This window comes from Carassius gibelio, chromosome A5, assembly GCF_023724105.1.
Source record: "Carassius gibelio isolate Cgi1373 ecotype wild population from Czech Republic chromosome A5, carGib1.2-hapl.c, whole genome shotgun sequence".
NCBI lineage: Eukaryota > Metazoa > Chordata > Actinopteri > Cypriniformes > Cyprinidae > Carassius > Carassius gibelio.
This window is the reverse complement of record NC_068375.1, coordinates 20,475,333-20,617,212: the sequence shown is the minus strand read 5'-3', so window position 1 is coordinate 20,617,212 and position 141,880 is coordinate 20,475,333. Positions and strand designations below refer to the sequence as shown.

Below are 141,880 nucleotides of genomic sequence, written 5' to 3'. Positions count from 1 at the left end.
AAATCACACGAGTGTTTGTCTCTCCCAGCAATTACTATAAGCATTTACAACATGACACTGAGCCTCACAAGCAAAGGACATGAACCAAGAGCCAGAAAAATTAAATGTATGGTATTCATAAAAAAATAAAAAAAACAGGATACCACATTTGGCATTTCCTCCATAATGACTGATTTCACTCTCTACCTCCTGCTAAGCATAAGGCAGGTCAATTAAACACAAACCACTTAAAGAGGAGAATGCAGCCATAAGCTCTCCATGCACACTCATAGAGGAATGTGTTAATTATAAAATGCATTAGCAGGTTGCCACGAGTTCCAAAACTAAGCACCTGAAGATATTCGAACATTGTGACCAGTCAAACAAAGTTGTCTTTGTCATTGCAGCATGAATATATTAATGATTACTGTTATTGGATTACTGTTTTGATTGCCAGTTATTTGTAATTGCTAGTTTTTGGTTGTTGTTGTGATGCTCATCTTTTTACATTAGTTGATTGTCACCATTCTTAAGGTTTGAGTCAAGTGTCTATGTACATTACAATCTTCCAAAATTAGATCCCAAAAATCTTTCATTTGTAAGGTGCTTTTAGAATCAAAATTAGCGTAGTTTCTGTCACATATTAAGCGTCCTATGAAACTGATAATTTATGGCTATCAAAATGACAGATACATTTTATTGCATTAGTAACTTAATATGAACACAGCAGTGCTGATTGAGTCATTGCTTTTATACAACAGCTCTATAAACAACTAAAAAGGTTGGTTACCACATGTAAATAAAAAAGGCCAAATCATCAAGCCAAGCAGGTCACTAATTATTAATGCATTCACTACGATATGCATATAGTTTAATTAATGAAAAATGGATCAGCCAAAAAGAGACTTTAATCTGACAAAAAGCTGTGGATTTTGTGACTACAGAAAGGACAAATGCATGAGTGAAAATGTATTTATTTATGAGAAGACATGCATATTTGAAACAACTGCCCCCGTGATCCATTCAAAAAGCCAAATCACATAATGGCTCCTCATAAAAGAAGAGAAACGTTACACCCAGATGTCAAAATGATCCTTCACCACGCTCGATAATTGTACTGAAAATAGGAGACCATGTTTCACTGGAAATTGGAGTCTGAAATTTAATTATCCAGACTTTGGAAAATGTAGGGCAGACAGAAGACAGCGCAATGATATAAAACTGCACTCAGTGGGTAACTAATGTCAAGCTCCAGGTTTAACTGAGTGAGCACAAGATACCGGAGCCGTAAATCAAATAAACACTCTCTAGCCTCAGGTAATTGCACTTTAAAGAATGGTTAGAAAGAGTCCAAATACACACACACACACACGAAGATACAAACTGAGTGCAAAGGTTTCAGAACCACTGATGCTCTAGATATTCTTCACATTGCTTTTTTTTTTTTTTTTTTTTACAGTGGGCATCTTCAAAATATTTTAGCTGAACTTTTGCATTCAATAACAAACTACTGAGCATGCAGTAATGTTTATGCCAGTGATTCATGGTGTTTGCCAGTTACACAGATGGGAAGTGCTCAGTGCTGCCAAGTCTGCTGACTGGATGAAATTCTCTGATGAAAACACGCAACACGGTCGAAGATCACAACATATGGTCAAGAATAAAATACGGCAAGTCTACTAACACAGATAAGCTTTCATCTTACCCCGGGATCCAGTTATTTACGGATGACATTCGACGAAATCATTTTGCACCAATCCACAAGACCGAAATGCATGGTTAAAGATCCCCTGGACCGCGACAAAAAGTGGCCGATTCAACACCGCAGCTGCGGAGACACCTAGAGCAGAGTGAGCAGGAGCGTCTATCGCACTGGTTTCTCCGTCAGCTAGCCCCGCCTACTCTTTTACATCAACACGGAACCATCCCCCCCATTGGCTTTCGGTTAGACTAGGACGCGTCTAGCAGCGTGCTCGACCAATCACGCCGGTTTCTGAAATTAAAAAGGGGCGGGACTCAGAGTTGGAAGTCATGCGGGTGGATGCGATGCATGACGTCAACCCTTTTGTTACCTTGCCGACCCCTTTCATCTGAAACACCAGTCTAAAAGATAACGTCTTAATTCATAATCATTTTGGTGCAGACTGTGCACTTCAAGAAGCATGTTCCAGGGGTCTTAACTTACAGATAGCACTATTCAAGACAAACAAGATGAATATTCTAATGAAGCAGGTGCAACCTTTAAAACGCATTAGATCTAAATTTCAACTTAATGAGGCACAGACTATACTTGCTGCATGGGTGGCCAGTATTGCTATATGAAACCATGTGATTTTCTGTTATTTCTTTACACTCAAAAGATTTATAACGACTCCATCTGGCCAGACTATAGCTGGACTTTAAGACAGATCAACTGTATATTACTATCCAAATGGCCATGGGTCGTTCACAAAAGTCTTGCACGTATGTGGACCGCAGTCAGTTCTTCACAAACCACAATAAACCCTCTGATGATATGCAACTTTATAACTTTCCACCCACCAGCCAATCTGCCTTCGGCTGTCAAAAGCCCCAGCTTCAAATACCGCACTGCTTCTCGGCGGAAAGATCCCCGTGACATTTCGAGACAACGCCTTTGATATTCAGCAAAGGTCAAAGCCATAAAAAAAAAATGTTTAAAAAAATATATATATATTCTTCTTTTGTTTTCGAGAGGATCAAATGCGAAGTCTGCCATCCAAAATCCCTTTTAACAACGCCAATTATCCCACAAAAACAACATATGCAATAGAAATACTTAACATAGCTGAGAAAACAAGACCATTGCAAGTAATTTATGGGGAAATAAAAACACATCTTCTAATGGAATACAACACATCACAATTAAAATAGCAACTAAATGACCATTCATGGGAATTCAGCATGCAGTAGCCAAAAAAAAATAATTACTCAAATAAATGCATTGCTTGTTCTAGATCAACTCATAAGCGGATTCTCGGTGTATTTAACTGTTGTTATAAGCACTGACGTCAATCTTGTGTTTTGGCCTAAAGCAGAAGGCCAAGTGCATAAGTAGCCATCTCTTCCACACTAAATGAAATAGAGAGCTGACTCCTTTGTTGCTTCCTAAAGCTTGATGGAATAGAGGGACATCAAGCAATCGTGCGCAAAATCACTACGGTAGTATCATTCAAATGCAATACTTACTCTCCGTGGATCATGGTACTATACATTGTTCAGAACATCGTACTGGATTAGTATTATTTGGATACTGTGTTTTGATTTTTTTTTTCTAGTGTTGTTGCTCTGCGTTGCCGAATCAGTGTCGCTGTCTGCGGCAGCAACTTCCGGCGCATGCGCTCCAGCGCTCGCGTCACAGACAATGGCTGCGGTCCAAACATTTTCTTTATTTATATGTAATCTACAAAATTTAATTCCGTTTACCCACACATACATTCGCACACAAGATGTAAATGTTACATTTACAAAAATCTTCCACAGTCAGCATCAGTCCAAATATAATGATTTCTGCAAAAGGCAGTTTTGGAGTCGTCTTTCTTCTCTAACCAATCACACACACATTTTCCCTGAATCTGATTATACCATATTTTAACTTTGGATCTAAATAATCTTTGAGCAGCATCGTGTCTTTCTGGACTTCTTGCAAAAACACTCCTTGTAAATGTATCGCGAGAACCTGAACGTCTGCCTCTTGCCTCGCATTTGATGTTGCTGTGACTGCAGAGATAATCATAGTTTATCATTCTCTAACCACGTTATCTTGGTGCAATTAAGTGAATATCATCTGTGAGATTAATCTCCTTTGGTGGATCGTTTCAATTCCATTTGCTCCAGAAGACAGAGATGTCGTCTTGTATTTGTCTTGGATTTTGTATTGGTTTATCCATTCGGTTGAACCATCAAAAACAATAACTTTAAAAATATCACGATAATCATATTGTTTAAGGAGGAACACATTATATTAGGTAAAGATCTATCTTGATTGTTCGTGTTTGTCTGTAAGGGAAGCTGTGGTTGATATTTCCTGGTAGATTTTCACATTTTGAAAAACAAAAAAAGAATGTTAATCCGTTGAACAATGAAATGCAAACCGTTACACGGACGCTGTTAGCACAAACTGTGCATTTAAAATGTCATGATCTCGTCGTAATTATAAAGCATGAGGTTATTTTATCTCGAGTCATCGTTATGTAGTTTTGACAGAGGCACTGGAAACCTCATCATACACTATACTAAATGGACGCGAATAGAGAAACAGTTTCGTTTTGAGATCCTCTGCTGATATGACAATAATAGCCCACGGTATTTAATCTGACAAACACGTATGTCTGGCAAAAAGTCGAGGCTTCGAACGGAAAGGAAATCTTTAAACTTCCTATCGGCGAGAAAAGAGCCATGGAATTTAAACAAATCTTGACATTTCCTAGGATGTAACGAAACAATCACATCCTTCGCCATTTTGCCGGAAGCCTTCTTCTTCTTTTATTGATTTGTGGTGAAACGCAAGTGGAGTGTGTATGTCGCCACCTACCGGTCTAATGCGCATCAGACCTTTGAGTCTCGTTCATCAAAATGAACGAATCTTTTTTCGAGTAATTTCGTTCATTTCGTTCATTTTGATCAAAATATTATTAAAATGCTACATGTTACTTCGCTAACATGTCTACCAGTGCTTCACACTACAAACAATACAAAACTATAATGTTATAAGAAATAGAAAATATTAATTCATTGTTTACCTGGGTCTTAGATTAGTTCATTTCACCTCTTGTCTGACAAGTCAAGTTTGAGTCGTTCCTTCATCACGTGACAGACCGATAAGCTTTGACTGTATAAAAGGAGTTACCCTGGCAACAAATCTGTGTGTATATTTTTGTTTTTATGATTTTAAGTGTACTGCCTTATTGTTATTGTTTTAATGTTTGTATATTTTAATAATAAAAAAAGACTTTATAAAGGCTCTAACCTATTGTTAGTTCTTTTGTCACGTGACGTGACAGCATTGGATAGAGAAATTAATTTACAAGCTTCCTTACAAATGGGTGAATAGTCATTATTTTTATTATCATCATCATTATCATCATTATTCTAATTATTTACTCTTAGTTACTACATTTCTTGTCTCAAATTGTAGCTTTTTACTTCTTACAGTTTATAAATGTGTGTATTTTTGTCCTGATGGTTATTTTCCATTCACTGAATGCTGTAACAAATGTAATAAATAGTTGATTATTATCATTATTAAGTTTCTTTGCAGCTCAGACTGCATTGGTTAAAGCTTATGGGTCTGTCACGTGATGAACGAAAACTTGAAAAACCAGAAGACTCATGAGATGAACGAATCAATTCTCTTTCAGACTCGGACTGCATTGACTGAAACAGGTGAACATTTCCAATTACTCACATAACCTTGGTTCCCTGAGAGGAGGAAACGAGACATTATGTATGGGGAAATCCATTTTCCTTGAAATTATGAAGTCTGATTTGAATAATTATTTTGCTTGCAAATAGCCAATAGCACCAAAAAACTCAGAATCTTCGAATGAACGAGAGCTATGAGGCTGGAAGGCTTTCCACACAGCAGGTTACGTAATGTCTCGTTTCCTCCTCTCAGGGAACCAAGGTTACGTGAGTAACCGGAGATGTTCCCTTATCGAGTCGGTCTGTCGACATTACGTATGGGGAACAATAAAACCCCTGCCATGTAGGAAAAACCATCCGGCCCAGCTCGCATCGAGCCCCAGTAGAGCAAAAGCACCAAATCTTAAAGCGCGCTAGCTATAGGTCGGGTACCGGACCTGGTTGAAACACCTCTTGGCACTTGGCTCCTACACCATAGTAACCCCGCGCACCCAGTTAAGCAACACTGAACCGGTGTGATGTGGGGAAAAAGGCGGGTTATAATGCGGGCATAATAAGGGGGCCACATTAGATAGTTAATGAATCAACCGCAGCTATTACTAAAATAACTTGCGCTGCCTATACAACCTGATCAAAACCATGGCTAGGGCACGCGCTAGGTGGGGCGTGCCCATAGCCTAGTCCAATGACTGCTCAAACTCCCTCCTCCTGCACTGACAGAATGTGTGATGCGAAAGAGGAAATGTCCAAGTTATAGAATCTTGCAAATGTGTTTGCGAGACGACCAGACCCCTACGAAACAAACATCCTGAATAGACATGCCTTTGGCCCAAGCCCATGACGATGCCAAACTCCTTGGGCAAGTGGTTCCCCAGGAAGCATAAGCCAGTCGCACAGCCTCCACTATCCAGTGTGATAGCCTCTGCTTCGACAGTGCGCTGCCCTTCTTGGCACCCACGTAGCAGACGAAAAGCTGCTCTGGAGTTCAAAACTGGCTAGTTCTGTTCACATAAGCATGCATGGCATGCACGGGGCACAAAGTGCACTTCTGAGACACTGAATTACTGTCCTCATCGGGGAAAAATGCTTGAATTGTAACTACCTGAGCTCTGAACAACGTTGAGAGCATTTTAGGTGGTAGCTGCATTTGGGTAAAAGTCTGACCATATAATCATCCGGTCCAAACTGCATACACGTGCTGTTCACTGTCAGGGCATGCAAGTCTCCCACTTGCTTCCTGCAAGCTAGCGCGAGCAGTAGCACCGTCTTAAATGAGAGCGCCTTAAGCTTGCTAGACTTGGCCATTTCGAAAGGTGGGTCGGACAGCGCACTAAGCACTAATGACAGGTCCCAGACTGGCATCTGATGAAGGCAGGGTGGATTAAGCCGCATAGCTCCCCAGAGAAAGCTCGTTATCAGGGGGTTCTTCCCCACTTAATGGCCATCTAACAAGTCACAAAAAACGGCGATTGTGGCCAAATAGACTTTCACTTTAGATGGAAACTACCAGCTCCGGGTTGGGGTGCCGAATGTTCCCCTCGCCTGGGATAAGAGGTCCCTTCTCGGCGGGATCTGCCAAGGGGGAAGCTGCGACATGTTCACTAGTTCGGGGACCATGGCTGGTTGGGTCATTTGGGCCCTACCAGAATCAACGCACATCTCTCCTCCCTGATCTTTTGCAGCACCAGCGGCATTAACTTGACCGTGGTAAAACCATACTTCCGTCCCTTGGGCCAGTGGCTCGACAGCGTGTCTCCCCCCAGAGGGGTTGCTGTCAGCGAGAAGTACAGAGAGCATTGGGCATTCTCCTGCAAAGCAAAGAAGTCGATCTCCGCTTTGCCAAACAGATTCCAGATCATATTTATTGTTTGCGGATGGAGCCTCCATTCTCCGTGTACAATGTGATACCCTATCTGTCCATAACAGCAGCTGCCAAGTTGTCCAATCTGATGAGAACATGATGGTCTTTCACGAATGGAAGGAAGCTCTGCAGTGCTAGATGAACCACTTCCATCTCCAAGCAGTTCATATGCCAGTGCGTCTGGTCCCCTGTCCACGTACTGAATGCTGGTCTGCCATCGAATAGGGCTCCCCAGACTGATAGTGATGCATCCGTAGTGACCACTACACGTCTGACCACTCTGCCCATAGCAGCACCCTACTCAAACATGGTCATGCCAAGGCGCCATAATCTCGAGACATGAACACGTTATGATAAGGCATTCCGTTCCTGCTCTCGACGCCCGCGGCTGCACTTGACTCTGTGACCAGTATTGAAGCGGTCTCATGTGCAACAAGCCCAGTCTGCAGACGGAGGCTGCAGCCGCCATCAGTCCGAAAAACCTCTGAAACGTTCTTAAGGGGATTGCTCTGCCTTGAATGAAGAGGGCTAGTGTATTGTGAATTGACTGGAATCTTGGCTCTGACAGCTTCGCGATCATAGTGCACGAGTCCAGTATCATACCCAGGAATGTGATAGACTGGTGCAGCTGAAGTGTGCTTTTCTGAATGATCGCAGACAGCCCCAAATCTGCCAGTCTGTGTTTGTGTTCCTCGAGAGTGATTCTCGACCGAGCGATGACTAACCAGTCATCGAGTTCAGTATGTGCATTCCCCTGATCTTCAGGGGAGCGAACGCTGTATTCATGTACATTGTAAATTTGCGGGGGGGCCAGCCCAAACGGCTGGACTTTGAACTGGTACGCCCACCCTCAAATCAAAACGCAGGAAGAACCTGTGATGTGGGGCTATCTGGATGTGGAAGTACGCATCCTTCAGATCCACTGCAATGAAGTAATCATCGGGCTGAATGTGCGCGAGAATCTGTTTCACAGTTATTATCTTGAACATGCGTTTTGCGAGCGCTTTGTTCAGTAATCTCAGGTCTGAGATGGGGCGCATACCTCCGTCCTTTTTCGGAAGTAAAAAATAATCGCTGTAGAACCCGGAATTTCTCAGCTCCTCCGGCACTATCTCTACTGCTTGCTTGGCCAGGAGAGAGGAGATTTCCGCCCTTAGCAGCAGGGCATTCTGTTCTAATACCTCTGTCATTATCACACCGCCGAAGCGGAGAGGCCGCGTTTTACCATGTTGATCACCCAATAAGATGCCGCCAGGAGCATGGACTATGCGCTCAGATGGCTCTATACAGGGAGCATTACCGCATGCTGCAGCAGGGGCTGTGCGCCAGCCACCGGGGAAGCATTGACCATTACATGAATGGCAGGTGATTCATCCGCGCCTTGCACGAAGGATCTTGATGGGAAGCTCCTCACAGGCATGACATCCCGATCCTCCGAATGCCGCCTCTGCGTGAGCTCGACCCAGGCACAGTACACATGCGGCAAAATTGCATCTAAAAATAACTTTACACGATATTCTGCTCTGAATGCGTGAATCCACAGCGAAGCCAGACTCAAGTGAAGAAAAAAGATTCAGAGGTTTTTTGGCGCCTGCCGTCACATATATTGAGGGCTGTCAGCCAATCAAGTGAGGGCGGGGGTGCCATTGGCTATTTGCAAGTAAAAGAGTTATTCAAATCAGACTTCATAATTTTGAGGAAAATGGATTTCCCCATACGTAATGTCGAGAGACCTACTCGATAAGGGAACTAAACTAATTTCAGTACTTTTTAGGTGTAAAATACGGAAGTTCTAAGCGGCCATGCATTATAATATTTTTTCTTCTTGTTTTCTCGTGATAACGACTTAATTTTCTCGTTATCTCGACATAACGAAGTTCGTTTTCTCATTATAACGACTTCATTTTCTCGTTTTCTCGACATAACAAAGTTCGTTTTCTCGACATAAGTTCGTTTTCTCGTTATAATGACTTAATTTTCTCTAAGAAGTTACAAAACTGCACCAGCAGGTGGCACTATAGACCTGAATATAACACTATCCACTTTACTGTACGCGGACCTTCCTCGTGATCGCTATAATTTGTGCAGTCTTCATTACTGACATTTAATTAATTCATAAATGTTAAATGCTTGAATCAATATGAATATTTTGTGTATTAAGTTCCTGCTAGATGCATGAGTTTCACCAACGCGTTCTGTGTCATAAAATAACTGCTTATCAAAACCAAGGTTGACATCACTGTATTCTGTTTATCTACAGTAGGACGGGATTTAACGATGTAGGCTGATGTGCTTCTTTTCCTTATTACTAATCTTTATTGTTAACCATATTGATGAGAAAATGTGATGTATATGTAAAATCCATAGGCTAATTTAATTCAGTTTTGTTCTATAATGTTGTAATCGTTTTTTTCTACACACACACACACACACACGCACACACTACACGTACACATGGACGCTCTTTTCAGACAGAAGCTTGTAACACACATGATATCTGCTACATCATATAATGACTAGCCTACTACAAATTACAAATTATATATAATTTTATTTCAAATAAAGGGAAAATGAAAAGTGAGTTTTATTCAAGCAGCTCTAATGGCGCGGTGTTGCCATTTAAACATGTTAATTACAAAAACAAAACGTTCGTTGTACTGTCTCTGGAGAAATCAACAGTGATTGATCAGCCTTTATTTATATACAGTATTGTAGACGTCATTACCTAGGCGAAGCTAAATTTGTTGAAATATAGGCTTCAGTAAGAGCGCCTGCATGCTTGTCCATCAGATGCCTGTCAAAGTTGAGTTCGTTACTATAGCAACAGTAAAACTGTCATGTCATTATAATGAGAAAACAAACTTTCGTTATGTCCAGATAACGAGAAAAATAAGTAGTTATAACGAGAAAACGAACTTCGTTATGTCGAGATAACGAGAAAAATAAGTCGTTATAACGAGAAAACGACTTTCGTTATGTCGAGATAATGAGAAAATTAAGTCGTTATAACGAGAAAACAAAAAGGAAAAAAAATTAAAAAGCATGGCCGCTTAGAACTTCCGTAGTAAAACATGATATGACAGAGAATGCCCAAAGGACAAGGAAAACAGTTAAATTCACATTTCGACAAACAAGCCTAAACTTAAAAAATTCACTAGCATCCTGTTACCCATTAATCCCAGTCTGTTCCCAACTATTGCCCTAAGCACACACATTCCTGACCTTGCCCCTTTAAAATGCAGTAAATTCTACTCTTTCTTCATCACCTCATGACTTCTTCAGTTTTCTATACTCCACATAAAGAATTAACCCTTTAAGTCTCAGGATTTAGCTGGGTTTTTATCTTATATATTAATAAAGTTAAAAAGTCATATGTAAATATTTATAATATTTTTTATATTTAACGTGTGTAAATATATAACATAGACATTCACTTTAAATATATGCTTTACATATACCATTAAAAATATATGATATAAAATTAAATATATGAAACCCTTCTACCTGCACAAACCTGCATTGCTCAAAAGCAAACAAGATGAGATGGTGATTTTCATTGTATATTTATGCTCCCTAAATACCCATTTCCTTTTTTTTATAGAGCACTCTTCAGTCCACTAAGCCATGTTATATGCCAGTGAAGGATCTGAGGGATCTGTATCTCCATAATTTCCATTATGATAATAGTGTTAGAAAATACGGCAAATCTTCATAAGATTTGTGCATATCATGTGTGTGCATATCATGAATAATTTGGACAGCTGCTTCTAAAATAGTTTTGATCTCAGTGGATCTACGCAGAAGCACTGCTGCTATATTTATCATAATGATAATAGAAGGCCAAGACATTTTCTGTATTCAACACTAACAATTTCCCTGTTACAGAAGATGGATGGCTTTAGAGCCTCTGCCTCCATCCCACACAAGCCTTGTCAAAATATTTCTCCTGTCATTTCTGTTCCAACATGCCTCCACACATCAAACTTTCTGCTCGCTGTATATTTTTGTTCATCCTATGCTTTCACTTGTACTTGACATCCTCCATACACACTGCACTGTGGAAAGCAGCTCAATTACAACAGTGGAGCCCATCAGTCACTTGACATTTGTAATGCTCTAACCATCATATTTTTCACATCTCATTTTCCGTGTGCACACTCCTGCTTCATGTCCTGTACGCTGACACCTAAACCAGCTTAGCACTGGAGAAATAAAAGTTATGCCTAGTGGGGAAGTCATCCCTCAGACTGGATTAAAACACTCAGACTATCTTGTAATTACCTTTGAAGCTGAACAGACTCATTGCTTCCCACTTTACTTCATTTAAGGTTCCCACCAGCATATTAAACTGTAAAATATTTCTTGTTTATTCAAGTTCTTTTTTTTCAGCCAATATTTAGTTAGCATCCAGTATTAGACAACATGTAATATAATGTTATCATCAATAATGGATATATACTAGCCCAGTGGTTCCCAACCTTTTTCAACTCGCGGCCCACACAACCAAACACAGTTTATTCTTAAACCATTCAGCGAGCTCGAATAGTGGAAGCATAGTTACAGTTTAATATTTATTTTTTGTTATATTTTATTTTTTGAAATAAAAATATTGTTAATTTATATGTAAAAAAATAAATACATAATTTCATATATATATATATATATATATATATATATATATATATATATATATGAAATTATATTTTTATGTTATGACTTAGAGATTTTTACATATATTAACAATATTATTATTTCTTTTAATAGTAATTGGCGGCCCCCCTGCAATACCAGGTTGTATTTTTCATAGGCCAATAGCTCTGAAGAATTAAAATTCTTATTTGTTGATATTTAATAAGTATATGTGACTTGTTCATAGCTGTTCATAATCTCTTTACTCCCACTTTTCCACAGCTTTCCACAAGTCTTCTTCAAATATGAGGTGTGAAAAGCAGTGCTAAAGCAGAAGGGTTTCATGACAGTTTAATATTGATGCTTCTGTCATTTATTCTTGAATACTTCTGTAATCTACTTGTACTATATATTGGACCTGTCCTTCACTACTGAACAAATATATTGATCCGTAAGATAAAAAAACAGGTAATACAAAGTTACATACAGAAATAAAAATTAAAAGCAGACAAGCCAATCAAACATTCTAAATAACATTATAAACAAGATCATCTTGGTATTAGTGTTTTATATTGTTTTTAAGCACTTCCTCTTCACCGACTGAATTTCCCTCCGTCCATACTTTTCTGGTCCGTATTTATTTTTGAACACTCTATTGTGAGGTTCTTCAAGCAGCAACAGCATCAAACAACACTGTAGGGCTGCTACAGTTATAAAATTAAAATTGAATTTTATAGAAAGAATAATAACATGTATTTAAAGTGCTGGATTGCCACCCGTTTCTACCTGATACACATCCTCTCAGAAACTGTTTTCATCACGATCATAATATAAAGCCATTATGTGCACAGGAATTATGAAATAGAAGCTTGAAGCTTTCAATGTGCAGCATCAGACCTGGAATTATTAGGTTATGATGACTGATCCTGGACCAGTACACAAAGTGATTTTGCACCCGAAGAGCCTCAGGCAGCTGAGGGGAAGTGCTCAGCAGTGTGCTTCATCACACAATAATACAACGTTAATGATGAAGAATGGTGTCTTTGGCCTTGAAAGACTTCAGAGCAGGATGTTTAAGGAACGGTGGTCCTAATTATGCTTTTATGCCCAACTCTAAAGTGATTGATGGTTTCAAAAGAGATGCATTATTGGTCCACTTCACAGACAATTTGTATTGATTGCAAAATTCTGATAGAGTATGACTTTTCCTCCTCCTCTTACTTTCTCTGCCCCCCGCTAGAATCAGGGCTGCAAAATGTGACCTCTGGGTGCTTTTTAAAATGATCGTCCCAAAAGTGTTTTGATGAGGATGTGACAGAGGATGCCTCAGCTGCATGGCTTTGTGTGCTGTTCTGCAATCATGTGTAAAGACTGAGCAGCATACCCAGCATGGCTTAGCCAGCTCCTCGTATACTCAACAGCTCAACAGCTCCTTGCCTGCAGAAAGGTCACAGTGCTGTGCTGTTACTGCGGGGCATTTATGTGTGTGTGTGTGTGTGTGTGTGTGTATCTGTCTGTCTTCACTGCAAAAGACGAAGAGAGACCTACTGAAATATTTGACATGACAGCAGTTATTCAACAACCACAGCTCCTAAACAATAATGGCACATGCAGCACAAACAACCCTGGTAAGAGGTTGTCATTTTATTCTGATATGGGATTCCTTCTTACTCTGAGCTTTTTAAATTAGAACCTACACATGACATGAATATAGATCGGCACAAGAACTGAAATAGTTTCTTTTGACCTTCAGCTATTTATTTATGAAACAAAAATGAATTATTTTAATGTGACATTATGTCTTCATAACATATTTGGCCCTGCAGATGTTTTTTTCTAGATAAAAACCACACAGTGGAATGAATATTTAGGTGATCATATGACCACAGTGAAAATGAAGACTATTGAGCTTATTTTGAATTTAGGGCTAAATTTCCATGAAGTGGAAGACGTATAAAATTCCACAGACACAGAAAATCATTTCACAAAGCTCATGTAAACAAGAATTATGAGAGAATAGAAAAAATAGATGAACTAACAAACATTGTGAATGTTATTCATTCCCCCCACAACAATTTCCCCCAAAACAAGAGCAACTCTCTAACCATTAGGCCATGACTACCCCCTAACAGTGTGCATAATTGCACTAGGCTTTAATGGCTGGGAAAGAAGAAGTTATTACACAAAAAGATGAAAAAAGATGTGAAAGCACATCTGTAGGTCTACAGAGTGGACTGAGTTCTAGAGTGGTAAAAGTTTTTGTGGTTGCATGAGACCACAAAATTACAGATGATTGGTGTGTTGTGAATGTAACGCTGCCCACATCTAAAAAAATGTGAAGTATGATGGGGTAGCATTGTGATGTCTGCATTTCTTCAGCAACGACTGGACATCTTGTTAAAACAGACAGATTTAATTTTTTATTAAATTAATAATAGTACATTATTAGCATCAAATATCTTTAGAAGTTCTGCAAAAAGTGTCTCTAAGACATTCATTTTTCATTACTGAATACCTATACCTAATTAGTGCTTTAAAATACAGAATACATTTCAACATGAGATTAGGAAATATCTATATAAATTCTGATCATAAATGCTCTAAATGATTTACATATCGAAACAATGTGCCATTCCTCTTGGTCTGAATGGTAAAATAAAGATAGACAAACCCCACGTAAGAGAGGTCTTGTTTAAGTGAATGGTGAAATAGTTTTTTTTTTTTTTTTTTTTGCCACATGTGATTGTATATTTGTGTCTAATTCAGGAACGTAACTATTCATGATTTTTTCTTATGCAAACGAATCTCTGCTTCAGTCAAAATCCTAATTTTCCTTGCTTCCTGAGTGTGTTTTGTGAGTTTTCACTAAGCTGATATGCTGACAGACTGGGAGCCACCTGATATCCTTTCTTCTCCCCAGTGGAAGTGTTTTTTTCTGCTCTGTGCTACTCCTTGTGGACTAGCCTTTGATGGGAGATGGAAAAACACATCTGTTCTCTCTGATTTTACCTGAGCGGATGAAAACATACACACAGTCTCAGCGGCTCTGATTAGGGATCTCTGGTCCTCAAAGACTCCAGAATCATATATACGCTATAGTATTTCCTTATGTACTGGCTGAAATGATAACAAAGCTTCTTAGTTGTTGCTGTTTTTTATTATTAGGCTGCAGGGGCGATTCTAGGATTTTTTCAACTGGGGGGCACAAGAGGGGCCACGATTAATACAGAGGGGCCAATCTTGTGTTGTTTGAACTGTATATCCAAATCATTTCAAGAGTTCAGTAACCTTTAAAATCAGTAATAAACAGTGATACCCTATTATATTTTAATAGCAGTTATTCACTGCTCTAAATAAAAAAAAAATCAAATACAATTTGTATTAACTTTTCACTTTACAAAAGTGAAAGAAAAACTGTAATAAATAAAATAATCCAATGTATGAATAGTGTACAACTCACAAATAATAATAATATAATTTATTTATAATAGCCTTATATAATATATATATATAATAGCCTTATTTATATAAATGCAGAATAACATTAATAATTCATAGAAATAAATACACAATTAATTAATTAATATAACTAATATAAATTTAATATAATTTCATAATGTTTTTGTTTATTATCCACATCCCATTCAATTTGCATAGCAGCAGTTGCAGTAAATTTGCATTGATGAATAAACAAAATCTACTTATGTCAAGGCTAATTAATCTTGAGCATATTGATTTAAAAATATCATATATCCATACTTTGTTAGAAAGCTACTTGTTCAAAAAGGTAGCTTTAATTTAACATGTAAAATATGTGGATCCTATAAAACAGTTTAGAATAGCTTAATTAGTCCAGTGTTGTTTTAGTATTAGTTATTTATTTTGCTATTTAATCATGCATTAAATAATTATGTATGATTTTTTTGAGAATGTTTCTGGGTGTCATCAAATGACGTTTTGTCAATAACTTCTGTGAAGGGAGGGAGAGAGAGCTTTGCAGGGGCAGACAGCAATCGCGGAGCACCATGGTGATTTAGAACGCCAACTGAATTTATTAGGAATCTACAGACGCAAATAGACTAAAGGTGTAGAAAAATAAAGACCTATATGTGTATTTTGGACTTTTTTTTTTTTCACCACAAGTCTGAAAGAAGACATGTTACTGAAGACAAACAGGCCAAAATCTCAAAATTGACCAGTAAAAAAACCGATGTTTTTGCATGTGTCCAGAGGTGGGTAGAGTACCCAAAAACTTTACTCAAGTAAAAGTAAAAGTAATTCTAGAAATATTTACTCAAGTAAAAGTAAAAGTACTAGTCTTGAATAGTTACTTGAGTAAGAGTAAAAGAGTATCGGATAAAAAAATCTACTCAAGTAGTTAGTTACTAGTTACTTTAGGTCATATATACGGAGCCTATTTTTATTTAGATATATAGATAAATGTATGTAATGTATGTGTGCGTGTGTAAATGTATATATTTCATCAGCCTTTACTCCAATTTATTATAAAACCCTGTCTGTTTACTTAAGTAACAGATATAGGTTTCATGCCATAACATATTTTTAATACGACTGACTTTAACTTTCAATGTTAAATTCACATTTAATATAATGTGATATAAATATTGCTACTAATCTTTCATTGTTCAGAAAGAGAGCAAATAACATTTACATTATTAAAGATAATTTTCACTGACAGTCTAGATTGCAATCACTCTCAGAAACTCCCATTAAAATCACTGAAACTGTTAACACTGTGAAATCAATATCTTAATTATAGATTCGTACACACATCTGCACTTTGTTGTTTCTGACGAGAGGATTCGCCAGAAAGAGGTATTCAGTCAGTGAGCGAGTGAAGGAAGCACCGGCATTTCAGCGATGACTCATCGGAACACCTCTGATTGGCCATTGCATTCAAAAGAACCGTGTGTGATTGGTTATAATGCGCAACGCTGTAAAAACGCGTCTGTCTCTGGCTCAGCGCCAGCAAGCGATCACAGATCTGAATTTAGCAGCTGATGATATGACTTGCTGAACGTACTCGCACCGGTGTGATTGTATTAAAATTAATAAAATCTTAATCGGCTATTTTTTGTCTTTTGGAAGCTGCATTCAACTTGACTCCCCTCTGTTATAAGCCACACACGTACAACAAACTACTGTCATAGTGGTATCGTGTACTGTAATCGAATGTAGCCCAAGTTATTACCTGTTAAACAGTAGACAGCACACACGTTCATCTAATAAGGATCTCCATCGCAAGCAAATAATAGCCTTTGCAGATTTGCTTTCAATTCAGTGCAGTTCCATAGCCCCGTTTTCAACGCTGCTGATGATAAACGTTACAACTCTGAGTGAACCGCTTCAGACGCTCAGCGCGTTGCTTCAGGGAACTAAACGACTCCTTCAAACTGATTCATGAACCAATTCACTTGTTTGCCAATTGGTTTGATCAAGCCTTTGAACAGAATTGACTCAAAAGAATGAATCATTCGCGAATGGGCATCGCTCATTGCCCAGAGAAAAATAGACGGCGCGTTTGGAATAAACTGAAGCATTTATAACATTTATTGCATTAAGATAAAGTAACGAGAGGTGCGTCGCTCACAGTAACGAAGTAAAAGTACAGATTTTTCCCAAAAAATTTACTCAAGTAAGAGTATAAAGTACCCATTTTTAAATATACTCCGAAAAGTATTAGTTACCCCGAAAAATTACTCAAGTAAATGTAACGAAGTAAATGTTACTACCCACCTCTGCATGTGTCTCACCCATATAGACTTTAAAAAAAAAAAAGTCTTAAGTGTGGAGCGTTAGATAAACATTACACGATTTGTTTCGTCACCTCACTTGAGTGAAAAAAGTCGCTAATCGACTGCATGATTCAATAATGACTTTATTAGAATTGCTATTATAGTTTTTTTAAAACCATTGCTTTAAATTGCGTTGTTGCCTTTATCGGCTCGTTCGGCCGAAATCGTAACGCAGTAAACCCCTTTTAAATTCAGCATCAGAGGAGCATAGTAAATATAATGATTAGCATCTTGGTCTGCTCTAGCCCAGATAGCAATGAGTCGGCGGACCGCCGGCGGCGCTCCGGCGGCAGTAGAAGCGTCAGAATAGCGTAATCGCAAACACGTTTGACGGTGCACCGCCGGCGGCAGCCGCTTTTTAGAAGCGGCAGCCGCCTTCCTACCGCCTTCGTTCCGCGGCCGGCCCGCGGGCCAACCGCCGTCCCGCCGCCGTTATATCAAAGGCGACCCTTCCGCGGCCCGTCGGAGGCAAACGCTATTTTCGAGCGATCGGTCGCCGCTTGCTTATTTATTTATTTATATATATATTATATATATATATATATATATTATGCAGTTTATCAAGAATAATGATTGATCAAACCAGACAAATTTCCATTTGACGTTTTAATTCCACATTTCAAAGTACAGTAACTGTCATTGAAACATGATGTCAGATCCCTGAAATATAAATAACAGAAAAAAAGAGAAAAAAAAATAAATAAATACACACACACACACATGCAGGTTTCCAATTAAATTGTAAAAAAAAAAAAACAGCCTTAGCTTACAAGCAAATTATAACACTTACAATAATTGTTAATAATATAAAGAGGTCAGCTCTGGCATGAAAAGAATTACCAGTAAACATAAGTAATGAGTATATCTGGTACCAAAGAATGTGCAGGACACCAAAAAAAATTCAGGTATAACATCACATTTACAAGCCATTTCTAACAATAAGATAAGTGGTAATAATTTAGAATAAAGCTCTGGAGTAGAATAGACCATTATAATGGCATTGCTGACCTGGGGTACAAGATGTCTTTTGTATCTGTGATAAACATCTTCAAATATATATAAAAAATACTGAGGTAAAAAAAGTAGTAGAACAGATATAACTGCAATGCTGACCTGTGGCACAAGGATTTACAAGCTATATTTAACAATATAATAAGTTAAGCACTATGATAATATCCACAGTGAACAGTGTGGATTGGGGGGTGCAGTCTGACACTTCTGGCTTCTTTAGGGGTCTTGATGTTACTGACTGCAGGATAAAGAAAGGGTTCCAGTTGTCAGTGATGCTGGGATGTCAGTAGTCAGCCTAGGTTTAAGGGGTCGGCTGTGGGTCCCTCTCAGCTGTGCGGCGCCTTTTTCCGCCTTCACGCCAAACTCTCCAAGACGTCGCAGCATTAAGGTCTGATCTGCACCTACAGGGGTTAAATAAAATAATAGTCAGTCCTGGTCCCTCAACTACTAAACTATGACATTTATATCTAGGTCTACTACATGTATAGGTGGCCCCAGTGGGAATTAAACCAACAACCACAGGTGTTGTTTGCAAGTTGTACCTGATTGCCCAGTGCGAGCAAACGTCTTCAACATTGTCCCAACTTGCTTCACCTGCTCTTGAAGTGAGCCGCTGTCATCCGAAGCTACAAAATGAAAGGCATATGGTAATTTTGTACATACATCACATACTCTTTCCTAAGTTTGACTTTTTTGTGCATGTTCTTACCTGCTCGTGCAGTGCTTTCCCTCAGAGCTTGGTTCTCCTCCCTCAGAGCTTGGTTCTCCTCCCTCAGAGCTTGGTTCTCCTCCCTAAGGGCTTGGTTCTCCTCCATCACGGCTTGTTTTTCATTCTGGAGTCTCTGGAAATCTACATTAAAAAACAAAACAACAACAAAAAAAAAAAACACCTAAAGGCACTATTTTCAATACTTTTAAAACACTGGACACTAAGACATAGGCCTAAAATATACCTTCATAGCTGAAAACTTCATGCTGTACACGAGATGCCAGGGGAGTCCAAGGGCCAATTACAGAGCAATGACTTTCTCCTATTGATAATCATTGACGTAAAAATATGTTTGAAGTTATTGCATACATTTAATGAATTGGACTTAAAATGGAACACTTAGTTTAGCGCAACATATTACATACCTCCAGCGTTTTCACCCATATGCTGCCAGGGTAAATTTGCTGCTGGGGGTGTAAAGCTTAGTACTTGACGAGCTGGAAGAGCAAACATAACAGCTTTAACTTCAGTGCAGAGTATTGCATATTCAGTAATGAAACTATAATTGAACTGTGCAATGCTAATGGAATGTACAACACACCTCGACACCTTTCATCCAGAAACTGCTGCGGCGAGTAACCAGTCAAGTGTCCTAATGAAAAACAGATTATGATTAAAGGATTCCTTATCTTAAATAGAAGCAATAGTTTCCAAGACAAAAAAACGTCACAAATAACATCACTTACTTGTACTCAAACTCTTGGCTCTGTGAAGTGGAGTCTGAATTTCTGGGGAGAAACCTGGTTCTGAGAAAGAGGAAACAGAAATTTGAAAATCTAACAAAGGGTATAGTTTAGTGGCAGGATCACAAATCAAGCGTCACAGCAATTTTACATACCACCTCTGAAGTCTACAGATGGCACAACATTTTCCTGGTTTTCTGGAATCGATGCAACTTCTGGAGCATCGGGCAGCACTGAAACCTTGTTACCAGGAACAATGTTTTCAAAGCTCAAAAGAGGTTGTCCAAACGACAGCACTGCTGGTGCATCTGGAAGACTAGACTCCTCTTCATCAGAAGAGGCCTGGGGTCTGTACTTGGAATTTGAGATTCTCTTTCTCTTTCTCTTCTTGTCATCGTCCGTCGTTTCAACGCTAGAACCTGTTTGGAAGCGCATCAAATATCTCATCGCCTCTTGCCAACATTCTAGAGCAGGGAATAATGAATGAAAGTCAGTTATCCACCATAAACAGACAAAGAAAATACACAGATGAAATGCAGGAAAATCAAATGCATAAGTCAGAACCAAGCAACATTGCTTAACCTCAGTGTGTAAGTTACTGTAACAAAGGCACAACAGCATGTGTTAGCTAACAATTGCTAGCTGGACTAGCAGCTACTTGTTCAGACAAACAAAATCATTTAAACAACCTATATACAACGTTAGTTTTGTAAGAAAACACTAGATGTAAAGCTTTTGCTACGTACTGAAGCTATACACATTTCAACATGCTTGAACAGTGTAAAAAAGGCGAAACAGCATGTGTTAGCTAACACTCTGAACTAGACTAGCAGCGTGCGTGTCGGAACAAACAAATGAAAACAACCTAACGTTACTGGTATCATCATTCGGTTTAGTTAGAAAACAACACAAGTTATACTGATCAGTCTTGTCGTAGATTTTGCTACCTACTGCTGGAACCACATTACCACATGGGCGACGGCATAATTGTCCATACAAGTAACTGTAGTTAATTCGACTGACCAAAACTAACTTAAAACACATACGTACTCACACTCGTATAAACATACGTATCTTAGAAGAAAGAAAAACTCAACGCCTGGAAGAAACAAAGTAGCTATTACAGAAAGTTAATTGTAACATGGCGGCAACTTTGTAAACAAGGCTAACTTACTTTAGCCTTACTTTAGCTTGACTAGTAAGGCATGAACAAAGATGACTACAGATTTTACAAAGATAAACTAAAAACAATGTAAACATAATATTGCGTTAAGGAAACATGTACTTACTTAAACGATGGTAGTCCACAGAAACTCGCGATTGAACGGCGAACTGACGCGAATGTGTGCTCTAGTTATGTTGTTTGGGGAGGGGCCAGGAGCTCAGTGGCTCCAGTGCGTCATCGAGCCACCGTTTTAGCTCCGCCCAAAAATAAATCCTGAACACAGCAATGGTGAAAACCTATACTTTCTAACATTTATAATGTGTTTACATTTTTTTAAGTGTTTTACTGTCTTAAACATTTGTACAGGTCGCAATTGCAAATTAATCCCTTATACATGTAAAAAAAAAAAAAAAATCGAGGTTGGAAAAAAATGAAAGACATAAAATGACATTTCCTGGAATGGCAGAAAGACGAAATATTTCTAAATATTTCATAAATCTGCCAGTGCAGCTGTGAAACCAGAGGAGCTTTTAGATTTTAGTTTATCCTTCTGATCAGGTCAAAACAGAGATTTTCCTGTTTATGATAGGCTATTACCATGGTTGCAAATTAATAAAAAATTATAAAGTATAGACCTACCCAAGATTTTGGCCATGTTGCAGATGTCTTTCACTGTTCACTGATGTAGCCAGGCATTAGTGAAAAGTCTAACTTCATCAATTTATTCAGCTAAATTGTTCATACCATGAATTAAATATCTATTTTAAAACCTAATCAGAATCAGAAAGATATTTATTGCCAAGTAAGTTTTACAAAAGGAATTATTTTTGGTTTATGCATGTCTCAATTGTGCATAAATCAAAGAAATGTAAACAATTTTCACCTAAGTGCATAAAATAATTTTACATATAGCCTATTAGGCTACTCTATCGCTTCAGAGTTTCAAAGTAATTTAAATGTAATTTCCTAAACCGTACCTTATCATGGAATCAAGAGTCAAGAATAAACCCTAATGGCTTAAAAAAAAAAAAAAATAATAATAATAATAATAATAATATGGGATTTAATTCACATATAGGCTATTATGATTTTATAATCGCTTCAGATGTGAAAAGTAGTTAAAATGCTGTCAGTTCCACTTCCATTCTAACTCCCAACATGCTAAACATAGCCTTGGCTGCTGGTCGATTTTAGTAGAAATCCTTGTATTTCAAAGCGGCTTGCCGCCAGCCGGCCGCGGTCCATTAGACGGAGGCAACCGCCAAAGAAAATGAAGCAGTCGGCCCGCCGGCTTTTCGCCGGCGGCATCTCGCAAGAAATGGGAGTGACGTATTCGGCGGCAAACGTTTCATCCCCGCCAGCGGGACGCACCTATAGCCGACAGCTTAGGGCCGGCGGCAAAAAGAAGCCGTGCGGATATTTTTTGCTAGCTGGGAGGAGATAACATCGTCATCGAACCTGGTCTGTCTAACACCGAAAGACGTTAACGTTAGTACCAAACACTTCTTGCACTGCAACAACTCGCTAATCGAAAAACATCAGCTATTTAAAATAGGTGCTTTTTTTTTTGGAAAACAGCAGCTCACTATTCTTAGTCCTCGTTGAGAAGCATCGCGACTCAATCATGAGTTATTTACTAAACTGAAAGATTATAATTTGAATTTGTGAGTGACAGACAAGTAGAAATGTGGGGGCACACTGGGGGGCCAATCAGTTTTCAGGAGGGGCCAGTGCCCCCATGGCCCCTCCCCTGGCTACGCCACTGTTAGGCTGTCAATATATTAAAAGTATTAATTTAGACCAGAGTAGCAGTTTATCAATTGCCTGGGCAGCAGATGGCAGTAGTGTGTAATTCATCACTCCAGGACAGGTCTTCACTCGACTTTATCAACATGTCAGCGCACTGTGAACATGTGTAAACAAACATGGAGAGGAGAATAACCTCGTACAAGGGTTAACCCGAAGCGAAACGTGTTTAAATTAACAGTCTATGTAGGCTATAGAAAACGGGTTTTTAGCAATGACCTCGCGGTTTTTTGCGAGACGATTCAAACTGACAGCAGCTTCAGAGCAAGCGCCTCTGGATCTGCGTGGATCAGATCAGGGGATTTATAGATTATACTCGGTCTCTTTACAGTCCTTGTATCTCGTGTCGGCATGCTAGATGACCAACTGACTGTATTTGTCTTCGCCACCAAAAATAATAAAACCAAACTCATACAACATCATAAAATCTTATTTTACCTGTCGTTTGACCTTTATTTGTTCACGGGTTGCTCAGTTTTTGGTCCACAGACAGTAAGGAGATGTCTCTTTCACTGTACTCCTGCCAGTTTGGTGTCTTCGGGTGCTTTTTTGGACAGATTGCAGAAGGGGGCAGCGGTTTTGTCCGATGAGGGTCTCTGTTCCATCAGACAGCTGTAAGAATATCACCAGCCCTTCAGCACTGCTGTTTCAGAGATAACATGTCGAAAACCGCTATTTGTATCTTATTTACGTGGATATTTATGATGTTATAGCCTATATATTTAACCAGTTTTGTCCGTATGTTTATGAGTTTTAATGTTTACTGTCAGGTCATCAGTTTTCTTTATTGCTAAAGGAGCCTGATCTACCTGAAAATGCCAAATCTAAACTATTATGGTAATAGTGGGTGCCTAATGCAGGGAAATCCACACTGACCAACAACTGCTGGGTCGAAAGGTGATATTATATGAACATATGGAATAAAAGTTAAGGTGAAACATTTTTTATTTTTATCACACAGAAATTTTATAAACTACAGTCTGTGTAAATAGTTATAATTTTGTTTCAAACCCGTATTACTCTTTCTTCCATGGGACTTTCATTTTGACATGTCATGTTTGATTGTACACAAATAAAATTTGACAGATCTGCATAGAGATACAGAATTAGGATGAGTAACTAATGACAGAATTTGAATTGTTTTGTGAACTATCCCTAAAAGAACTTGTGTCTGCAACAATAAATGTTAATTTACAGTTGTGTGCTGTTTCGGAGAAAGTGCACACAAGAAGATCACGTGCAGTTGGTGTCCTGACACAGGATGACACACAAGTCATTAGTACCTCTTCTACACCATTTGAAATATCCAAATAAAAGTCTAGTCTGTTCAGGGAATATATAAAATATAATATATATATATATTTTATTATCAGATACTGTTGGATACCCTTGATCTCACCACACCAATGAAAGCTAAAAGGTGATTAGGTAATACAGCAGTTTCTTACATTCAGCTGTAAGTAAACCATTTGTACATTGATGTCCTTGAAAAGTGTAAATACTGTGGCTCTGTGGCAACATTGCTCTGATTGTCTGAACATCTCAACCAACCTGAAACAGCAACATTGGTTTAACTAATGCCACGAGAGTGGTAAAAATACAAACAAATTAAAATTTGTTTTGTTATATTTGTTTAACAGACATCACCTGGAAGAATCACTGCTGGTGGATCCTTTTGAGTCAATAAAGGAATAAAAAAAAAAAATAAAAAAAAATAAAAATATATATATATATATATATATATATATATATATGTTTTTTTGTGCTTTTCTTCTTTATTTCTTACCTGTTAAAATAAAAAGAGGACCCGCAGGCACCATCCATTTGTTTGTGAGATAATTGTGCCATGCTATTAAGGCAGAGTTCTTAACCGGGGGGCAGTGGCCTCAGTCCCTTTTCAGAGAGGCCCCATTAAGTTTTCAAGTATGTATATACAATATATATGTCAGATGTATATATCAGCTTAAATAGGAAAGCTTTTGAATATAGTTTTGAACAAAGGGGATGCTTGGAGTCAAAAAGACTGAGACTGAGACCAATGTATTATGACTCATGTGCTGAATCTTCCATTTTCTCTATTTCTACTATATATTTGCAGTGGTGGTGGTAGTCTATGTGTCCGATAAATGGATAAGCCGGACTATGAAGTGCTGAAGGGTTTGGCCCTGAATCCAGATGTCCCTGCTATCCATGTCCTCAGTGAGGTATTAGCTGTGTCATTGTGTATTGATCTGTTCCAGGCCGAGCATAGGATTAGTTCGTGGCCATCTAGTTTTCTCTGCATATCCCATCTCTCATCGGACATAGAGAGGGGGCTGTTTTGCTGCTATTGTTATCACAGAAAGGAATGTCACTATGAAACTCAGTGAATTATTTACAGCTGGTACACTTAGAGGAGCTATAAAAGAGATTAACACACAGGTAGACCTGCTGAAGAACAAAACGCTTCTGCTTGGCATCACAGCACAGGTGACAGAAGGGGTGGTGGTGAATGGTAAGAAGATAAGACTCCGTGGAGCAGAGAAACCACATCAGAAATCAGCAGCCAAACCCCACAGCAGATACACTAAACGACCTCATTCTGAGAGCATGAAGGACAGGGCATCTCAAGAGGATCAGGGCAAAGACAGGCTGAGCCCAGAGGAGCTGAAGGCCACTTTTTATGGATGTATTCATGTTAAGTTCTGTTGACAAGAGAAGATGAGGAAACATTAACGGTTAGAGACTGCAATTGAGATTCTAAGAAATGACTTTTTTTTGTGGCTATTCATCTTTAATTTTTCTCTGTTTGAACATTTGCAACAGTATCTCCTGACGGAGAGAGGTGGGCTCCTAAAAGGCTTTGAAATACACTACCATTGGGGGTCAGTAGAATTAAAAAAAAGAAATCATCACTTTATTCAGCAAGGATGCATTAAACTGATCAAAAGTGACAGTCAAAACTTTCACGTGGTTACAAATGGACCATTTATTCATCATTCTTAGAATCCTGAAAACAGATGGCTTCCAGAAAAATATTAAACAGCAGTTTCCCAGCTTGTTATGGTCAGTTTTTCATCATTGAAGCTGCATCTATTTTACTCTATTATTCTCATTCTGTTAGCTCTAAATTTGGAACTCAAAAATGATCATAACTAAAAATGTGTAATGTTTTCTGAAATGTTTTTTTCCTTATTACTTTGGTCTTTTTGCAGCAAATCGAAATTCAGGAGGAGTCTGAGGATGGGGCACTTAACATAACCATCCAACTATGTATATGTAAAGAAAGGCTGGACAGTTTGGGTGGTGGCTGGTTGTCAGGGTGGAGCAGGGCCTGATTAAAATGTGATATTGTATTGATATTGATAAATGTGAAACTGTAATATTACAGTTATTAAATATGAACTATTAATTTTCAACCGTTTTAGTCAGTGGTAAATAATTTGAGTAATGAAGAAAAGTCAGATAAGTTTCTCATGGTGCTGGATTGTCTGTGGTGGAAAAGTTCTGGTCACTTTATCTACAGACAGCAGAAGTCAGGGCTTTTACTGGAAACAAATATACTCACAAATGTAAGTGCACTTATTCACTTGAAATATTTAATTGTGTAAATCCCAGTTGTTTTTTTTTAATTGTAATAAAATAATTAAAATAAAAAATAATACAAACATAGGTTTAATACAATTGTAATGTTTTTGGAAGAAGTAATTTATACTAATCAAGGCTGAATTAATTTGATTAAAAAATACAAAAATATAATTTATTCCTGTTATGTCAAAGCTGAGTTTTCAGCAGTCATCACTCCATTCTCAGTGTCACATGATCCTTCAGAAATCCTTCTAATTTGCTGATTTGCTGCTCAATAAACATTTCTTATTACTATAAATGTCGAAAACTGTTCAGCTGCCTTATTTTTTTTTTTGTGGAAACAGTGACATGTTTTTCAGGATACTTTGATGAATAGAAAGTCCAAAAGAACAGGATTTACTTTTATTTGTTTCTTAAAAAAGAAGATAACCTTTCTAATGAAATGTCCCTCACTCATTATATCCTTACACTGGACTTTAATTTTATTACATTGGCTGGATCAGTTAAAAGTTCATTAAAGTTAAAGCAGAGATTCTCATCCATCATTTCTTTGCACAAGTAAGCATCTTACCAACCACTTATGCTGCCTCTCTGTGTAAAATGAAGGGTTTTGAAAAAATTATTGTAGATTATGAAACAAAACAAGCAAAAGTTTTAATTTCAAATTCAGTGATATTTATTGCAATTGCACACAATGGCAGTCTCATTGAACACATTATAGGTTATAAAGTTGTATAAATAAAGATGATCAGAATCTCATTGCTATTTGATTTAATCTGCTTAACATTTTGTCCATCCGTTCACTCATCTGATTTTGACTGCTTCATCCATTGTTCTGAAGTTCACTCGACTCGTGCTTGGTCCTCTCATATCCAGATGATTTTTGAGAGAAGGCAATAGAACCCTTACCATTACTAAACTCAGTAATGGTAACGGTTTCACCGCCCCTCTCTGTCACAAAGTTTTTGGGTCCACAGGAAACAGTCGGAGGTGTATTGACCCCCTGGATAGTACATCATCTATACTGTAGTGTCTCAATAATGAACTTACAGTATACGATGATATCCTGTCTAGAGGGCAAGATTGATCGAACACTTTTACTTTGGTAGTCCACTGTTTTTAAAAGTTTCTAAAGGTTTAACATTCTTTCTGTAAATTGTCAGCATATTTTTAGGCTACTAAAATCATATTTGACTTGTCAGTGGTTTAGAATTATTCCATATATCAAAGCAATTTCCAGAAACTGTCTAGTTTTCAGATCTGTTGCATCATTTTAGTGTTTTTCCTGCAAAAATTCTTCTTAAATCTTCAGACGATCACACCTGTGGAAGATCCCTCGCATGGGACTATTCATCTAAAAAGGAAGAGCAGCTGCCATCCTGTAGTTCATAGTCACCGGGCGACACACTCACCTTTAGATCTGTGTCCTCAGTACTCCTGCAGGAAGTGTTTAAAAACAGTTTAATTGCTTTCATCTGTCACCTTTACCCGTCTTTTTGTTTTCACAAGTCTGTTGTCTCCATGCCATTAAGCGATCGTAAAACGCTGCTCCCTTGGTCGTGAGTTTTAATGCTTGCTGCTCATTTGCATATGATGACACGAAGGCTGTTCCATCCTTATCATGTCTCTGCCCTTCAGTCTGCTGACCAATCAGAATCATTCCCTGTATCAGACCCTGAACAGCAGGACTCGCTCTCACGCAAGTATGTGAGCCCACACCCCAACTCTCCCACCCTAGGAATAAACTTGAAATTGAAACAGAAAAATTTGAAAAGATCCAAAAACTTGTTTCATGCATATCATGTTAGTTACTTCAGCTTTTATCTACACTCAGAAAAAAGGTACAAATGCTTTCACTGGGCTGGTACCTTTTCAGAAGATACACTTTATGTAATATGCATTTAAAGTACCAGTATGGTCCTTTTAGGTACAAATGTGTAGCACTCGAAAAGGTACCACCCTTTCGTAATTTTTTTTCTAAGTGTATTCAAAAGTGGCAAATTCCAAAATACAGATTAGAAAACCTTGAAACTTCATATTACTGCAAAAGAAGTTAATAATACGACACGAGACACGACTTACATTTTTTGAAAGTGCATCTTGGCTGTATGTTTACAAAAACATAATAAAACACAATATTTTATTCAATTTCTACCCAGGATCTGAATCACTAAAATGACATTACAATAGTGGAAGCACACACACAGATGCCAAATTTTACGGATTATGGTGGCCAGTTGTTGATTGACTACAGATGAAATCACCTCTGGGTGTTTGTTCTCATAGCCATGTGTGAGCTGTGACAAATTAACCTAATTCTACATCTGTAGTCGTCCTCAGCATCTGGATGTTAAAGGTCTATTGGCTAACATGGGAGTGGCCCCCCGCGGTTACTCTGGAGACAGACTCCCAGTTAGGGTGGGGTTGGGGGGTGTTTGTGACTGCTTATGCCATGTTAACAGATAAGAACAAGACTTTGGCCTATCTGAGCTGCACCAGCATGTAGCAAGCCTCTGACACCTTATCTGCCACCTAAATAAATGGACATTTCTGCTCATTTGTGATGATTTCACAGAAAAGAGATCGCTATATCATGGCCAGCTAGACATGAAGGGAACTGGAAACTGCCCTTTAGAGCGGTTATGAAACACAAGTATTCACCTGATCTAACTGATTTGGGATAATTTAAACATAATTGTTCTTGAGTGCTGGCATAAAGTGTGCAGTGTGCAGAGTCACTTCTTCGAGAGTAATCCTGCTATATCAGCATCTTCTCCTTTAGCAAAGCACTTAACAAGTAGCTCAGTTGTGACTTACTCTTCAAATAGTTTACTGTGAATTAATTTAAATCACTTAATGATAAGAAGTTCAGGGAAGATACTAGATCAGGACCTTTCAGGCTTTTTCAGGCCAAGGGCTTCTTGGTTTATAGAGATTGAGAAGAGATCCCTGTTGTATAAAACTGTGCTACATTTTAATTCAGGTATGTAAAAAAAAAGTATACAATTTTAATTTGTTTAAAAAATATAATAATATACAGTAATATGAATAAAAATACAGTGGCATGCGAAAGTTTGGGCATCCCTTGCAGAAAATGTGAATAATTCAATGAAAAATAATGATGCTCCAGAAGGAAACAAGATGCATTAAGAGTTGGGGGTGAAGATGATGATGTCCAAATTTTTCTTATTTTGTTGAGAAATAATTTCCATAATATAAATTTCATAATTTCATAAGCAACAAAAGATACTTGTATGTTTACCGGTTCACAAATTAAGTACAATTTACCTTGATCTTCAGATTCCAAAAGTTTTCACCCCCCAGCTCTTAATGCATCTTGTTTCCTTCTGGAGCATCAGTGAATGTTTGAATCTTTTTAAATAGTTGTGTTTGAGTCCCTCAAATGTCCTCAGTCTGAAAAGATGAATCTCAAAATCATACAGTCACTGCTGGAGAGGGTTCAGATAAGCAAAGATGCTGGAAAACTGAAGAATCTGCAGGACCGTAAAGATTTTTCTGAAGAACGCTGCTCAGTTTAACTGTTCAGAACAAACAAGGGACTCATGCACAACCATCACAAAACAGAAAGACAGTCGTGGATCATCAGGTGACCACACAGAGTATTAAGAACCAAGGGTTTCCAAACATTTGAATGGGGTTATTTTAATAATTTCATTAATTTTTTTTATGTTGTGGACTAAATGTAAACATCTTTTATGTACAATACTTACTCAGGACCAAACTAAATAAATAACACACATTTGGTATGATCTCTTTTATTATTTTTTTAATTATTCACAATTTGACAGATTCTGCAAGGGGTGCCCATACGTTTGCATACCACTGTAAAATATAAACACAATTATTGATTATTTATTTAAAGATAAAAATATGTGTTCACTAATTTACATTTAACATCTATGCATTTGGCAGATGCTTTTATCCAAAGTGACTGACAGTGCATCCAGTTTATTTTTTAACAGTATGTTTCCCTGGGAATTGAACCCACAACCTTTCGTGCTGCTAATGCAATGCTTTTATTTAATCATGTATGAAAAATGTTACAAGAGGGGCAGTGAAACATTAATTTAATATAACGTCTTATTTTTTTTTCTTTCCAGAATTAGAGCTCAATCTGTAATTGGCGGAGCTCCTGGTGCAAGATCCTTGTGCTAGATATGCTGATTCTTTCTCATAGATAACTAACTTATTTTAGGGAGGACAAGAATATGAACTTGACTGATGAATTTGATGTTGGCTGTACTTTCATCAAAGGTTATTTTGTACAGGCCTCACTCAGAGAAAGCCCTTAGAAAATAACCTGAAACCAGATTTATGCACAGTTTTAATATCCAAAGATTCTAAATTAGTTGCTGAACTTTGACAGCTTGACCAAGGGCCAATAAACAGTGGTAAAGACTTCCTGCAGTAATGAGGGGGCAAACTGCTGGTGTGATTAGCACCTATATGCGTGTGTGTCTGTATGGGTTTGGAGGAAGTGTTAGGGAACCCTTGGCCTCTAAAGTAAGATGCACCCCCCTTTCCCCCAGATCCGAAGATTGTTGTTTCTACACACCTTTGTGGGCAGGATGGAGCACAAACTGGGAACTGGGAGAGACAAAGAGACAGATCAAAGACGAGACCGATGTTTTGACAGAAGTGCACATACACACCTCTGTCCTCTTTGAAGTTATGGAAAGGTAGCAAACCAAGGATAGTCCTAGCAGGTCATTGGCTTTGGAAGCTACAAACCTCGGGACAAGTCACTTTAGTGTGTTGCTCCAGTCTCATGGTCATGTATCTCCCAGAGGAAGGGCCTCTGCTGGATTTACCTTACAAAATGAATCATTTGGCTAATAACTATGGATATTATCCACAAGGTAGGACTTTAGATCTATACATCTCTCTTTCTTTTTTAGTTTTAAATTCAATTTCAGGTGGGTTTTTTTTTTTAGTTGATTAATATTGTGATTTTTCAAGACAACTAAATGGAGTTTTTTTCTAATAGCAAACAAATAAAACTTATGTTGTGCATATGAAATGAATGAAAATCTGAAATAATCATATTATCGATTAGACTGTAAGGAGCTCACTTGCTGGACTCAACACGGCCTCAATGGCAGGATGAACAGTCCTGAAGCTGAACTGACCTCACTGCCAGTTCATGTATCACTGCAAGATCGAGAGCTTTGGGATAAATTCAGCAGTATTGGCACAGAGATGCTGATTACTAAATCTGGCAGGTATGAACCTACAAGGGTTTAAAATGACTAAATTAAGTCCTTTTAAGTATTTTTTTATGTCTATAATGAGTATATATATGTAGTGATATAACAAATGTGTATTGTGTTGGGATTTACCCCATTATAGTGCAAGAAATCATATAGGCTATATTTGTTAATGTATCAAAAGGAAAAAAAAGGCAGGGTTGGTAAGTGCATACATTTAGCTGAATAATTCATCATCTTGAAAGAATAACAAATCAGAACGTACATCATTGATGGCATCTTCTAATATGTGATGACTAAGTGTTATGATGTGTGTCCGGTGTGCTTTTATTCCAGGCGGATGTTTCCCAGCTGCAAAGTAACAGTGACAGGACTGAATCCAGTAGTCAAGTATGTGGTGATAATGGACATGGTGCCGTTTGATAACCACAAATACAAGGTACCTCCCCTCCACCCCTCCCTCAACACATACACACCTCCTCCACCCTCCCTCATGAACACACACATACACTATCTATCATTCAAAGGTTTTGGGTCAGTAGATTAAAAAAAAAAAAAAAGTAATAGTAATAATAATAATACTTTTTTTCAGCATTAAATTGATCAAAAATAACAGTAACGCATGTTTAAGGTTACAAAAAACCCATGAATCCTGAAAATGTATCATGAATTTGACCAAAACGTCTTTCCAGCAATGATGATTGTAATAAGAAGTCTTTCCTGATCACCAAATTAGCTTATTAGAATGATTTCTGAAGGATCACATGACACTGAAGACTGGTAAAATGACATCACAGGAATACGTTTGTAATTCCTATGAATAAATAACATTTAAAAAAAAAAAAATTATAAAAAATATTTTTATTTTATTTTAAAATATTACTGTTTCCACTGTATATTTTTGATCAAATAAATTCAACCTTGGGAAACATAATAGGCTTATTTGGAAAAGATTTGGTACATAACTGTGCTATAACTTTTAAATTTCTTTCTATTACACATCCATCTGTTTTATTCCTTAATATCTTAATATCAGCTTCAGATAGGGATGTTATAATGCTGCAAACCTGATAGATGTGTAAACATCAAAACCAAAGACCAAAAAATAAATCAATGCTTGAATGAGTAACGATTTTTGTAGGTAATTGCAGTTTTCGTGACTATTCATGCTCTTATATTGTTACAGTGGAATAAGGATCTTTGGGAAGTGAATGGTTCAGCTGATCCACACTTACCCAATCGGTTCTTCATCCATCCAGACTCTCCTGCGCCTGGAGAGAAATGGATGCAGTATCCAATCTCCTTTCACAAGCTCAAGCTGACCAACAACATCCTCAACTCTAATGGCCTGGTGAGATTTTAGAAACGGGGAAAGTGTAACGGTTGAAAGATTTCTAAAGGCTTTTTTTTTTTTTTTTTTTACTGTTTATACTTCTATATTTCTCTCCATGTTCTATAGGTGGTTCTCCACTCCATGCACAAATACCAGCCCCGTCTACACATAGTCCAATCTCCAGAGCCCTGTTACCCTCAGAACCCTGGCAGTTACCTGCGCTTCACCTTCCCTGAAGCGGCTTTCATAGCTGTCACAGCCTACCAGAACCAGGAGGTGAGAACAGACCTTTCACAAGAGATGAATACTCAGGCCCTTAAAACTGTGATTACTTTCAGAGCTGGCCTTCCAAGATCATTTTCATTAGAGCTCCACTGCCATCTAGTGGGTCAAATTCATGAGGATAAAAGGCCAATTAAAATGTCTATGTAACAGAATACCCAGTATAGTGTGGAAATATGCAAAACCCATTATTTGTCACAAAATATCAGCAAATCATTCATATTGAAATCTTAAGTCTTCAATGTGTTTATGTTTTTATTAGTCAATTTTTGTATCATTTATTCGTGTTAACTGGCATGTCTGTGGACTGTCAACACAGATCACAAAACTCAAGATTGACAACAACCCCTTTGCCAAAGGCTTTCGTGACAATGGGCTGAACAGGAAAAGGTGAGAGACACTTAAAGAGACACAAAAAGAAAGGACTGAGATCTGTTTCTTTTCAGGAAAATTCACTTACAAATGTCTCCTTTACAGAATATGACATTCAGGGCTGACATTTTTTTATTTTTATGAATAATTATACTTTTTTTCAGCCATGTACAGCAGGTAAATGAGCAAGATTCGCATCAGTCATAATGGCAAATCAAAAAAGTATTTAATATAATTTACAGTGTTTCCGGTCCTGACTGTTGAACCTCCAACCCTAATTTCTCCTCTTTAGGTTTAGAGACAAAGAGAGCCAAGAGACCAAGGATTCAGATGGACAGGCCAAACAGGATTTGACACCAAGTGAGCATGGTATGATTTCCTGAGAGAATAATAATAATAATAATACAATTTGTTATATTAACGCAACTTTACATTATATGCATAAGTGTTGCGTCTTGTTTCTGTTCATATGACCTGGTGCCCAGTAATGGGGAGATTTCAAACCTCAATCATGAGGGTCACTGTAATGTGTCACTTTTTCTTTTGGATAGTCTAAAGAAAAATAAATAGTGTATTTCTGCTTTTGTCCACAAACAGTGGGACAGTCACAGAAAGATGAGGATGTGGATGTGACCGTGTCCAGCTCCGTTGACAGCAGAAGAACGCTGAATTCTTCAGAAGTGGCTTCCTCGGTCCCCCCCAACCCTTTCATATCAGCCTTCACAAACACTAGCACTGCTGGAGGACCTTCACCCCATCAGACACACACCATTCTCAGCCTCAATAACAGACACCTGAACAGGTAAAACTGGCTCTGGGAATGCCTCTGATGCACTGAATATCACAATTATAATAATCATAATGATGTTATGTTGCAGTTCTGCGGGAAAATACTCATTCTTGCTCTAGACTTATTTAATCTTAAAGATTCAGGGATGGAAACTTACCAAGGGGTAAAAAAGGTGACAGATAATCATATAGTAAATAAATTTGTATCGAAGCTTTAATATTGCGATTTACTGTAAATTTGGTTATGGCAGGATAGTGGGGAAATCTCTTTAGACCCTATAAAGAAGTTTAAAACTATAGTAATACTATAAAATGTTAAATAAAACAATAAAATTCAGCCGTAGACCTTTTATTCAAAATTGCAATGGTTTTGCTGAAAAGTGAGACCTATGGATCCCTGGAGATTATATTTATTCTTAGTTTAATACTTTTTAGACAGCTACATCAAAACATAGTCCTCCAAAAAACAATTTTATACATACACACACAGTGGGAACACGAAGTATTCAGACCCCCTTGAATTTTCACTGTTAATGCACACACAGCACCCCATGTTGACAGAAACACAGAATTGTTGACATTTTTGCACATTTATTAAAAAATAAAAACTGAAATACTCAGTCTTTTTGGGAAAGATCCAACAAGTTTTTTTACACCTGGATTTGGGGATCCTCTGCCATTCCTCCTCGCAGATCCTCTCCAGTTCTGTCAGGTTGGATGGTAAACGTTGGTGGACAGCCATTTTCAGGAATCTCCAGAGATGCTCAATTGGGTTTAAGTCAGGGCTCTGGCTGGGCCATTCAAGAACAGTCACAGAGTTGTTGTGAAGCCACTCCTTCATTATTTTGGCTGTGTGCTTAGGGTCATTGTTTTGTTGGAAGGTGAACCTTCGGCCCAGTCTGAGGTCCGGAGCACTCCAGAGAAGATTGTTGGCCACATTCATCTTTCCCTCGATTGCAACCAGTCGTCCTGTCCTTGCAGCTGAAAAACACCCCTACAGCATGATGCTGCCACCACCATGCTTCACTGTTGGGACTGTATTGGACAGGTGATGAGCAGTGCCTGGTTTTCTCCACACATACCGCTTACAATTAAGGCCAGAAAGTTCTGTCTTGGTCTCATCAGACCGGAGTCCTACAGGTGTTTTTTTAAGCAAACTTATTGGTGGCTTTCATGAGTCTTGCACTGAGGAAAGGCTTTTCTTGGGCCACTCTGCCATAAAGCCCTGACTGGTGGAGGGCTGCAGTGATGGTTTACTTCCTACAACTTTCTCCCACTTCCTGACTGCATCTCTGGAGCTCAGCCACAGTGATCTTTGGGTTCTTTACCTCTATCACCAAGGCTCTTCTCCCCGATAGCTCAGTTTGGCCAGACGGCCAGCTCTAGGAAGGGTTCTGGTCATCCCAAACTTCTTCCATTTAAGGATTACGGCCACTGTGCTCCTAGGACGTGCATCAGAATTTTTTTTTTGTAATCATGGCCAGATCTGTGCCTTGCCACAATTCTGTCTTTGAGCTCTTCAGGCAGTTCCTTTGACTTCATGATTCTCATTTGCTCTGACATACACTGTGAGCTGGAAGGTCTTATATAGACAGGTATGTGGCTTACCTAATCAAGTCCAGTCAGTATAATCAAACACAGCTGGACTCAAGTGAAGGTGTAGAACCATCTCAAGGACCATCAGAAGAAATGGACAGCACCTGAGTTAAATACATGAGTGTCACAGAAAAGGGTCTGAATATTTAGGACCATGTGATATTTCAGTTTTAATAAATGTGCAAAAATGTCAACAGTTTCTTTGTTTTTCTGTCAATATGGGGTGCTGTGTGTACATTAATGAGGAACTGAGGATACTTTCTGTAGCCACTGTGTGTGTGTATATGTATATGTGTGTATATATATATATATATATGAAAGAAATATATGACTATAGATTACTATATAATAATTTTGTTCTGTTAAATAATAATAACAATTAAAACATTTAATCATTTAATAATAATTTCCTTTTACAGAACAAGTAAAATTCCAAGTACAAAAAGCTAAATTTCATACAAAATTCTTAATTTCTGTTTTCAAATGTTAAACCATCACATTTTTATTCTACTTTAGATTTGTATCTGCACTGAAAAGAGACAAATTTCTATCCCTCAAGATTAAAATGATTCTAGACAACCGCTACATACAGACTTCACCATTTTGTCCTCCAAAATAATGGTGTCAATTGTTTTTCCAAGTCCCAGAGAAGCCAGACCCAGCCTCCACAGTTTGTGTGCAGCTCTGCCCGTGGCCCAGAGCTCCTGCGTCCAGTCCTCCACAGGAGACGGCCACCTCAGCACGCTGCCATCTCAGATCAGCAGCCCAGCCTCCCAGACCCCAGGGACATCCATCATCCAGCCTCAGCCTTATTTTCGGACCCCTCCCCATCCCTCACGACAATGTCCTGACATGGAGCTGCCCCTCCCAATGCCTCCTAAACTGAGCCGGATGCAACTCCCCGGAAGTGCTCTGAGGAACCTGGAAATGATCCCGGTCTCCGACTATGTGAGTCCGAGGCCCCTCACCAACATCCTTAACTGGATCCATTCTCGAGCCTTAGCCTCAGGAACATCAGGGAAGGTCCTGCAAAATCCCCCCGAACCTGAGCAGTACCTCCGAGGCTCAGACCGAGAGCTGCATCCGCAGATTTATCCAGTGGTTCAAAAATATATTGATCAGCAGTTCCCATTAAACAGCCAGACTGAACACAGATCACAGATGGACTATGTCAGTGGCAGACCACTAACTGAATACTACTGTGACCAGCAGACTGGGAAATGAGGTTTCCAGGCATCATCTAATTACGGCTCATTTGCAGCAAAGACTGCACTGCTCTGCATTACTAGATTACCAAAAAACAAAAAGACAAGAGGGCTTCCCAATCAAAGAATGTAAATATTATTTTCAGTGGGATATGAGGTTGTTGTTAGCTGTCACTAATGTTGTCCATATTTATGTTTAGTCTGTTACTATCTTTCTGAACTCTGAACTGTACGGTCTAAACTGCACAAATCTAAAGTAATGCAACTTTCTATTTGTTACACGGAAACAACCATTTCCTTTAAAGCTGCTTTGAAACTAAATGCATTGTAAAGGTGCTGTACAAGTAGATTTTTTTGTTTTTTCTAAATCTGTTTTTAAACAAAATAAAAGATTTTTAATCAGAATCAAATCATTTGAATTTTGCTTAATCCACACAAGTTGTTGGTTAACCACTGCATCTCACACAGGACACCCACGCTTCATTCTCCATTTCCCACCCTGCTGCTTTTCTCTTGATTATTCTCTTTCACTAGAGATTTTAAATTACAGAAGCAAAATAACTGTAGACCGTGTATCCATCAAGTGTAAAACAGCAAATAATTCACACGGGAAAAGGACAAATTAATCAAGGAGGAATTTATTGACTGTGATCAGAAACAGCTTTCTTATTGGATACATACCTTGTAATCTATATATTCATTCTACAAGACGTTATTGGCATTAACCAAATGCATTGTTATATAACACATTCTCAGTATGTTATTGTTAGTAGAGGAAACATGAAAAATCTGGATCAAACACACCCGCTCAGAAACACCAGCTCTCGTTGGTTTAGATTAAGCATAGAAAAGTTTTAAAAGCCTTAAGTTGATTTTAGATGTGTGCAACATCTTATAAACAATAGCTACATTGTTCCACAGTTCCCTTTTCCCAGTTGAAAGATATATTCATGTCATAACAAACACACTTCATTTTGAAGAACGAAAATTGAACATCAATTTTAATGAACTTGTTTCTGACAAACAGAACATTTTTTTTTTTTGCCAAAGTGTCCTTTAAAACTTTATATTTGGCATCTGATTATGAACAAAAGACCGGATCATTTATGATTCAGCAGCAATATAAAATAAATGTGGATATTGTGTTTGACCTAATGTTTGGCATAATGGCAAACTGGAAATCAGAAGAAAACAAAACACTAAAATATAGTGACTATCAATGGAAAAAAATTAAATACAAATAGCTAAAGCGGAGTTAAAATTCACATATACCTGACAGAGCTCTCACATTATCTGGATGTTGATAACTAGTACTTTTTAAGGAATAAACAATGTGTCATTATTTTAAGCATTGCAGTTAAAACATAAAAGAGAAGAAGAAGTCCTCACATAATCAAAATGCATCACTCAATAAAATAAAATAAAAAATGAAATGATTCAATATGGGGAAAACTCATTAAGGCATAGTGTCTTCAAGGAAAACTATGGACATTGTAGATGTTCAACTTCAAATGCGCAGCGTATATAAATAATCTCCAAACCTCTGGATTTAACAGTAGTCTAGTTTCACTGCAGTCATAATATATTACTTGCAGCTAATGGAAGAGGACCAAAGCTTTAGCATCTGCATAAACATTGCGTGAGGTAAATTATCTGAGGCTTTCTGCAATTAAAAATAGATATACTCTTCTAAATCCTGATAATTCAGCATATTTTGGCCTTTTCTTGGAATCTTGGTTCACATTAATCATCTTCCAAAAATAAGCTAGACATTCTCAAAGAAAAAACACAGAGAAACGATTATGAATCACATGGCGTAGTTTCTCATGATTGACTGCACAGTGTGATTTGACCTACAACCCTAAAAGCAAAGTTTTAAAAAGTAACAAATCTGATGATTGTTTTCATCCCACTATAAAACAATATTAAATTATTAGTGATTCACGTTTGAACTGTACAAAAACAGGTTTACAAATGAACCTATATCTAAATGTGGATAAACTAAAAGTCAGCCCTCCTCTTTCCCGTGTCACTATTTGACCTGAACAGCAATGTCTTCACGATTTTTTAAAAGCTGTTCAATCCACTCAACATGCTGTAACAAACCTAATGGCTCTTCTACACTATGCTTCTTTATACCTTCATCCAATGCATAAATATAACTGTGAATACAACCTTAGCTACTCATTAAAATGGAAAAACATCCTTATCTTCTAAATCACTACATACACATAGATCTGCAGCTGCCCACCGAAATTTATGAAACCGTTCTGTGATTAACAATATAACTAAAATTGGTTAATGTCGTTTGAACGAACAGACAAAAAAAAAGGATATAAGTGACAATACAAGAACACATGCAGAGAATCTGGTCCTGAAGAGGTAAGGCACCAGGGGTCAACAAAAAAAAAAAAAGCCTAGTTTCTGTAAAAATAAAATAGCTTTCATTTCACTTGTGTCTTTTTAAGGCAATTAATGTGGGAGTGTCAGAAAGGCAGCAGAGTGGAAGGAGCGTGTTCAAGCTTGACGATTGGTCATCATCCCCTGAAGCAAAGGGATCTGTAGAGAAACAACACATTTATTTACAGGATTATTTTCACTTATGTTTTTGACCTAATGAATGCAGCCTTCATTAATGTCTGAACAGCAGTTGATATGCAATGTATTGACCTTGGACAGGTCCACCCCTGTGAGGGCGTTTACAGAAACAGGGAGTTCAGCCAAAAGACGATTCACTTCCCCAGTGACACGGCCACCGTCGCCGCTCAGGATCACAATCTCATTGGTACGGCTCAAGGGTGCTGCCACATGTCTAGCAATCTGTGATGCAACAAAAACACATTTGGCTTTATTTTTCAGAGCATCATCTTTAAAAAAACACAAAAAACAACTTGTAGTTAACAGTTTAACTACTGGAGAAGTCTGATCACTCTTAAAGATTTGAAGAGAGATAGAGAAAAAATGTCTACATACCTTTGGCAGAGCCTCAAGGACGAGGGCAATCTTTGCAGACTCTCCGTACTGCTGATAGGCCTCAGCTTTGAGCCTCATCTTCTCTGCTTCAGCTTTACCCACAGCCTCAATGGAGCCGGCCTCTGCTTCTCCAATACGCTTGATCTTCTCCGATTCAGCCTGTGCCAACAACACCTTCTTCATCCTGACAGAGTGGTGCAGAATGCAGCACGAGTTCATGAGGCCTGTTACCTGGCTCCCTTAAACTATAACATACCAATTGTACATATACAACTCTCTAACTCGTGTCACTCACTTCTGTGCCTCTGCGAGCTGTTGCATCTTGTAGGCTTCAGCCTCCGCTGGTCTCCTCACGGTGGCGATCAGCTCTTTTTCTGTCCTCAGGATCTCCTTTTCCTCAATAGTGATCTGCTTTTTCCTTTGAACCACTTCGATTTCAATCTCCTCCAGTCTGATCTTCTGCTGCTCCTTGGCTGCCTGCAGTTCATAGGCCAACTGAGCCTCAGCTTTCTGAGAGAGGTGAAAGGAAAAAACTATTATATTTGTTGTGTCACACATTTGATTAAGCAGTGCATCTGCAGTATTAAAATAACCAGAGGAATGATCAGCTCTACCTTTGTGTTAACTTCTTGATTGAAGGCAGCCTTCTGCATCTCCAGCTCTCTCTTTGAGTCTGCCATTCTTGTATCGGCTTGGAATTTCACATCCATCATCTCCTTCTTACATTCTGCTTCCTAAAACAAGGGAGTAAGGAATGTACTGTAGTAAAAACTCTTTACATTTTACTAATTTAGAAGATGCTTTCATACAAAATGACTTAAAAATGAGGACGATAAAAGCAGGCAAAACTAACAAAAGATCAATGTCTAAATGATAAGTTTTTTTTTTAAATCAACATTTGGTCTTAAAGGAACACTACTTAAAAAACAAAAAGGCTAATTTTCCATCTCATCTAGAATTAAACAGTTGAGTTTTACCGTTTTCGAATCGATTCAGCCGATCTCCGGGTCTGGCGGTAGCACTTTTAGCTTAGCTTAGCACAGATCATTGAATCTTATTAGACCGTTAGCATCTTGCTTAAAAATTAAAAAAATCTATGTATTTCCCATTAAACTTGACTCTTCTGTAGTTACATCGTGTACTAAGACCTACAGATAATGAAAAGTCGCGATTTTAAAATACCAAAACTCTTTGGTCATTTTTGAGTAAGATGCTAATGGTCTAATCAGATTCAATGATCTGTGCTAAGCTAAACTAAAAGTGCTACTGCCAGACCCAGAGATTGGCTGAATTGTTTGAAAATTGGTAACTCTAGGGGAGATGGAAAATGAGCCTATTTAAAAAAAAAAAAGTAGAGTTTTCCTTTAAACTAGACAGCTGTTGTTACATATATACAGTACACTATTGTTTAAACATTTGGGGTTGTAAGATTAATGTTTTTGAAAGAAGTCTCTTATTTATCTGTATTTATTTGTTAAAAATATCAGCAAAACATTAATACTGTAAAATATTATTACAATTTAAAATGAGTGTTTTCTATTGTAATATAAATTTAAAATGTTATTTATTGCTGATAGCAAAGCTGAATTTTCAGCAGTCTTTACTGCAGTCTTCATTGTCACTTTATCATTCTAACATGATGGTTTGGTGCTCAAGAAACATTTATTATTATTAAAAAAGCTTAATATTTTAGTGGAAACCGTGATGCATTTTTACAGGATGAATACAAACTTCAAAAGAACAACATTTATTTTGTATAGAAATCGTTTTTAACAATGCAAGCCTTTACTTTTTCAAGATAGGTTTTTATTTAATCTGTTATGTCCAAAATGATTCTGATCTGAATTATTATGTGAAATATTTTGACATCCTGATGATCAATATTTTCCAATGATCATTTATCTCTAAAGTTTTTTTTTTTTTAAACCACATATTTCCAAGAGCTATTTTGTACTACTGTCGTGAAAAGTGACTCCTTTATTTGTTCAGCTCACCCTGATCCCAGCATCTCTCTCTGCTTCAGCCACGCCAATGTCAGCATCTCTCTGAACAGCAGCAGTCTGGGATTTCCCCAAAGAACTCAAATATTCCACCTTATCGTAGACATCCTGATGGGAGAAAACAGATAACATTTTCACCCTGACAACTGCAATGGTTTTGAAAGAAAACAATTGATTGTTGAAAACAAAAATTTAAAAGCAAAGTAAAACAGAAACTCTTTCCATGTTTATCCATGTACCAATGTAAGCACACCTTAATAGTAAAGCTTAGGATCTCGATGCCCATCCTGCCCACATCGGGTGCTGCCACCTCCCTCACCAGCTTGGCAAACTGATCCCTATCCTGGTAGATCTGCTCCACCGTCAGAGTCCCTGTAAACACAATCAGGTTAGTAGGATGTATACGTCATGACGTTCCCTTGTTTTCCTGCCCCTCATTCGTCCTCCAGGAAACAGTTCAAAGTTTGCCATTATAAAGGATGTATGCATTTTCTAAATGCACTGAGAGAGCATAGGAAGCTTTTAACCAAATAATGTCCCAAACCTGGACTGATCTGTTGATAAGAGTGGCTGCTGGTCATGTTGCTTATCTGGCAAGAACTTAGACGTAACACTACCTGTCTACACTGTCTGAACTCACAGTGAAGTTAAGAGCACACTATTGAAGACATACACAAGTGTCCAGCATCACTCACCTAGAATAGAGCGCAGATGACCTTCCAGCGTCTGCAGAATGACACTTTTAATCTCTGCCACCGTTTTGCCCAGGAACTGTTCACAGGCATAACCCAGCAGCTCTTTGTCAGTCATGACCTTCACCTGGTAGCAGAACATATAGTCATGGACCATGACATGAACTGAATCACAGCATGCCATTGCAATCAACACAGACAGTAGAACAGTCAGCTGATGTGTTACTGTACACAGTTATTAACATTATTAATAGCTATAATTTAGCAAAAACACACTAAGAATCTTCTAGCATCTTAACAGTTTTCTTGTACATAATATTTGATCAAAATTGACAGTTTGAAGTATGTAAAAGAATATTTTCCAGGTTTGAGAGACAGACATTAGGCACAACCAAATCTGCTGGATGTTGTAATGTTGGGTATAACTGAGTTTGTGGTTGATGGACATGCTTCAGTCAGTATTCATGCAACTATGAATTCACATTCAAAAGCTTGCAAATCAGTATTTAAAAAAAAAAAAAAAAAAAAAAAATCGGTTTATGGTGTTGATAAACACAATATGAAATAAAATATTTAAGAAGTCCAAATGTCTCAGTACATTCAAGCAGAATGAATGGCTGGGTGATATATAAATATATATATATGTGATTCATTGATTTACATAAATGTAAAATTAATAAAAGCAATATTGTGAATATTGCTATGACTTTTTATTTGCTATTTAAGTTTTTGATTACGTTTTGCTATCCTTGTCTTGCAAAACCTATAATAATAATAAAAAAAGCATTAATAAAAAGCTACGAATATAGAAACATATTTTTATCTTTACCACTCAGCATTAGTATGAGTTATGGAGCGTACAATTAGTGTAAAGGGTGGTAAAACCAAGCCTGATGGGAGAAAACAGCTTTAACAAACTCAAAATTGTTCATGTCTGCTTGCAAAATAAAGTAAAATAAATAAAAATAATATAATACCAGGATTAACTGCAAGACATTTCCAATGCAATCAATGTGCAAATAAAAACAATCTCTCTCCATGGCTATGAAGAGGAGGGAGAATGAAGTGATGCATCACAAAGAGAAGCGTGAGTTTTTGTGGGTTTAAGATTCTCTCTAATGAACTACAAGCAGCTTCCCATTTAGAATATGAAATCAAAAACTGCATGTGGCCTGGTTAATGCAGAAGTACATGATTATGATGAGAGCTGAGTTCAGTGCAGTGTCAAAGGTGAACTTCGACCAACTCTAACAGGAGGGTGCATCCTCCCCATAGTCGAGCAGTCATCAAACAGTTATCACAAGCAATGCAATACACAGCAGCATGATGCCACAAATGTGGAAGGGGGAAAACATTAGATGCAGAATGAATCTCAAAAGACTCCATATTACAGGAGCAATGCCCTGTGAATGGTATCTGGTAATGGCTGGTCAGTATCGCTGACGCCGTAGATAAATGTTCCAGGTCTGGATCCACATTTTCAAATAGAAATACAGATATTACATTTTTAATCAGTAATCAGTATGAAGGCCTGTTCACACCAAGATTAACATTCAGAGCAAAACATTTGATGTATCTGAAAATCTTCACATAACATTTTAACATTTTTAATTGCACTGCGAAGAAAACTGGCCAACCAATAAAATTTGTACTTTTGGTCACATGCCCAGAGCTGCTCTGTTAAACAAAACCATGACTGGTGGTGCTCACGAACAGAGTATTTTGCTAAATGACATTAAATAGCAGATGAAGAATCTGGAAAATGACTCTCATCATTGTGCTCTTGTATCTGGTGCATCTTGGTTTTGTGTCACCAGTAACCACTGTGTCATCCTGGCAGAGATGGGGACTCGAGTTTGAGACTCGGACTCGAGTGCGACTTAAGTCGCACAAACAGTGACTTCAGACTCGACTTGAGACTCGTCCTCGAAAGACTTCAGACTCGACTCGGACTCGAGCTCCGGGACTCGTGAACAATGTTAATTTTTAGTAAACGTCAGATGAGCTCGCTGTTAGAGTTGTGACGTTCGCGAACGAACCGATTCTTTTGAACGGCTCATAAACATGAACGATGGGAGCCGAGTCACTGCTGGAGGGGAGCCGTTCTTTCTGTCGCTCTTTTTTCCTATGCGTGTTTCAGAGCGCGTGTTTCACACAGATGCACATAAATGAGCTCCTCCGCGAGACAGAACAGTTATAGGGGGAGGGGCGCACCCAGCGCAGGCCAACCCTTTATAGCAGTTATTAGTTGTGCACGCATCCTTCACGTGAGTACTCCAGTGGAAAAAAACCTGCGTGCCTCTGTCATTGGGTAGGAGCGGAGCCATGACGTTTTGCACAGATATTCATTGCAGCCCACTTTGTTATTGTTCATTGACTTGAAGTGGCTGATGTCCTATTTGCAAAGTTTACAGTAGTAATAGTATGTAGACATTTCCATTTTATTTATTCTAATTTTATCTACTTTAAATATTTTTGGTTCTCTATCAAAATGTTCTTGTGTGATAACAATGTTCTTGTGTGGAAGTGTTTGTAGTAAAAGCTGTTTTGCACAGAAATTCATTGCAGCCGGTTTTGTTTTTGATATTTATTTGTGAATAGGTATTGTATGAATAACATAAGTCAGCGTAGCTTTGTTCATTCTTAAGCCAGACAAGAGGTGTGCAGCTATACAGCCAGGACAGACAGAAGGCCATTACTGAATCCATAAATGCAAAATACAGATATTAACTTAAAAGTAAAGCATTCTTGGTGTTTTTGTCATGTTGCAATAGGCTGTTTACACTGATTATATACCAAAATCAAAGTTGATATTGTATGCTAATAGATAGAGTTGTCATAATAACATATTACATGCTTTGAATTCCTTATATATAGCTATGCAGTGTTCTAAGCAGCTTGGATGGGTCGCTGTACGTGATGCAACATTTATTATAACCAGAGACTTAATATAATAAAGAGACTTGAGACTTGACTTGGACTCTAGCTCAGAGACTTGAGACTTGACTTGGACTCTAGCTCAGAGACTTGAGACTTGACTTGGACTCTAGCTCAGAGACTTGAGACTTGACTTGGACTCTAGTTCAGAGACTTGAGACTTGACTTGGACTCTAGCTCAGAGACTTGTGAGCATCTCTGCATCCTGGTAACCAGAAACCACTGAGTGACCAGGTGTTTTTTTTTAACTTTGAAACAATTGGTCTGAACAGATAAATGGCATGCGAAAATCCGAGCATATTTCTCAGCTGAACACTTGTGTTGGTGTGAACAGAACTTGATAGGCCAAACGTGAATATGACGAATATGAGTCTAAGTGAGTTATTTCAGAATCTGCAGTCATTTAGGACAGATATGTAAATAACAAAATATCAATAACAATGAAGTGTTGTAGCATTCAATCTGCAGGGGGAGCCATGCTTTAACAAGCATTCAAATGGAGGCTGCATGCACTTAGGCAACATTTTGCACCGAACTAAAACAAAAAGAATCTTTCACATGTTGCGCTCATGGGAAACCACAGCATAGACTCAAAGGGAGGAATCGTGCAAGAGAGTAAAAACGAAAGTAGGGCAAGACTAAAAATGTGTTCTAGGATTAAAGAAAACTTTCTCTTCAAGTTTTCCACATTGTTAAGAAAATGCAATTTTGAACTTTGAAAGAAAAAAAACAACAACCCAAAGTTTAAGTATTATCTGGGTATATATCTTTGGTCTGCGGGTAAATATGAGGAATGGGGTATGATGATTGATTTATAATAGAAAAGCGACTCAAGGAGGAGGATATTGCAGACAAACAGATAAGTGGGTCGGACTCCGCTAGTTAAAAAAGTTGCAAGGCTCCAATTACAAACCACACAAGACAGACATCTCACAGTTGCTATGAAATCTGGTAGGTTGACTAAGGATGTAATAATACATGGATATGATTGATGCAACAAACATGAGAAACTAACAATATGATTAAATGCATAAAAAAATCAAAATGGGGATACTATAAGTGCACATTTCAGAAGAATAAAATACTTTCTTGACTGTTGTCAATGCATATCTCATTGCAAAAACCAATGATGACCTGTCATTAGATGACAGATGGACTCCTGTGCAACTTTTATTGCATTTTTTATTATTTTAGTATTCAGTATTTCTTTTTTTTTTATGTGGATTTCCCATTGGAACTACAGAATTGTCAAATCACAATGTTATTGTGGTATGTTTTAAGGTTTCAGCAAATATTGCATTGCTGACTAAGATAATAAAAATGGAATATATTAAAGGGGGGGTGAAATGCTCGTTTTCACTCAATATCCTGTTAATCTTGAGTACCTACAGAGTAGTACTGCATCCTTCTTAACTCCAAAAAGTCTTTAGTTTTATTATATTCATAAGAGAAAGATAGTCTGTACCGATTTTTCCCGGAAAAACACGACCGGCTGGAGGCGTGACGTGTGGGCGGAGCTAAAGAATCACGAGCGGCAGTAGGCTTTTGCGTTGAGAGCGTTTGGAAGCTGTGACTTTACGTGAGGGAAAAACCATCATCCAAAACAAACCATGGCTTACAGTCAGATTCAGCCATTTATTTATGATCCAGAATCAGATCCCGAGGTTGAAACTGAATGAGAGCAGCAGCAGCAACAACTCGCTCCAAGCGGGGCTCGAACCCGGGTCTCCGATGGGAGGCGGACGCACTAACAAGGAGGCAGAGATATTTGAAGCAGTTTTACTCACCGCCTGTGGTTCCAACACACGATCGTGACCCTTTTTTGTTGGGATTGCATCCTCCTTAAGAAATAAACGATACGCAAATCCGTCGTCAAACTGGGCCTTGTTTGTAAAACAAGCATCTTCGAAATGCAGGGAACAAACACAAACATTTGCACAACTCCGTTGATTCTCTGTAAAAATAAACTCCATCCACTGGTCCCTTAATGCTGTTTTTTTTTTTTTTTGGTAATCTGTGCAGGGTTGTCTTGCCCTGGCAACCAAAAACACACTCCTTTTGTGACATTTCGCGACGCTCTCGCTCTGATCAGTGATTGTCTGTGCTCAGCCTCTCAGTGCTCTGCTCTATGGGAGCGCGCGCTCTTCCGGCAGAAGTGCCCTTATAAGGAAATTCCGCTCCATCTACGTCACACAGAGCCATACTCGAAAAAAACTTTCCGAAACTTGTGACAAACCGGAAGGAGTATTTTGGGAACAAAAATACTCCTTCAAACGTACAACTTAATTTTTGAAACTTTGTCCATGTTTAGCATGGGAATCCAACTCTTTAACAATGTAAAAAAAACTCAGTATGCATGAAATAGCATTTCACCCCCCCTTTAATGAAACACCCAAATTACACCCCTAGGTATTACATGCAGGGCAAAGCAGTGTATTACAGACTCAATCTTATTGAATAACCGTTGCTGTTTTGATACAACGGTCAAATGCAATCGCATAGTCTCTCTATGAAGAGACATTGAGCTCAAGTCTCTATTGACACCAAATTGTGGAATGTCTTGTTTAAGTTTCTCATCCAATCACGTTACTAACATAGAAAAATGCCATGTAATGGCTGGACTGCCTCTTTGTTTTAAAATGCTCTCATTGTTCACACCAGACTAGTATTCACAGTAGGGAAAAAAAAAACGGTTGAAAAAAAGAACAGGCTTCGGGAACTGAAATAATCTTAAAATACAGGTAATGCAATATGCTCAATTGTAATTAGCACTACACTGAAGCTGGGTTTTCAAAAGTGCAGAGAAATGTTCATGAGAGTAAACATGCGAGTTCTGATAAACAGCAAGTTTTGACATTCTGACAAAACTGTCAATGTAAAGACATCAAAGAAAAAAAGAAACTGGCATATAATTTCATCCAGATTTCCTTTTGGCTGCTTGAGAAAAGCTTTTACATGGTTAAAAAAGAAAACAATTATCAAAATGTATAACATCTACACTACAATGGCATAGTGTAAACATACTGGCTCTGTTCTTAAACCTAGCATGTAGTAATACAGAGATGCACCGATGTATTGGCCAATAATCTGTATCTGCCGATAAAAGCAAATTATTTCATTTTTGGCTTATAAAGTATATAAATTATAGCGCAAAATAAACATGAATGAACATCAGAAGGTATGTGGAAAGAACGGTATAGCTTACCAAAATATATCATGTCTAATGTAATCACTGTGTTTCAACTGAGGAAAGATGCCAATAAAACAGATTGTGAACAGTATTTCACTACTGTGTCATTTACCTCAGCATCCACTGTTCACAGTTCATTAGTTAGCTATAAAAAAATAAAAATGTAGCTTTTTTTTTTTTTTTTTACTTCTATATGTATGTTTGAATAAATCTGGCATGAAGACAGGTATTTATGAAGACTATGTGCAATTGAGTTGTAAACAGACATTTCAATTTTTTTTGAGAGTAATTGTGATACCTGAAAATAAATATCAGTTAAATATGATAGCTCTGTTGTTAATTTGAACCTTTAATATTAAAAAGTAAGGTGCCAAATGGTAGGGTTCCCTGTGTAGTTAACAGCATCTTCTAGGATTATATATTTTTTTTTCCTTCAGAAAACCAAACTATTGGTATCAGCATATCGGCACAGAAATTCAGTATTGGCGCTTCTCTAAATATGCGTATGCATAATTTCGAGTCTCAAAAAGAACATCCTGGGTTGCATTTAATGATTATAGTCACTTACAATATAAGGGTTACATTTCAAATAGGGTGCCGCCTAGAAGCCAGTACACATCAAAGATATCTCACTGGGTTTTGGAAGAGAGCCATTCTTGTAAATTGTTTTGTTGTTTTACTTAACAGATCTTTTTCAGTCTTTGATTGACTGAACAACAGATAATCATGTCACGCACAAATCAGTGACTTTCAGTCTGATTAACATGCTAATATTGGCACTGTGCATCATGAGGGGGGTCAAAATCAAGGACCAGAAAAGGAGGGAAGCAAATGAGAGAAAAAAAGCATGATAAAGGGGTGTCGGGTCTGAACCCAGTCTGGCAAACCTGAAAGTGGCATTTGGAGTTTAAGGTTAGGTGAGGTAAGGTGATTTACCTGTGCCACACCTGTGACAATAATAGCTACCCCCTCCGCTGTCTCTACATCCTCACACTTGGGTTGCAGGGTCATAATCTCAAGGGTTATCCTGTGAAAATGAAAAAAAAAAGGGAAACAAACCAAAAAAGTTGGCTATGATCTACGGGAAGAATGTCAAGCGGTGTGAAAACAAGAAAGAAGGTGGGATTAAAGAAAGATGTGAAGGTAAACCACACAAAATTAATCTGTAGGGTGAAAATACGAAGACACACCATTTGGTCGGCACAAATCAGGTTTTGACCATGGGCTGTAATGGCATCCTCTGGATCCAGATTCCCAGAACCTTAAAGATTATTTCCCAACCCACAATATTCCCGAAAGCCCATCTGATACGTTCCTCATCCATTACAGACCCAACAGTCAAAACAGGCTGACACGAGCCATCAGTTTACATGAGCCATGAGCGCTGCGTAGCCAAACTCCAGACAAGGATAGTGAGAGATGACTGGCTCTCCTTCACTGCAGAGGAAGACCAACACAAAAGTGTGGAAGGGAGCGTGAGAGCACGTGTATGTATGTAACGTGGGAAATGGAACCAGGCCACCGCCCTTCACATCCTGAGCACTTCAAATTGATCTCGGTCTCATTTGGTTGGCTTTTTCATTCAGTGTGATTACCTGAGCGACCCCTGTCACATCCAAGGGGACACCCTCCGAAGTTTCGATATTCTCACAGCGACAGAGGATGGTCATTATCTCCAGAGAGAGTCTATGTGGGGGAGATGAGGGGTGGAGGGGAGGGGGAGAGAGGATGAGGATGGTGGGAAGGAGGGAAGGCAGGACAGCACAATATTATCAGTTGTGTTAACATATCTGAAAGGGGAGGACAGAGGTCAGGGTTCAAGGTTAGGGAGGATGGGTGCTGGTGTTGATTGCAGTTGAATCCAGACCATCAGGAAGCCGCTGTCTGCTGCATATGGAGAGAGCTTTCATGTCATTTATCTTTGAAATCTCATGAGAGACTCTGAATGGATGTCTAATTAGATCCGTTATACTTTGCCCTCACACTAACTGTTGGCATTCACAACCCTAGATTACTCCCCTACACATCTATGACAAAGCGATTTCCATTTCTGATAAGGTGTTTATGCTACAGATGGATTTGGACAAAGAGGCTGCACAAAAATTATTATTCTTATATTTTGAAATAGATCTTAGTATAATTTTAACAGATTACAATGCATTACAATATAAATGTGTAGGTCAATTGCGTGTAGCATTCTTTATGTAGACTAAATATTCTAATCAAGATGATAATTTATTTTAATTAAGAGCTGAAATACACTACAAATACACTACACTCACTACACTAAACTACAAAACAGATTTTAAAACACTAGGCCGACTTGTAAATGCTAACAAAGAAACACTGGGTATCATACACTAAACCAGTGGTTCTCAACCTTTTTAATTCAAAGGTGCATCATTGTCCAACACCATATTCAGGATCACTATAAACTGAACAAAATGATGAAAGCAACACTTTTTTTTGGGCCACATTTTTCATGAGCCAAACTCAAAGACCAAAAACTTTTGCCATGTACACCAAAGGCCTATTTCTCTCAAATATTTTTCACAAATCTGTAAGTCTGTGTTAGTGAGCACAACAGGTTGTTGATTGTGGCCTGTGGAATGTTGGTCCACTCCTCTTCAATGGCTGTGCAAATTTGCTGGATATTGGAAGGAACTGAAACAAGCTGTCGTATACGCCAATCCAGAGCATCCCATACTCACCATACATGCTCAATGGGTGACATGTATGGTGAGTATGATGGCCATGCAAGAACTGGGATGTTTTCAGCTTCCAGGAATTGTGTTCAGATCCTTGCAACATGGGGCCGTGCACTATCATGCTGCAACAAGAGGTGATGGTCATGGATGAATGGCACAATAATGGGCCTCAGGATCTTGTCACAGTATCATCAAAATGCCATCAAAAAAACGCACGTGTATTTGTTGTCCATAACATATGCCTGCCCATACCATAACCCCACCACCACCATGGGCCACTCGATCCACCAAGTTAACATCAGCAAACCGCTCACCCACGCGAAGCCATACATGCTGTCTGTCATCTGCCCTGTGCGGTGAAAACTTGGATTCATCCGTGAAGAGAACACTTCTCACGCCATCAAATGTGAGCATTTGCCCACTCAAGTCGGTTACGAATGATGAACTGCAGCTGAGACTCTGATGAGGACTATGAGCATGCAGATTATCTTCCATGAGCAATTTCTGAGAGTTTGTGCACAAAATCTTTGGCTATGCAAACCGACTGCTGCAGCAGCCGTCCGGTTGGCTGTTCTCAGATGATCTTGAAGGTGAAGATGCTGGACGTGGAGGTCCTGGGCTGGTGTGGTTACAAGTGGTCTGGGGTTTTGAGGCCGGTTGGATATACTGGCAAATTCTCTGAAACGTCTTTGGAGATGGCTTATGGCAGAGAAATTAACATTAAATTCACAGATAACAGCTCTGATGGACATCCCTGCAGTCAGCATGCCAATTGCACGCTACCTCTAAACTTGCAACTACCTTTTTAATTGGACTGAAATGAAACCCAGCCTTGCTTTATTTCTAAGCTATGCGCTCAGCTAAACAACTGTTGTTACCACTGTTAACCACACAATGCATATTTACAGTTCTTTTTTTTACTTTGAATCCCTCAACAGAAATTGCTGAAATTGATAGTCATTTCATCTTCCTATTGACTCGAACAATAAAAAGTATGAAATAAACTATTTAATTTTAGCTGTGACATTTAAAGTTGTTGCTGCATTTCTGCAATAGTACACCTTTTCTCACAAATCCATTTGTTGTAAAATGACTCTGACAGATGACCAAATAACTGCTCGTGTTCTTATCAATGGATGGTGGTCAATTTTGGTAAATCAAATTAACTATGTTAGTGAAGTATTTTTTTTTAATGTAGGGTATGAAAGCATCAGGTGGTGACCAGGGAATAGTGGGGAGTAATTCTCAGAGACATCTCTTGCTCAAGAACTAAATCCTTCCGCTGTGCAGAAATAGAAGTGTAATAAAAGTCTTCTGATCTGTATTTCCAAAGATTTGATTTATAATAATAATCTTATGATCCCCAGCAGTGAGACACCAGAAACAGATAAGATGGTCAGACACACACAGGTGAGTCCAGTGCTTAAAAGGCAGGTTAGCTCAGCAAACACTTAAAGAAATGAACAGGAGAGGAACATCAGAGAAATGGCAGACTGGTTATTACAGATTGTACATGCATAACTATCTCAATAATGATTAAAGAAGGAAACAAGAAATGGATATAAACCATACACTTCAGAATGATAAACAGTTCTGTTCTCTTATTTCATACATATGACTTGTTGTCATACTAATGTTCAAACACGGGTTCTCAACTCTGGCTCTCAAGAAGTCACTGACATTGTGTGACAGGTGGGATTCAGTTTATGGCATTTCTCATTCATTCCTATGGTATCTGTAAATGGCGAATGAGTGTCGCACAACTCTGACTGAAATTCAGTGACATCAAGGCTGTAATGTGATTGGTTATTAAGGCACACATAATCCAAGTTGACCATTACACTTTCTCCAATAGTAAGTAAAACATTCCCTCTCATCTCCCAATAGTGGAGGTAAACTGGAAGAGGAAAATGGATCTTGAGAGCCGGAGTTGAGAACCCCTGTTCCAACAGCTACAAGCACTGTGTACCCTACACAATAAACAGTGCTCATACTGAACGACACGCAGTGTATGCTTTTTATACTGTGCTTAACAAACATTTTATTCTTACAGTTATGGTCCAAAAAATGTCTATTGAGGACAAATTGAATAGTTTGTTTAAACAGCAATCAGTGATATTGACACCGCAAATGTGCAAATAAGAAGGAGGGTACCACAGGGTAAGAATAAGGGTTTACCATTTCACAGTACTAAACCTGTATAACCAGGGTTATTTCCTAACCTAGCGCAAAGAATGAAAATGTGTGAAACAAAATAGCATAACCAAGGTTTCCTATAACCCGGCGTTAACAAATGTTAAATGTCTCAAAAGCTTTATATAATTTATGCATAAATGCAGTTCCACAGATGTTTGGATTCACTATGTATTCATCAGCAGATGCTACACTATTAATGGTCTTCTGTTTGTAACGACTGAAGCTTAACTTCAGTCAACACTTAAGTGTTGTTAATTCTGTTTACATTTCCAAACACGAACCTTGGATACTCAGGCCCTTAATGAAGTGGGTGGGGATACTAATACTGATATATTAGACAATGTTTGTGCTTCACGTTAAGCTGAAGACTATCACTGAAAAGAAGAATCTTCAGCAGATACACTATTTCTTTTCTGTATAGTAAATGGAGTTACTTTAGTTACAATCAATGTCTTTTAGATGTTGGGAAGAAAACAACAGGCACAGGTGTGTGCGTACTCTGGAGTTTCTTAAATTATATTCACTAGTTTAAGTAGTCTAGCCAGACAAATATGAGTATGCCGTGACACGACTCTAAAATGGCCCTAATGCTCACTCAGGAGGAACTGAAATGCACATATATGGAGAATAGAGTGATTCAGTCAGTGGGAGAAGGGTTTGTTTACCTTGTGAGCTAGTAAACACAATAGCAGGAGTGAATGTGATGAATAAACATTCTTACTTCTGTATGTCGGTGATGAGCCACCACGCCCAGGCCCAGCCGCCCACTGTATACCTCTTCTCATCAGAGCCACAGCAGCCACCTGAGAAAATAAACACCGCATATTTAGCACAAATACACATTCCACATTAATCTCACTTTTAAACTCAAACATGCTTTCAATCATTGTGGCAGTCTAGAATGGCAATCTAACATTAAAGCGGATACTTGCATAATAAATATTCTTTAAAAATAATACATAATAAAAATAATAAAAGTCTTTTTTTAAATCAAACCATATTTTTCTATTTTAAAACTTTCAGCCTATTTCACAAGTAATTGGTAATTCACCACTTTCACCATATAACGGTGGTGACACCCGGATGTACACTTTTACCGTATTTTTCGGACTATAAGTCGCACCTGAGTATAAGTCGCATCAGTCAAAAATGATGAGGAAAAAACCTAATAAATGCGCCTCTTTTCAATAAAGTCGGTTATCTAAAAGCTGGTTCACACGGCAGGATAATTAGGCCGATTTTAGCCCCGATTCACCCCTTCCGACAATCTTAGGATGCTCAGATTATCGTAAAATAATCTGATCAAATATTCCTGCCGTGTGTGGTGTGTTAAAACTGCTCTCCTCTGCTCGGAAGAATGTCGGGACCGCTCCGATCTCAAATAGGGGATGTGATGTGTTGATATTGCCGTGTGGCTGCACACCACACACCAAACGACCAAAACTGTTAGACCCGTGATTTTTTATCGCCGTGTGTGGGGTCGCTCAGGTTTGGAAAATCGGCCGACAATTTTAAAATCGTCCCGTGTGAACCAGGCCTAATCAGCTGTAAATTCCATCAGGTGCTTGATTTCACACAGAGAAGTTATTACGCTAATTAGAGAACAGTCTTTACTGACGAGATGTCCATTAATCACCAAAAAATGAAGATACTGTCAACTTATAATAACCCTCAATTTGTTCTAAACCTTTGTTAATTTTTTTTCTCCTCAACATAAAATACATAAAAATATAAACATATATTTTAAAGAATGGTCCCCACTGACTTTTTACAAGATTTTTTTTTTTTTTATATAAATTGCCACTTGTTCCAAATATATTATTTTGTGTTGAACAACAGAAGGCATCTCATACAGGTTTAAAACATCAACATAATTTCAATTTTTGGGTGAACTATTCCTCTAAAGCAGCCTAATATAGAGTTTCCCATAGATTTATTTATTTGTGCCACCACAATATCAAAACTGACCGCCACAAATAGATTTTCCAAAAGGCTTTGACTTCATTGAATAAACATGAGCACTGCACGTTTAAAAACCAAAAATCAGCACGGGTGTTTTTATTTTATGCATTTTCAATTATCAATGTCATTTTCATTTAATATTGCCTGTAATGCCTGATAAAGCAGCATTTGTGAGTGGAGCGCTGCTTTGTAAAGCTGTTACCATAGAAACCTCTATCTCTCCCGCTCTAAAAGCGCCTCCTGCTGGCAGAGAATGAATTTGCATATTTACGGTGGAGGGGGAGTGTAAGGATGTGGGAGACACAAGCTGTTGTTGCCATTTGTGTCAATAATGTAAATCAAACATCAGAAAGAAAATCACTTACTGTCCTTGACTGAATCACTTTAGAAAAAATAAAAACAAATGTATATTGAATTTACATAGTGAAGACTATTCAGTCCATGTGCACATTTTCTTTATACAATATAATATATATTATTCAGTGCTTTAAGTTTTTCCAAGTATGCACATCCAGTTGCTCATGTTGTGAACAAACTAATGCCACAGTAGGCAAGGAATTAGATGGGTAAGTGTAAAACAGACCATCCAGTTCTCCAAGATATTTAGGCTGCTTGTCTGTGGAAATATAAATATTGTTGGGTCAACCATGACATGTGACCTGGACTTCAGGGAGATAATGTAAGATTGATTACATTCAGCTGCCAATGTTATAACATTCATGTCATGTTTCCTGAAGTTTAAGCATCAGTTTGGACTCCTGATCTATGTTTAACATGATATATAAACAGCTGAGGCCTTTAACCATTAGGTATTTGAGATAAGTTCCTCATATGGTTCCTGAATAGTAACCATGTCATCAGCTATTAGTGTGCAATCCTCAGCTGTTGTTTGAAACACTTGCACAACTGCAGCCAGATCAATCCCGAGAAATACAGCGAGTTAGCCCACTGGCATGTGCTTCTGGCATGTGACTTTATTTCATGAAACATGACCAATGCGGACACAATGTTAAAGCAGGTAAAGCAATGAGGAAATAACCCTGCAGGAACCTGTTCAGTTGGGAAAAAAAAATTGGTAGTTGACAATTTAAAATAAAAGAACTAGCAAATTTTGTGCCAGTGTACAGTTTAGTGTACAACTCTGTTGGGTATATTTGATATACTATATAAAAGTAGATCTAGCTTAAAGGTGTATTGACTGTATCCAACAATTAAAATCATACAATAATATGGTAATTTTGATGTAGTCTATTGATTTAAACTCTATTCATGTATTGAAATGTTATATTTTGCTATTATTTTGTCCCAAACGTGCACACAATCCCATACCTGCTTGATTTTCTCCATTAAAAGTAAATAAATAGATAAATCATGTAACAATATTATGAAACCCAGGAACCTTTCTTCAACATACCAGAAAGACAAGTAATGACAAAATTATAGAAATCAGCCTTTGGACTACGTAGACAAATCCCGATTATTACAAACAGGAGCATGCTAAAAGGGAAATTGTACGATGAGTAGTAAATCTATCTGTTCCTGGAGATCTACCACCTGTTCCAAACCTGATCAATCACACCTGCCTGTAATTATCAAGTGCTCCTGAAGCTGTTGGTTAAATGATTCAGTTGTGTTTGATCAGGGTTGCAGGAACAGGATGGTTTGATTGACACCGTTTCTATTAAACACGACTATCTTTACCCTGCATCGTGAAAACGCCTTTGTATGAAGACTATTATTGTCTTCATACAAAGGCCCACAATCATGTTGTGATCATCTGATCACGTGATATATAGATTTGGTTTAATATGATTTATATATTCAGATACGGCCGTGGCAGCGGCATGTGTACGCAGTCAAAAAGCACAAATACATAAATCGTGTGTTAAAACTAAACAACTATATAAACGATCAATATTCAAGACCAAGAGGATTTCAAGATAAGAAAGTCGATTTCATTGCGTAAGCACGTCGAACGACGGAGCACGAGACACAACAACAACACAGGCCGAGTGATTGAGTGTTTCTGCATGCGACACAAACCACATCCACTACTCGGCTGAAACCTCCCCCCGAAACGCTTGAGAAAGTAAGCTATAATTCCAGTTAACGTTACACTGTTGAATAAAATCCATGTATGATGATTTACATAAACATTATACGTTAGCTAAGTTTCAGAAGAATATAATACACGAGAAAAGCGGACTGCTTTGAGAGAAACTGAATTGTTACCTGATACCACCAGGGCTTCGTTTGGTCCTACAGTGTGGCAATTCCCCATATTTCTCCTTCACGACGCCTTTAAAAAGCTATTCAGACCGTGAGAATTATAGTTACTTCTTTTTTTCCAACGACGACGGAAGACTAAATTGAAAACGATCAGATACAACGACAAGACTCTGAATGAAGTCTTCTATACACGATATTCCTTAGGATTTCTGCTGGCAGTAACGCTAAGTCACTCACCGCCCTTTCAGATATATGACGACTGTTACGACATAACGACAAAACATGTTACATTTGTGTTATTCTTCGAGCTTCCAGTAGAGAGCGCCAAAAGATCTTAAATGAGCTCCAGAGACCAGAGTTACTTTAGTTTGCCATTCCAGCTGCTCTTTTGCAAAAACATTCAATACAATGCTTTTATGACTTTTTAAAGAGTTTGGTTTAGGCTTTTTTATATTAATTATAGTTGACTACTTGTCCCTCAGCACATGACAAGCTCATGTCAAAGGCAATTATGAAGTCGGCTTTACCCATGATTTATATTTATTAATTGGATGTCGGGTTCTTAATTTTTTTGAAGATATTCAAGGACAGAAGTAACCACCTATAACATAAAAGTGTGAAATAGGTTACGTCCTTATCTGATCTTTTTGATTTGAAGCGTTTTATTGGCTACTCGTTCAGTTGCATTTCTCTTATCTGTGCCAGGCAGCAACATGCCCATCTTCCACCCAGAGCTTACCATCAAAGCACTGGTTCTCTACTTTAAGTTTCATAGAAAAGAGAAAAACATATCAGATATCTTGAGCTTGAGCCCTATCTCTTTGATTGTTTAGAAGACACTTTCAGAAATGCAGAAGCAAATATATATATATATATATATATATATATATATATATATATATATATATATATATATATATATATATATTGTTTTCCTGTAGCTCAATTGGTAGAGCATTGATCTATCAAGGTTGGGGGTTCGATTCCCCGGGAACACATGGTAAAAAATTGATAGAGAGCAAACTTTTTTTTTTTTTTTTTTACAGCAAGCCGATTCTGTTTATACCAATTTTTTTACATTAAGGGATGTACATGCACTTTGTGGATCTGCTTTTGACACATGTAATATTTTATTTATGAAAATGAATAACCAGAGGAGCTTGTTGAATCCACATCATGGTTTTGGTAGTTCATAATATGTTATTCAAACATAATCTGTGCAGACCTGGGGCCTGTTGCACAAAAGTAGGATAAGGGATTAAGCCAGGATATCTTGGTGATCCTGGCTCAATTGATCCCTAATCCAGTTGCACTAAAGCTGGATAGGGGGCAGGAGGATATGTTATGGTATAAATTACCATGGAGATTTATTCTGTGGAGCTAGCCTGCTCCAGACCAGGCTAAATTCCAGGATCTATTTAATCTCATCCCTAATGTCAGTCAGCAGTCGCCACAAATGGAAACCAATAGTTATTTCACTGCTCACTATGCATTGTTATCACATATAACTAGACCCACTGTCATTATTTAAACGTTTGTGATCATTAATTTCAATCATTTTGGATAAATAATGATTTTTAGATGTTGCTATCATTAGATAATTTACAGTTTCCCATAGACTATAAGGCTATATATAAAATGATAGAATATTAGGGCCACAGAGGGGAAAAAAAGACAAGTCATAATATTGTAACCAGTTGTTTTAAAGGAGGACAGTTGTTAAAATGACAGATGTGGGGCATTTCGTGAAATTGTACTTCAGTATGGTTTCATAAACAAAGACATGCTGATGTGCCAGAATATGAAGTATCACATTATCATTACTATCAAAACTGTAAAAAGAATATGTTGCTTTTCTGCAGAAAGAACCATCCTCATAAATTTATGACTTTATCCTTTTTCCTCAGTGGGGCCCTAGTACTCTGTCATATAAACAAATACACATTCCATATGAATATAAAAACACAATGTGTAACATTGTTCCTTTATTGAATAAGGACAAAACAAAGCAGGTAAACTATCAGCTCCTTTCGAAACTGAAGTCACAGTGACTCTACAAGATGGAAAGCACAGAATCAAAGCATATTATACAAAATGATACATACACATTCAAAGGTCTGTATATAACACACCTTGCATGTCTGCACACTAAAATAAATGCAGGACAAATCCATACACATCAACTGAACAGACAAATGAATGGATGCAGTAGCCTCCCTGCAGCCTTGTATTACACACAGTATACCGCACAAACATCATAAGAGGCCAAATTCGTAAAAAAACAACCCAAAAAAACCCTATTTCCTCTGCCACAGCAGGACATTTTTTACCTAAATTGAAAGCACACATACGGACTAAAATAATTCAACACATATTGGTCCCTCAGCAGCCGACCACTGTCGTCATCAGGGAAGATTGCCGGATTGTCCCAGTCCATGGCTGGTGGCACTCTGGGGGCCCTCTCCTTCCTCAGGCAGGCCACATTGTGGAGGACAGCACAAGCCACAGTAATATCACATGCCCTAACAGGGTTGACCCTTAATTTGTGAAGGCAGTGAAAGCGTGCCTTCAGGAGGCCAAAGGTCATTTCAACTCTGGCCCTGGTCCTGGCATGGGCATGGTTGTAGGCCTGCTGTGCTTCCTGGGGGTCTCTGAAAGGTGTCAGGAGAAAAGGCTGGCAGCCATACCCCCTGTCTCCCAGCAACACACCAGAGAATTCACCGGTCAACACAAAATCTCATCATTACTACCTCATAAACACAGTGATATTCTTGACACAGCCATGATGGTTATAAATAGGGGTTGTGTGGCTTACCTTGTGATAGGCACTGATAGATTTCAGAGGCCTGAAAGATTCTGGAGTCATGGACTGAGCCAGGCCATTTCGCCACAACATTGCTGATCACACAGTCAGCATTGCAGACCATCTGAAATCATAAGATGAGGAATATTACACCAATCAATGCACATCATTGGCAATGCAGAGTGTTCGTCAATGGACAATATCAAAAAGTTATGTTCACCTGAACATTAATGCTGTGAAAGGATTTCCTATTCACAAAATCTGCCTCATGGGCACCTGAGGGGGCTTTTATCCTTATGTGTGTGCAGTCCACTGCACCAATGACATTGGGGAAACCGGTCACACAAAGTAATGAGTATCCTACTAGGTGTTAACAGTTGTCCTGTAATTTGTAGATCCTCTTACCTGCAATCCTATAGAACTCCCCTTTCATGTCACAGAGTCTTCTGTGGCCAGGGAAGGAGATGAAGACATCTGCTAATGCTTTGATAGCCAGACACGCACTCCTTATTGTGCGGCAAATTGTGGCCTTGTTCAGCTGTTCTGCATCCCCCACTGAGTACAGGAAGGCTCCACTAGCAAAAAAGCGCAAGGCCACACAAACCATTTGCTCCACACTCAGTGCATGGCTCCGTGCAGTGCGGTGCTTAATCCTGGGACCCAGTAGTCTGCATAGATACCTGATGCCATCTGCAGAAAACCTGTATCTTTCATACAGATGGTCATCAGGGAAGGCCAGTGGGTCCAACCGGTCCCTGAAGACCCTTTCTCGCCAGAAGGCTCTCCTCAGCACAAGTGCTTCTTCATCCACCACATCTCGCAAGAATGGGCATGCCATTGTCAGAGCAGAAAGGAACACACAATTTTGGGCCTTCATATAGGCTAGTGGCCACACCTGGTGCTGGGGAGGTGGGCAAAAGAGGCCGGTGCCTTATAACGATGACTTGGTTGTACTGATTGCTGTGAAAAAAAAAAATACCTTAGAAAGATGCCACCGTCCTGTGTGCTCACAATAGGAGCTCATATGTCATGGCTCACTTGACTTTACGAGAATATACCTAATTTTTATTTTGAGCTGTGTCATCTTCTTGGAGCTGGGGGAGGAAAGAAAAATAATGATTAATACATTTGTGTTACAGTTAGCATACAGTGTACATTGAAGGCATATCTCACCTCCCTCTCAAGTTTTTTTATTTCAAGGTCCAGTTTCCTAATTGTCCTCTTTTTTATTTCGGACTCCAGTGCAAGATTTTCTATCTTTTTCTTCTTGTACTGAATGTCTATGTCTGCCAGTTCTATTTGGCGCCGGAGGTGGTTGCCATACAACTTTCTGATAGCTTGTGAGCTCTGTGAACAAAATACAATTAGCGCAGCTGGAATTTGGCAGGATGTGGTGTCCTTTTATTAATACGCACTATGTTGCCAGGCTGGTTTTCCCACTGTATAGCATCTGGGTCCTGTAAAAGAAATTAGATTTTTTGATTTTGATGAGGACTCCTCACCATTGTAGAGTAAATAGTACTTTCACAGTCTTAACATGATACCCCATGCCTTCTGGAATCCAGAGAGATGGTCTCCTCCTCATCATCGTCTCCATCATGTGCTGTTGCTGCTGCACTGGGGCTTTCACCCGATCACATTTAATCGGATTCATATTGAAGCTAGTAGACAAGACATGCCAGGCCTACAGTATGCCTTTGATGGAGTACTCACTGGATCAGCATCTAGAAAATATTAAAGATTTTTTTTAGATATTTTTTTTTACTGAAAACAAGACAAAAATACTAAGTAAGAAAGACATTTTTGCAGTGCAGTGAGCAACCGACCTTGGGTCCTTTGAAAGGCGCTATATAAATTAAAGTGATTATTATTATAGCTCATCTATGTATTCAAGAAAATTTTATTTATATAGCACTTTTCACAATTGTTTCATTCTGTCAAAGCTGCTTTACATTAATAAAAGCAGGGGAAACACAAAAAAAACCGGTGGACAACATAATAAGCAGAGTACAACGGCTAAGATTAAACCGTACTGAGCGTAGTAACGTAAAATAATAATGTAAGGCTTTAATAATAATATATCATAGCTTTATACAGTGTGATGGAGTTACGTTACACAACTTCACTCATATATGCAGTGCATTTCAATAAAAAAAATGTAACCGTTTCATAATTACAGTACAACTGCGTTTTTGGAGATGTGAATTAAATATTTGATTTGTAATTGTGATGTTTCAGCGGAGCGATGAGTGTGTAATTGTGCACTACTTTCGCATTCAGGCGGTCTGCAATACTTTGCCACGCTTTTTCTCTTTGCTTTATCACTGTGGCGGTGTTGCTTTTCTTCTTAATTATATCTTTTACCTCCTCGTATGCCTCCATGAGGATTTGTGCTTCCGACGGGGAAAAGTACACGGCTCTAGTTGCCATGGTAAATCAGTTAATCTGTGATCTGTGGCGGGCTCTATTTGAGTGAGCCGTGAGCGCGCACCTATCCAGGATTGGTTTCACCTGGCTTAATGAATCCGTGTCTGCTCATCCTGGCTTGGTCTTTGTGCAACCAATTAAGCCTGGACGCACATATTTTGGCTTTATTGAGCTCAGCTGAGTCATTTATCCCTGATGTCTTAATTCTACTTTTGTGCAACAGGCCCCTGGTGTTTCATTATTTAAGTGAAACCTTTATATTAAATAACACATAATAGCTTTATATCAGCCTTCACAGATGCTTATTTGGTAGTTACACTGTTTAGCTTTTCTTTCAACACTTTTCAACAAAAAATGTTTTTTAATTTGGTCTTCTGAAGTATTCTAATTTGTTTAAATTGTGAATTGGTGGGTTTTTGTTAAATGTGAGCCAAAATCATCACAATTAAAAAAACCAAAGACTTAAACTACTTCAGTCTGTGTGCAATTAATTTATTTAACAAACGAGTTTCACAATTTGAGTGGAATTACTGAAATAAATGAACTTTTTCACAACATTCTAATTAATTGAGAAGCACCTGATATGTCTGTTGTCGGTATGACCCAAGGAATATGTTGAGACCAGTTTCATTACAATACCCTAATGCGATCAAAAGTTATTAGCATTTTTGGAAATTTCATAACTAAAGGTTAATGAATGGTTTATTACTATTGGCCAATAGGTGGCGCTGTTACCAAATTGATGTGACATGGTCAGTGTGAGGTGACAACAAACACATACAAAGTTTGGTGTAAATATGGCAAACCTTTGAGAGATACAGCCTCAGATGCAGTTTGGCATCTATTCCGCAAATTCGTTCATGCGCTAAACGAAAATCGTTTTGTGTATCGACAGGAAATCCATTACTTCTGCCAGCTTGGTCAGCAGATGATCCGAGCCAAATTTGGTGAAAATCGGACCAATGTTCTAGGAGGAGTTCGAAAAAGTAGATTGTCAACATGAATCAAAATGGTGGACAGGAAATTCAGCCAATATTGGTAAAATTGGTATCTGTGTTTTCATCATGATCCAAGGAATCCATCAACAATAGATTACAACAGGTTAATATAAGCAACACTTTTTGAGTAGGGGAAGTTGTGGCTAAGTGGTTAGAGAGTTAGTCTCTTAAACCTAAGGGTGTGGGTTTGAGTCTTGAGCCGGCAATACCACCACTGAGGATGGGTTAAATGCAGAGCACGAATTATGAGGATGGGTCACCATACTTGGCTGTATGTCACATCACTTTGATTACCATGAGGGTATGGAGCTGAAGGCTAAGGTGTTTGTAAAATACAGCATTTTAGAACATAATTCAAAATGGCTGAAGCCTAAAATGTCTGACGTGGGAAAACTGGGTATCATTCAATTTGGCATGATGCACTGAATCTAAAGAGACCAGTTTTGATTGTGATTTTTGGCCAAGGCAAGTTATGAGGTCTCCTGACCACTAGGGGGCAAAGCGCCAAAACAATGCAGGTAGTCACACCACTGGCTCTGCACCCATTTATCCAAAAATCTTTACTTCAGACTTATGTTCCCTCTAGAAGCTTGCATTTTGCATGTGAACATCGCTTGATTATGCATCGCAAAAAGGCAGAAAATCCCTTTTACAAACTTTTAAATGAAATGTTCCCTCCTGGTGGAATGACCTCCTCAACTCAATCCAAGCAGCTGAGTCCTTAGCTATATTCAAGAATCTCTTCTCTTCCAGCTTTATTTGACCCTCCAACTTTAGCACTCACTATTCTAATTCTATTCTTTAAAAAAAACTTGTCCTTTTTAGACTGTTCATTTACTAACAGCTCAATATTAATAATAAAAAAGAACTTCTCTAATCTTTTTGTATTCTATCTGTTTTCTTTTTATTTATTATGTAATACAAATAATAATAATAATAAAAAACCTTGCTGCGTGTACTGCGTTAAGCTGAGGCTTGTTATAGCACTTGCATATCGTTGCTCTCTTGTTGATTTTGATTGCTTCCAATGTCCTAATTTGTAAATAGCTTTGGATAAAATTATGGCTAATAGGTTAAATATAAATGTATGCAAATGTTTTTATTTAGTTTATTTTTTATTTATACTCCATAGAAATGAAAATAAGTACAAAAACAAACAAACAAACAAAAAACCAATACTGCAATGTCACAAAAGCTTTATTTTGCATGACTGTAAATATTACACTCTGTAATCATCAGGCATGTTTTCCATTACTATTTTAAGATGTATATCAGTGATTAGTGATCATATTTATCAGGTAAAAAAAAATCATTAAGGAAACATTAGGAAAAGATTTACATTGCAATATCAATTTCAGCTCAAGATTGGTCTTAAAGATGTTGGCTACTGATTGTAGGGTGTTAACATAATAAGTTCTTCACTTAACAATAGCTCATATGGATTCATATTTCAGGCTATCACTTCTGCAGGCTCCTAAAAATAATCAGAAACAGTTGACAGTGAGTCTCCTCTGATGGATAAGTAAAAGAGAAGTATTCATATTGTATTTCTCACTCTGTAGATCTGTGGTGTTTACTTCTTCTAGAAGTTGTGGACATCAAGTATAAACAAAATATAGTAATAAAAACAGTAAAGGGTTATACTAACCTCTTTTCAACAGCCTTCATTATGTAGTTCTGTGTGAATTTAGATTCTGGATTCAAGCATTTCTGCTCTGTACTATTTTTCAGAGTAACACTACAGAAGACCATGAGACAAAATAAGCTGCATGATCATTTGTCTTTCAACATATTTAAACAGAGATGTACAGTATTTAGAGAATATATGTAAATAACGGTATGTGCTTACACAATCTCCTGGGATTTACAAGAGGGACTTGGTGGTATGATTTCAACCTTCTCAATCAGTTTTGGGGGAACCATTTTCACACCTTTTCCAGCACAAAAACACCTGCCCTTTGGAGCTCTAGCCTGGCCTGGAGGAGAAAAACAGAGCATTGTACCATTATCTACAACAGCCTGCCATGCAAGAAGATTTCATGATATAAATGCACAACATCAAAAACCTGAATATTTGCATTTCTTCGATCTGCAAAGCTCAGAGATCAAACTCACCTTTCACCTCTACAACAAGCAGGCAGCCTAGAATAACCACAGCTGTAATGATTTTCATAATGTCGATCCTCACTGATCTCACTAATGGCTGATTAATGAAGTTGTGGGTGATTAAGGTCAGCTGCTTTATTTTTATGCTTTTATTAGGGATTTTCCCTCCCTGAGAATTTTTTATTTAGTTAGTTTTTGTTTCTATAGTCCAGCATCTGTACTTCATTTCTCAGAAACACTTTCTTTTCATGCAGACTTGACCTTTCCAAGAAAGAGGAAGGAATTATTTGAATAATAATTGTCTTTTGTCAATATTAGACTGTAATTACAATAAAATTGCAATTACATAATAAGCATAATAATAATTTGTATTAAATTACAATGATTATGTTTTTTTGTTTTTATGTTTTAATGCTTTTCGTGGCAATAATAGTGTATTATTGCAATTATAGTCTAACAGACTATAATTGCAATTTTACGTATTGCAATGCAGAAAGAATTAGGCCATTAAAAGAATAAAAAACTTAATCATTGTGTAATTTAATACACATTTGTATTTTGAATTTACAGACAGTCTGTGTATTAGTAGGGGACTTCCGGTGACTCTTTATGCAGGTGCATCAGTAGGTACTGTGGCAAGAAGTAAGTAGGTCACTGAACCATTTCTCAACACATTTGTTAAAAAACACTAGATTCAGGTACAAAACAAGTGTGAGTATGAGTGAGTCAGTGAATTATTTAATGATCTGAATCATTCAACAATCGGGGCATAGGTGGTGGATATTTTTTTACTTTTGCACAAGGCCCATTGCAATGCCACTGTGCTCTAGTAAAATATTACCGGAACCTTTGTCTGACAATGGAGATGTCTGTATACCAACCTAAGAATCATTTACAGTAATGCACATGAGCAATTAGGTAATGTGTGTTTTCTGTCAGCTGTTCGGAAATCTGAACTAGGGATGCCAGATGGTGATTGAATCAGTCGGTCAAATGGGTTTGCAAAAAGGTCTGAGATTTTTAGTAACAGGATGTTTTATATGGCAGAAAACAAAAAGAGATGCAGATTTTTTTTTGTTTTTTACCTAGAATCCTTTGTAGGGAACAAAACTGTCAGCTATGAAGCAGCTCTTTATTGCACATGCAGCTTGTGAATGGCTCTGCTTTACAGGAAAGACAATTTATATTCATCCAATAGTAGGGAAAAAAAAGTTTTAAAATATGGTGACATGTTTTTGACGAGGGTGCTATGCCCAATTCATAAAGAAATGCTAGAAATAGTCCTGTGACATTTGAATCTGCTGTTGCTTAGTTTCAAACCGGTTTTCTTAGCTGATGAATAATAATCAAAAGTAACTGACAATATCGTATCAAAAATATACGTCACTCAGTAATAATTCCTTATTTTATGACCTGTGCTGAATATCAGCCTGCGGTCTTTTGCAGGCACAAGACTGAATCACAGCGTGGTGATGTAAACCACAAACTAGTGCAGACCAAGAGTTCTTTTAAAAATAGAGCTTAATAGAAGACAGTGGTTGGCGGCTCTCACTACCCTTTTACTGTACATTGCATGTTCTATTTTAAAGTATTGGATAAAAACATGATTTATTGAAATTAGGGAATGCTGACATGCACGATTTACTTCAATATGAGAAAAACTTGTATATGAGTAGTTTAACTGGTATAAACAGCTGTTTCAGGCATATCAATACAGTAGAGAAAATAGATGGACCGATGGATATAGAGATAGATAGATAGATAGATGATAGATAGATATATTCAAAAATAACAGTAAACACAAATTGCTTCACTAGTGTGGATTTGTGCTATTCACAAAACAATATTTCATCACACAACATCATGAGCTGTTGTCAGATATAAAATATCAAATGACTAATGATAATCTGTTTGAAGAATAGAGCAGAGAATGAGTGACCACCTCCTCTTTTCCTTTTTCAAGAGAGAATCATTTGTTTAAACTCTTTGTTCATTTAATGATGAGGCAACTAACAAGTCTTTTTTGTTATTATTATTTTTAAACCACTTCTTCTGATCACAGTTAGAAGTAGTTGTCTATTTCAATTCATTTTTGGGATGGGGGATGGAAATGTAGCTTGCATCTCTTTCAGTTGATTGATTTATCCAGTGCAGTTGCAACCTACTTTAGTTTGCACTGGCAAAAGTCTTTCTGCTAGCCAGGTTGGTCAAAAATAACTGCTTATAACGGAGACACTGTTTACAGTAGTTGCAGTCTTTAAAGCTTAATGTTTTACCTCATGTTTTATATACCAATGGGACTATTGTGTTTGTAAATGGAGATGCATTTTCACTCAGAATGTCAGAATGCAAGAACTACTCTGAAAGGTCAGAAGACGTAATTAATATATTAAAAAGCTTTATTTGACAACTTTGTGGACAATGAAAATAAAATCATACAGCAAATTATAACAAGACTGTACATATGACACATTGTTCAGTGGTCTTATTAAAATATGTTTGTGCAAACAACCTAGTGGTCACATAAAAAATTAATTTAATCAGCTTACAAATTATGAAATATTAATAATTAGGCAAAATATGAATACATCTTAAGTCAGTGAAGGAATTTGAAGGAAGCTGGTGCTTATGATGATGTCTTGGTGTTCTTCAGAGGCACAGAGACGGATGTACTGTGTGGCACAGTCTGTTAGCTCCTGTGAAGATCAGAAATCATTTCAATTTAGTTTATTTTGCCATTAATGCATTCTTTTTTATTTTTAATTGCCACGTGTCTCTCTCTGCCGCACAAATATACGTCTTTGCATTGAATATGTTTGTGAAGCAAGAGTAATATACTTAAAGCAGACATTCTCACCTCTTTTCAATAGCCTTTATGATGACATTTTTAGTGAATTTGGACTCTGGATTCATGCATTTCCGTCCTGCACCATTCTTCAGAGTCACACTGAAAGAACAAAAGTAATACGCCGGGTCTTACTCTTGATTGTTTTACAGTTGATGAATGAATTAAAAATTGAAATAAATCAATGTATACAAATGTGGGCTATGCTTACATAATCTCTTGTTTGCTACAAGATGGGTTTGGAGGGATGATTTCAACTTTCTCAATGTTCCTCACTAAAACCATGTTCGCACCTTTGTCTGCACACAGGCACCTGCCCTTTGAAGACCTGTCCTGTCCTGGAAGAGAAATGCCATATATTTCATTAGAATCAATCAGATCATCACCTAAACACATATACATCTCAAAGATATGCTGAATGCTCTTGATCTGCGACTCTCAGAGCTCAAACTCACCTTTCACTCCTACAGCGATCAGGCATACGAGAAGAACAAAAGCTGCAAAAGTCTTCATTGTGTTCTTGTTCTCGATGAGCTGTGCTTGTGTTATGTCTGGCTCAGTGAGATTATGACTTAAGGACTTCATGAATCCATTTAAATACTGTAGGGACAGGGTTTCCCCTTAGTGTTAGTTCCCATTTTTAGGTTTCAATACTCCCACCTTCCTCTCTTTTTTCTCTTTTTATTGCGATTTCTCGGAAGCACGGTCCTTAACCTTTATGAACAGAAGCCTTGACTTAGAGCACCTTAAGTGTAACTTTCCAAGAATGAGGAAGGAATTCATGCTTAATTATATTAGTGAGAATTATGATTTGGTGAGACAGACGTTAGGCTAAAATATTGAAAGTGGAAAAACTCTTGGGGAATTTGATTGAATTTGATTGCTTTTATTGTCCGTTTTTAAATACACGACAATCTGTTGTAAACATTTAGTGTATAAATTAAGGTAACAATACAAAGAAATGTAGAAAATTCACATTGAACCACTTACTAACACAGTCTTTTGCAAGAATTTTAAAGCTAATGAACCATTGTGCGAAAGACGAGTAGCACCCAACAATTTCTATGCATTCAATCTGGCTGAATCCTGCTGATTTAATAGTTAATAACTACACTTTGAAGCTGTAGTTTATTTCATTTATGACTGATTACCAACTGTATGTACTGTATAAGCTTACATGAAAATCAAGTTTTATAATCATTCTTAGTCACTCACTCCCTTTAACCACCAACACTCCTATCTGCTAGGACATTATACTTACATTATATATATATATATATATATATATATATATATATATATATATATATATATATATATATATATATATATATAATTTTTTTTTTTTTTGCACTGTAGTTTTCCCAAAGAGGTCTATCATCCAAGTCCTAACAAGACCCGACCCTGTTTAACGGCAGAGTATTAGCCAAGGAGTCATTAGCCTGTTCCTGTTTTCTTCATTATCATTCTTCATTATCGAATTATCATTCATTAGTTTCCACCTTTTTTTGTTAATCATCTTGTTTGCTCCTTAGTTGCCTGTCCTTTATAAGCCCTTGGTTTCTAATCGTTTTTTGTCTTGGGTTCATGTTGTTTTTGTAATTGTGAAAGTGGTTTCTGTTAATAAAAAAAATAAAAAATATTCCTTCGTTGTGTGCTTTCCTAAAAATGTACCGCCTGACAGTTACATTCAGCATGTGACATACTAGACAAAAAGTTTTTAGCAAGTTGATAAAATTTACAAATGCTTATGTTTACATATTCAACACAAGTTCTATACAGCAACTTTTGGACTGTGAAATAAAAATAAAAAATAAAAATGACCCGTCTCCATCATGCCAAACTGTGGCTGGGATCTACTGGTTTTTCTGGTGTGCTTGTGGATGTTGAATTTATTTGTGAAGGCAGTGAGAAACCACAAAAAAGGATGTGGGACAAAATGTGTATTTTCTGTGGAATATTGTCAGTTGTTTTCACTACCTCTTTATTTTCAAGGCAGTCTAAACAACATTGTTTTAGCTGATGTAAAAAGATAATATTGGCCATAAATGTGTGCAAGTTATTTGTCAGGTATAAATGATTGTATAGTTATTCTCTAAGCATTCCTGGGTCATTTTTTAAAATGAGACATGCTTCGTAAACCAGATAATTTGAGGATAAGCTGGCATAAACCAAACCTTTAGTAAAAGTTTCCAGACAAAAATGTCTGGGTTATGCCATTTATTTTCATATGTTTGCAGATTATAAAAAATTCAATGACGAAAGATTTCTAATGATGAAATTCAGTGACTAATCAGAGTTACAATGTTGAGAAACCAAAGAGTTAAGATATAAACAAACCACAAATCAGGTCAATGGAGACAACTTTCCTTTTCACTGGAATATCATCAAATGTTTTCACTACCCTTTTCTTTATATAGGACCTTAACAAGATGTTATGTTGGGGTCAGCTAATATGAAAAATTATAAAAATGAATGCAAAAAAAAAAAAAAAACCCTTTGAGAAATGGCACTTCAACTGCAACCTATTATTACAAAATGTTTTTTTTTTTTTTTTTTTTTTTTTTTTTTGCGAATGATTATGCATAATATAATATACAAAGTTACTTTTTTTAATAGACTTTTTGTCATTACCTGAGTTAAGAAAAAAATAAACTTTATGCACTGTCTATTAAACCATTTTTTCAATAATAAGATGAGGTCGATCCATATTTTGTCTTGTTGTGGAGTTAGTTTTCTGCATATCACAATACATTAACACTTGTATTCGTTGTCTTTTTACTTTGGAATTGTAAGTATGGACTCTTTAGAAAACTCCAAATAGCTGTAACAGTGACATTTTAAGCTTTAAAGCTTATCTACATTGTCTGGGACAGTCTTTAGTAATAAGGTAGACGGAGTAAGGTTTTGGACTGAAGCCCCTAGTTATGTCTGCTCTTTTTATTATTTCATATAATAAACAAAAAAATAACTTTGGACCCCTCACATCCAGCTCACTTCTTTCTCTGAACATCGGGCATAAGAACAGCTGTACAGAACATCTCAAAACTGAACATTTTATCACAGTAGTATTATATTTTATATATAGTATACAGTAGTATTATATTTCTATATCTTTTCTAATTTTTAGCCATCCACATCTTAATCTCAGAAATACAGCTGGAAAGATGTGGGACATCCACAAATTGACCAGGTTGAGAATGTATGAGAATGAGAATGAGAATGAGTATTGTCAGCATAGAAGTGATAGCTGAGGTTAAGGGATCTTAATAGCTGACCAAGAGGATAAATATAAATACTGAAAAGCAAGGGACCAAGAACTGAGCCCTGTGGGACACCAGTACAGACAGGGTCCACATCAGATCTGAAACCATCCATAAAAACAAATTGAGTGCAACCTGTAAAATATGACCTGAACCACTCAAGGGTAGTTCCAGATACACCGAAGACAGTTTCCAGTCTATTCAGTAAAAGCATATGGTCAACAATGTCAAAGGCTGAACTAAGATCGAGTAAAATGAGAATCGAGAGAGCGCCAGAATCAGAAACTAAGAGTAAATCATTAACAACTTTAACCAGGGCTGTTTCAGTACTGTGCTGTTTCCTAAACCCAGATTGAAGGGGCTCAAACATATGGTTAGATGGTTGTGTAATTGAGACGAAAAAACACGCTCTAAAATTTTAGCAATAAATGGAAGATGAGAAATTGGCTTTTTTAGCATGGGAGTGACAGCAGCAGCTTTAAATGCTGTTGGCACAACACCAGTAGCCAAGGAGTCATTAATAATGGTAAGAACAGCAGGTACAAATAACCAAAACAGGATTTAAATAAAGTAGAAGGCAGGGGATCAAGTATGCAAGTGGAAGCTTTCATACCAGATACCTGTGCACAAAAAGACTCAAAGGTAACTAAAGAAAAATTAGTTACCATATGAATGACCATATGAATTTCCCCATGTGGGACAATAAAGTTTACCTTGACCTTGACCTTGAGAAGGGTGTACAGAAAAAATTTAGCAGATTAACTAGAAGCATGATGACTAAAAGAACTAAGAATATCTTTGTGAACGTTATAAATTTTTAAATTGAATGATTTAAGAAAATCATTGGACATCTAAACTGATGCAGTTTGGGTATTCGTATACTTTCAATAGACTGTTAATAATATGAAAAAGCTGCCAGGGTTATTATGATTATTTTCCATAATCTGCGAAAAGTATGAAGACCTTGCAGTGTCAATTTCTGCTTTATATTGGCCCAAACCGGTTTTCCAAGCTTCATAAAAAACTGACAAGTCTGAACCAAGGCATTTGCATTCCAGTTTGCGACATTCCGCCTTCTTTGAACGTAAATTGTCATTATACCAGGGAGCTTTATGTACTGTACAAAAGAGACAATGTGTGTTTTAATAGGTGCAAACCTGTCCAAATTGGCAGCAAGAGCATAATTAAGTTAAATGATTTTATGCTCAGAAGGGACAGAAGACAAAACACCCAGGCATGCATTAATTGAATTAGCAAGAGCCAGAGGGTCAATTGATTGCCATTTACGGAAAGAGACAGTACGTGTAACTGACCTTAAAAGTGTTTGATACCTCCAAATTAAAAAGGATGGCTAGATGATCAGAGAGACCAACATTTACACTAGAGATATTCGACCCAAAAGCATAATTTGCCATAACTAAATCAAGTGTATGGCCTTTGCAATGTGTAGGAACATTCACAAATTGTGTAAAGTTAAAACAGCAGCAGAGCTAAAAAGTCCTTGGCCAAAGCACAGTCTTTCTGATCAACATGTATGTCAAGATCACCAAGAATCAGAATTCTCTCAAACTTAAGTGACAGCATTGTCAGCAGATCCGCATATTCTGACAGAAATTCTGTATTTGATTTTGGAGGTCTAAAGATTGTAGCAATAGCAGTAGAATGAGTAGCAGTTACACTGAGTATGTGGCATTCAAAAGATGTAAACTGAGGTACAGACACAGGGCATAATTTTCATTGCAGGTTATGAACCACAATAATACCCCCACCTCTGCGAGAAGGCCGCGGATCTGCTGGAGTCAGTTGGTTAAAAAGCAGTCAGTCATCTTGTTTGTCTCAAGTTTCAGTGAGAAACGCAGAACATGCATTAAATAATACCGCATTCAGAGGGTTTGGGTTTAATGCAGGGGCACCGTTATTAAGTTAACAAGTTCGACACCAGTTTGATAAAATCTTGTGATCCTCCTTTGGCTGTTTAGAACAGACAAAACGCACTAGCGTACCCAGTCAACCCAGTTCACTTGGCAATAAAGCTCTTTCTGATTCTTAAATGTTAGAATTCATTAAGTAATTATATTTTTATAAATCTATTACTGTATACATTAGAATCAATCATTCTGAATTCAGTTTACAGCTATTATGAAATCCCTTCAGTATATTTGAAAAATAGGCCTGTTTATGATTCATGCAATCATATGTAATCCAGACGTGTCACTTTGAAAAATATTTACACGTCATAAATGAATGAATGTATTAATGAATAAATTAAATAATTAATTAAATAATTCATTCATTTATTTATTTAAACAAAGGGATATTTTTGTGCATGTTCTCAAAAAATCTGACAGTTGGGATAAATTATACAGTACCTTAAGAGGCAACTTGTCCCAAGTACAAGGTCATCATTACCATCCTTTGATTATCAGGTGCTATGACATCTAAATTAGAGAATATTTCCATCCCTTGAAGATGCACTATTGTCCTTTATGCTATAATATTTGAAATTATCTTGTTTTGGCATGTACAAACTGGGTAATTCAGTTTTTGCCCTAAGAATTAAGCAGCGTTTCACAAAAACCTAGGTTATGGCATAATTCCCTGTGGCCATACATACAAAGACAACATTCCTGAATGATAAACCCACATTACCTAAACAAAGTGCACGATGCACTACTAAATAAAATCCACAGTGAACAGCATTGAATGTAAAAACAAATGTCTTATTTTGTCTGTGTGATGGTGGGTAGTAGTGAGATGGGAGTTCATCAAAAAAGCATCCAATAATTAAAGCAAGTTAGACTATAAATATGTGGCTGTGTTAAATCTTCCCCTTAAAGCTCTTTTCTTTTTCTCCCTTTCCATCTTTCTAATCCTTTTCTGCTCACATGTGATTGGAGATGAATGGATAGTACCTCCCACTTTGTTTTCCGATTTTTGGAAAATCACTGCTGTTTTGCTTTTCAAAAAAAAAAAAAAATGGTTTCAGTTTAAAATGTTGCAGGCAAATTTTTTGTAATAAATAGTTGATAACAAATTATAATGATGATAATAAATAATCTAATAATATTGGGCTTGTTTTTTAAAGCTGCGGTTGCTTATTTGTCTTGCGAGAGTTGGCAACCGTGCATAAATTGTCACTGTTAGGAACCTCGACCTAGCAATGTTCAGGTCTGTTCTGCTAAAAATATTTGGATTATCTTTAACGAGCATCATCATGATGTTTTGTCTGAACTCTGAATGCTAGGGTATGGCAACTGCCAGAAATTGACAATGACAAAGACCATTCATTTATGGAAAGAATTATAATCATTTCTTTATTTTTGATAGTGGACACATATGGTAATTAAATAAATAACAAACATCATAAGTGGATTGTAGAACAGCAACAACAGTGTTCATTAGTTATATGAACATAAACCAAGAATATAAACAAAATAATTTTATTATTATTATTATTAATTACTTCACAGTCAGTTGCATACTTTTAAATCCAGAAAATATTTACACAACAGTTTTTACGTACGCTTTCAAGTCAGACTCATTCAGTGCATACAAACTGTGAACTAGAAGTCTTATAGCATATGATTTCATGGATATCAGCATGTTCTTCAGTGGTATTATGACACAGCAGCTAATCCAGAATCATACTGTGCATCTACTGGCGGGCCCTGTAAAGATCAGAAAAAGATCCGTTAATTAGATATTATTTTAAACATTCTATGTTATTTTTTAAATATTATTATTTATTTAAGAGATTGCAAACAGGTCAAGCAGACAACAAAAATGGTTACACTCACATCTTTCCAAGAGCCCTCTTGATTAAATTCTGGGTGAGTTTAGACTCTGGATTCATGCATTTCCGTTCTGCGCTTTTAAGAGTGACACTGGAAATAAAAAGGAGAGATGAGCTGAAGGTGTTCAAGAGTGTCAAGATAGCAGCATGATCATTAATGTGTATCAGAATAAATGAATGGATATCAGTATAATGTATATTAGTATAAATCATTATTATGTCAGTATAAAATCATTGGTTTTGTCCTTACATAATCTCCTGTTTTCCACAAGATGGACTTGCAGGGATGATTTCAAACTTCTCAATGTTCTTCAGTAAAACCACATCCACTCCTTTGTCAGCACAGAAGCACCTGCCTCTGTGAAACTTGTTCTGCCCTGGAAGAAAAATGATCCTTTATTAGCTGCATAAACTAAAATGTATAAGAGAGTTATACAATAAATATAAAATGATAGGTCTTATTAATAGGCTACACTCACCTTGTACTTCTGTTGCAAGCAGACAGGCAAGAAAAACTAAAACTGCGACAGTCTTCATTATTTTTAAAAGTGTTGATGATTGTCTAAGACTGTTATTACCCGAGATGTTCAGCTACTTATATAGCCGTCAGAAGATCAGGGATTTACAGCACTGGTCACAGTTCCCAGTTTCAGTTTCAGTTTCACAAGCACAACAGTTTTGATTTCCCATTTCTTTGAAATGCTTTGACTTTGTCTCAAGTTGTTTAGTGTAATGATTATTAGTGAAAAATTATTATTTGCTTTACTGCAATTTTGGAAATTTAAGGACCAAATGTAACATCCCTTCCCTGCATAAGTGCTAAAGCATCCAATATACTGACAATCATGCTTAGTTCTAAATTAAAATGAATCAAGTTTAATTATAAATCAAACAAGTTAACAGCAAACAATTAAAGTTGTTATTTTAATTTATAAACAATTAAAGTTGTCAAATTGGAGTTGTTCAACTCCAAGTGCTTACATTATTAAGATGTTTAAACTCTGATAATAAACTAAAAATGTTGGATTATGAAATCAACAATATTGTGATGATGAAAATCAGTGACATCACATCAAACACTAACCCTACTTCTTTTTTAATTCAGTTTTCACTTCCTCTGTATCTGAATTAGAGTCTTAATAAGAAGCTCACGCTTATGAGGGGAAAAACATTTCGTGAACTCAATGTGATACTGATGTCCTGAACCAAAGGTTTTCTTGGATGTTTTCTTTTTTTGTTTGTTTTGTGTTTTGTTATATTTCTAATGCTGAAGCAGACAAATAAAAAATTTTGTGAGTTTAAGTGTATGTGTACGTCTAGCATATACACAATTACTGACTGATAAACTTTAGCTTTATATTACATCACCTATACATGCTGTTTATTATGATTAACATATATATAAAACTTGACTTACATCATTTATACTTTATACTCCATCAGCTTTGTTGGTTACTAGACACTTATGACATAAATAACCTTTTTTTTTTACCTTCTACCGTGCTGGTTTTTTATGGGTTTCCTAAACATTTCAAATCTTGTTTGGCAAATTGTACAAATTCATAGTTTTGCCAAATTTGCCATCGATTGTCCATTATGTATTAAGTCTGAGTGAAATGGAGATTGTGATAATTTTTCTTTCCTATTTTTATCTGTAATGGCTTTTCACTAGCAATTAGTCAAGGGATATGTTTCATATTCAAATTAGACCAATATACATTTTCATGTGACTGATTTAAAAAAGTTATGACCAGTCTTAAATGAAACAGTTCTATAACTAGCTCATGAGCTCCGTGTATTTATAAGACATTGTGTGATGTTAAAAGAAGTTAAACTTTTAAAAACAGTTTTGCTTTTGTTTTGTCTTTTCATTTCACTGTGATACGTCATGTGTTTTTAAAGTGCGTTCTGTGTGAACTAAACCCTGTAGATCCCAAATCTGGATCGTCTTCTGAGAGGTTTCCATATAACCGGTGAACGTGCTCCCACAGACTCAAGGAAAAACTTCTTCACAGTGCTGTTATTGTCCCCTTAATAATCATGGCATTGGCATTGTGACATGAGAAATTTGATATTTCTGTGTTAACCCTTGCTTTGTGGTCTTGAGACATTTTCATTTACATCAATATTGTTTGTTGTTTTGTATTTAGTTTTGTTGTATTAACTTTAGTTTTAGGGTGATTTTATATAAATATGACTTTTTATCGTACTCGTATTCTTACTATTTTTTTTAAATAAAGCTAAATTCAAGATTATTTCAGTTATGTGTAAATCACGTATGGTTTTTACCTATTGAAGTAGCCAAGTATTTCCAGGTTTTACATAATATGTAAAAAATTGTTCTGCTGCTGACCAGACAATGGCTTTGTGTCTCTGTGTTGTTTCCTGATCTTCTGTTTACTTTTCACACACACTGAGACATGTAACATAAAATTAGGAAACATTTACTTTGATTACACAGATTTTATTTGATGCTTTCCACTGACATTACACAACACTTTTCTTTTAAAAATTAAACTACTCATTATGTGTAAATGTAACATCTAAAGTACTTTATTGTAATACATGAAAGAAACAATAAAGCTTTTAAAGGTCTTTGGAATGAGTCCACAGTGGCCACCACCTCCCTGCTTGAAATCACAGTTGAACCACTTCACATATTTTACTGAGCACTCCTAAATGAATAAACATAAATACAAATTACTCCATTATCCTTTATTCATTTTTAATGAAGCTCAGGTCTTCAATATCATATTGTAATGTCATTGATAAGACTCACCGGGTCTTTTTTGCAAGACTCTCAATGATATACTTGGTGAACCGTGACTCTGGGTTCAAGCATCTTCGTCCTGCACCATTCTTCAGCGTCACACTGTCCAGACACGTCATCAGGTTATTTAAAGAAAATATAGATTGATAATGTCTTAAACTCAGTTCTAAATAATCATGTACTTACACAACTTCCAGATGTCCACAGGTTGGACTAACAGGGTGAATTTCGACTTTCTCTATCAGCTTTGGCCTCACCGCTTCGAGACCAGCACCATGACATAAACATCTTTGGATTCCAATCCCGGGCCTCCCTGGAGGATGATAGAAATAAATGATGGAAATGATTACTCTGACACAGCAAAGCAACAGAACAGTTAGTGAAATATATATAAAAAAAGCAGAAAAAAAATCTTACCTTCAATAACAAAAATGGCCAAACTGACCAAAACAAGTAGAGTGGCTACAGTCTTCATTTTTCAGTCTCTTGATGTTCTTCACCTTAAGCCACTTGACTGACCAAATGAGCTGGCTGGCATCTTTTTATACACATGGCAGAGATATTCAGGGATTTCCCTGTCTGATGCCCTAGTGGCGGATAAGATCTTGCTACTATCAAGTTCCAGTTACTCTTTTCTATATCAAACCCAGTTTCTGGGAAATACGATGAAGCTTTCAATATTTTATTTGGTTTTTAAGTGCTGTGTCATGAGCTCTGTGTCACACATACAGGTATACAATATTACACCTATGTCATATCAGTTAGTCAGTTAGTTAATATCATTCTAATATTCTGATTTATTATGAGTGTTGGAAAAAGAACTGCATTTATTCAAAATATAAAACAATTTCTAATGATATATATTCTACTAATATATTTTTTTCTTTACTATGACTTTTTATCAATTGAACACATCCTTGCTGAATAAAAGTATTGGTTTTATTAAAAAAAAAGAAAACAAAAACATTACTGACCCCAAATTGCTGACCAGTAGTGTATATTGTTATTACAAAATATTTATATTTTAAAAACATAGCTTCTTTTTTTTTTTTACTTTTTATTCATCAAAGTATCCTAAAAAAAGTATCACATGCTCTGAAAAATATTAAGCAGCAGAACTGTTTCCAACTTTGATAATAAATCATTATATTAGAATGATTTCTAAAGGATCATGTGATAATGGTCCTAAAAATTCAGCTTTGCATCACAGAAATAAATGATCATTTAAAGTATAATACATTTAAAAACAATTATTTTAAATTGTAATAATATATCACACTATTATATTTTTCTCTGTATTTTTTATCAAATAAATGCAGGCTTGATGAGCAGAAGAAACTTCTTTCAAAAACATAAAAAATAGTAATGTTTCCAAACTTTTGGTCTGTACTGTGTGTATATATATATATATATATATCAATTAAGTTAATAAAATTGTTAAATAGATAATTTAATAATACAAAAGTTAAAGGTCTATTGTTTATGTTCAGCGCATAGACAATAGACAATTTTGAGTGTTTTGAGTCACTTTATTTAATAAATAAATAAGTATAAAAAATGTCAAGTGTGTAAAAATTCATATTTCAGTTGATATTGGACACACAAATCCACTCATACCATAAACCTACCCCCAAAATCACAGGTATATATTGTATAAGTATTTATTTACGGGTATTTATTAATATTAATATATCCAATATGCAATGTCATCATGGTGATATTCCCATGCACATAATGTTTGTTTGACGCTAGAGGTTCCTTATTGAAAGCAATGGAGCAACCCTGCGTGTTGAGAAATGAAAAATGATGCCGTGGGATCTTGACCAAGTGTCATTTGGTAGTGAGAACATGTCGACCACAAACCCTCTCTGGTTAACTGCCTCTGCTAAGCTAACTGGAGATGGTCGTCAAGGGAATTTTTGTGAGTATGTGGACTAGGTGTTGCTGCAGTGTGGGTGAAAGGGACTTCATAACAAACCTGGAACCTAAGCCCATACAGGCCACTGACCCAGAGCCCATCCAGCCTCTCACCACTCCCACCAATACTACAGAACTAGAACCTGAACCAATGACTATAGAATAGTCTGAGAGGCGTTTCAAAGATGGCCGTCGAGTGACATGACTTGTCTTAAAGAGATTTTGCCTGACCCCTGACCCCACCGCAGACAGGGAACCAGAGCCACTGCCTAGGAGTCAGAACTCAGTCTCTTCAGTGTTCCTTTCTCCCTTCTCCTCCAGTTTCTGGTCCATCTCTGGTTCATCGTACACCTCTGAAAGACCCCCCAGTCTCACATATGGCACATGGATATGCCATCCCGCATGGAGGAGCTTGACTACCTCTGCAACCTGACTGGGAAATGTGTGCCATCAGTTTGGTTTCAACTGCTTTTCTAAAATGAAATACTGTGTTACACGACTATACAGTGTCTTTTGTGCTTTCACTTTCTGATAACTATGGTCTTATTTCATAAATTCACAATTCTTATCCTGTCTGAACAGCAGGATAAGAATTTCTAAGACGGATAAAGTTAAGAAGGTATTTTCCACATAAGCTGATTTTCAGTTCATTGAAATCTTTTATCAGTAGATAGCAATAGACTAGACTGCAGAATGAGAGGACTTTGAATTATAATTTTTTTTTTTTTTTTGTTATAGAAGATATTGGAAGACTGAACTGACTAGTTCTGTTGTGATTCATCCTTAATAATCAAAAACATATTTATTGTTTCGTACTAATATTCTTCAGTAAACAAAACACCAAATTAGCATGCATTATTTTTTATTTCATGGCTCCATCACACACATATTTCAGGAAGAAAACATTCACTGGAATTAATTAAAACAAACCCATATTAGTTATAGTTTCATCAGAGAAATGTTTAAAATCACAAAGGATGTATTTATGGCCAAATGGCTTTGAAATCTTGTGAATTATAACAGAGTAACTTTAATAATAATCATCATTGTTGTTAGACATTTATAATCTTCTCTTTTCTTCCTCTGGTCTTTTTTTTGTTTTTGTTTTGCTTCCTAGGAATGATAGCACAACGGCACAGAATTTAAGTCTCACAACATAATACATAAACACATACATTATGATTGGTTGTTATACATTCAGTAAGTACTTGTATAGCAGTAGTGTATATCTCACCATTTGCCCTTCAGAAAACTCTGTCCTTGCCTCTTATTTGGATCCAAACACACCTTTAACTTTTTGTTCACCTCCTTTCCTTTACCCTTTCCTTTTCCAGTCACAGTCAATCTAAGGTCAGCAAATGCAATCGTTTCACTGCAGTTGCAATTGAGGACTTGCAATTGTTAATTGCAGTATTTATTAACTATATTGCAAACATGAATCTCTAGAAGAAATAAAGATGTATAAATATTATCATGTAACAGGACTTGTATGCAGACTTACATAATCTCCATCTTTGAGCAAGAGGGACTTGGAGGGAACAATTCAACTGCATGAATCCATCTGGACTTCACTGCTATCAGCGGTCTGCCTCTGCAGAAACAGCGTTGTGATAGCGCCCCTGCTTGCCCTAAACACAGTTATCTTATGTTTAAGGACTTATGCACACAGCAGATCTAGAGCAGGAAAACTATTGTTCCAAGAAAATAAGAAAATAAACCTCATTCTAAAACACACAAACACATAAATTAAGTGATATTTGTTATGATGCATATTGAATATTTAACAGAGACACTTAACAGAATCTCAACAGACATGGTATCTAGTGGCTTTAGAATACTTAATTCTGATCGGACAATCACTGCATTCTGTGGTCAAGTATTTTTGTGTAAATGACTGATACACTATTTTTCAATAAGGACGGCTGTAGATTATCCATTACGGTCCATTTAAAGTTTAGAAATTTCATATTTTGATTCATATATGTTCATATACTTTCATTAATGACAAACCAACTTTTTGAAACATGATCTTTTAAGTTTTAATATTTTCTTAAATGTTTAACCATGTTTCAGATTGACCTCAAACAGAAATTTTATTCGGACACCTTCCTGGATGACAATTACCTTTTTTAAAAAACGTTTTTTTTTTTAATATTATTTTTTTACACACGTGTTGACTGTGTGTTAAAGGTTAACTAAAAGGCTTTACTAATTGTTCTGTGTATATATGATGCAAATGTTTCAGCTCACCTGCAGAGTGTGTAAGAGTCACTCCAAACACCAGAGCGCACAGCAGTGTGAGAACAGCCTGATGCATGATTCACTTCACAGGCAGCTCCTGAGAAATGTTGCCTTCTTATACAGCCCATTCCTTATAAAGCACAGACTTACTTTCATTTTCCAATCTTCCAATGAAATGCTTTCAATAACACATCCATAATCCCTGAGGATAAAGATGCTTTGACAGAACAGAAATTACCACATTCTTACATAAAGTCTATGATTTTGCATTAAGCAAGAAGGAAGAATATATATATTGTATGTATGTATGTATATATATATATATATATATATATATATATATATATATATATATATATACATATATATATATATATATATATCAATTAAGTTAATAAAATTGTTAAATAGATAATTTAATAATACAAAAGTTAAAGGTCTATTGTTTATATGTATATATATATATATATATATATTTTTTTTTTTTTTTGCCAGTCAGAATAAAGTTTTTTTTTATATACTTTATAAGTGAGTGTTGTGTTAACAAAAGTTTTAGTTCTAGTAAAAGTATTGACGTTTATCAAACTCAAATGAATGATGAAAAGGTTCTGAGCATATGATTGGTTACTTAGATTGTTTGCCTTTTGGGAAGAGACTGTATTTCTTTAGAAAGTACTTCTCACATACTTTCCATACAGGAATGTATTTAATTTAGTTGAATTTAACTTGACCAGAGGACAGGGGACTTATGTTTGATTGGTCATACTAGTCTGACCAACTAGCAATTAGCCAAGCGGTAATCAGTCAGGTATTTTTTTTTTTTTTTTTTTTGGATTCAGACGCTGGACCTTGTTGTTATTAATTAGACATCACATACAGTGTGTAATATCTCAGTGTGTATGAAAAGCACATGCATCTTGCTGAAGTGGTGTCAGATATACAGTATATTAAACAGATACATATCACCAGAGAAAACAACGCTTTCAGTTATAAGTCAAGTGTTTTTCAAGATAAATTCTTCAGGCGGACTTTTTTTAATCTCGAACAAAATTTTGATAATGATAAATGAAGGATAGCCATACCCACTTCATTTGAAAAGAAAAGGTATATTTTATCTTTTATATTTATTTTCTAGTATTTTTATCTGCATTAAAAAAATGCATAAAAGGTTTAGACAGGTTTTACAAGTTAGTCATCAATGTTTTCTTTTTTATTTGCATTTAATTCTGTTACATAAAAGCATATGTAACATTTTTGGTGGCTCCTTGTTTTTATTTCCGTTCCTTGTTTCATCATGAAGATAAGGGCAAATTCAGCTCATCCCCCACTCTTAAAAAAAAGGGTTCCTCAAGGTTCTATATTGAACCCTTGGGTTCCGTACTTGGCCAATAGAACCTTTTACCAAAAAAATGGTTCTATTTAGAACCCTTGCATGCAAAGAACCCTTTTTTTTTTAAATGGTTCTATTATTCATGTTTTATGACTGAAGTGTAAACTAAAGATTACACTATAATTATCCTTACTCAACACATTCACAAAGCATTTTGAGTCAAGACCCATGAGAATGACTGCTGTAGTCAAAAAGATTAATATCTACTCAATGTATGATTTGAGCTGTACATTAGCATGAAAATTATATTACTTTACATTATAGTTTACCTTTTTGACGAATCAATTTGTGAAGAAAATCATATTAGTTTTCAACATTTTCCTACTTGGAAAAAAAACACAAGGTGTCTGAAATCACCAAGAGGCGTCAGATGGCTTGGGTCGCCACTGTACGGAGGGAAACCATCACCTTCGATAATATTATAATACATAGTTATGGTGAGACATGTTGTGTATGGTCTCTCTCTCTCTCACACACACACACACACACACAAACTCAGACACAAACACATTACGTTTTCTCTTGTTTTTGGCCAGTAAGGGAGTCAGTTTAGTGTCTGTATTTTTTGTTTAAACATTTTCTTTTGACCCAATCCTGAACTTAATTTGCTTTTTGATATTTTTGTGCTGACTGTATTTAACAAATTTGAACAACTTGTTTAAAAACTTGTTTTGGTGAATGGTGGGTTGTGTCTGAGGTGAATGTTCGTCAATATTATACCGGATTACAGAACTACCGGAGGAAAACAGTGGATTTTTGCAAGTATGATAGGTGAGTAATTACTCCTGAAGTGTAACAAACCCGCATAGACAAGCTTCATAGCTCGCCGAATCTGATAAGTGTGTGTGTGTGTCACCACTGATGCTTGGTTAATGTTAACATTTCCTTAGTGAAAAAGATTGTTTTCTCCACGTTTAATTTGCAGATCCATTTATGATCTGCAGGTGAGCCTCCAGTGACTTTTTAAAAAGTGAAAGTGACATTTTTAAATTGATCGGAAGTGTAAGCGCTCACTCCACAGACCCCGTAGGATAAATTATCAGGGAAACTGAGGCTTGGTAAACTTTCATGTGTTCATAGGGATCGATTCCGCCTACAACCTCTTTTTTTTTAATTAGTGTTGTTTGGCTTCATTATTAAGTTTGTCCGTATAGGTATAGGCAACTTTTTTTGTCACGTTCTATAACTTTTTCTGGAGACTGGCTATTATCTTATTACAAACCTGCTTTGCGATGCCTCTAAAATGGCCGCCGTTACCCACAATGCACCATTCCATGACGTCTACGCCCGAGCTCTATTAAAACTGTGCAAAGACACAGTTGCAGTGCAGCGGTTTTTTTGTTTACTGTGAAGCATGCGCTGGATTAAAGTGATGATAGCACAAGGCTACATTTTAGTAATCAAATATTCTAAAGCCAAAAATGTTACGTGTGTGTTTAACGTTAGGTGTGTTTAATGCATAGTTGGTTTACGAAGTGTTATTTATGCTTTGTTTTTTTTTTAATCCCCAGATAACCATGGTTGATAAATGGTCAGTAGATGACACTTGCCACTGGCTTGAAACTATAAACCTCATTGATGCAAAATAAAGTTTCAGAGGTAACGTTACAGATGAAAATTTATAAATGTTCATTTTGTGATGTTGTGAAGTTTCAACTCACAAAGTTTCTAACTTACCTGCAAGTGCAACATAACCACCAAGCAGATTTTAGATTTACCTGTGACATTGAGGGATGTTTTAGAAGATATAAAACTGTTGCAAGTTACAGAAACCATATCTATCGAAAGCACAGACAAGTTTTGCATCATCCCCTATTTGAAAAGGCTACTTTATTTGAAGAGAACAATGAAAGTGAGGAGGAGGTTCCTGAAGATGATCTGCTAGAGAACAACTAAAATTCTTTGCTTGGAATTGATTTAAAAACTGTGTTATTGGGACTGAGACAGCATGTACTGTTGTTTTGTATTTAAGATTCTGCATGAAATGACAATGAGGTTTGAACCGACTTGGCGAAGAACATGGAAACATTTAAGAATGGAATGGCCCCAAACATCATCAGGAGTGCAAAAGAAGGAAGTCAAAAAAAAACAAAAAAACTACGCCAATCTCATTGGACTAGCAGAGGAAACCACAGAAGGTAACTACACCATATATCTTTCCCCATCTAACCTATCTGTTCCATGCCCAGTGTAAAGTTGCATTGTTTGCATTGTCAATGTAAAGGTTGTATCTCCTATAAATTGTATAAGTGAAAACATGTATTAAAATAATGCAAATATTAAAGGAACAGTTAACCCCCAAATAAAAATCGTCATCCTTTACTCACCTCTTGTCATTTCAAATCTTTATGGCTTTCTTCTTCAGAACACAGTAGAAGATATTTTGAAGAAGGATGGTAACCAAACAACGACGGTGCCCATTGGTTTGGTGTCTATATAATAGAAGTGAATGAGTACCAGCATTGTTCGGTTACCAACATTCTTCAAAATAATTTTTTTGTGTCATGCTGAAGAAAGAAAGCTATATAGGTTTAAAATGACAAGAGTGAGTGAATGATGACAGAATGTTCATTTTTGGGTAAACTATCCCTTTAATTGATTTCTGTACCTAATATACAATAATTTGTATCTGTTTGTAGGTCTTGTTAGGAATGCTGCACTCATTTTATTGCCAGCACTATTTAAAGAAAACGCCAGCTTCCTCTACTGTGTAGATAGTGTAAGTATAGTCTTCTGTAGTTTCATTAATATTTGATGCACTTGACTTGAATTAAAGGAACTGTTCATTCAAATATAAAAATATTAGTCAGTTTACTCACCCTTATGCCAAATTTGTAACAATTTAAAAAAAAAATTACATTTACCCTATAATTTACTCACTCTCTTCCTTAGTCATAAACTTTGTACTGTTTGCACTGCAGTGCAATGTCATTGAATGGCACCCCAATTTAAATCATAAAAGAAATCTGTACAACTCCAGGGTTTAATACTTGTCTTCTAAAGCAAAATGGTATGTACAAATGGTACGTTAGTGAGATTACATTTGCCAAGATAGGTTGCTATAATTAGACTATGTATAGATAAGGGAATAACATCCAATGGGTTGGCACATCAGCTTTACATCGATAATTATGAGTCTTGCTGGTTCTTGCATGTCACGTTTTTAGCTGTCATATCTGTGTTGTGTCATGAACTATTCATTTAAAAGAACGAAAGAACCGATGAGATTCAAAGTAATCAAAGTGGAACTGACGTGGTAATGTTGACATTCAAACACATTACAAAGCTTTTTATTATTAAATATATCTCAGATTGTGTTAAACTGGAGAAACAGTCATATACATTGGTTGTTTTTTTGGTAAGTAAATTATGGGGTAATTTTTAAGTCTATTTGATGACTTCTGTTAATTGGTGAAAAGCACTCAAAAGGTGAAATGTTTGTTTTACAGGAACCCAAAGGTGCTACACCAACCATAGTGTTTAACGGCTCTCCTGATCCCCTCAAGGCTGAAAGTGTCAGCATAATAATGGACAATGTGAACATCATAAGAGAGGCAGACATTGACATGACACAGGCTGTGGAATGCCTATTTGCAGTCTATTTTCTCTTCAATGTGCAGTACCCGGTTGACATTAAGCACACAATGACTTTTATTTAAAAATATATGCTTAACCTTAGACAACAGCACGGCAAAAGAACACCAATACCTGTACTGAAAATGTATAGTCAACTTGTGTAAATTGTAGAGCTATTTAATAGTTGTTTTAACTGTTCATGTATTGATTTTTATCTGCACTGTTAAATATAAAAAATGATTTGTTTTTCCTCATTTCAGAGATATATGTAAAAGTGAAGTACTGTATATGTACGTAAACAAGCTTATGTATGTTTATTGCAAAGTGAAAATGCTTAAATGAAATAATTCAAACTAAATGGTTAAATGTAATTAAACATCTTAAATGTGAAATTTGCTGTCTAACACAGAGTATACAGAGGTGTAATTTTAAATGACACTAAATTTTTTGTATAAACAGTTGAATAAATTGAAACATTTTAAATTTTCTGGATTGTTAATATTTTCTTATTCAATAATAATTTTAACTTGTTTAATAATAAAGAACCCTTAAATGGTTCTATATAGAACCATCTAACTTGGATTCAAAGAACCATTTGGGGTTCTTTTTATGGAACCCATTAAAGTGGTTCTATATAGAACCATTTTGGAGTTCCATATATGAAGCGGGTGATAGAACCATTTTTGGTTCTAAATAGAACCATTTCTTTTAAGAGTGCCTGTGCCAAGGTTACTGAGGGGGAGTGGATGGCTGAACTGAAAGAACTGAACTGACCTGAACTCTCCCTTGTGAGCGATAAAAATGAGCACAAATGTCCTGGTTTAGAAGTGTGAAATGTAATTGCATTTATACTACATTATACATTTAGGGTGCTGCAAATAATACGTTAGTGAAATTAAGATCCAGGCATATGTAACAAAATTCTGTTTAATAAAACCATTGTGTCATTGAGTAAACTAAGCAAACAAGCCAACAAACATAACCCGCAGTAATCAAAGAAAATGGAACAAAGCATATGTGAAAAGGAACAGAAAATCTAGGAACTAGTAACAAAGGAAATTTTTTATTCAGCATAAGAATGGAAATGCAGCTGTATTGTAGATCATTACAAGATTCACTATGTCTTATGACACAAATTCATGGTAGGGTAGAGTGTGCATGTGCTGAAGGAATAACTGCTGTCTACCAAAAACAACAACAACAACAACAACAACCTCCCCCCAACACCCAGTTATGCTACTCTTTAAGAAATGGCCACCTGCGTTATCCAAAGATTACAGAGAAAAACAAGCCCCAAATAAAATTCAGCTCATCCCCTGTGCCAAAGTTATTAAGGGGGAGTGGATTGCTGAAAAAACTGAAATTAACTCTCCTTTGTGAGTGATAAAAATGGGCACGATGACCTGGCTTAGAAGTGATACTTGATAAGTTACTAAGGTTTAACTATTTGTAATTGGACATTTAACCAAAATGGTGCTGATGGCGCTCTCTAGTGGTGCATCTACATATTTGTAAAAATGAACTAAGCCAGTGGTTCTTAATCCTGGTCCTGGGGTCTGGGAACCACCTATTCTGCACAGTTTATGTCAGAGTGGGGGATCCCCAGGACCAGGATTAAGAACCACTGAACTAAAGTCAATGTATTTTGACGTTTATGGGAAATTATTACATAATTTTAGATAGGAATTATACTGTGTTGGTAAGGTTTGTGTATTTTTTTTTTTAATGAAATGTTCCCTCCTTGTGGAATGACCTTCCCAACTCAATACGGGCAGCTGAGTCCTTAGCCATCTTCAAGAATCGGCTTAAAACACATATCTTCTGTCTTTATTTGACCCTCTAACTTTAGCACTCACTATTCTAATTATATTCTTTAAAAAAATCTAACTACCTTTCTAATCTTTTTGTATTCGATTTTCTTTTCATTTATTATGCAATTGTATGTGTGTGTGTGTGTGTGTGTAAAGATCTCTAACACTAGCTTGCTCTATTTTTTTATTCTATCTGTTTTCTTTTTCTTTTTTATATTATCTAAAATCCCATGTGTTAACCTAACTGATACATGTTACAGCACTTATATATCATATATATATGTAGAGAGAGAGAGAGAGAGAGAGAGAGAGAGAGAGAGAGAGAGAGAGAGCAACTTAGGGGAACTTTGATGAACTTTTTAATGCACTTCAAATGCTGGCTACCGTATATATTTCTTTCCTTGATTGTTGGAGGCTTTTTTCAGTTACTATGAATAGAATAATGCATATATCTCTCAAAATATGTTTTATAATTGTAATTATTACAATATAATATAAAAGTTATTAAAGTTAAATGTAACATTTTGCCTGTCATGGAACTGTACAGTTGTGGTCCTCCCGTTGTATTGAGGCAAGACTTTTATTGATTTAGGTTAAAGAGCAATGATGCTGTGCCGCTGTTCCTTTAAATGCTCTCACCCAGCTGATGATGATATGCGTCACACCATATGATCCGTATTACAATAATATTGCATTTCTTTATTGTTTTCTCCACGGATTTAGGAACAACAGAAGTTATACAGTACGACTAAACAGTCTAGATAAACATGCGTTAGTTTCCACTGAGAGCTGGATGAAATGCTGGCGCACGGGCAGTAGGGGTGTGTGTTGACGCAGGGGTCACATGAATTTGAACGGAAGATGGCGGACCAGAGCTCAGGAGCATCGGAGCAACTAAGCACTGAAGTTTCAGAAACTCTAGTGTCATCTAATGAATTCATCAAACCCCACACGCAGGACAGCGATGGACATACGGCCAACAGTCCAGAGGAGTCGCTTTCTCCTGCCTCGGTGATTTACTTCAAGGAGGCGCTAACTTATAACTCAAGTATACAGTTTACAAAGACGAGCTCTTCTCTTCCTTCCCCAGTGCGATATGAATTCCAGATTGAGAAGACTAACAAGAAAACAAGAAGTGAGTATGTATTATGATCGTCTGCATACAGGTCTGTGTGACAGGATCGGATAGTGTTTGCTTTGCTGCATTATTTGACACAAGCCTCGTTTCAATGTCAACAGCATTGCACAATGGCAGTCAAGCACTGCGGCGTTTGTGCAAGTTTGCCGTTTCAGACTCTTGTCTTTCTTTTTTCTTGAAATTATGACTTCTAATTCATCAGTGAATAAATAGGCTACAGCTAGCACACACTGTCATCAGCTCGCATGTAAACACTGTTACACCCACTGTATGGATGTAGATATCCACCCACAACCTATGTCCACAAACCAGAAAATGTTGGTGATATTCGTAGTTATTTAGCAGTATATGGTTCAAAAATTGGTATTTTAATTTATCTGCATAGTTTTAGAGATACACTACCGTACAAGAGTTTGGGGTGGGTAAGGTTTTTGTTTCTGAAAGAAGTCTTATGTACTTTCAGTTTTAAATGAAATGATAAAATAATACAATTAAACAGTAATTTTGTGAAATATTAATAATTTGTCATGATTTTGAATTAACTGTTTTCTATTTTAATATATATATTTTTTTAAAACTATGTAATTTATTCCTGTGATGCCAAAACTTAATTTTTTAGGAGCCATTACTCTAGTCTTCAGTATCACTTTATCTTTTTGAAGTAATTGTAATATGCGTATTTGATGCTGAAGAAACGTTTTTTTTATTATTATTATTAATGTTGAAAACATTGCACTTTTTTTCAGGATTAAAAAATAATAATAACAGCATTCGTTTGAATTCTGAATCTTTTCACTTGTCACTTTCAATTCAGTGTATCTATGCTGAATTCCTTCTTACTGACCTCAACCTTAGTCCACACCCAATTCAGGTTAATTATTGTTTTAATGTATAAGTGCTTTTCTTTTGTAAATAATGAATAAAATTTGACTAATATTTTACTGCTAATATTCCAACCCCATTTTACATGACTCTGCACATGAGATTCTTCTCTTTTCAAAGGTACTGGTTTAACAAAAGAAAGTCTACCTTGTGTTAATTCAGATTGTTACAGTACCACCCCATGATGTCTAGTTGCTGATATGTGTGACTGTTTTTACCAAATAACTTAAATAAGCATTATGTTTATTAATTTGACACAAAGTGCATGCTTGCTCCTCTTAAACTTGTTGTCCAGTAAAAAGCAGCTTCATCAGCAGTGTTCTAGTTCTCAATCAGTAGGATTTCCGCCCTTTTCTTGTGCGGCATGTGGATCACTGACAACAGCACCCCCACCCCCCACCTCCCCCTGCATCTGACAGTCCTCTCGGGAGCTGTGCCCCCCCTCCACCATCTGCTCACGTGATTCCCACAATCCTCCTCAGCATCACGGCAGCCATCTTGGTCAACACCCTCCCATTTGCAGCGCATGCAGCCAATCCGGTGAATGCCAGCAGCTGGGCTGTGAGGGAGGGACTGAGAGAGAGAAAAGAGACATCTCTGATTATAGCTGCGCTGAGGCTCACACGGCATCTCAAACCCCTGGCTGTGCTGAGCCAGAGAGCACTGAAGCCTTTATTCACACGGAGGATTTTAGCGGTCACTGCTTATTCACAAGGCACGGACATTGAGCCCCAGGAGAATAGCATCCCTTCAGTCAGGTTTGCCCTGGACTGCTTGTTTGTTTTCCCCCTTCCTTCCTCCCTTCTTTGTTTCCCTTGACTCTCTCTTTCCTTCTTTCTTTGTGCTGGAGAAGATTCTTGCTTGGATTGGTTTAAAAACAAAAATCGTCATTATTGCTATTCGCTGCTCCTGACTCTTCCCTGAAGGCCACCATCGTAAACATTGTTGTTGTCGTCGCAGCAGCAGCAGCAGCAGCAGCAGCTATCAGCTGAGTCACCATGTCTGATCTGACGCCCCAGAGCGAGGCCCCCACCCCCACTACTGACAAGATCACACAGGCTGCTAGAGAGACCATCTACCTATGTAACTTCCGCGTGTCGGTGGATGGCGAATGGCTGTGCCTGCGTGAGCTCAACGACATCTCGCTAACGCCAGATCCCGAGCCAGCTCATGAAGGTAGGTGCGCACAGCATCTCTAGGCCTCTGTGGCTGTTATTGCACTGGGCGGTGCTGGCCCAACCCTCCACCATCATGCTCTCAGCATCCCCACAGGCTTGCCTGGAAATGTAGTTTTTATGGAGCACAAGTGTGCATGAAGGTTTGTTTCCCACTGAATGATTTGAGAGAAGCTGTTCATGTGCGGTTTTATTCTAAGTAAAGTATTGTCACATTGAACAAATTATGTATGTGTACTTGCACTGTTCGGAAAATCCCTCAGAATGAAAGTACCTCCAGTAAATGAAAATAAAAACAAGCCTTTAACAAATTTTATATTGTTTGATATGTTATTTTTTTCTGTTGATTTTAATAAAAATAAAAGGCATTTAGCAAATTTGCTTATCTTTTGTTTTTCATTTATTAACTTTTCTAAAGGAAAAAATACGGCCATAAATAGATTTCTAGAGTAGTGATGGTGTCAGAGCACACGATTGTTCTGCTCATCCGGTGCATTACTGGAGAGTCACGGCTTACCCTGCCAAAGGTTAAAAGAGGACATCATATGGACACCCTACTGCTGCCCTGGAGATTCCCACTCAATCAAACGTCTTGAAGGCATGTGATCAACGGGCAGAGAAGATGTGACCAGGAGCCACTAACAGCAACAGTTCAGTCTAATGTGTTTTATCTGCATTGGGTGAGCAAGAAACAGGCATGTGGCAAGACCAGGATTAGAAAACATTATCTGATAAGGTCTGCTTACAGAGTCATCCTCTGAGATGTTTGTTTACTACAGAAGTAGTTATTTGTTTGTAGTGTTTTTTTCACGAATGGCATCACCTTTGAACCGTGTGACTTGTTGGTCTCCTCACTATCACACTGTGATAAACAAATGACTTTTTTTAGTGTCACCTTTGCACCCAGGGTTCAGAGATCTCTTTAGTAAATATTTTTTTTTTCATAGAAGATTTTCAAGAAATAATTTCTTCAATGATCAGTCAGTAATTGGTTAGTTGCGATGTTGCCCTTGATTTGTTTCACTGCATGCAGATGTTCTTTGAAATGTATTTGGTGTGCTCTGCCTTATTAAGTGTCATTTATGGTTTGATTTCGTTTTTGATTTTTAGGTTTTACCCACCTCAGCCAAGTGACGTTACAAATCTTAGAGACAGTTAATCTAAAAATTACTTTTCTGTCATGATTTATTCATCCTCATGTCATTCCATCCAAACCTGTTTGACTTTCTTCTGCCATATATTTTATGGACAGAAAACTTTATTTTATATTCTACATAGAATAGAACATTATACAGGGATGTCTGGAACAATATGAGGTGAGTAAAATATGACAGTTTTATTTTTATTTTTTTTGGTGTGCTATCCCTTTAAAGCTGTCTTGGAATTATTCTAACAAAAAAAATGTTATTCGAGTGCTGTGGGTAAAAAGGCAATATTACATTCTTTCCCAAGGCTTTCTGTCAAACAAATCGGTTTGGATAATTTGCCACTGGAGTCTTGCAGAACAAGTAGAGCATTGTTTGAGCTCCTTTGTCTAGTGTGTTAAAATTACTTCATAGTAACTGTCCTCATCAGCACTCAGTTTGCTATTAATAGTCACAGTTGTAGTGCTTCTGAAGTCATTCAGATTTGCACTGCATGAAAGTGAGAGAGAGTTTGCTTGGCTCTGTAGATTAGAGTCTACACCCAAATTTCCTACAACATAATGTGTATTCCCTCTTCTTGTTGGTTTGGTTTTCTCCCATGATGTGCATGACCCAATCCTTTTCTGATTCTATCAATAGGATTGTAGCTAGCAAAATATCTGGCCGCTCATTTGGCTGGATTGCTCTTGTCTGGCCTGTTTTCTTTGGCTGGCTCCCCGCCCCACCCATTTGGCATGTTGATCACATGGTTTTATCAGCATTATCAGTGATCAGTTTCTGGTTCTTCAGATGAATTCCCTGTAGACCTTGTGAGAGACATTAAATATTTATGATTCAGAGACTTCTTATACACTAAAATAACCTCTGTTCTTACAGTGAGAATATGGTTTCTGTGATTTGTATAACCTTTGCATAGACATGATGCTATGAAGCTAACTCACTCTTTGCTGTGTGACTGTGTGAAGCTACAAGGAGGACTTTAATAAATGGTACAAACTGAAACCAGTAAAAATCTGTTGGTTTTACTGTTCATTTTTGTTGTTGCATTAGCAATTCAATATTATTGAATGAGTAATGGCCATGAAATCTCTGCAATAAACCTGGGCTAAAATGATAAGACTGTACTGTGTTATCATTAATTTTAAAAGTTAAATTGGTGTGAAAATGACCCACTGCCACCTGGATCATTTCTCCTGTCACATCACCTGAAAAAAGAAAAATATTAAAGAAAAATATTTTTATAATATTTATATAACATGTTATACTCCATAGCAGCTTTTTATCTTGCCAGTCCTTGCACGTCCTCATGAAAAGGGTCACTGCTATTGGTGACAGTCATGGATTGAGAGTCTTGATGATGAAATGATTGCATTACTGTTGGGTGTGTTTTGGTTTTTACAGGGTCAGCCTTGAGAACTCCAAAATCCTGTTCAGTAAAAAAAGATTTTCTGTAGTTTATCTACTTTGTGATGCATTGCATGGTTAAACTGAGATTGTCCTGAAAACAACAGCTTTCAAAACAATCATCCGTTCAGTTAAAAAACACACTTTTGTTATTTATTCATGATTGACATGGTGGGTTGAAATCTCTCTGCATTTGGTGCATTACACACCTCTTCAACCAGAATTTCATAAATCTTTCCAGACACGGAGCAAACCACGTAGCCGCAGTCAATAGAAAGTTCTCATGAATTCTTTCTCTGAAAAAATCTCCAGTCCAAAACATCATATATTTCTTATATCTCATGCTGAAACCTGTTAAATACTGTGTGTAGGAGAAGTCTTGGTGAGAGAATTGAATCATATTTTGCCATAATTGTATAATTTATGCTTGAATTCTTTGGATTTCCAGATCCCAAGGACCCCATTGCCATCGAGAGGCTTAACCTGATGAATATGGCCAAGCTGAGCATCAAGGGCTTGATCGAGTCTGCACTGAACCTGGGCCGCACACTGGACTCCGACTATGCCCCACTGCAGCAGTTTTTTGTCGTGATGGAGCACTGCCTGAAACATGGGCTTAAAAGTCAGTACAACAAATCCCACTGTCCTCAGTACTCATTCATTTGTGTTCTTTATACAATAATCCTGTGTATACTTTCTCTAAAGAAATCAGTTTTTTTTTAAAGGTAAGAAGACTTTCCTTGGTCAAAATAAGTCTTTTTGGGGTCCTTTGGAGCTTGTGGAAAAGTTGACTCCGGAGGCTGGTGAGATCACAGCCAGCGTCAAAGACCTTCCTGGGCTCAAGTAAGAAAACATTTTCAACTTGAGCATGTTTTCGTTTTTTTTTCGTTTTTAATTCATACTGCGTTTCTGATTCTAAAGTTGTTCTTTTATACCAGAACCCCTTTAGGAAGAGGCAGAGCATGGCTTCGTCTGGCTTTGATGCAAAAGAAGCTCTCAGACTACATGAAGACCATCATCAACCGAAAGGACCTTCTCAGGTACATTACCAGCTTTTGGTCTTTAATATAAAAGCCATAACTGTGGTTTTATGACCCAGTTTTGTAAATGTCTTCTACTTGCTCTTGTTGTGTTCCTCAGTGAATTCTATGAGCCCAATGCTCTTATGATGGAGGAGGAAGGAGCTGTGATCGCTGGGCTGTTAGTGGGCCTGAATGTCATTGATGCTAATTTGTGCATGAAGGGAGAAGATTTAGACTCACAGGTATTTGTTAATTACTTTAACTCTACACAAGTAATTAAGGACGAAATATGATGGTACAATGCATTATCTTTGTTACTTTTTTTTTTTAATTCTTTCAGTGTTTTTCTCCCAAGTGTGTTGGCCAACAGTTGATACTGGGTGTTAAGATCTCCTCTACTCTCTCAATAGGTTGGAGTCATAGATTTTTCCATGTATCTGAAAGACGGCGCGCACGGCAGCAAAAGCACAGAGGGGTGAGTCCATATTCAACTTCCTCGGTGGAGCTAATTGTGTTAGTCTGACAGGTTTTGGACTCCTGGTGAAAATCTCTGTGCTTCCTCTAAAGCTGCTTTTTGTTTGCAGTGATGGGCAAATCACAGCTATTCTTGACCAGAAGAATTATGTTGAGGAGCTGAACAGACATTTAAGGTGCAGTCCATCATTCATGTGGGGTGTTTTTGTGACTAGCTGCTTATTTGGAAAGCGTGAGCAATCTCACATTGTGACTGTAAATTCCCCTTTCCCAGTGCGTCGGTGAATAACTTGCAAGCCAAAGTGGATGCGCTGGAAAAATCCAACACAAAACTCACAGAGGAGGTGAGTAGAAAAAACTGAAATTTAATGGATTACTGAAGTTAAGTTAGGTTAATTCAATGATTTACATAACTGATAGATAATTTACATGTTAGCAGAAATGAATTCACACTATATATTCATGCACACAGCTGTGTGTACACAACTGTTCAAAAGTTTGGGGTCAGTAAGATTTTTTATTTTTTTGTATTTATTTATTTATTAGATCAAAAATATAATATAGCGAAATATTACAATTGAAAATGGCTGTTTTATATTTTAATATTTTTTACAATGTAATTTATCCCTGTGATGCAAAGCTGAATTTTCAGCATCAAATAAAAATCTTTGGTAGCATTATAACTTTACTATCCGTCTTTACTATTACTTTTGATCAGTTTAATGCATCCTTGTGATTAGAAGTATTGAATTATTTCCAAAAAAAAAAGTGCTGATTCCAGATTTTTTTTATGGTAGTGTATGTGGTTTATTGACACACTTACTGTAGTTTGTGGGACTAAATAGAGAGAGTATGATGCACATGACGTCCCCGTATATATACAGTATCAGTTCAGCGGCTGCGTTCCAGTGGGAAAGTGACGTCAATGCATACCCTCTATAAAGTAAAGAGAGAGCTAGCTGTGAATAGATGATCAATTTGTTGTTCCAACTCTCTGTGCATGTGTTGTTTTTGGTGTCTAGCTTGCTGTGGCAAACAACAGGATCATCACTCTGCAGGAGGAGCTGGAGAGGGTGAAGGAGGAAGACTCTTACTTAGTGGAGACTGGTCGCAAGGTGAACAACATTGTTTTGATCCCACTGTACTGATTGTTATCAAGCATTCAATAGAACAACAGTGTTTGTTACTCATTACTCAAAAGTTAGACACAAGCTTATAGTAGTTTACAGTAGGGTTGCTGTTATAACATACTTTTGTTTGTTTTGTCACATTCTTTGCTCTGATATTTGACCTGTGCTTGTCTTGAAGGCACCTAGGGCAGATGGTACTGCAAACGGTCAAGTGCTTGGGGAAACTCGCAAACAGCTCAAAGAGGAAACTCAGCTCAGACTGGTGAGTGAGACATTAATGTCTTCAGATTCATCTCTGATGTGGGGTTTTCCAAGTATCAAGTCTTTGTTCTTTCGAGGAGAAGTCTGGAGAACCTGAATCCTTAAGAAACCGAGCGTGTTTGTGTGTTTGTGTAGGATGTCGAGAAGGAGCTGGAGGTGCAGATAGGGATGAAGCAAGAGATGGAGCTGTCCATGAAGATGCTAGAGAAGGACATCTGTGAAAAACATGATGCTTTGGTGGAGCTCCGACAGCAGTTAGATGAAATGCGTGTACTCAACCATGAGCTCTCCGTTAAGTCACAGGTATGTTTAAACATCTTACTTAGTGACATTTTTTTATAACTAAACCTAGCTCTCATCAAGAACATAGCCACAGAAGCTGGCATGGTGTTAACACAGGAAGAAAAAAAGTCACAGGGTATAAGAGAAATGCATTTCCCTTAAAAATCGCTTATCTCAATTGACAGGTTAAACACTGGAGCGTCGACTTGTTCGACACATGGAAGCTACGTGTAAGCAGGACATGCAAAACTGCATTTATTTTTGACACAGTGTGCTTGTGTTTGTCTGGCTTGTAGAGCTCAGAGGCCAGCGGGAAACAGAAGAGTGACATCATCAGCCGCTTGGAGGAGAAAACAAACCAGATGCTCCCCACTATTAAACAGCTGGAGAGCAGGTAAAGGCATTTAAACATGACATGTACATTGCAAATCAAAGAGTGGGATCCAAAAGTCTAATATATATATATATATATATATATATATATATATATATATATATATATATATATATATATATATATATATATATATATATATATATATATATATATATGTTGGACGTAAATACACACAAACACAATTTTATTAGTTAATATTGACATTTTAATAAATGCTTTAAAAAGTTTACATTTTTATAGTTTGTCATTTATTTTTTAAAATCAAATTTAATCTTAAAGCATTATACACCTGTAAAGTTTTATACAGTTTTTATCAAAACATTTTTTACTGAAAAAGAATTTGTAAATGAAAAATTTGACTTTGAATCAGAAATTTTTACTGTAAATAAAATACTAAAGGAAAATGATGATTTTTGTGAACTTTTGAATCCTACCGAATAAAGCTGTCATTTTCCAAGGAAGGTTATTGTTTAGGATGGACAGTTTTCCTTCATCAGTGGATGTGCAGATCACATGTATTGTGCACAAACAAGACAAGTCCACTCTTTTCTGTTTCAGTTCTGTTACCAAGCTGTAGAAGGCAGCAGATCTTCTGTTTCTAATAACGTCCGCTCTCTGTCTCTGTGTTTTCTCAAAAATGTATTTGCTTTTACCTGTTTATTTGACATTTTTCACATGCTCATTCTTTTGTGTTTCTACTCCTTTTTCCTGAGCAGTGAGAAAGACATGGCTAAAGAGGCACGAAACTTGAACACAGCTGCAGAAAAACTCCTTCAGAGGCACCAATAAAATGATGGCAAACACTGGATAGTTTCCAAAAAAATAAACCTAAAATAAAAAAAAATCTTCAGTTTGATTTTGCATAACATACTGTAGGGTATTTATTTTACTACTGAGTTTCAGATCCATTGCCGTTATTTTTGTCTTTAAACCGGACTGATCCTCATCTTTCGATATTGTCCGCCTGATCCAGTGCTCCTGTCTCTAGTCTCCCTCTGTATGTTTTAGTCAAAGTAAAATTGCAGCTGTTTTGGCCAGTCTTAGAACAAAGATGGCAGACATTTACATTTTAAGTAATGGAAATGCATTTCTCTTATATCTTCTCAATACTGAAAAAAAGAGGCTAGCAGGATACTACTCAAAGTTGGTGCATTATAAAAACAAAACCAAGTTCAGTACAGCACGGGGAAACATTCCTAACAAAAATGTACAATCATTTTATACTCCCTATATAAGTATGCAATGCAACACCATATTGATCGGTTAATTTTGGTTAGTCTCTTAAAATTCTTGGATATGAGTATTTGACCAAGCGGCTTAAGCTTCAGGATGCCCGAGCTAACAAACTCAGTGTGTTTATTGCAGGCATATTCAGGAGGTTATGTTAGCTTTTTTGCAAGAAATGCTGTTGAGTGAATTATTTTACAGCTTATTATAAACTAAATTGAAATCTGAATTTGATGCAGTGGTAGTCGACGCCAAATGTCAAAGCTTTGGAAAGAAATTTGTGACACCAAGCTTTATGGATTCTTCCAAAAGTCTGGATGATGAAATTGTGAACGGACGTAAGTGTATGTAGACATTAATTTAGACGTGAAATGTAGTACAAACATGGCTTAATAAAAAATAAAAATAAATAAAAATCAGACACTTGTCAGACTACTTTGCCTTCTTGAGCTTTCCGTTTCTGCTCTAGCCACATGCTTCCTCCTGTCCTCCCTTTGTTCTTCTTTATGCTTTTATTATTTAATTCATCTTCATTTCCCATGGCTTTTAGTTTTCATTTCACCTCATTAAGTTAATGTGGCCCAAATTCAGATGTAAGAAGGCGGAGCGAGAGCGGGACCTGGCTGATGAGGCCAACCGACTCTTCAAGCAGGAGTTTGGAGACAAGATTGGGAGTCTGCAGGAAGAGGTGGAGCAGTTACGGAAACAGAGGTACTGAGATTGACTTACAGTTGTGAACAACTACTAGTCAACCAATATATTTTGTTTCAGTGAAGCAGATGTTATACATATATTATTATTTAGTTGTTTTATAGATTTTATAGAAGGATACAGTTTTTTGGCATTAAGCATCATGAACTAACAATGAATCATCCAGGTTAATGTTAGTGTGCATATACACTACTGTTTAAAAGTGTGGGTTCAGTGAGGAATTTCTTCTTTTTTTTTTTTTTAAGAAATAAATACTTTAATTCAGCAGGGATGCACTAGATGTTTGATTATATTCTGTCTCAATTGTTCACAAAAAATTGTTTTAAAGGAACACTCCACTTTAAAAAAAATAAATAAATAAAAATAGGCTAATTTTCCAACTCCCCTAGAGTTAAATATTCAGCCGATCTCCGGATTTGGAAAATTGGGATTTTATAGGAGCTATACTCTCATTCCGGCGTAATAATCAAGGAACTTTCCCGCTGTACCACGGGTGCAGAAGGGACAATGATATCACGCAGCGCCTGAATGAGCCATATCAGCCTAGAAAATCACAACTTTTCATTTTCTATGGGTCTTAGTACACGATGTAACTACAGAAGAGTCAAGTACTTATAGGAAAAATATCAAAACTCTTTGGTCATTTTTGAGTGAGATGCTAATGGTCTAATCAGATTTAATGATCTATGCTAAGCTAAGCTAAAAGTGCTACCGCCAGACCCAGAGATCGGCTGAATCAATTAGAAAACGGTAAAACTCAACTCTAGGGGAGATGGAAAATTAGCAGATTAAAAAAAAAAAAAAAAAAAAAAAGTGGAGTTTTCCTTTAAACTTGTTTTGAACCGATTAAAGCACAAATGTAAGTTGTCATGGTGATTGAATCAGATCACACAGTCACATTGTGAAAATGACAAACGCAGTTTTATGAAAGTGGTATGTTGTTAAGCCCTTGTCTTTCTTAATTTGATAGATTGATTTTGGAACAGGAGCTCAGGAAATGGAGGGAGCAGCATCCTGGAGGACACATGTCTGAAGCTCTTCTAGGAAACACGCCGCCTCAGAGAGACATGAGACAACATGTGGAGGACATTAGAAGGGTGAGACCTGCTTTCCACTAACCGTATTTTTCGGACTATAAGTCCACCTACGTATAAGTTGCATCAGTCCAAAAATATACGTCATGATGATGAAAAAAAACTAAAGTCGCACTGGACAATAAGTCACATTTATTTAGAACCAAGCACCAATAGAAAACATTACTGTCTCCAGCCGCGAGAGGGCGCTCTATGTTTTCAGTGTAGACTACAGGAGCACTGAGCAGCATAGAGCGCCCTCTCGTGGCTGTAGACGGTAATGTTTTCTCCTGGTTCATTTCTCTCGGTTCATGTTAAATTAATTTTGATAAATAAGTCGCACCTGACTATAAGTCGCAGGATCAGCCAAACTATGAAAAAAGGTGCGACTTATAGTCCGGAAAATACGGTATGTGTCATTCAGTTGCTTTCTTTATATGTAGAGTGTGCTGTTCCCTGAAATTCAGGATTGTGTTTTTTTTATAGGAGTTAGAGTCTGTCAAAAAAGAAAACGATATATTGCGAACTGCACTTGAGGAAAAGTCAAGTCTAAGTTCCAGTTTGTAAGTCTTATCTTAAATGCTGGACCAGTTACATACAACTCTATTTATTCACTGCAGTGTTTTTAAATTAAACTAAAACTGTATTTTTCTTAGGATGTTGTCACATGAAGATAAACAGGTACTCTACATTTAATCAGTAATTATTTTTTCTTCTTCTTCTTTTTTTTTTTTTTGTATCAGTGAGGTTATGTGAGAACTGCATGGCAAATGAACTCCCTCTGCCCTCCTCCATCAACCCTGAACACATGTGTGATGCCTGCTACGCTCAGTTAATGCAGCAGTACGCATCCTCCCCACCCTGAGGGGGCACTCATCTCTGCTATTCTGGCAGTAGATTCAACGGGTTATCTTAGATCAGCATCTCAGTTTAGTAACATATCTGTTATTTTGCTAGTGTACAACATTTGCCAAAAAGGGATGATTTTTACAAGTTCTTTGTTGAAAAAGTTTTTCACAATGTCATATAATTCTTGAGGATGAGTGAAGCTGTCCACCAAGTGGATTTATGAGGTTCTAGTACTTAACTGTATCAGTGCCATTCAATATTGCAAGCAGAAAGATACCATGAGTCCATTAAGATAGCATTAATAACATAAGTCATCTTTTAAATAATATATATATATAAAAAGACTGTAGACAGGATTGTGTCAGCTTTTTGAAAACTATGGCACTAAACAAGGCACATACACTAAAATTTTAAACATTTGAGTCATAATTAAGTCAAAATTCATAAATGATGCAAAAAAAAAAGATTCAGTTCAGACAAACCTGCATATTATGGAGCTCGTCACAGAGAAGACTTTAATAACCCTACAATACTGAAAGTATGTAAAGAGATAAAAAGGTAGTTTTATGCCTGTGTAATGTATTTTATTCTTACTATCTGAAGAATAAAATTGTATTATAATTTGGATTTCTCAGTTTAAGTCATTTTATACTTCCATGAGCAAAATTAAAGCTTGATGGAAGACAGGAATTACTTTGCATGTCTGGGTGCTGCAGGGATAAAAAGCACTTATATCTAACGCTCTGTATCAAGGCTTTTCCAAAGTTAGAAGTAAAACAAAGCAATAGTTTCTTTTTTTTTATTAACTTTGCACACTTCTACTATATATGAATGTTTTGTTTACATTGCGTTGATCTGAAATCAGAAATGAATATCCCAAAAGAAAACACAACAGGCTATAAGTTTTTAAAAGTCTTTTAATGTTGGTTCTGTGTATTCTTGTAATATAGACTGAATTACTTTCATTAAATAGACTGGGCTGCAATGCAATACATTGACAGTTTAAATAGTTTACTTTCAACTCATTGTTCGTCCCCTGATGGTGAGGAGTTCAGGAACAGCTTAATATATCGCTTCACTGGACAACGGGGAAAAAACAAACAAACAAAAAACAAGATTAATCGTCATGTTTGTATTTAACATTTTGGACCACATCTGGGTTATTTCAGATGAACACATATTGCTTACTTATATACTCTCTGTCTTTGGACATGGCTAAAACGGCATCTTGATGTGTTCTGAAGTAGGCATCTGCCCCACCGGTGGGTCGTCCGTCTGGACCGTACTCTACAAGAACCTTCACCAGTCTGGTGGGAGCGAAAAACTGGAACAGAAATGACACCTCAGTCATTCAGTGTAGATTATATACCAGCAACATCAGTTGAGGTCTCAAGGAGTTATTCCACTCCTCTTGACCACCTCATTGACAACGAAGCACACAGTATCTTAAATAGGATAAATTCAACCTTTACAATGTCCTCTCCTGTGGCTTCATATGGCAGACCTCTCATGTGAATCAGGTTCTCTGTTGCTGATATAGAGCTGCTGTTTGCTGTCCAGAAAAATACAGATGTTCAGGACTGCACACAGTATACAGCATATGCATTAATGTTTCAAGCCTGGTTGTAAAGGAACACTGTAATAAACACCTGTTTTCATTGTCCGTGGCGCGTCTTCAGCTCCTGGTGTGAAAGCTGGCGTCTCATTTCGCCCTCTTCCATACAGGACTTGGAATTCATTTTTCCTGCTGGGGTAAATCTCAATATACCTGCATATGAGGGAAAAAAATAACGTATCTGAAATTAGTAAATATTTCATTTGAAATCTTTTGGTATTTCAAGACAGCTACAAGAATTAAAAAAAGCCTAAATTACAAGAATAAAGTCAGCAATACAAAAGGTTGAAATATTTTGAGAATACTTGGAATAAAGTTAAAATTATGAATAGGTGGTGGAACTTTCACATTAACGTTATTCACACAACATACTGGTCTTGTTATGGCTTTATTCTCAAAATATAATGACTTTAATCTTGTATTTCTAGGACCTTGTGTTCTGACTTTATTCTCATACTACAGCTTATTATTACGGTTGTAAAAAACACATACAAGTTCCAGAGAAAGAGAGAAAAAAAATGTATATATATATATATATATATATATTTATTTTTATTATTTTTTTTTTTGTGTGTGTATGTCAAGTATTCCTTAATGAAATACCAACCTGTTTCCCATGACTTCTCGGTCTTTCTTTAGGGCCTTCTCAGCCATTTCCTTGGTGGCAAAATGCACAAAGGCATCGCCTGAGTTTCTTCCTTTCCTGTTCAGGACTATTGTAACTCCATCTTCCACAATCTCCAGTCCTGTTTTGAGAATTTTAACACACACAAATGAAGCATATGGGTTTTATCAGTGCAATGCCATTCAAATGTCACATTTTTAAAGGATCTCACCGGAGAAAAACTGAATGATGTCTTCCTCCGTGCAGCTGAAGGGAAGTCCTCTGAGTCGCACCACTTCGTCTGACTCTGTAAACTGCTGTTTAGTGTTTAATATGGCTTCGGCATCTTTCTTTGTTACCTCATATACTGAAACACATGATACTAAAAATGAGGTCTGTAATAAACTTTGGCAGGAGAAAAACACAAAAATAGTGCTTACCTTCAACAAAGCGCTGTCCCAGGTAATGCTTGTGCAGATCCAGTGCTTTGCAAATGTCCTCCTCGTGCTCCAGTTCAATAAACGCCCGTCCCGTCGACCTGCCGTTCCTGTTGTGAATTATATGGATTCCCTCAACTCCACCTCTGATCCTACAATCTACAAGAATCAAATATATAAGTAAAATTTGTACTTCACAGCATTTTCAGATCATATCAGAACATCTTCAGGAACCGGAAATCCATACATGTGGTTATTATTGATGGAACCCTATAAAACCTACTCCATCATATTTGATCAAATCATTTCTAAGGCCTCTGAATAATCAGCATTATAGAAACTTTCCTGGAATATCTTCTACTTTCCACTGATTGAAAGTTTTTACTTTTTAATCAAGTAAAATGCATTTTAGTACAATTCTGAAAACGTCCACCTTCTGTTTGTGGTGCATGTGTTTTTCTGATGGAAAATTTTTAATGATTTTTATAAAGTAAATGTAATAATTTTTATATTATTATAATTTCAAGGTTATTATTTTCCTCAATGGAAGTAACTGATTATCCATATAAACATTATTTTAAAAAATCAAATTCGGATTGGAGTATCAAGTTTGACACATCAGGCTTTTAAACATTTAGCACTGGACTAAGTTTTGCCCTCCAAAATGAACGCTACAGGGCTTTGATAATAAAACTAAGCATTGACATATCATCTTACAATGCCATATTATTAAGAGATACAGTGTGACAACCTATAATCAATTAACGTTTTATTTTTTTTAATCACTAGCTAATGCCATAAAAAAATTGCTCCAAATTGCATATTTTCGCTTAGTTTGAGGCTCTTAGTAAAAATAAATACTACTGAAGTGTGAGCTCTATATACTCCTAAACTACCTAAAACATGTGTCATACAAGCCTGATGTTTCAAATATGATGCAAAACATAAAATACGCATTCAAACTTTTTAAAGGGATTATTTTATATTTTACCCTTTATGTATGACTATTATTTCATATATCAGGTTTTACATTTTAAATATCTTGACTTGATCAAGTAACGTTTTAGGTGAAGCATGTCTGCAAAAAGACTTGAGTAACATTACCAGAAAAGAAGTTCATCAAGTCCTCTGCAGTGCATGAATAAGGAAAACCCCTGGCCTGGATGATGAACACTTCCTTTGAATGGGGCTCTTCATCGGGGGTGTATTTTGGTACTGGTGGGTACTCATCTTCCTTGGATGGTGCCTAAAACATTAAAAGCGTCTGACGAAAACAATTATACAACGTATTGTGTCTGGAAAGGACTTTTCTGGAAAAAGGTACCTCAGTAAATAGTGTTCGTTGATATATTGTCCATGGATGCTGGACTTGACGGTCTGCTAAACATCTCGCTGACCATGAATGAACATCTCGACCTCGTGCTGCTGTAAACTGCGCAGTTTTCGTCTGACTCCGAGAATGCACGCATGGAAACTGCTGGTGCCTCCTGACACAACGAACAAGAGACAACAAGAGCGCGCTCCTGCTCAATACAGACATATTGCACTGTACAAACAAAACCTGCACGAAAACCTTAAGTGTTGAGACAGCTTTGAGTTAACACGGTATGTCTCGGCTCAGTTGCCCTAAAATCACGTTGACATGCGGCATCAGAGGACAACATGACGTAAACAACACGCGCCTTTGCCCTTGACACATCTTTCAAAATAATAGTTCCTTGTAGTTAAAAACAGCAACACACGTTGTTTGATTTGGAAGCAAATTATAACAGTATTTTCTGAAATGTGTTAACTTTTTATTAAGAGGAAGAATATTGTGTGCACACTAAGGCAGTATTAGATATTGTTGTTTGTAAAATTATTATTATTTTGTTATTATGATTGTACTAAATGTAATATAATTTATCATAATGTCATTTGGCAAATATACATTTTATAATGTTAACAGTTAAAAGTTATTGTCGTCTAACAGTTATAAGATAATAATACCATTTTCATTTAAAATAAGCATTTTCATTCAAAATTAGTTCTGTAGCCCATTTACATTACAATAATTAATTAAGATAGCTTTCATCAAAAACGACTTCGGGAACACTCAATGCATCAAAAAGAGGCAAATAAACACAGGAAGTGCTCATAACACAAAGTTGTTACTAAATTGTTTAGATTAGAAGAAGCTAGACATGTGGGTTAAAGAAAAAGCATTTATTAATTTTTTTTATTATTATTACTATTTATTATTTATTAATTATTATTGATGGAGTCAAATGTAGACGAAAGAGATTTCAACTGTCGCTTGAAAATTGTCATAATAAACACTTTTTAGATCTGTTTATTTTATTAGGACTGAGAAAAAAAAACATAATTTTAATTTAAAAAAAAATCCAGTTAACGTCAATTACAGTAATAGATATAGAGTTGGTTAAGAAAACAATTATCAGTTGAATTTCCAAAACGGTCTTTTATCCTAATGCTAGCGTGACTCTTATTTGAGGTCATGATCTCGCGAGATTTGGGGCTCTCTGGAGAGACTTTGGATGGTAAGGAGAACTTTTGCACGGGCAGGATCAGTGTTGTTGTAGTGTGAGTGGATTATAAGGCGCAAATTCTTTGCTTTTTCACCTTCTAGAACGCAAAATAACGGACTAGTGTCGATTTCTCACCTACAGCGTATTTTCTTCAAGGAGAGATGAGCTTTTTATTGTAAGTATGAGTGGTTTCTGTAAATAGGAGCACTGATGGCTAGTTAGCAAGCGTAGAAATACTGCTTTTGTCACGAAGATGCATGTACAGAAACAATCTTGACTCACAGCCGTCATTTATTAGCAGCTAACTGTGATGATATATATATACAAATCTGATAGAAGCACAGTCTGATCCTGTCGCAGCAGATTAGTATGTGACCATCATAACACAGAACTGCAGTCGGGCTAACGAAGAACACTCAGCCAGTAACGTTACATGAGGCCACCAACAGCTGCATGGACTTGGGTTTGGTTACTCCTCATTATGACTGTGCTTGGACTCATTGTACAGTAATTTGACTCTGAACACAGCTGTATGTCCCAACATTATGTCATTAATGCAAACTGGAAATGTAGTGTTTTGTGGATAGATTCCAGTAGCTTTGTCTCAAGTGTAACCCAAAGATGTTGTAATTGTAATATATCGTTTTTATTACAAAATCCTATTATCATCAATGACTGCTACCTAATAAGTGTTCTGTCGCCATCACAAAACCTACCAAAATGATTTGATATCATATGAAATCCAGATATGAATATAATACCAGTATACTGTATACTGTATTATATCCCAGTGTAGAAAGTCAAAAAACAATATACTTTGCTTTTAAATCTTGATTTGTTGTCAGCTGCAGTGTGTTGATGTTCACATTGGTATTTTTTAAATTATGCCTCTCTCTCAATTCTACACCTCCATGTAGAATTGTTCATCTCCCTTTATTTATATATATATATATATATATATATATATATATATATATATATATATATATATATATAAAAGGGAGATGCTACCATGGATTTAAATGTTGTGACCGCTAAATTATAGAAACAATTATAATCTTTTGCTGTAAAGTCTCTAACAGCATAAAAATGATCATGTCAGCAATGTAAAGTGTTATGTATTTCTCTATTCTTCTGCTTTCCACTGAAAATGGGAAGTAGGCTGTGCTGTAATAAACCAGGCTGTATGATTCGCAGGATAATTCAGTGAAGCATCTTAAGTGGAATCATGGCTTCAGTATTTGGGTTAATTTTAAATTGTGTAATATATATATATATTTTTTAACCATTGTTTTGTCGCTAAAATAGCATAATTATGCCTAAAGAGTTTGTGCATGCACATGTTTTCTCTTTGTGAATTCTGGAATTCCCCATCTGACTTCTGCTTGATGCTTTGATTCAGTTGCCTGACTCATGAAAAATAACATTATATGGGTAAAAGGTGATGTCATTTGGGTCCATCATCACAACCTGAAACCGGGTCTGTTCTGACCCTCTTTATTGTTGGCTTGAACATGTTGGTCAGTCAAGTGAGTTCTTCAGAAATTTGCCTGTATTTGTTAATCACTTCCAGTGTCCTTTCATTGTTTGCTGTGCAAATTCTGTCCTGTTTGTGTCCAAACAGATGGACAAACTGAACAGAGCAGCTGTTGAATTGGTGAAGACAGGCTCACTTTGAGGTGTTGATATATACCAGTATGTAGGGTCAGCTCAGAGGAGTTGTTTTTTACTGGGTGTTATATGGAGCTGCTTCGGTGTCAAGCTTGGGGAGTTTTATATGTATAGTCTTCAGGAGGAGTTGAACACCCTCATGTAGAATTGTTCACTATCCTTGTGGCTTGTCCAAAGAGCTAAGATGATTATAAAGGCAAAAGCAGCTCTTAGTAGCATTGGTACCACATTTTGGAGTGACATACTTTAATAAAAGCAAAAATAAAAGTATTTTAGGTACTAGCGATTTGAATCTGTGTTGTTTTTGGAAATAAACACACTGCTGACTTTATTAAGTTTTATAGTCAAATGTAATTCCTCTTCTTCATGAGTTTAATTTTAATATATATATATATATATATATATATATATATATATGAATGCCACAACAATTGTAGCTTCTGTAATTTGCAGTAAGGAAGGCACATTTATCAGAGGTTTAGATTTACCTTTTATATTTTCGCTGTTGTAAAGTGGGTTTATTAATGTAAAGGTCCAGCGACTTGTAATTTTGCTTGACCAAGTTTAGTATCTTTTGGTTCAATGTAAGTTTGCAGCCGTTATTAAAGTCTTAATATCTTGCATTTTTACTCCTCTACAGTGGAAGCCGCTCTTCAAAGACGTTCAAGCCGAAGAAGAACATTCCCGAGGGCTCACACCAGTATGAGCTTCTGAAGCATGCAGAGGCCACGCTGGGCAGCGGGAACCTGCGCATGGCTGTCATGCTGCCCGATGGAGAGGACCTCAATGAATGGGTGGCAGTCAACAGTAAGCATCTGACTTTAATTTAGGGAAAAAAAATTACCTTGTGTGTGCATCCTCAGCATGTGCTAAAAGGCTTAAAATTTGCTGTAGTTTTAAAGGCTTTTATTTTTTGTTCTTAATTGAATATAGGTCTGCTGCTGCAGAATTAAAAATTGTATGTTGCATGTTTTTCCTTATTAATAATTGTAGATACAACCTCAGCCTAAACATGTCACTTTCAGTTTCATGGCTTCAAAGAAATAGCTCCTGAAAAATAAAACACAATCTATTTCCTCTAAATATATGAAACATTTTGCATAATATCAGTGTTTTCACAAATATTATTTGTGTATGAATGCTAACACCTAAAAGTTAGCTAACACCCTTTAAAACAGGTGCAGTCGAAATCAGGACTCTCGTGTGTTTGAAGGGGTCTTTCCAATAAACATCCATTTTATAAGGCCTGCTTGTAGGTCAGTTTTGCAACATTTGCTTGGATTCATTCATACCCCCGGCCTTCTTCTATTTTTAACAATAAAGACAGTGGAGCTTTCTTAGATCATAAGCCGCAGGGACAGAGGCCTGAATACTGACTCGGGCAGCGCTGATGTTGCTAGGGTTTAGGGTTTCATCTAATTGCTGCAGCTCATGAAATATTGGGTGTACCCAACTTCTGATATATAATTAGAGCAGGATTTTCCAAACCCTTTGAGGTTTGTGATGGAACTGCAGGGGTAGATGTATATTCCTTTTTTTTTTTTTTTTTTTTACATGGTTAAAGATGCTGGCGTAGGTTTGTATTATAATGCTGTTTCATGTGCTTATAGCTGTGGACTTCTTTAACCAGATCAACATGCTGTATGGGACTATCACAGACTTCTGCACTGAGGAAAGCTGCCCGCTAATGTCTGCTGGACCCAAGTAAGTAATAACAGGGGTTTATCGTGTGAAATATTTTGAGCATACTTCTGTTCAATCTTTTGGGATTAGTCTCTTAATACAGTACTGTAATAATGTGGAATATTATTGCAATTTAAAATAACTGTTTTCTGTAATATCAAAATATATTATATAATATAATCTATACTATATTTTAAAATGTTTTTTTTTTTTTCTGTGATTGCAAAGCTGAATTTTTAGCAGTCTTCAGTGTCACATGATCCTTCAGAAATGATTTTGATATGCTGACTTGGTGCATTTACGCCTGTTTGAGCTTCCCGTCAGCTTCACATCATCACTCAGACTCGCAAGAAACATTTGTACAGCGTCACTACAGTGGCTCCAAAGCTGCTTATTTCTTTACAAAGACAACTATAAATTTGTTTTTAGAGTATAAACTTGAAGGTTTTAAAGTCTTGAAAGTTTGTTAACAAGGGAATTCGGATGTAAATTCTAAACCGCAAACACAACCAAGAAAACTGCTCCGATCATGTCGTTTCAGACATGCTGTTTACATTGCTTTTTATAATACACCTTACTTTCACCCAAACTGAAAAATTTTAAACAAGTTTAAATGGGTAAATCTTTCATAAATCTTTGTGATTCTTCATTTTCGTTTTTGGCATACTTAATTTCTTGTTAAAACACACTAGACATGAGTATTCTGTGCATTTTCACCACTTTTTGTGTGCAATCATATATATTTTGTCCATCAAAAGTGAGTTGTCACTTTAATTGAGTGAAGCAGTGCAGCCACTCTGCGGCGAAACCATTGCTTCAGTGCTGCTCACACGCTGCTCCTGCTCCCGGTGTCAATGCACTCATTTGTTAACATGCACACCGAAAAATATCGCTCATGCATGCTTTAATTATCATGCATTCTTGGTGAATACAAGTTTGAATTTCTTAAAAGAAACAAACAAACAAACAAAAAACAAACATCTTTCTAATGTGTATGTTGCATGTTTAATGTAAATTTCTTGTATGTTTTCTGCAGGTATGAATATCACTGGGCTGATGGAACCAACATTAAAAAGCCAATTAAATGTTCGGCTCCAAAGTACATTGATTACCTGATGACTTGGGTCCAGGATCAGCTTGATGATGAGACTCTTTTCCCTTCAAAAATAGGTGTGCTTCTTCAGTTTCTTGTGCATGATCTAGAAATTTGGCATGCTTTTTCTTTGTATAGCTCGTTATAGTCATGGAGGGATTTGTCCACATGGTGGCGATATTAAAGCATGCTTTCCACAGCATATATTCTATTGATCATTTGGTCATCCAGCATTCTGTGCTGCTTGGATTCTGAAGAAAACAACAGATTTTTTAGTTGTTTTTCTATTAAATTTATAGGGGTCCCTTTCCCAAAGAACTTTATGTCAGTGGCCAAGACCATTTTGAAGAGACTGTTCCGCGTTTACGCTCACATCTACCATCAGCACTTTGACTCTGTTATCCAGCTGCAGGAGGAGGCGCACCTCAACACCTCCTTCAAGCACTTTATCTTCTTCGTTCAGGTGTGTTCTTGTGGCCTTGAGATGTGTGAGTTGGTGTTTGGCTGAATTTTGCTTAGCACAAGGAGATTAATATTTGGCTAACTCTAATATAAACATTGCTCTCTCTTTTTTTCAGGAGTTTAATTTGATTGACCGGAAGGAACTAGCACCCCTTCAGGAGCTGATCGAGAAGCTCACGTCCAAGGACAGATAAATCTGCTCTTAACATCATCTTCTCTCATTTTTCAGTACAGGCAGTCCAGCTCTGTTCCCTCTATGTTTGACAAGTGTGTGGGAATGTTTCCTTCAAGAGTTAGGAAAAAGCTGACCCCCCTCCCCCCCAAAAAAAATCCTCAACCGTAGGTCAAGTTCATAGTGGAATTAAGCTTCTTTTGATGTCATCTCAAACATGATCTTCAGTAAGTGCCTGATACGTCCACTTTCAAAATTGCTACTTTGTATAAAAGTGCTACCACTGCTATAAAACGTCTTTATGATTATGCTTTTACTTTTTTTTTTTTTTTAAGGAGTACATTGATTATTATTATTAGTGGTATGTTAGCTTTTTTCCTCGTAATGTATTTATTTAGAAGTGCATAGTGCATTACAAAAAATACTGAATGAAGCATTCAGAGATGAAGATGTCTTGGCTTCTCTTAAGTTTTTTCATTTTAACTGCCCCTTGTGTCTCATGACATGTTTGGGATTTATCCGTTATCCATTTCAAAAGTAGAACTGCTTTGTTCACTTCAGATTTTATGCAGTCCTTAATGAATCTCTCCTTATTGTAACACATTTCAGTCATCACTGAAGAGCACTGGGCACACAGTTTGCCTGCCAATGCTATCAAACCACTACATTACATTTGAATAAGTACTAATGTTGATGAGGCAGATTCTTCCCCAGACGTCAGGGCTTTGTCTGTTAGAAGCTGGGATGAAATGAGCTGACTATGCAAGATCGGTATGTCCTATCTGATCTAATTTTTTCATACACTATAAAACACAAGGGTTTTGCATTCTTCTATTCACAGATGTGGAAACCACGGGCACCTTTTAAGCGAATAACAACAATAAATCTAATGAGAAAGATGCATTTTCCTCTAGATCTTAATGAATCTGCCCCAGTCTGTATTAGTATTTCAAAGATCCAGAACTTTGATTTGAAACAGGCTATTTTATGAGGAGGTGAATGCAAGTTGTGTAAAATCTATGATTCAAACTTGATGCTTGTTTGATAACACTTATATTGCTGTCAAAATAGTTGGTGGTCCTCGGTATAATTTAAGCAGCGCATATGTTTGGTCTTTATGAAGAAACCCCATGAATGTTTATTTTTCTGAATGTTACAGAAGAATTTTATTCTGAATAACACGTGCTGAAAATGTTTCTCAGAGATTTTCACCTCGCTTTATGAGACTGATTCTAAACAAATGTACTAAACCTTTTTGATGGCAAGTTGTAAATACTGTAAACCGAGATGGTGTGCAATTGGAATAACACGAGATGTGTAACTTGCTGAACTTTTATGGTACAATGCTGAATACTGTTTATAGGATAATAAACCTGTTTGAACAAAATTTGGTGTTGTTCTTTTTTAATAATACACGCAACAGTATGTATCTGCTTTTTCTTGAAAGGAGCACCAATACATGTAGAATTATAAAAACATATTTACAATTATATAAGATATAATATTTTTTGTCCCAAATTAATATGCAAAATTGTATTTTATATAAAGTACAGACCAAAGGTTTGGACACGTCTTCTCATTCAAAGAGTTTTCTTTATTTTCATGACTATGAAAATTGTAGATTCACACTGAAGGCATCAAAACTATGAATTAACACATGTGGTATTATATATGGAATTATATACATAACAAAAAAGTGTGAAACAACTGAAAATATGTCATATTCTAGGTTCTTCAAAGTAGCCACCTTTTGCTTTGATTACTGCTTTGCACACTCTTGGCATTGTCTTGATGAGCTTCAGGAGGTAGTCACCTGAAATGGTCTTCCAACAGTCTTGAAGGAGTTCCCCGAGAGATGCTTAGCACTTGTTGGCCCTTTTTCCTTCTGTCTGCGGTGCAGCTCACCCCTAAACCGTCTCGATTGGGTTCAGGTCTGGTGACTGTGGAGGCCAGGTCATCTGGAGCAGCACCCCATCACTCTCCTTCTTGCTCAAATAGCCCTTGATGCCTTCAGTGTGACTCTACAATTTTCATAGTCATAAAAATAAAGAAAACTCTTTGAATGAGAAGGTGTGTCCAAACTTTTGGTCTGTATTGTAAATAAGCGGGGGCTGGGTTAGATCAAGTTTTTTCAAGAAAAAATACTTTTTATAAAGTCTACTTATTATTGTAATACTAGTCTGGCCTTTCCCATAACTCCTCCTTTAATAATAATAATAAAAAAAGGTAGGTGCACACATCATGGTAGTCTCATTTGGGTGTGACATAATCTGCTGTCTTCATGTTAGTTTAGTCACTTGGTTCATCCCTCAGGCCTGTGGTGTTGCTAATCATTTTCTTGTCCTGGCTAATGTTGGTCGAAATGAGATGTAAAGCACAACAATCAGTCATAATCTATGAGCTAGCATCAACCCATAACAATGGGAAAGTTACTTCAGGTGTTTCTCATGATTTATTGTTTTAAACGGCAAACATCAGCTTTAAAGGTCTTCTCACAGAAGTAGGTTTGGTGATCAGAAAACTTCAGTTTATGATCTCTTGGTCATGTTTTTCCTCCACTTCGACCTTAGCACTTCATCTTAACCAACCTTGTATTTTGCAACTGCAGGGTTGAGCACTAAGGACAAATAGGCATCTACTTCTGATAATCATAATAAATAACAAAAATATCAGCCATTTATTATGTTGGTTCCTGTATGATAATCTGTGTGCATTTGTTGTCACTAATCATTCAAACATAACATTATGAACATTATGAAAGTAAAGCTGTGTACTCTTTCTGGAACAAAGTCTAGAGCTATAGACATGAGCTCACAGTAGAGGGAGACAAAACATCTGTGATCGAAAACTGATTCATTGAACATCTCATGACTGACCTCAGGCTGATGCTGAATTTATGAAAACAATTTTCAATAAAAAGTAAGTAGCAGCGACAAGAACAAAAAGACTATCTAAAATCATTTTTGTTCATGAAGGGCACAAGTTTCAATGTAGCTGATTGTTAAAGGCCAGAGATTCAGTAATTATAATAATCTTTCACATTCTTAAATTTTCCTCAAGAACGGGTTAGTCTCAGTAGCAGCTAACATGAGCTCAGTAATGTCATCAAGAATTAATACGATCATATGTTGTCCTGACATGTGAGTTGTATTAGCTGGAACCAGTTATAGCCCAGAGCTTGGATTCCTTGCAGTTCAAGAAAACAAGAAACATCAAGAAAATCAAGACAGAAATATTTATCTTAATTTATTTGATATATTTCTCTAGTCAGAGGTAAAATCCCATAATCCATGCAAAACAGTTTTGTCCTGCTCACATAATTGTGTAATATTGCGTAAATGTCCCCAGTGCTAGACACTGTACTTTCTCAAATGTCTTACGTCTGCAGTTTTACTGGAAGTGTGAGGAAGTGTTTTTCCTCCATTATTGCATATGCTTTGTGTTGATTAAAATCTGCACACTAGACTTGACCCCTGGGCTTCTGGTTTCTTTTCAGCCTCTGAGTGACTTCATCTTGACATTATTCTAATATTCTGTCTGTTTCTTTTGTTTATTCCTTGAAGGTTTGGTTCCATGACATCTCGCTGTCTGCACTAAGCCAGCTCACATTTTCTTGTATTAGGATTTAATCTTGAGCATATTTGAGTATTTGCTTAAAGGGATATTGCACTGTACCATAAAATTGTTTTTTACAATCCCTTTTATTCCCACTTAATGTGTAGCTTTAGGACATCATTACTTATTCTGTAGGACTCCCAGCGTTCACAGAAGTTTAATGTATTCAGTTTACCATAATGACAGCTGGCAAAGCTAAATTTTCAGCAGCCATTAATCCAGTATTCAGTGTCACATGATCCTTCAGAAATCATTAAAATATGCTGGTTTGCTGCTCAAACATTTATTATTGTCAAAGTTTAAAGCATTTATGGTTTTTGTGGACACACACACACACAAAACTCTCTAAAAATTTTTTATTTTAAATATAATATATATAATCATATATATAATATGACCCTAACTTTTGAGTGTTATTCTGCATTATTCTAAGTCTTTAGTCAAAGTACTGTATATTGAGTTGTTTTGTTTAATATTTGCATGCACAAGACATTTAAAAATGGCTATAATTAATCCATATTTAAAATAAACATTCATCAATAGATTCTGGCATGTACTATGAAATTATATGAATGGAGGATAGGTTAGAGCACATCACAATCACGAAACACCATGAGGTGATATGCATTAGCGTGACAACAGTCAATAAGGTTACAGTGACTAACTTTATTAAGTATATATAGAATAAAGCTTTTTAATGCTTCTGTAAACTACTGTGAACATATAAATCAGTTTAACAATAGAATTCTGTAATAGAATTGATTTATTGAGTTATTGCTCATGTGTGGCAATCATTCTGAATGGAGGTAATAATCGTCTGCTGAGATTTGGGAGTTGACTTTATGAACATGAAGTGCATGTCCATGAATAATTTTTTTCCTGAGAACTAGAAGGGTAAAAGCCTTCGATTAGCCTTTGTGAGTGACATTTAACATGTAAAACCAGTGTTGTCACTCTGACAGGAATATATTACACATATTGTATGTATGATGACTTGAACATTCTGACTCAACATTATTGCAGAGTGCTGTGCCCTCAGAACTACATTAAACCTCAGTAATAAGGACTCTTAACACTTTACCCGTCAGCATTTAAACAAACAAACACTTGCCAGCAACCACCAGCATGTTTCTGAATTTTCCCCAAAATTTTCATGGCCCCCAGTTTATTTTATTGTATTAATATTTTGAACATGTGATGAATATTCTGAACATGTCGAAAGAAAGAACAGAGGTTCTGCTTTAAAAAAAATAAATCTAGCTTAATTAGCATTAAAGCATTAAAGTTTGTAATAAAGTATTTACACTGATTTCTATTGGGCTATATCAAAGTGCATGCAAGTGCTGATTGGTTTATTAGAAATTGGTTAAATCTGCACATATAGGTTTTCCAACTGTCAACAGGAGATGAAGCAGGCAAATACCTCATATCATTCCTTCTCTGTTATTGTTTGACTGCTGAATCTCCATGGTAATTCAACCAAGATGTTTTTGCCCCCCCCCCCCCCCCCCCCCCTTCAATAGGAAAGTCAAAAGGTGAAGACTTTTATGTCTTCTTTGTGTTTGAAATCCTCACCAAATCATTTCAGTTCTACAAAACAGCAGTGAACAGATTTCTCTGAGCCTGCCAGAGGATAAAAGTATAAACCAGATCAAAAAAACTTATAGCAAGGCTCGATCTTTGTGTGTATACTGTTCAGGGCTTTCTTTTTTGTTATTGACTTTTTATTTATTATATCACCCCTGTAGCGTATTTTACGCAGAGGCTCACTTATAAGAGAACTGGCATTTTTCACATTCTTTACAAAATGGCTAGCAAAACAATATAAAATCAATATCAGTTCTTAATGTGGAAACATTACCATCATGCCTGTTACTGACATACATGTTCTTCACTGCAGTAATAAGCAGGAAAAGCACTGAACGGATGCAAGGTCAGTGACCTGAGGTGGTGTGCAAGTGCTCTTTAAGTTTTAACATGCATGCTTCATGAGCGTTATTGACAAATAAACCCACCAAAACTAAGCATTATACATTTAAACAAAACTTTAAATTTCCACTCAGGAACTGATAGTAAATTTAATAAACAATTAAAATGAAATGGCAAGTAAAACATTGGATTAAAAATGACATTTTGAAGTAGATAAACTGAGACATAATCTGATAAAAAAAATTTAAATATATATTTTATTGAAAACTTTATTTTAAATATTCTTACAGTGAATTAAAGTGCTTTATTTTCATATTTTCCTGTTTCTAGTTTTTAAACCACCAACTTTCTACAACACTGTCCCCTCATTATGTTTTTAGAAGAAGTTTTCAGAACTAAGCCAACTTTCCTTTCCAAAAAATATGAGGAGTATGATATGAATGTATCAAATGCACAAGCTTTACAAGTACAGGCTCATGGATTCCTGTGAGGGCAATGAGAACCTAAAATAACAGCTTTAGCCATACTTAAAGGTGAAACTGAAACACCCATTTAATATAAAACAACAGTGAAATGAGTAAGAACTCACAAGAGAACATTCCTGCTTTATCACAGTATGTTTAATAAACACACTCTCGGATGATTTTTAGCTTAATAATGAACATCTGGAGGTTTGGATTCCTCCATGGTCTTTAGGAATCAAACGATGTGCAATCAATTCAAAATAATTTGAGTGATATTTTGATGCACATTGCAACCCAAGCTGAGGAAATGCTCCTGAGCCCCAAGAGAAACAACCTTTGTGATTTGCAACTTAAAATGAAGAACCTTCTTCCTATTTATAATCTCCCAATCACATCTGCATATCATTATGATAATTAACATTTGAATCTGAAAATGTGCCAGCTGAAGTACTACTTATGAAAAATATACTTCATATCAAACACTTGTCTTTTGAATTTCATCACATGAAGTTTCCTTTTAAACAAGACCCTTCCGGAGACAAGTTGTTTGAGGAAAGCATGGATGGAAATTTGGAGTGATATGCTGCTATAAATAAGTTCATGCCAGTCTATGTTCAGACATGCCTCTGTAACAACAATATGTCAGTATGTCTGTTTTATCGCTTGATTTTGATCTAAAGAGGGAGGGTATTCTTGAAAATCTGAAACTTTCGGTTTTGATTTGATTCAGCCACTTCCTGTGTACATACAATAAATGCAAAATTCATAAAGAATAAAGTATATCTCAACTTAAAAATAAAAATAAAAATTGATTTGTTTAATGGTCCCTGCATTTTTTGGATGTACAGTTTCATTAAATAGATACAGGTTTTCAGTCTTCCTTTAAGTATTTATCTGACATATGCATTAGCTATTTTTTTCTTTATTTCTATTTTTGGACCAGTAGGAATGATATTAGGAGAACAGGAATGTGATATTTAGTTGTTGTTTTCTTCACTTCCTAATGCAGACTGATTCAAGATTTATTTGAATCCTTTCCTGTGCTGTTGTTTTTGCTTCGAGTTGGAAAGCAGTGTGCTGGCCTGTTGTTACTTTTCCAGGAACACTTCATTCCATTCTTTGTCTCCCAGGAAAGATTGATGTCGGACTCTTTAGAACTTTGATGAGTTTCAGGTGGTAATATGTCGATTATGTAATCTCTATCCTACACTGAGCTGATCTCAGCTTCTCTTCTTATTTTAAAATCTCTCAAAGCTGTATTTATAGGTATGGTTTTGTTTAATATTGTTGAATTTAGATTAAGAAGAAAGAATGATAATCCCACTAAAGGTGCAGATTCATGGACAGTTCACACATTCTCTTCAGCACATGCCTCCTACATGGCCTCTTTTGGAGAAGAGACTGAAAATGCTGTTAGCAGGCAAACATTTTCCATTGGCATGTCAAAGAAAAAGCACCTCAGGAAAGTAGTGTAGGGTGATTGGCAGAGGCCAGTCAAAATAGAGGATCAGAACTAACTGTTGTATAATAATTAATACATGATCTAAGCATGGACATCTTGTATAGTCATAAGAGTTTCACAGTTTTGAGTTGCAAATCAAAGAAAGGCTTACTGAAGTGAAGGGTGTATGCAGCAGCTCTTATTAAAGGACAAGCCAAGACATTGGTGCCTGAAAGTGGTATTTGAATGATGATTTGATATTGGATGAGATAGAAACCAGTGTAAAATATATGAGGCAGGGATAAAAGCTTATACTACTGCGTGATCTGTATGAGAACTCTTGATCATTTTAAATACGTAGTGTAGCACTGTTTGTTTCAGATAGGCATATGAAATGTCATTGTAATGAACACAGTGCATGGAGTTAAAGAGAGCATGCAACTATACAGTTTTATAATACATAATTTAATCTAAGCAATCTAAGTTTCTTAATTAGGTTGCAGCATCTAACACGGCTATAACTCAGCACACTTGAGTAAAACATGGAGCTGTGGATTCCTTTGTAAACAAGACACAGGTCGACGCTGGATTTGTAGAGAGACTAGAATGCAGTGCTGTCTATATTGGATCCGACAGGAATGGCACAGCACACTTATGCGAGAAGAAAATATTTATACAGTGTCACTGTTGCTTTGTTCGAGATCGCTTGAGATGTCCTGATTATGTGTTTGTGTCTAATCGAAGTCACAGAAGGCTACAACTATGAAAGACGTAGCTTGTCAAAAAGACACAAAGAGAGTTAGTTTACTGTGCAAAACTGATATCCAATAATAGCAGTGGGCGTTTGCTTCAGTGTGGCATGCCCATAAAAACTATTTTTTTGAAACACACTTCTGCATCACCTTAAAGGAATAATTCACCCAAAATGAAAATCCTAATTACTCACTCTCATGTTGTTCCAAACCTCTAACATGCTCTTTCGTCTTCAGAACACAAATTAAGATATCTTTGATGAGATCTGAGAGCTTTCTGAAACTCCATAGACAGCAAGGTAATTACCACAGTCAAGGTCCAGAAAGTTTGTAAGTGCATCATTAAAATAGTCCATGTGACATCAGGCGTTCAACCGAAAGTAAAAAATACATTTTTCACACAAAGATAATAAACAGTAGATTCCAATGTTACATTAAAGTACCTGGACAAAAGAGCATTACAGGGGTAAAAAAAATGTTTGTCTTGAAGTGAGATAATCCTTTAAACAGGCAGATGAGCACTGGTTTACATGAATGGTACAGTATAATGCATTATGGGAAATCATGGATAGAATCAAGGACTAAAATTCTTTTTGAATAATGTAGATGTAGTGACCACCTAATTTCACCAGGGAAAGAGTTAAGTAATAACTTCTGAATGAATGGGATTTTCTTAAAACCACCCCCACCCCCCAAAACAAAAAGCATACCTCAAAAAAACTACAGTGGTCACCCCTAGGTCAGCGTTTTCACACTTCTATCATGAGACAGATGCTACAGAAGTACAGAACATCAAGGCTGAACCTTTTTTTACCCACAGGCCATCAGGCTTGTGCACTACACCTATCTGCTGCCTCTCCCCCATCACTGCAGACACACATTATATTTACAAGCACTAAGCCCTTGCTTAACACATCCTAACACAGCTCCTTTGTACTGCATGGCCTCCCTGATGCATTTGCAAATAGAAAATGACATGGCCAAACAGAAAGCTTTCACACAGATTAACCGTGTAGAAGATAAATAATGGGAAAATATTTACACTCTCATTTATGGTGTAGACTGTGGGTCAAATGGTTACAGATAATAATGTTAGTATATAAATATTAAATTAAATAAAAAACGATGTTATTTATATTATATATATTCATTATGTTTATACCTTTCATGTGTATTAAATTGAATCTGTCGGTTATTATGATCGATTTAAAATTCAGGAGCACTCTGAAACCTGATCAATTGTTGTGTTCTTCATGTAGATTTAACTGTATGCAGGTAAGGTTTATATTTGCAGTCTTTACATTAGCAGGGGAGGTCGGGTACAGAGTCAATCAGTGCTGCTGTTCTGTTAAATCCTGTAGGTGCATATACATTTAACAGGACCCATGCACAAGCACATAGAACAAGCACAAAATATAATCCATGTTTTTTTTTTCTTCTTTTTAAATGACTAATGAATTATGGACCAAGCTGTCAATTTACCTCTTTAGTTAAGTACATTTCTCTGTTGGTCACCTTTTTGTCCTTGTTTGCCATTTACAAGGCTTGAATGTTTTGATTCTATTAACAAGATACGAGTAGGGCATTTAATTTAGAGCTTGTAATTCAAAGACTAGGTAACTTAAAGATAATGATAAAAGGCAAGGATTTGCATGAGAAGCATAGCCTTGGCTGTTTAAGGTGGTTCAACCCTTGTCTTATATTTAACATTGCAGCCTATATAAAATCAGTATTTATTAAGTTACAACACATATGTCATGATAAATATGGTCTTCCAGCCAGTTCGATCAAACCTCTGTAACTAATCCAGAATGTGACAACAAGAGTATAGTCTTTAATATGCAGATAAGTGTGCATGTCAAACCTCTTTTCATCAGTTTGCACTGGCTACACTAGCTCTATCTATTCTATCTTATTTCTGTCTACTTTAATTATTTATCAAGAAAAAACTTGCTATGTGCACTGTGTTAGACAACACACACACACACACACACACACACAAACACACACACACACACACACACACACACACACACACATATATATATATATATATATATATATATATATATTTGCTCCTTTGATAAATTTATCACTTCTATTGCCTTCATTTGTAAGTCACTTTGGATATGAGCGTCTGCTAAAAGATTAAATGTAAATCATATGTGATGTTCCTCATTTCTATGTCAGTTTAAATAAAAATATCAGCTAAATGCAAAAACCAAAGGACATGAACTGCAAAGCAGAATGTGCAAAAACTTTTTACAAATCCTTGCAGTTTTTCTATTCTCAGAAAACAGAACATTTTAGATTTGAATAAGTTAAGTGTCTCCGAATGCTCCTTGGTCACCGTCATTGTTTCATTTTTAAAAAGCAACTTTTTTAATAGATTTAACCACAAGAGGGGCAAGACCATTAAGAGACTTCAGAAAATGTTTTTATTGATATTTTCTTTCTTACTAGGGCACAAATTATAACTTTCTCTAGCTCATAATTTTTAGTATTAAATATTATTATTATTATTATTATTATTACTACTACTACTATTATTATTATTATTATTATTTTACATTTTTGTGTTAAAATGTCAATGTCAAATATAACACAGCAGGCATTTTTAGTATGGTTTATATTGCATATATGAGCCATAAAGGCCTGATGTATTAAATTAAATTCTTAACTACACACACACACACACGCACACACACGTACATGTCATTGGTTAATGTTGTTAATTTCTTTCAGGCAGTTCTATCAAACCTCTGCAGCTAATCAGAATGTGGCAGCAAGAGTAATCTTTGACTAGAGGCTAAAGTTTGTAATATAGTGTCTATAGACCCAAGCTTTTTTGTATTCTAATAAAAGAAAAGAAAAAAAAAAGCTTATCATAACAGTAAAATTTTTCAATACCAGATTCATTTCACAATAAGCTAATTACAAATGACTGAACAAAAAAGCAGTTCTGTAGGTCTTTGTTCAGAAATGTAGATGTAATGCAAAGTATGTAAAATAAAACTGTATAGTCTTCATTAAAAATAGCGTGTTCCTTGTGAATGATACATACGTTATTCAGTTATGAGCAATGAGGGATTTTATATTTTCTTTGGTGGATTAATTATATATTAAACATATTATTATTATTAATATAACAAAAAATAATAAGTATTATTATATTTCTGTATTAAGCTAACTGAGACTTGTAATAACATTTGTATATCATTAATCGTTTGTTGATTTAAATTGCTTCCATTGTCCTAATATGTAAGTCGCTTTGGATAAAAGAATCTGCCAAACTAATAAATGTAAATCTAAATGTAATAAATATATTAATCCATCAAAAAGAGAAAATCGCTCATTGCTCAGATAGACAGCTACTAGTAAATGGAGTCAATGTAATGCACAAATCCAATATAATGATCAACATCCAATTCATTTCTCATCAGTTTATGTTAATTTGAGACATAAACAACTGTTTTCAATGATATTCAACAAGATACAGTATCATGTATTTTTAAGTGATCTTGAATGTATGTGTCCATTCTAACGGCAAATGAAGAGGAAGTGAGCGTCCCGCAGGTGCAATCATTGTTAGAGACCTAACACGTTTCTGTGTGTCACACAAAACCGCTCGCAAGAACTGAATTTGTGCTGAAGACCAGTCACTGAAGACTGACCATTTAAGGGCGTAAAGTTGTTTTGTAGACGGAGCGCTGGCCTCTAGAATGGTATTAGTGACTATTGCTGGTGCTGGCTAGACTCCCATCGAGGGGCTAAACATTAAGGCTGCACAGCTGCGGCTGGGGATACCAAATCTTTCCCTCCGCTTGCAAGATATTTGCCAGGGGGGCTGCAGACAGCTGCTGAATCAGCTCTGGGCATATTTGCGCATTGATCTGTTTTAAAGTTGACATTCAGAACGGCCATTGCATGAGAGCACGATTCAGATATCTGAGAATTGGTCTGAGCCCCGCCATCTTTCTTGGGTACGAGGAAGTAGTGGCTGTAAAAACCTGACTCACTGTTAACTAATGGGACCATTTATATTGCACGCTTTGCAAGCATTGTTTTCTACTTCGGACCAAAGAACATGAACTTTTCTGTCCCGTACCGAAGTCTGAACCACTCCTCTGAAACGAGGCGGCCTGTGAGTGTACTGGAGCGGGTTCTGGTTCTATGACTTTAAGAATCCATCTTGACATGCCGGGGATTGCTTTCCAAGCCAAAAGCCTAGTGGCAAGATGTTGCATTTTTATTGATAATGGCAGTTCGCCATGCGGGGACATGGAACTGACATTCGTGATTGCAGGGAGAGGAGAAATGTGGGTCCGCTGTCTCAGCAGTAGTTTGCTGGGGCACACGCTGAGCTTGCAGGATGTGCCCGGCTAAAGACCTGACTCTGTCCTGTTCCTCTCAAAGTATTTCACAGTGGGAACAGCCTGGCCCCAAGAGCGCAGCTTTACTGTGAGCATGGCCCAGACACATTAAAGTCTGTCACTGCCAGTGATAATAATCAGTGACAGCATTATCTTCAGTCTGTCTGAAAAAGATTAAATCGCTCATTAAAAGAGGGTCACTGATCCTCACGTGTAAGCAAACTGGTGGATCAAGTGCTACGGGGAGAGTGAAGCATGCAGGACCTGTGCTGGACTAGACAGGATTCACATTTACACTATTACTGTTTGTACTGTAATTTGTTGGCAGACCATGTCATTGTGCTACAGAAAATAAAAACAGCACTGCATAGCACAAAGAAAAAAAAAAAGAAACTAAAGTAGAAATGTGAACGTAGGACAATCTCCTTAGGGAAAACTGTGCATGCAGTGCTGTAGGAATTACAGTGCAGTCTTCCTACAGATCCTGACATTCCGGTCTGTTGGGCCACAAATTCTAATACACATCACAATGAATATCTTTTCTTGCGATGCAGTGTGGAATGAATCTTTTAGGGTGTCTTATCCAGCCTCTGCAGGCATCTGCTGTGATGTCATCACACGCTTCATCTGTGGCAGCCAGAAGGGTCATCTGTGTATGTGGCTGGCGATCATATACTTTCCATAACCATGGTGAGAAAATTCTTCAATGGGGTTAAGGAATGGAGAGTAGGGTAAGAGGAACTTAGCATCCTGTTGTGGGCTGCAAACCATTGCCATTGATTTTGGAACGATGGAAACTGACACTGTCCCAAACTATCATGTATTTGACAGGTCATCTCCAATCTGACCCCTCTTTTGTTCAGGGATGAGATCCCTGTAATCAGTGTCTAAAAAGGTGACAAAACACTCTGTATTGTATGGCCCAATAAGGGAATATGTGTAAGCACACCATTCTCAGAGATAGCAGCACCCCATGCTGCTATCTTATGTTCCCACCCCATTGGCCTGGCACATCAACTGTAGCTCTGTGGCCGATGATATTTCGACCACACCTTCTGTGTTTCGTTAGGTTGAAGCCAGCCTCATCCATGTAGATGGTTCACTTGCTTCTAGTTCCATTTATATGCTATATCCAGAAGACACAAAATGAGTTTTATGAATTACATGCATTTTAATTTTGGCCAAGATACAGTTACATCAAATGTATACAGCACATATTGAATCTTCTTTTCTACAGCCATAGACAATGTGTAAAGGTCACACTTACTGTACTGTTTATCACTATACGATGTTGTACTTTTTTCTGTGAGGTACAGTTGCTGCATGCTCACACACGTTTTACCTGTACATACTGGTAGCGCAGTTCCTTTACTGTTTCACCATTTCTTTCAAACCGAACAGTGTACAGCTGCTTCATATTCATTTGGTGTCTTTTCAGCAACCTGTCACTGGTTGAGATGCAAACTGTTTGGATGTTTTCAAAGATGTTGTTCTCCTCTATAATGGTACTCTTTATCTCCCTTAGTCTTATGGCATTGTTTTCTACAATCATGGTGCAAATAGCCTCCTCGTGTTCAGGTGTGAAAAGGGGCCCTCTGCCACACCTGTAAAGTTGTCTTGCAGTCCTATGTGTAAAAATATAGTAATGCAAAACACGGAATTGAGTAAGATAAAATGTCATTGTTTAAAGTATATGCCGCATTTCCATTGAAATTACCTGAAACAATTGTACCAGAAACTTTATTTCCAAGAAATTATTTTCCGCCCAGACCTGTTGCTGTCTGCGTTTCCACCATAGTCAAAAATAATATGAAGATTAGGCAAATAGTCTGCTGACGTAGATATGCGCGCGTTTCTCAATACAAAGTATGCCTTGGCTACTGCAATTTTCCTCTCTGTACATTTATAATAAGACGAAATATGATATCAAATACTACTGCCTACTTTCGTTTTCATTTAATCATATTAATAGCAGCAGAAATGTAGTTCAGGGAAATGTGTATATACTGTAGCCTGTGTATATACTGTACTGTACAGCCTGCATTACAATAAAACTAAATATTATAACAATTGCCTCTTTTTATTTTCATTTTAACATAAATAAACTGTATAAAGACCAAAGATTACCTGTTAGATGTACCCAAAACAAATTATATGTTATTTTTAACCACTAAAGATATATAAATATTTTGAAAATGATCCGAATAAATTGGTTGAAATCACAATGCTGGTGAACTCAACCAAGCAGCATGTTTAGCGCCCAAGTCCCGCCCCCGAAAGTTCCGGACCTTTGAATCAGAATCAGAAGAGCTTTATTACCAATTATGTCTACACCTGTTTTTATACAGTTTATGACTTACACATTGCAAGGTCTGCCCACTGGTCCAATGACGGTAGCCAATGATCCAGTAGAAGGATTTTTGCGTGTTGCGGTCTTTCCTTTTATACAATGCAATAATATTAAAGTAAACACATTTTCTTATATGTTTTACCTCTTTTATTCATCTGACTCCAAAAATGTAAAAGGTTTAGAAGATATATTTGTTACTCATTAAATTTAAGTGGATGTTAAATCATAATGTTTTACTCTTTATATTTACTTGTTCATTAGGAATCTATGTTCTACGTGTGCCTGAAGATCACAAACTCGCCAGTCTAAACATTAGCCAGAGGTTATGACTAATAATATTTAATAGGTTGCCCATGCTTACCATTCTTTTCCAGAGTGTTTCTGTATAGTCCCCCTCAGTTACCCATTTACAACTTACATAAATCTCAAAACAATAATCAGTGGTTATGCTAGTACTATTTGTCTAGCCCCGAAAGTTAAAAGTAACTATGTACAACCTAAATAAAGCTAAAAAAATAATCAGCGGTTATGCTAGCACTATCTATCTAGCCCCCCGACTGTTATATAACTACGTACAACTTAATTAAAGCGGAGACAATAACCAGCGGTTATGACAAGTACTATGACTAGCCCCCCATAGTTAATTCAGCTGAGTACAACTGTACAACAGTGTACAATTAAATATCCAGAAGAACCCCAACGTTACCAAATGGTATTGTTTATATATTGCATGGTTTTAGCATGTCACCTTTGGGGGTTTCTAGTGAATTACTTTGGTTTCTATGGGAGGCTGTATTTCATTTACATACAGGATATAATTTGTGTGAAAGATCTGGCAGTAGTCAGTTTACAATGTTTATCGCTACCTGTTCTACTGTTAATAGATTGAGACCCCTTTACCGGACACAGAGATACCTTTTAAACTATATCCCACATAGCAAACGGACGGACTCGGCCCAAATGTGGCTTCAAGCTGGCACTGCTGGCTTCCTGTCGCCAATGGCATGTACCCTTTCAGCCAGAGCTGGGCCATCTGTGGCAATGATCCAGCAAACAACAAGAGGGCCGATTGTTGGTGGGAGGATTGTGGCCCAGATCAGTCAGGTGATATGTGGCCCAAATCAGGCTAAGATCTGGCAGCATGTTATGTGACCCATGATAAACAAGATAAATACAATATTGCTTGATAATGGTTAAATGATCACAGACATTTTAATGAAGTGTAGTATTGTAAAAATGTAGTCTTTGAAATGGTTAGAACCCTTAAATGAAAAGAGAGAGAGAGAGAGAGAGAGAGAGAGAGAGAGAGAGATCATTTAACCATTACATGTAATATTGGTATCGATAATAAAACCTGTTTTAACTGGCTGAGATTCAGGCAGGTTATGGCCAATGTGTGGCCCTAGTATTTAATCCAGTTCTGGGCCACTTCTGGGCCATCATTTTTTGCGGTACTTGGGCCGAGGGAAAAGTGATTGTGTGGCCTGGATCTGGGCCAGAAGACATTTGCTATGTGGGATGACACATGAATTGTTGCATTGTAATAAACTCTGATAAAGAAAGGTGGTTTCAATGATTTCTGTAGTGTCCTGTGTTTGGATGTTAATGAGGGGAGAGAGGGGGAGACTGAGGAAAGGAAGTAGAGGTCGAGGGTTATGCATAGGGTGTGGACCTTTTGTTTTTCTCACCGTTGGGTGTGTTGCAAGTATGCAGTTTATTATAAATATGTCAGATAACTATGTTAGTTGTGATGGATGTTGTATAGTTCTGGTTGAATAAAGCCTGAGGGAAAAATGTTTTTGTGCCTGGCTGTTCTGGTGGTTAGTGCTCTGTAGCGCTGATCAGAAGGCAACAGTTTGAGGAGAGACTGGGCTTGGTGTGAGGGGTCCAAGGTGATTTTTTTGCCCTTTTCCTCACTCTGGAGATGTAAAGATCTTGGAGATTGGGGAGAGGGGCAACAATAATCCTTTCAGCAGTCCTGACTGTCTGCTGTAGTCTCTTGATGAAAATGTAGTACCTCGCAAGCAGGGACTTTCTGAGGGGCAATTTTTACCTGGAACTTTATTTAGATCCTGGCTCCTGTGGTAGAAAGACACCAAGTACCAGCTCAAAGTCCCTTTGTTTCTGGGTAAAGTTCCAGCGGTGGAAACACAGCTTTACTGTATATTGTAAAATGCAAGTGGAATACTGTAATATTGTATGAAGCATTACAGATAGTATACAGTATTACAGTACAGTGCCCATTGTTAGATTGCATACCTGTTCTGTCAACGAAAAGTCTGATACCATAGAAATTTGGTTAACTGGCCCGAATCTCAGCCAGTTAATCAGCCTTAGCTGGCCCTGAACTGGGCCAAAACTGGTTTTATTATCGGTACCAATTCAATACATAGTAAATCAGCATGACAGAAGCAATTGGTAATGTAGGAAACAGCAAAGAAATATACATAATCATTTGCATGGCTGTACCAAAGCATGTGCAACTTGTTCACAGAAATGAGAAACTGCTTTTTTGATGTGCATACTGTAAGTGACACAATGATGTGAAGATTGAACAGGTAGTTTTGAGAATTTCAATTCTGATCTTAGAGATGTACCAAAGCGACTGAGAAAAACTGTGATACTTGAATCACAGGGATAAAACCACAACAGGAACACGGCAAACACACAACATCAAACAAGTAGACCCGACAAATCCGAACTGAACCGACTGGGTCTTCTAAACACAGGGCAATCAGGCAAAACAGGTCCAAAAGTCTGACATCATCACTGTTTATTTATCTTCAGTGAGCTTGAGGTTTTTTTTTTTTTTTGGTCTCTTTTTAAGCTTGCATTATTTTAATACTGACATTGGTGACAAGGATTATAAAAAATTATATGGTATCAAAGATTTGAATATCATAAAAACAATATCATAAAAAAGTTTCTGCCTAAAAAGAATGTAATGCTCTTATTCACCAACTATTTTTTATGTTTACCACTGTTTCCACAAAAATATTAAGCAGCACGAATATTTTTTAACAATGATAGTAATAATAAGAAATGTTTTTTGAGCACCAAATCAGCAATATACAGCATGTCACAATATTATTAATGGGATATAACATACAGTAGCAGACCTGTTAATCGGGTCTTAACTGTACTTTCATATTTTAAATTTGATTCTGTCACCAGCTATTTCTTCTACTCCTTTATACAGAAGAATGTAGCTTTTCAGAACAGCCACACCTGTCATGTCTGGATGCATTATGGTTCGAAAGCTTGTTCTAGCCTGTTGCTGTCACAACCCTAGATAGACCATAAACAGGTCTATCTCTAGAAATGCACAACAGATTCTTAGAAACACTATGCCCATGAGCAAGATTCATATGTCAGGTTGATACTGGCTCATTATGTTTCCTTAAGGTATCTCATGCAAAACCAAGATGTTATCAAGTGTTATTCTTGCACATCTTGTTTACATGACCAGCATGGTATAAAAAAAGTTCCATAACAGGAACCTTGTCAGTAATGTAAAAGGTGCAAAGGTGCGAAGGCTGAAAACATCCGCATGTGAGATCATAAACATCACAATTTATTACATTTAGCAAAAATTTATTAGAACCTTGTTGAGCAGCAATACATGTTCCACTATTGTTTCTCACACTTTAAGCAGTGACATAAAGGCAGTTCTAATAGCATCAGGTTATGCAATGGCTTTTACACAAGGTGAACTGGCTTCACTGGTGGAGTCAGTCATTGTGTCAGGGGAAAACTTAAGTCATAGTGTTCTCGTGTACTCTTTATGGTCAAAAGATTTCCCCAGTTGGACCGCATTCTGCATTGTTGTGCTTGTATGGACTTGCAGTATATACCTACACAGGAAGATCTTGTATCAGTTTCTGTGAATATATTTTGTCATTAAATGAGCGCTGGTCACAGAAGCTGCACACGAAATCTAAAATACTTTTGAAATTAAGTAAATTGAAATTGATGCACTAAAATCCCCCATGTCCCCATTTTTCAAAACGCTTATAAATCATACAGAATTATATATTTTTTTGAAAGTAAAAAGAAAGTAAAAGTAAAAAATGCACAAAGTTTCTGTGAGGGTTAGGGTTAGGTGTAGGGTTGGTGAACGGCAGTAGAATATACAGTTTGTACATTATAAAAACCATTAAACCTATGGGATGTCCCCACTTTTCACAAAAACAAACACGTGTGTGTTTATAAACACTATAACTATAGTTAAGTATCATATTTCAGGCTTTTATGGATCATATATGCAAATATATAAACCATCCTCAAATGTGTCATGGATGACATTTACATTTTAACATGAAAAGAATGTAACTAATAATAACAATCATTTGTAACGCTAAAAATTATGTTTCTAATCAGGAAAACACAGTCTGCCTCAGGCCAGTAAATGTTCATATTGAATTATATAACAATATAAAAGTTATTCTTACCTTATTCTTAGCCCATCATTAAAGATTTCACAGCAATAAGACTTGATAAAGCCATCAATCAAAGGTCAGAATGCATTACGTATAGCAGATTTGGGGTTTATAAGCAAATATTTGATCATTTAATACATTCAGCAAGGCAAAAAAAAAAGGGACACCCATTCACGACCCACTTTACATTGTATCATTTATAATTATTCATTATTACTATTATTATTATTACTACTATTTTTTCAGTTGTGCAGCTGTCAGGATGATTTTTTTTTGTCTTTGTATTATTATTAATTTGCTTAAATTATGACTACCTTATTCTGTAGTATATATGTGCCCAAATTTTATCTAAATAATTTAGCAGTTTTTAAACTTTTTAAATGGCATATGATTGTCAAAAGCATTGTGAGGTAACTTAAGTTGATTGTTGAGACCATTTGCTGGCGAATGTCTCTACGATCATCTTAGCCATACAGTGTTTTTTGGAAATGCCCAGGTAAATGTGTTATTTTGTCTATTTTTAAACAACTAGCAGCTAAGAGTATTAATCCAAAATGGGGTAAAGCTAATACACAGTCATGAATTTTGGAATATATAAAATTTACAAAAGCAGTCTACAAACTTGTAGCAAACCTTTACAAACCTTCTTTAATTGCAGGCTGAGCTGGATACTGAACAAAAGAGTGAGCCTCGACAGTTACAAGGTAACTTATACTGAGTCGAAGAGCAAGTTGTGTGATGTGTCCTCACATATCAGGACACAGACTTGGCTTTCTCTTTTCTACATCCATTGTTGGTTATACACTTTGTGTTTGTGGTTTTCTAGGTTTGCGCTGAGTTTCACCATATCAGAGAAAGTAGCAAACACCAGCAAGATTTCACAGATGTTGCATGACCTTCTAAATGTTGGATCTTCAGGTGAGTGCTAATTCACAAACACTAACTACCTCCATCACTGTCTTCATTACCTGCTTGTTGGCCTGCTTGTTTAACATTTTTATTTATTTTTTTTGTTTTTGTTTACATGATGTCAACATGAAAGGAGCCATGCTCTCCTAGTGTATGTGTGAGGAGAACTGTTCTTCAGGACATGAAATGTAAGTATTAAGTGCACTATAATAGATCTGAAATGGAGTGGGGGAACTATGAGGTCAGAACTAGGAAGTGTAATTCACTGCGGGTTCCTTCGAGATTTTCCTTTTTTTTCTTTTTTTTTTTTTTTTTATGGGGGTTTTCAATTTATGAAGAAATTAAAGCCTGTGGTAAACATAATTGGAAAAGTAAATCCAATGCAATGTACAATGTAAACTGCACAAATTCACAGCCTAAACCTTATCTAGCTACTTATTAAAAACACCGGTTTTCAAAAATGAACATAACTGCTTCAAAATTAGTATTTTGGGTATGGATGTGTGAAAAATGTAAAAGTATCATCAAGTTATGTTTACCACAGGTTTTATTTAATTGAAAAACCCCATAGGAAAATCTAAATCTTCAGAAGTTATAGTCCCCCACTCTATTGGCAGTACATATAAATGTCTACTTTGAGTATGTGAAGTTAAAGTTCTACCCTCTGTGCTTATTCCAGGAGGAACTGGGCAAGCCAGACATCACTGACAAACACCTCTCCTGTTGATTTTGTTATCATGGACAACGAAACCACTACAAGTCCAGCAAGCTCTGCAGTTGTGATGAGATGATCTTCCAGTGTTTGACATTCAAAAATACACTCTAAAAATGCTGGGTTGTTTCAACCCAACTTTGGGTCAAATATGAACTAATCCAACCATTGGGTTAAATTTTTACATTACATTTTTTAAACGAAATGTTGAAACAACCCAGCATTTTTAGAGTGTACACAAGGTTTTAAAAAAGCTCAACAAAAAATGATCAATTGTATAGCCACAGTTGTGCATGTGTTTTTTATGGGTTAGTATTTGAATTTAATAAAGCACCACTGCATCAAAATAATTGGTAAACAAACAAACAAAAAAAAACATTACGTATGATAAAAATAATTTTAAGTACGCTGTACTTAAACATTAAACAAAAATATAAAATAAAATATAAAACAACTTATCAAAACCCTTTTTCTGTACACAACACATATTCACATGTCTACTGATATTAGATTTTCTCTATATTTAATTATTATATTGTTATTGTTATTATTATTTATTATTAGTGTTTTATTACCTTAAATTCTATGTATGTCTTCACTATGTCTGTACTTTCTATACTGGACGCTCCTGACACCAAAAAAAAAAAAAAAAATCTTGTGTGTGTGTAAACATAAAACATAAAACATAAAGCCCTTTCTGATTTTCTGGGTCCCATTTCAATAAATAGGTTCAACCAACTCTGAGTTGAAACTTTAACTCGGGGTAGGTTGACTTACCCTGAGATGGAAATATGTGTAATGAATGAATGAATTTACCTGCACTGCAAAACATGCTTCTATTGGTATTTTTGTTTTGTTGTTTCAAGTAAAAGTATCTAAAGATTCTAAAATCAAGATGGATTTTTTACATAAGAAAAATGACAATGTATTTAATCTTTTAAGCGTATTTTTGTTATTTTGCTAATTATCTGCCAGTAGGATAAGTGGAATAATCTTGTTTCCATTTGTATTATTATTATTATTGTGTGTGTGTGTGTGTGTGTGTTTGTGTTTGTGTGTGTAACGGAAACAGGTCAATTTAGCTCAAAGGGAATCATTTAAGATTTTAAAGGGAATTTGAACAGAATCACTGTTTCACGGCTGATCACTGAGACGCGCCTGCGGTTCAGTGAACGAGCCGTTTAACATCAAATCTGCGCTGGATATTAATATCCAAACTATAGTGAAAACACTATCAATTAGCACAGTAACAAGATCGGCAGTTTAAGACATTAACTTGTAAGCACAAAACACAAGATACTTCTCTTTTCAATATGAATAAGGCTTTATTAGATAAATCTAAGACATATAAACTAATCTAACACATAAACGCACGCACTCACACATTCACACGAGTTGCAGGAAGATCAAAAGTTAAGGAAAGATGAGTTTAAGAGAATGGAAATATGGAATCCCAAGTTTACAGCAATACGAAAACCATCAATCACTTAATTAACGCTCGCATTGAGTTCCTCAATGAAGTTAAAATTATTTTAGATACACCAGCACAAATGTCTGAAGGCACATTGCCTTTGTTGTCGATGTCGCTGATTGGCTGGAAGTTCAGTAGTTGCTGAAATGACATCCTGGGAAGCCTGTGGTTGGGCGTTGGCTGAAGACGCAGAGTTGTGTGGGCTGGTTGAAGTTGAGCTCTGTTACAAAAGTTAACTCAGAACACGAAACTCTCAATTGGAAAAGAAAAGAAGTAAAGTTTGACGAGACTAGGTGGTGGGTTTTTTTTCTCATCGTGGCTAAGTAGCAGCAGGCATGCAGGCCGAAGCACACTGGAACCGCGCTCAAAGAATAGTGGTGACTAACAGCATGGGTAAAAGATAAAGCTAAGAAGCAAAGCTAAAAGCATACTAAAAGCTGGCATGACTGATAGCCAAAGCAAAGCTAAAACATAAAACATAAAAAAGCAGACATGACTAATAGCAGAAGCATAGCTAAAGACTAAAAGCAGGATTTTATGGTGTCCTAAGTATTTAAACTGGCCTGTTTGCCACACCTCAAATGTTGTCTCGACCAATCAGATATTGTCTTGGTTCGGGGGCATCATAAATCATATGTTTATCTTACCAAGCATGTGGTCCGAATTTTCCCGCTCTTGCAGGGTCTAATTTTGGACATGATTCCTATAAAAAGAATATGATACATTTGACAAATAACTGATGGTCAGGACTATTTCAAGCAAGCAGATTCGATTACATCGATACTAGACATGAATATGTATCCTTCAGCTATCCCATAATTATTAAAAGACATACACAATAAGTGATTATAACATGATAGTCAAATGTGTGGGTTACATATAAATGAATATGGGGTTAAGCGATGGACTGATATTCATTTAGAAGTCATTTTGGAGTTCATTTTGGTCCATATATATGTAGAAAAGACAGTTTCTTTGTCATTATCTGACAAAGATTTCTGTGGAGATCATAGGTTCAAAGGCCCCTGCCCCCTTAGGAATTTCAGTCTGGTTCTGCTAGGTGGGGGGGAGTCAAAGGATCTGGTGCATAACTCTCATGGGTTTACATGTGATGTCCAGCGTTGCATTTCAATTACGAACATCAAATTTGATACCAAATTTGAAACTCTCTTCTTCGAATTAAAATGGTCAATAATTGTTCTAGTGGTGTTAATGTTGAAAGCTGTTCTGTGAAAGTTGGTTGGTTGGTAATCTTGCGTGGGACTTGTGGCACAGAATGTTTTATGACTTCCTGTTGCCTTACTGAGGAATTTGGCTCATGTTTCAGCCACAGCCCTGATCGACTCTTTAATTTGTCTGGTTCAAGTCATTTCTGCTACATGTGTGTGTGTGTTCAGTAAAATATATTGAATTTAGATTCCAAAATACTCACTACGAAATGCATTTTTTGCAGCCTGATTGAATGAATGAGGCATTTAAACATCGCTAATACTTTAAAAAGGTGGAGGAGACTGGGTTTAACGAAAATACTGTAGGTTTAACAAAGGAAAACTGCTCCTGACCAGGTTAGGTTAACAGAGAAAGTTTAAAAAACATTCCAACCCGGTCTCCCCCTACACTTGTAACGTAATTCATTGCGCTCTTACCCTGATTTCTCAGATTTGGAACACCTCCCATTCGGAAAACTGAGAGTTTCCCTCATTTCAGGGTTAACATACTCAGAGTTTTCAATTAACCTCCTTTCTGAAACAGGCAACCGATTTGATCTTCTTAAAAGTAAAACCCCAAACTTTACAGAACAGAATTTACTGATTTAGCTTTATGAAAACATTACAGGTTACTGTGTTTTCTAAACTGAGAAGTTGTGGTTAAGTAAATACCAGCCAATTCCTGCCAACAGTTCTCTAGCAAATCTGTTTTTGATTTGAACTGCAACAGTATTTTATTGAAACTGATAAATGCCCTCTGGTAGTCAGATCAGACTCTCAGATCTTGATGGGTTTCTGTTAAGACATTGTGAAATACTGTGAAGACACAACTGTAAAAAAGTTTCTATATACCAAAAACAGACTATTTTTTAGAAAATAGAATAATTAATCAGACAAAAGCAATAAACACATCAACATACACACCTAAAATATAAATTAAAAATCTTATGATTGATGATGTCTGGATAAGCTATGGCTAAAAATGGAGTATAAAAATAATTTCTCACAGTCCCCCCCCACCCCCCGGACCCCCCCCCCCAAAAAAAGGAACTCTTTTTACCAGTGGTCTGTGGAGGCAGTTCGGGAGAATATATGCAGGACATATGTTTTGTAAATGTAAAAGTTTCTAACTGACTTGTTTATGCATTTTGAGGCAGACATCTCAATTAACTATTTATGAAGAAACATGATTGTGATCACAGCGGGATCTCATGAATATTTGTATCGATTTATGCTAAACATGGTTCAACCACACATACATGAATTGAATTTCTAGATACAAAAAAATAAAAATAAATATATTGCTAGAATCTAAAATGTAAACCATTTACAAGTGAATAATTTACTGATTGTGTCAAATGTTTACATATCCTTTTATAATCTATGCCACTTTTTAATTAAAAGGGGCCCAGTTGTGCTTTTTTACATTTTCAACTTCCTTCAAAGTGTATTGTAGCTTTTTGTGCATGACAAAGATCTGCAAGTTACAAAGCACAAAGTCCACTCTAAAGGGAGTTTTTCTCTATATCAGTAGCACTATTTCTGAACATCAGATTGAAATGTATAATTCTTTCATGTAATCACCCCATCGCTGTTTTATCTTCAGTAGAAAGTTAATAAAACAGCTTGTGAACAATTTGACTTTGCATGTACCTCTATAAAGTCATTCAGTGTCACCGGCCTGTTCTTTAAAGGAACTCTGCAAAAAAACCTATTGCCAAAAAGTATTAAATATGCACTACACTATAAATGCATTAAATTTTTCTCTTAATTATTTAATATGTTTAAATAATCTCATAATTTTGTGTTTTAAATACATAAACAGTTTGACTTAGAGTTAGGATGGGGTCATCCCTGGGTCCGTAAAGTTATTTAAAAAAAGGAGACACATTAAAATTAATGTTAAACAAAATAACTGATAACTTCTGAGACATAATTCGACAAACACTTGAATTATGACTCAGAATTGATCAGTTATTTCTTTCTAGCTTACGATACTGAAACCATTGATTACATCAATGAAACCTGATATGAGGCGACTTCTTGTGTATATACTGAGGTGGTGAGTTTCTCTTAGATTTTGGTAATTACCTCATCCGGATTCCTGCTGCAACAAGCTTTGCACTGCTGTCTGGGCTTTTATCCAGAAGTGCAGTTAATTTCACTAAGCACACATACTATGCTTTATGCTCAGTGATACATTCACCTAGTTTTCCTTAATACTCCTTACTTTGTTTGTTCTCTTCACTATTTACCTTCTTTCTAAATTGAGTTCATCTTTTAATGATTGACATGGTTATTTAACATCAAGATTTAAGAAGACTTTCTTACCAAAACAGGTGTTATTTCCCTTTAGAGAGGGCACAATTCAAGGGCTTTGTGTGTGAGCAATTATATATACTTATATAAAAAAAATGTAACATAATATGGCAGTGAACCAAACATTCTTTAAAGGGGCTTTATGTTACAAATCTTTTACAGTTATGTTTACACACTAAAACTGGATCTCAAGACACCAACAATAAAACCTGAAATTCAGGTTTTTTTTATGTGTGAGTTTCTAGAAAATTCAGTAAGTAATTTTTCCATCTGAACTCATCCTCTGCCAAGGTATTAATTATGAAGTCTAAATCATCTTGTCGGTTAGATCCAGCTCAAACCTGCGTTCCTAGAAACTGGTGTACCTGAAATCTTTGTCAACATCAGTGACATCAATATTGTGACTGTTCCACTGAATCTTAAAACTGATACAGTAGCCTCACTTCCAATGAAGTCTGATTTAAAACAGAACTATCTCTAATTTTCGGTTTCTACTGTTACAATAATTTTGTATAATAATGAGTAATTTCGGGAACACAAGATGATAATGTCCAAAATACAATAATGTTAATGGCACTATTTAAAGGTTTACTTGTTTGACAGGCAATATTGGCAATATTTAACCAGTTGTATATCAAGAAATCTAATTCCTTCTCACACAAAATGTTGAAAAGATCTATGTTTTTGTCTCGATCCTTTTCATACATGCGTCACCTTGCTCATACAACCATTGTCATGGTCTCAGTTATCATTACTCCTTTTCCATTAGCACTGCATAAATTTTTTTACTCCGGCTGAACCCTGATATATTCTAACTAATCGTAACTGAACAAAAATTCAGCAGGCAGGTTATATTTACATTATGAAATGTAAGACGCTCTTGACAAATATGTTTAAACACACGTTAAACACGGGCATGTTTTTTATGGAAGCTTATTTCCATGGGCCCGTTCTTTGTTCCTCGCTAACACAGTTAGCTGGATTTAATTGTTGACAATTTGGGATGATCTTGGATTGGTTGGTTCTTTGAAACTCATTCCGGAGCTGCTGTCATAGCAATATGTCCGTTAACTCAATCCTGCCCAGGCGCAGGCTTATTTCATGTAAACAGGATAAGATCGCATCTTTTTAAGCAGATTGCTATTTAAAATCTGTCCACCACCACTACTTTATTAATAGGGTATCCTACTGATCCAGGGACAGTAATTTAAAATAATAATCATTTATAAATGTATTTAAAGATAATATTATAATTTTGTGTGTTTCATACTATAAACACAGGCAGTTTTACTCACTGAAAGATTTATTCATCATAAAATAATTACTTCATAATTGTATTGGAGTCTTACACACAGATAATGTAGAGTCGTGCTTTAATTTGAGTGGTGCAGCTATTATGTGAGTGGCTTGATGGAGCCACTCCAACAAGTTCACATAATTGTTTCTCTGAAAACAATGCATTCACTTAAAGATCTGTGTTCCATGTCAGAATACCTGATTTTGTTTTGGTCTGTGTGGTCCTCCCAGTTTCACTGCCTATTTTCCCAATAGTTTTTCAACCCCCCGAGTTGCCAGTATTTCAGCCACACAGCATATTTCAGCCATGGAAGCCAGCAAGAGAGCTGGATCAGAGACTGCAGATTCTACCCAATTGAAATAGGCCCAGTATTCATCCAAAAACTCTGTGTCCAGAGACATAGTGAAACACAGTTAAACTCATCAGCTTTCAGTGTAAGATATGTCTCCTTCCAATGTCAGTTGAACCTTTGCCAGGAGTTTGAATGACAGGTGATCTGACCAATCATAACACTGAATCTGCCTTTTTGTCTGACAAAAAAAAATAAAAAACAGACAGGGGAGTAGATTAACATTGGTGTACTTGAACTTCTACTTTTGGTACTGCTTTTGGCATTTTTGCAATATATAAATTATTATTATTCATGTTTTTCTTTTATAATATATATATATTTTGATAAATTGTTATGTTAGGATTAGTAGTAGGAGCGACATAGCTACATTGTTTTTAAAATTGTCATCCCTGCATATTTCAGTCTATTATGTTTTATATCGTTTTACATTCGCTATAAAAATGTATGTTTTATTTCTTTCAAATTGTAAATGATTGATAACGTGTCTGTTGCTCCCACTTCCCTGTTTTTTGGA

The 141,880-nt window shown here is 36.6% G+C and overlaps 12 protein-coding genes and 3 long non-coding RNA genes across 34 annotated transcripts in view; 5 read left to right on the top strand and 10 right to left on the bottom strand.

The window, feature by feature from the left end:
• The window catches only part of LOC128000774 (protein FAM222B), a 68,482-nt gene extending 44,780 nt beyond the window's left edge, over positions 1 to 23,702 (bottom strand). The window contains exon 1 of one of the 3 annotated variants that reach the window (XM_052592295.1): positions 23,540 to 23,702. The gene's annotated coding sequence lies outside the window, so the exon portion shown is untranslated. Of the gene's footprint in view, positions 1 to 1,684; positions 2,595 to 3,186; positions 4,463 to 23,539 lie in introns of those variants that run through there. The other 2 variants (XM_052592296.1, XM_052592294.1) reach the window with 2 other exon arrangements.
• On the bottom strand, positions 18,259 to 21,477 carry LOC128000810 (uncharacterized). Its single transcript, XM_052592297.1, has 9 exons — positions 21,420 to 21,477; positions 20,286 to 20,594; positions 20,134 to 20,193; positions 19,989 to 20,039; positions 19,813 to 19,884; positions 19,632 to 19,709; positions 19,388 to 19,528; positions 19,221 to 19,304; positions 18,259 to 19,079 (listed from the first exon to the last, which is right to left on the bottom strand). The coding sequence occupies exons 2-9, from the start codon at positions 20,575 to 20,577 to the stop codon at positions 18,910 to 18,912; spliced, it is 948 nt and encodes a 315-aa protein (XP_052448257.1). The 5' UTR covers positions 20,578 to 20,594; positions 21,420 to 21,477; the 3' UTR covers positions 18,259 to 18,909.
• Positions 23,703 to 29,965: 6,263 nt separating the features above from the next.
• Positions 29,966 to 37,877, top strand: tbx16l (T-box transcription factor 16, like). Of its 2 annotated transcripts, none has more exons than XM_052592289.1 (9): positions 29,966 to 31,548; positions 31,746 to 31,911; positions 32,233 to 32,335; positions 33,083 to 33,247; positions 33,356 to 33,505; positions 33,831 to 33,901; positions 34,176 to 34,243; positions 34,481 to 34,685; positions 36,910 to 37,877. In XM_052592289.1, exons 1-9 carry the CDS (start codon positions 31,458 to 31,460, stop codon positions 37,490 to 37,492), a joined length of 1,602 nt encoding a protein of 533 aa, XP_052448249.1. In that variant the 5' UTR covers positions 29,966 to 31,457; the 3' UTR covers positions 37,493 to 37,877. The 2 variants fall into 2 exon arrangements, with proteins under 2 accessions (XP_052448249.1, XP_052448248.1); XM_052592288.1 differs by having other exon boundaries at positions 29,972 to 31,548; positions 34,176 to 34,252.
• Positions 37,878 to 38,095: 218 nt separating this feature from the next.
• LOC128000721 (flotillin-2a) lies at positions 38,096 to 58,642 on the bottom strand. Of its 2 annotated transcripts, none has more exons than XM_052592291.1 (11): positions 58,364 to 58,642; positions 54,891 to 54,972; positions 50,861 to 50,951; positions 43,142 to 43,265; positions 42,700 to 42,818; positions 42,441 to 42,554; positions 41,061 to 41,180; positions 40,742 to 40,956; positions 40,447 to 40,630; positions 40,144 to 40,293; positions 38,096 to 40,032 (listed from the first exon to the last, which is right to left on the bottom strand). In XM_052592291.1, exons 1-11 carry the CDS (start codon positions 58,410 to 58,412, stop codon positions 39,991 to 39,993), a joined length of 1,290 nt encoding a protein of 429 aa, XP_052448251.1. In that variant the 5' UTR covers positions 58,413 to 58,642; the 3' UTR covers positions 38,096 to 39,990. The 2 variants fall into 2 exon arrangements, with proteins under 2 accessions (XP_052448251.1, XP_052448250.1); XM_052592290.1 differs by lacking the exon at positions 50,861 to 50,951 and adding an exon at positions 50,202 to 50,292.
• A 2,980-nt stretch (positions 58,643 to 61,622) lies between these two features.
• LOC128000747 (uncharacterized) lies at positions 61,623 to 62,700 on the bottom strand. The gene is made up of 4 exons (XR_008173530.1): positions 62,579 to 62,700; positions 62,337 to 62,510; positions 62,222 to 62,257; positions 61,623 to 62,123 (listed from the first exon to the last, which is right to left on the bottom strand). It is a non-coding gene; the product is annotated as an uncharacterized LOC128000747 (long non-coding RNA).
• A 3,067-nt stretch (positions 62,701 to 65,767) lies between these two features.
• Positions 65,768 to 66,869, bottom strand: LOC128000663 (C-X-C motif chemokine 11-6). Its single transcript, XM_052592286.1, has 4 exons — positions 66,704 to 66,869; positions 66,438 to 66,564; positions 66,237 to 66,326; positions 65,768 to 66,062 (listed from the first exon to the last, which is right to left on the bottom strand). The coding sequence occupies exons 1-4, from the start codon at positions 66,759 to 66,761 to the stop codon at positions 66,047 to 66,049; spliced, it is 291 nt and encodes a 96-aa protein (XP_052448246.1). The 5' UTR covers positions 66,762 to 66,869; the 3' UTR covers positions 65,768 to 66,046.
• Positions 66,870 to 69,075: 2,206 nt separating this feature from the next.
• Positions 69,076 to 70,121, bottom strand: LOC128000679 (C-X-C motif chemokine 11-6). Its single transcript, XM_052592287.1, has 4 exons — positions 69,995 to 70,121; positions 69,751 to 69,877; positions 69,552 to 69,641; positions 69,076 to 69,390 (listed from the first exon to the last, which is right to left on the bottom strand). The coding sequence occupies exons 1-4, from the start codon at positions 70,050 to 70,052 to the stop codon at positions 69,384 to 69,386; spliced, it is 282 nt and encodes a 93-aa protein (XP_052448247.1). The 5' UTR covers positions 70,053 to 70,121; the 3' UTR covers positions 69,076 to 69,383.
• Positions 70,122 to 76,094: 5,973 nt separating this feature from the next.
• On the bottom strand, positions 76,095 to 77,195 carry LOC127987931 (C-X-C motif chemokine 11-6). Its single transcript, XM_052590392.1, has 4 exons — positions 77,075 to 77,195; positions 76,846 to 76,972; positions 76,600 to 76,686; positions 76,095 to 76,470 (listed from the first exon to the last, which is right to left on the bottom strand). Exons 1-4 carry the CDS (start codon positions 77,130 to 77,132, stop codon positions 76,458 to 76,460), a joined length of 285 nt encoding a protein of 94 aa, XP_052446352.1. The 5' UTR covers positions 77,133 to 77,195; the 3' UTR covers positions 76,095 to 76,457.
• A 1,838-nt stretch (positions 77,196 to 79,033) lies between these two features.
• Positions 79,034 to 79,889, bottom strand: LOC127987924 (C-X-C motif chemokine 11-1). Its single transcript, XM_052590379.1, has 4 exons — positions 79,783 to 79,889; positions 79,552 to 79,678; positions 79,375 to 79,467; positions 79,034 to 79,270 (listed from the first exon to the last, which is right to left on the bottom strand). Exons 1-4 carry the CDS (start codon positions 79,838 to 79,840, stop codon positions 79,258 to 79,260), a joined length of 291 nt encoding a protein of 96 aa, XP_052446339.1. The 5' UTR covers positions 79,841 to 79,889; the 3' UTR covers positions 79,034 to 79,257.
• Positions 79,890 to 82,127: 2,238 nt separating this feature from the next.
• On the bottom strand, positions 82,128 to 83,632 carry LOC127987913 (C-X-C motif chemokine 11-1). Its single transcript, XM_052590370.1, has 4 exons — positions 83,533 to 83,632; positions 82,784 to 82,910; positions 82,517 to 82,627; positions 82,128 to 82,395 (listed from the first exon to the last, which is right to left on the bottom strand). Exons 1-4 carry the CDS (start codon positions 83,597 to 83,599, stop codon positions 82,335 to 82,337), a joined length of 366 nt encoding a protein of 121 aa, XP_052446330.1. The 5' UTR covers positions 83,600 to 83,632; the 3' UTR covers positions 82,128 to 82,334.
• Positions 83,633 to 86,620: 2,988 nt separating this feature from the next.
• On the top strand, positions 86,621 to 88,963 carry LOC127987908 (uncharacterized). Its single transcript, XR_008161468.1, has 3 exons — positions 86,621 to 87,051; positions 87,553 to 87,632; positions 88,363 to 88,963. It is a non-coding gene; the product is annotated as an uncharacterized LOC127987908 (long non-coding RNA).
• A 2,057-nt stretch (positions 88,964 to 91,020) lies between these two features.
• LOC128000511 (protein RUFY3) lies at positions 91,021 to 104,097 on the top strand. 13 transcript variants are annotated; one of them, XM_052592278.1, is made up of 17 exons: positions 91,321 to 91,435; positions 93,290 to 93,496; positions 96,493 to 96,666; positions 96,770 to 96,887; positions 96,983 to 97,084; positions 97,185 to 97,308; positions 97,477 to 97,541; positions 97,651 to 97,716; positions 97,815 to 97,884; positions 98,563 to 98,655; positions 98,849 to 98,932; positions 99,067 to 99,234; positions 99,510 to 99,607; positions 101,429 to 101,548; positions 102,519 to 102,645; positions 103,108 to 103,184; positions 103,365 to 104,097. In XM_052592278.1, the coding sequence occupies exons 2-17, from the start codon at positions 93,319 to 93,321 to the stop codon at positions 103,375 to 103,377; spliced, it is 1,677 nt and encodes a 558-aa protein (XP_052448238.1). In that variant the 5' UTR covers positions 91,321 to 91,435; positions 93,290 to 93,318; the 3' UTR covers positions 103,378 to 104,097. The 13 variants fall into 13 exon arrangements, 11 of the variants coding, with proteins under 11 accessions (XP_052448231.1, XP_052448232.1, XP_052448241.1 ...); XM_052592280.1 differs by lacking the exon at positions 91,321 to 91,435 and adding an exon at positions 91,489 to 93,078 and having other exon boundaries at positions 93,302 to 93,496; XM_052592279.1 differs by lacking the exon at positions 91,321 to 91,435 and adding an exon at positions 91,489 to 93,078 and having other exon boundaries at positions 93,299 to 93,496.
• Positions 104,098 to 104,369: 272 nt separating this feature from the next.
• On the bottom strand, positions 104,370 to 107,813 carry LOC128000637 (G-rich sequence factor 1-like). 2 transcript variants are annotated; one of them, XM_052592284.1, is made up of 10 exons: positions 107,611 to 107,813; positions 107,451 to 107,577; positions 107,231 to 107,372; positions 106,130 to 106,285; positions 105,922 to 106,056; positions 105,693 to 105,831; positions 105,120 to 105,238; positions 104,937 to 105,022; positions 104,659 to 104,794; positions 104,370 to 104,548 (listed from the first exon to the last, which is right to left on the bottom strand). In XM_052592284.1, the coding sequence occupies exons 1-10, from the start codon at positions 107,664 to 107,666 to the stop codon at positions 104,493 to 104,495; spliced, it is 1,152 nt and encodes a 383-aa protein (XP_052448244.1). In that variant the 5' UTR covers positions 107,667 to 107,813; the 3' UTR covers positions 104,370 to 104,492. The 2 variants fall into 2 exon arrangements, with proteins under 2 accessions (XP_052448244.1, XP_052448243.1); XM_052592283.1 differs by having other exon boundaries at positions 107,451 to 107,813.
• A 781-nt stretch (positions 107,814 to 108,594) lies between these two features.
• LOC128000475 (MOB kinase activator 1B) lies at positions 108,595 to 115,122 on the top strand. Of its 3 annotated transcripts, XM_052592270.1 has the most exons (8): positions 108,682 to 108,829; positions 110,057 to 110,183; positions 110,279 to 110,333; positions 110,966 to 111,132; positions 111,936 to 112,029; positions 113,045 to 113,178; positions 113,401 to 113,564; positions 113,680 to 115,122. In XM_052592270.1, the coding sequence occupies exons 4-8, from the start codon at positions 111,078 to 111,080 to the stop codon at positions 113,755 to 113,757; spliced, it is 525 nt and encodes a 174-aa protein (XP_052448230.1). In that variant the 5' UTR covers positions 108,682 to 108,829; positions 110,057 to 110,183; positions 110,279 to 110,333; positions 110,966 to 111,077; the 3' UTR covers positions 113,758 to 115,122. The 3 variants fall into 3 exon arrangements, with proteins under 3 accessions (XP_052448229.1, XP_052448228.1, XP_052448230.1); XM_052592269.1 differs by lacking the exons at positions 110,057 to 110,183; positions 110,279 to 110,333 and adding an exon at positions 108,595 to 108,666 and having other exon boundaries at positions 108,756 to 108,829; XM_052592268.1 differs by lacking the exons at positions 110,057 to 110,183; positions 110,279 to 110,333 and having other exon boundaries at positions 108,673 to 108,829.
• Positions 115,123 to 133,694: 18,572 nt separating this feature from the next.
• Positions 133,695 to 134,822, top strand: LOC127988147 (uncharacterized). Its single transcript, XR_008161518.1, has 4 exons — positions 133,695 to 133,802; positions 133,925 to 134,016; positions 134,141 to 134,195; positions 134,687 to 134,822. It is a non-coding gene; the product is annotated as an uncharacterized LOC127988147 (long non-coding RNA).
• Positions 134,823 to 141,880: the final 7,058 nt, after the last annotated feature.

Bases quoted from the DNA above. Each gene is read 5' to 3' on its own strand.
- tbx16l (XM_052592288.1), top strand. From the start codon at position 31,458: ATGGTCATGTATCTCCCAGAGGAAGGGCCTCTGCTGGATTTACCTTAC. The intron at 31,912-32,232 runs GTATGAACCTAC...CTTTTATTCCAG, and splicing joins CTGATTACTAAATCTGGCAG to GCGGATGTTTCCCAGCTGCA. The intron at 34,253-34,480 runs GTATGATTTCCT...GTCCACAAACAG, and splicing joins TTTGACACCAAGTGAGCATG to TGGGACAGTCACAGAAAGAT.
- LOC127987913 (XM_052590370.1), bottom strand. From the start codon at position 83,599: ATGCATCAGGCTGTTCTCACACTGCTGTGCGCTCTGGTGTTTGGAGTG. The intron at 82,911-83,532 runs GTGAGCTGAAAC...AACTGTGTTTAG, and splicing joins GACTCTTACACACTCTGCAG to GGCAAGCAGGGGCGCTATCA. The intron at 82,396-82,516 runs GTGAGATATACA...TATCATTCCTAG, and splicing joins AGTTTTCTGAAGGGCAAATG to GAAGCAAAACAAAAACAAAA.
- LOC128000679 (XM_052592287.1), bottom strand. From the start codon at position 70,052: ATGAAGACTTTTGCAGCTTTTGTTCTTCTCGTATGCCTGATCGCTGTA. The intron at 69,878-69,994 runs GTGAGTTTGAGC...TTTCTCTTCCAG, and splicing joins GATCGCTGTAGGAGTGAAAG to GACAGGACAGGTCTTCAAAG. The intron at 69,642-69,750 runs GTAAGCATAGCC...TTGTTCTTTCAG, and splicing joins TGTAGCAAACAAGAGATTAT to TGTGACTCTGAAGAATGGTG.
- LOC128000721 (XM_052592291.1), bottom strand. From the start codon at position 58,412: ATGGGGAATTGCCACACTGTAGGACCAAACGAAGCCCTGGTGGTATCA. The intron at 41,181-42,440 runs GTGAGCTGAACA...CCCTTGTTTTAG, and splicing joins AGAGAGATGCTGGGATCAGG to GAAGCAGAATGTAAGAAGGA. The intron at 40,957-41,060 runs GTAGAGCTGATC...CACCTCTCTCAG, and splicing joins ATCAAGAAGTTAACACAAAG to AAAGCTGAGGCTCAGTTGGC.
- LOC127987924 (XM_052590379.1), bottom strand. From the start codon at position 79,840: ATGAAGACTGTAGCCACTCTACTTGTTTTGGTCAGTTTGGCCATTTTT. The intron at 79,679-79,782 runs GTAAGATTTTTT...ATCATCCTCCAG, and splicing joins GGCCATTTTTGTTATTGAAG to GGAGGCCCGGGATTGGAATC. The intron at 79,468-79,551 runs GTAAGTACATGA...GTGTCTGGACAG, and splicing joins TGTGGACATCTGGAAGTTGT to TGTGACGCTGAAGAATGGTG.
- LOC127987931 (XM_052590392.1), bottom strand. From the start codon at position 77,132: ATGAAGACTGTCGCAGTTTTAGTTTTTCTTGCCTGTCTGCTTGCAACA. The intron at 76,973-77,074 runs GTGAGTGTAGCC...TTTTTCTTCCAG, and splicing joins GCTTGCAACAGAAGTACAAG to GGCAGAACAAGTTTCACAGA. The intron at 76,687-76,845 runs GTAAGGACAAAA...TTTTATTTCCAG, and splicing joins TGTGGAAAACAGGAGATTAT to TGTCACTCTTAAAAGCGCAG.
- LOC128000511 (XM_052592271.1), top strand. From the start codon at position 91,162: ATGGCGGACCAGAGCTCAGGAGCATCGGAGCAACTAAGCACTGAAGTT. The intron at 97,885-98,562 runs GTGAGTAGAAAA...TTTGGTGTCTAG, and splicing joins ACACAAAACTCACAGAGGAG to CTTGCTGTGGCAAACAACAG. The intron at 98,933-99,066 runs GTGAGTGAGACA...GTGTTTGTGTAG, and splicing joins AGGAAACTCAGCTCAGACTG to GATGTCGAGAAGGAGCTGGA.
- LOC128000810 (XM_052592297.1), bottom strand. From the start codon at position 20,577: ATGAGATATTTGATGCGCTTCCAAACAGGTTCTAGCGTTGAAACGACG. The intron at 20,040-20,133 runs GTAAGTGATGTT...GTTTTTCATTAG, and splicing joins AGCCAAGAGTTTGAGTACAA to GACACTTGACTGGTTACTCG. The intron at 19,080-19,220 runs GTACAACTTGCA...TAACCCCTGTAG, and splicing joins TGCTCGCACTGGGCAATCAG to GTGCAGATCAGACCTTAATG.
- LOC128000475 (XM_052592269.1), top strand. The intron at 113,179-113,400 runs GTGTGCTTCTTC...TTAAATTTATAG, and splicing joins TCTTTTCCCTTCAAAAATAG to GGGTCCCTTTCCCAAAGAAC. The intron at 113,565-113,679 runs GTGTGTTCTTGT...TCTTTTTTTCAG, and splicing joins ACTTTATCTTCTTCGTTCAG to GAGTTTAATTTGATTGACCG.
- LOC128000637 (XM_052592283.1), bottom strand. From the start codon at position 107,666: ATGTCTGTATTGAGCAGGAGCGCGCTCTTGTTGTCTCTTGTTCGTTGT. The intron at 107,373-107,450 runs GTACCTTTTTCC...TTAATGTTTTAG, and splicing joins AACGAACACTATTTACTGAG to GCACCATCCAAGGAAGATGA. The intron at 105,832-105,921 runs GTGAGATCCTTT...TTCTCAAAACAG, and splicing joins CATCATTCAGTTTTTCTCCG to GACTGGAGATTGTGGAAGAT.
- LOC128000663 (XM_052592286.1), bottom strand. From the start codon at position 66,761: ATGAAAATCATTACAGCTGTGGTTATTCTAGGCTGCCTGCTTGTTGTA. The intron at 66,565-66,703 runs GTGAGTTTGATC...TTTCTCCTCCAG, and splicing joins GCTTGTTGTAGAGGTGAAAG to GCCAGGCTAGAGCTCCAAAG. The intron at 66,327-66,437 runs GTAAGCACATAC...GGTCTTCTGTAG, and splicing joins TGTAAATCCCAGGAGATTGT to TGTTACTCTGAAAAATAGTA.